This window comes from Urtica dioica, chromosome 6 (genome assembly GCF_054948205.1).
Source record: "Urtica dioica subsp. dioica isolate 48M chromosome 6, U.dioica_male_clone48M_v1_H2, whole genome shotgun sequence".
Taxonomy (NCBI): Eukaryota; Viridiplantae; Streptophyta; class Magnoliopsida; order Rosales; family Urticaceae; genus Urtica; species Urtica dioica.
This window is the reverse complement of record NC_142761.1, coordinates 3,229,936-3,351,136: the sequence shown is the minus strand read 5'-3', so window position 1 is coordinate 3,351,136 and position 121,201 is coordinate 3,229,936. Positions and strand designations below refer to the sequence as shown.

General features: G+C 39.5%; 13 protein-coding genes across 19 annotated transcripts; 7 read left to right on the top strand and 6 right to left on the bottom strand.

Annotated features, from left to right (window-relative positions):
• The first annotated feature begins 12,881 nt into the window (after nt 1-12,881).
• On the top strand, nt 12,882-14,868 carry LOC149392953 (putative F-box protein At3g23260). Its single transcript, XM_089617440.1, has 2 exons — nt 12,882-13,140; nt 13,370-14,868. Exons 1-2 carry the CDS (start codon nt 12,975-12,977, stop codon nt 14,587-14,589), a joined length of 1,386 nt encoding a protein of 461 aa, XP_089473566.1. The 5' UTR covers nt 12,882-12,974; the 3' UTR covers nt 14,590-14,868.
• A 4,472-nt stretch (nt 14,869-19,340) lies between these two features.
• ABCI12 (cobalt ion transmembrane transporter) lies at nt 19,341-22,471 on the top strand. The gene is made up of 7 exons (XM_089616507.1): nt 19,341-19,826; nt 20,734-20,850; nt 20,934-21,170; nt 21,265-21,430; nt 21,519-21,593; nt 21,856-21,920; nt 22,021-22,471. The coding sequence occupies exons 1-7, from the start codon at nt 19,449-19,451 to the stop codon at nt 22,171-22,173; spliced, it is 1,191 nt and encodes a 396-aa protein (XP_089472633.1). The 5' UTR covers nt 19,341-19,448; the 3' UTR covers nt 22,174-22,471.
• A 403-nt stretch (nt 22,472-22,874) lies between these two features.
• LOC149392951 (protein FAR1-RELATED SEQUENCE 7-like) lies at nt 22,875-26,354 on the bottom strand. Of its 3 annotated transcripts, none has more exons than XM_089617124.1 (2): nt 25,956-26,354; nt 22,875-25,633 (listed from the first exon to the last, which is right to left on the bottom strand). In XM_089617124.1, the coding sequence occupies exons 1-2, from the start codon at nt 25,997-25,999 to the stop codon at nt 23,167-23,169; spliced, it is 2,511 nt and encodes an 836-aa protein (XP_089473250.1). In that variant the 5' UTR covers nt 26,000-26,354; the 3' UTR covers nt 22,875-23,166. The 3 variants fall into 3 exon arrangements, with proteins under 3 accessions (XP_089473250.1, XP_089473251.1, XP_089473252.1); XM_089617125.1 differs by having other exon boundaries at nt 22,875-25,600; XM_089617126.1 differs by having other exon boundaries at nt 22,875-25,644; nt 25,956-25,988.
• A 5,115-nt stretch (nt 26,355-31,469) lies between these two features.
• Nucleotides 31,470-33,663, top strand: LOC149392950 (Bax inhibitor-1 family protein). Its single transcript, XM_089616875.1, has 4 exons — nt 31,470-31,850; nt 32,682-32,795; nt 32,899-33,056; nt 33,152-33,663. Exons 1-4 carry the CDS (start codon nt 31,589-31,591, stop codon nt 33,356-33,358), a joined length of 741 nt encoding a protein of 246 aa, XP_089473001.1. The 5' UTR covers nt 31,470-31,588; the 3' UTR covers nt 33,359-33,663.
• A 1,060-nt stretch (nt 33,664-34,723) lies between these two features.
• LOC149392949 (BSD domain-containing protein) lies at nt 34,724-36,291 on the bottom strand. The gene has a single exon (XM_089617525.1). It carries the CDS (start codon nt 36,211-36,213, stop codon nt 34,957-34,959), a length of 1,257 nt encoding a protein of 418 aa, XP_089473651.1. The 5' UTR covers nt 36,214-36,291; the 3' UTR covers nt 34,724-34,956.
• Nucleotides 36,292-36,547: 256 nt separating this feature from the next.
• LOC149392948 (Mo25 family protein) lies at nt 36,548-39,956 on the bottom strand. The gene is made up of 11 exons (XM_089616874.1): nt 39,625-39,956; nt 39,155-39,319; nt 38,957-39,075; nt 38,801-38,875; nt 38,500-38,593; nt 38,349-38,408; nt 38,189-38,254; nt 37,989-38,087; nt 37,413-37,457; nt 37,001-37,103; nt 36,548-36,919 (listed from the first exon to the last, which is right to left on the bottom strand). Exons 1-11 carry the CDS (start codon nt 39,745-39,747, stop codon nt 36,843-36,845), a joined length of 1,026 nt encoding a protein of 341 aa, XP_089473000.1. The 5' UTR covers nt 39,748-39,956; the 3' UTR covers nt 36,548-36,842.
• Nucleotides 39,957-55,323: 15,367 nt separating this feature from the next.
• Nucleotides 55,324-60,704, bottom strand: LOC149392947 (uncharacterized). The gene is made up of 5 exons (XM_089617873.1): nt 60,612-60,704; nt 59,009-60,227; nt 57,915-58,041; nt 56,893-57,049; nt 55,324-56,668 (listed from the first exon to the last, which is right to left on the bottom strand). Exons 1-5 carry the CDS (start codon nt 60,658-60,660, stop codon nt 55,479-55,481), a joined length of 2,742 nt encoding a protein of 913 aa, XP_089473999.1. The 5' UTR covers nt 60,661-60,704; the 3' UTR covers nt 55,324-55,478.
• A 10,103-nt stretch (nt 60,705-70,807) lies between these two features.
• On the top strand, nt 70,808-75,198 carry LOC149392946 (F-box/RNI-like superfamily protein). Its single transcript, XM_089616598.1, has 8 exons — nt 70,808-71,195; nt 71,691-71,933; nt 72,019-72,425; nt 72,734-72,919; nt 73,445-73,637; nt 73,738-73,814; nt 73,924-74,074; nt 74,713-75,198. Exons 1-8 carry the CDS (start codon nt 70,929-70,931, stop codon nt 75,007-75,009), a joined length of 1,821 nt encoding a protein of 606 aa, XP_089472724.1. The 5' UTR covers nt 70,808-70,928; the 3' UTR covers nt 75,010-75,198.
• Nucleotides 75,199-76,715: 1,517 nt separating this feature from the next.
• On the top strand, nt 76,716-80,001 carry LOC149392945 (clathrin adaptor complexes medium subunit family protein). 2 transcript variants are annotated; one of them, XM_089616597.1, is made up of 8 exons: nt 76,716-76,855; nt 76,968-77,123; nt 77,447-77,758; nt 77,863-78,155; nt 78,242-79,119; nt 79,245-79,298; nt 79,387-79,437; nt 79,575-80,001. In XM_089616597.1, the coding sequence occupies exons 1-8, from the start codon at nt 76,788-76,790 to the stop codon at nt 79,644-79,646; spliced, it is 1,884 nt and encodes a 627-aa protein (XP_089472723.1). In that variant the 5' UTR covers nt 76,716-76,787; the 3' UTR covers nt 79,647-80,001. The 2 variants fall into 2 exon arrangements, with proteins under 2 accessions (XP_089472723.1, XP_089472722.1); XM_089616596.1 differs by having other exon boundaries at nt 76,744-76,855; nt 79,390-79,437; nt 79,575-79,998.
• An 85-nt stretch (nt 80,002-80,086) lies between these two features.
• LOC149392944 (putative galacturonosyltransferase-like 4) lies at nt 80,087-81,448 on the bottom strand. The gene has a single exon (XM_089616599.1). It carries the CDS (start codon nt 81,341-81,343, stop codon nt 80,315-80,317), a length of 1,029 nt encoding a protein of 342 aa, XP_089472725.1. The 5' UTR covers nt 81,344-81,448; the 3' UTR covers nt 80,087-80,314.
• Nucleotides 81,449-82,842: 1,394 nt separating this feature from the next.
• Nucleotides 82,843-83,595, bottom strand: LOC149392943 (F-box/kelch-repeat protein At3g06240-like). The gene has a single exon (XM_089617872.1). It carries the CDS (start codon nt 83,593-83,595, stop codon nt 82,843-82,845), a length of 753 nt encoding a protein of 250 aa, XP_089473998.1.
• A 4,677-nt stretch (nt 83,596-88,272) lies between these two features.
• Nucleotides 88,273-88,662, top strand: LOC149392942 (uncharacterized). The gene has a single exon (XM_089617871.1). It carries the CDS (start codon nt 88,273-88,275, stop codon nt 88,660-88,662), a length of 390 nt encoding a protein of 129 aa, XP_089473997.1.
• Nucleotides 88,663-103,822: 15,160 nt separating this feature from the next.
• LOC149392941 (disease resistance protein Roq1-like) lies at nt 103,823-109,466 on the top strand. Of its 4 annotated transcripts, none has more exons than XM_089616943.1 (6): nt 103,823-104,339; nt 104,595-105,711; nt 105,821-106,129; nt 106,233-107,507; nt 107,865-108,453; nt 108,694-109,466. In XM_089616943.1, the coding sequence occupies exons 1-5, from the start codon at nt 103,861-103,863 to the stop codon at nt 108,450-108,452; spliced, it is 3,768 nt and encodes a 1,255-aa protein (XP_089473069.1). In that variant the 5' UTR covers nt 103,823-103,860; the 3' UTR covers nt 108,453; nt 108,694-109,466. The 4 variants fall into 4 exon arrangements, with proteins under 4 accessions (XP_089473069.1, XP_089473070.1, XP_089473071.1 ...); XM_089616944.1 differs by having other exon boundaries at nt 108,691-109,466; XM_089616945.1 differs by lacking the exon at nt 108,694-109,466 and having other exon boundaries at nt 106,233-106,319; nt 107,865-108,641.
• The last annotated feature ends 11,735 nt before the right edge of the window (nt 109,467-121,201 follow it).

The following is a 121,201-nucleotide window of genomic DNA, read 5'->3' as shown; positions in this document are numbered from 1 at the left end:
CTTCAACCCGGGTGTTGCCTTCAACATGCCGCTTTCCTTCAACCCGGGTCATGCATTCAACCTGGCCCTTGCCTTTAACTCATATTGACCACAAAACATGTCTTACCGGCGCTGCCAACCCAAAATGATGTCCACTCCATGTTGCCGCCAACCTGCCCAAGGCTCAGGCTCGGCCCAACCATTAGACCACTTAGGCAATTGCCTTGGGCCTCATAATTTTTGGAGAAATTGCCCCATTTGCTACCAATTTCATAACATTTTCCCACTTTCCACCAAAACACTATTTTTTCCCAAAATGCCACCATCTATGTCAACAATGTTGACATCTATTTTTGCTTTTCACTATGAGATGTCAACATTGTTGACATAGATGTCAACAATGTAATGTTGACATAGATGTCAACAATGTTGACATCTCGGTGGCATTTTGGGAAAAATTAGTGTTTTGGTGGAAAGTGAGAAAATGTTATGAAATTGGTGACAAATGGGGCAATTTCTCTAATTTTTGGGGAAAAAAGGCCAAAATTTGAAGTGGAAGAGCCAGAATTTAGAAAGAAAGAAGAAAAGTTTAATGCCAATTTGATCCAATTGTTTTAGACTTATTCTGCGTGTGATTGCATATGAAGAAAAAGAAAGAAAGAGCATAGGATTTGAATGGAAAAATGCTTGCTGGTGAGAGAAAATAAGCGGTATAATTTATTAGACCATCACAAATTTGGGAAAACAAAATCAGGTTCTTTCTTTCCTTATTTTTTGTTCAAGCTTGGAAAATATAAAGCTTTTAATTGAGTGAAATAGCCAAAATGTGCAGCAAGCTGGTTCAAAAAAAAAAATTAACCAAAGATTAATTTTTTTGAAAGTGATAAATTGCTTATAATAATCGTCAAAAAATATAATCATGGCTGTCAAACAAATTTTGAAAACGTAAATTTGGCTATTTTGCTGAAAAGTTGAAACCTTGGCTTTTGCTAATCAATAACTTTCAAATGGCTATTTTGTACGATTTTTCCTTTTTAAAACTTAAATAATTATTTTCTTTCTAAATTAAATTTTAAATAGTAATTAAAAAAAATTAGAAAAAAAATCCAAGAAAAAGCGACTATTTACAACTTAAAATCAGCTATTTTCATAATAAAATTTTTAACAAAAAATTGGTTGCTTAAGCCACGGAATGTGTAGCAATTTAAAATTGGCCAACGTTTATTAATAATCCGTAAATAGCCTAGATGCTTACGTGGCAGCTCATTTAAGAAGGATTTTTTTACTGATTTGCTCTTGTTTGACCGATTTAGTAACTTCTTTTTTAGGCAGTTTTTTTGTTTGAAATTTGAAAAAAATTTCGGCAAGTTTTAATTAACCAATATTCAATTTTTGCGAGAATTTTGAAATTTCTGATTCAAAATTTTAATTTTGAATACGTGCAGGTAGTTATTATGAGCGCATATTTTTAGGATATTTAGTTTCTAATTTCGTTACAAATTATTCTCTGGAAATCTGTTAATAATAAATCTATTTATTGAAAATATTATCAGTTGATATTTGTTGAACGCTTTATTCAAATACATTTGGCCGCCAATAGTTGTTCAAATTTTTATTTCCCAGGTTCCAACATTTGAAAAAAAAATTATTCCCAGGAATTAAACCGTCCCAAGCATGGATGAATGGTCGTCTTTTTCTCTAATTGATTCAGGTATGTGTTTTTTATTCATTTCATGCAGTTTCGAAAATTGTTTCCTCATGCAATTTTACCCTTTTTCAGTGAATTTATTTGAGCAACAATGCCATGAATCGTCGAAAGCTTTAATGCCTCATTCTAGTCATGAAGAACCCCCGGCAGAAATTGTTTTGTATGATGAACCGGATTTGAGGAATTTTCCTATGAATTTTGAAATTAATGTTAATAACGTATTTAGACGCAAAGATGTACTTCAAATGGCTATTGGCATGACTGCAGTTCGCAACAATTTTGAATTCAAGGTGTTGAGATCCAGTAAAACGCGTTATAGTATTGGTTGTTCGAATATGCAGTGTTCCTGGAAGTTAAATGCGTCGGTTTGCAAGAATTCTGGATTATGGGTCATAAGGTCATATGTTAAAGACCATACTTGTTATGGTAAATCTATTGTGCACAAGAATAAACATGCATCGTCTGTTCTTATTAGCAAATGTGTCAAAGATGATTTTCGCGGGTCATTGGCAAATCAAATTACGCCTTCCGGTGTGGCTGAAATTATGAGGACCCGATTTAATGTGGAGGTAACATATTTTCGGGCATGGAATGGTCGTAAAGAAGCTTTGATGAATCTTCGTGGTGATTTTGAAGAGTCATATAGTCATTTACCACTAGTTGGTGAAATGATCAAATAGAAAAATCCAGGTTATTATTTACAGCTTATTTACTATAGTTGTAGTCTGTAAATATTATATACATTTACATTATGGATTCAGTTTTCGTTGGTTATTTACTGAACTTGTTGTAAATTAATGACTTATTTACAACTATTGGCTGTTATGTTTGTAAGGTCTTATACAGTGACCGAGATCGAACCTGATAGGATATTTAGGTATTTCTTCTTGGCATTTGGTGCTTCTGTACAAGGATTTCAATATTGCCGCCCGGTAATATCTGTTGATGGTACTTTCTTGAAAGGACAATCTCATGGTACATTACTTCTGGCCACTGCTCAAGATGGTGATAATCATTTGTTTCCATTAGCCTTTAGTATTGTGGATTCTGAAAATGACAAATCTTGGTCTTGGTTTATGATGCATCTTCAAATTGTGTATGGTGTTCGAAAAGACTTGGTTTTTGTTTCGGATAGGCACAAGTCAATTAACAAGGTGGTTGGCAATGTTTTTCCGGAGGCAAAATTTGCTATATGCATGCAACATCTTTGGGGTAATGTGAAGGCCAAATTTGGTAAAACATACATTCAGCCACTTTTTTATAAATGTGCTAGAGCGTATTCTGTAAGAGAGTTTGAATATTGGCTTAATATACTCTCCAACAACAATGTAAAAATCAAAAAGTATCTTCTGAAAGCTAATCCAGAGTTGTGGGCTAGGAGCAAGTTTCCGGGGAAGAGGTTGACGTAATGACCACAAACATTTCTGAGTGTTTGAATGCTGTTTTGCGAGAAGCTAGAGGCTGGCCGGTTGCATGTCTTGTTTTGAGTTATAGGAGTCTAATTCAAAATTGGATCAACAAGAAGAGGGAGCTAATTCCAAAGATGCATTCAGGACTTACATGAATTGGGTTCAAGATGCTTTTTGATTCGCAGGAGGCTGCTCGATCAATGAATGTGAGTTATAAACTATTCCATATTGTCTGTTAATTGCATTATTATTTACAACCTATTAACAGCATATTTTGACAATATTTATTTACACGCAAACGCAGATTAATGCCATCAATGATAATGAAATTGAAGTTGTTGATGGGGCAATTCGTCGAGTTGTTGATGCTTCTCTTAGAACTTGCACATGTTGTTATTGGCAGCTTGAAGACTTTCCATGTTCTCATGCGTCTGCGGCTTTATATAGGAAAAATTTACGTCCTATTGATTTTGTGCCAGCATATTATAGTCAAGAATACTTTGCTGCCACGTATGAGAAAGATGTTTTCCCAATTTCTCATGAAGGCGATTGGGAGCTGCCTATTGACGCTCAAGTTATTAAGCCTCCCATTCATAAACGTCAAGTTAGGCGACCGAAAGAGAAGAGGTATCGGTCGAAGCATGACAAATTACACCCGTACAATCATAGATGTGGCAAATGTGGCCAGATTGTGTTGTCAATGGTGCCCACAAGAAGAGTAGTAGTGTCTATTTGTGTACATTTGATGTAATATAGTCTTACGAAGACTCTTGCTTGTAATTGCCTATCTATTCATTAATAAAGTTGAAACGTTCATTCATTCTTTCTTTGTTTGAAGCTTTATGATAAAACATTAGTCTTTTAGTCCATAAACAAACTTAACAACTTACGAAGAGACAAATGTAGATTTGCATGAACAAACTCTTTGTAGTTTGCTTAAAACGATATATTCGCAATCTTAGGGTCAAAGGACTATTGACCTCAGTATGATTGTTAGAAGAATCTATGATGTCTGGTTATGAGGCATTGAGAGTTGGGGACTCTATAGTTCTTCTAGGTATCTTCCGAAGGTACTGAATTGACCAGTGCACTTCTAGAGACAATATAAGAACAAACCATTTAACCTCTTATGTCTCGAAGTCACTATGTATGAATTGCATCATGCTTACCTTAATCCTGAAATGAGACATGCCATTTCACACCTTAGTATTCTCATTTGAGAAAGTCAAAGTTCGGAGTCACTATGTGATTCCGAACAAGGCCTATTGGTGAAGTACTAAGTTGTGAGTCTGTCATGAGTAACTTTGTGAAGTTCTCATAGATATGGAATTCATGTACAAGATTGCTGAAATGCAATGTATGTCACCTCATGCTTTGTTCCTTGGAGTGTGAATAAATGAGCTGGCCAGTGTCCAAATTGAGTCCTGACTCTTTTGGATGAAACAATGTGACTTGTTAGCTCCTCGTCAATACATTGTTTCTAACTTATTCACAAGCGACAAAGGAGTTGAGGAAATAACAGCTAGAAGGGTAAAATGGTAATTTAGTAAATCCCGACTAGCTGATGACATTCATGAAGGGTAAACATAGATAATATTCAGTGGATCCGCTCACTACAATTAGGTGAATTCTTGAGTAGAAAATAAATTCATTTGAACCGAGAGATTTTCAGTGTCAGCTCTTTAGTGGAGTCAGTTGACATTAAGCTAAACTTGGAAAAGGTTTGTGAACTTTTGAGTCCAAGTGTTTAGCTAAAGCTTTGTTCATTTGGGTCCATGAGGTCACTGTCACGAATCACATCGATAGGAATAGTTAAACTGGAAGCTAAGTCAAAACAAGAACGAAAATAGTCAAAAGGGTATTTTTGTCTTTTGAGACAAAGGATGAAATGAATGTCAATAAATTTTTTGACAAGTTCATTTGATGACTTAATGTCACTCGGCCATGACTTGATCATTGGGCGTTGTGAATTAATTTCATTTCATAAGAATTTTATTGAAAATTCTTGATGGGCCTTTTCTTATGTTGTCATGAACAAGTGAAGAAAATTCTAGAAGCCTTTCTAGAAATGTTGGGCGCCCAAAATACCCAAGAGAAATAGAATATTTTGTGCATAAATGTATTTAGATACTTGCCAAAAGAAAAAGAGGAAACAAATTTCCTCTAAGAGGAAAGGATATGGGCGGCAAGGACAAGCAAAGAAGAGGAAACAAATTAGGAAACAAATCCCTTAAGGGAATGAATGTGATGGGCGCATATGGAGAGAATGGGCAATAAGAGATTGCTCATGAATGCTTGGAAAAAGAGGAAACTCCTATTTTCTAAGGCTAACCCCTCTCCTATAAATAGGGCCCTCATTCTCATTGTTTTCTCATTCCACATAAGTTAGAGATTGAGAGCTTCTCTCTCTAGAACTTGTGGTTGCCGCCCCTCTTCTCTCTCTCTCTAGTTTATTTTCGATTCTTCTTGTTTTGGCACCTAGGTCCTCACTCGACCTAGTGTTTAGCTCTGCGACTTCAAGACTCGTTCTTAAGTCGTAGTGTTTAAAAGTGTCCACTCACTGATTCCTTCTTTTCGAGTGATTTAGTGATAGAAACTTTCGTGGTTGCTCGAGGTGCCGAGGAAAGAAAGAGAGACGTGCTGCGAGGGGAGACGAGCGTTGCAAACTTTCCAAAAGCTTCTTCAAAGTTCAAGCTTCAAGAAAGGTTAGTAATCTTCTAGCTCATATTGGTTTTTAATTACATGTACTTGCACTTGTCTAGGTTAGTAAAAACTGTTTTTACTTGTAAAAGAAAATTTTTAAAATTCCGCCGCTTACTGAAGCGTTAATTATTTTCTCAAACCCTAGATCGATTCCAACAGATTGGTCATAACAAAAGGGGTTGCCTAAGTTAGTTGGTTTTTGGGATGTTTTTAATAGTTTTTAATTTTTGCTGGTGATGTTTGTATTGTTTACTTTTTTGGTGATTTTTTGAATAATTGTTTGTTTAATTGTTGAACATTTGATGTGCATGAGAAGTATTTTGTATTTTATTGTAATAAAAGATTTTACAGATATGTATGTTTGAATATGTTGTTATGACGTTATTTTATTCTGTTGATAACTTTTTTATTAACAACTTTTCAAACAACAGACTTGATTATACTGTTTTTATAATGTAAATAGATGGTAAATAAGATGTCCATTAACAGAAATCTACACGAACTACTACTGTAAATAACTGGTAAATAAGATATCAATTAACATAGTCGGAACGCTAAAATCTTTAAATATAGTAGGTAAGACTCAAAATATAGCAATCTAAAGCATAATACTGGATCTATCAACGACCTTAACACCCAAAATGAGTGTCATGTGCTAATTAACATTCATGCATTAGCATTCACTCACATAATAGCTATGTTTATCAAAAGATAACTTAGGAACAATTATACTAGAGTTTTAGTAAATAACAGATTTTCAAATTCCTATATCAAAAGATGGTTGGCTGCTTTCTTCATTTGTCATGTTATCTGTGTCCTCGCCGTCTCGTACTTTGTTAGGTTCTCCTTCTTCAGTCCTCTTACTTCTAGTTTCGGTGATGTATGGTGAGGTAGTGAACACCGATTTCCTACATGTTCGTTTTGGACGTTGTGTGACAGGCTGTGGATTTGGCAACGTCCTTCCTATCTTTTTTTGCTTTTCATTATCATCGGTGACCTTGTCAACTACCTGTTCATTTACAAATAAGAACAATATGATAAATTAACAACTATTAATTCACCAATTTTTAACATTATTTTTAGAACATGTATAACATTACCTGCGGGTTGTGTTCGTCAACATTTTGGGTTTGGATATTTTCGGTCACTATTGGAGGTGGCTGAACAGCGGTTGTCATCGTTCGCTTTGGAATTGGTTGGCCATTCTTTCTCAAGCATTTGTATACTTGCTTGTTTAGAACTTCTTGCTGGGCCACACTATCTTGAACAACCTGTGGAAGTTGTTCAAATTCGTACTTGTTAGGAATGCTATTCAACACATCATTTACGGTAAAAACCCAATCATCTTGTAGCTTCTGCAAATCGTCCTGTGATAAGTCATTGTTAGTCTTAATCTAATTGCACCATATTATAAAGTTATATTTATTTGACGTAACGGACTATAACGTGCTACCTTTTCCATTCCAAGCAGTGGTGAAATATCCTACCATAATAAAATCGTAAACGACGTGTTAATAAATTAGATATGACATTTTTGTAACTTCAATTATGTTATATTTTGTACCATAGAAACAAAATCATGGATTGTTGGCTCCACTTTTGAAGTTCTTTTTCGGAGCATCTGTAAATGGATTGACATTAACATTAGTGTCAAAACATCTAGTAATATACTGTAAATAAGATGTAAATAAGAACACCATTAACAACATATTCCAACGAGTCTTATGTAAATACTATGTAAATACGATGTCTATTAACAAATACTAGATGTCATGAATATGCTCAACGTAATACCATGTTTGTTAGTGTCACTTGAGTTGGCTTTGGTTTTGCTACATTCCTAACTTCTGGGACCTGTAAATTGATAACCACATGACGATATTGTACTATATATTAACCACTGTAATTAGTATGGTTTACCTCTTTTGTTGTTGGGATTTGCACAGGTGTAGTTTCTTCCTGTTGATTGATAGGTGTTGTTTCCTGTTAGACATAATTGTAGTCACAGTTAAACACATATTTTCAGTGTTATGTTTAAACTTATTTACACGGAATGGCGATAACGTACATGAACATCTATTGGAGTTTGATTCGGATTTTCAACTGTCTTAGTATGCTTTTTACCACTTGAGACCTGTATAATAATTGTTTGTTATTGGTTAATTGGAAAATTAAACAAAATTAATACATTTTCTTTTCTTGGTTGTTGCGGTGTTGTTTCATCGTAATCTTTTCGGATGTACACTTGAAATACATCCAATAAGGCGTCGTACTTCTCATGCGCCTCTTCGACACGCTTCTTGAGCATTTCTATTGTTTGGAGAGCATACTCCAGCTTCATATGAACATCATCTGAGGAGTTGATTGTTGTTTCACTTTCCAAACCCTTAGAACTGCTAGCCACTCCTTTTCCTTTTTCAACAGATTTGGGGGCAGGCTCCGGACTAATAGCGTCTACTCGTTCTATGTACCCAGCTGCTTGCTCTTCTTCAGTAGCATTTATTGGATTAATGCGCAGCTACAACAAAGACAGTGATTATTTACAAGCAACTATTAACATATTTACAGAATAACTTAGATTCAACTATAATGTTTTCAAGTACCGCGTCATTGTCGAAGATATATTGTTGCAGTTCGTCGTACTCCGGGCTGTAATTGAAATTCCAGTTGAGGAGTTGAGGTATGGCCATTTCTTTTGTACGAGTTGCATATCCTTGGGCTTCAAACTCTGGAATGACTTCATATGCCCAAGCAATTAACGGATGTAGAAACCCATCTATATTGAATCCTGTTTTCTCAACGGCATAGTTTTTGGATTTCTTTAGGGAATGGCATAGTGCGTTGAAGCTAACCGTGCCCCATGGATAACTTTTGAATAATTCTATGTCAACGACCATTTTTAAGTGATCATCGGGAATTTTAGCTTGCCGTTCCCTAGGCAGAATCATCGTCTCTAGTATGGCCACATTAATAAGTGCCACTCGTTCCTCGTCCGTACCTCCAAATTTGCTGCTGAGAATGCCAAGTAAGAATTGTGCACGTTGAGTTCCGGTCACCTTGAAGTACTCATCCTTCGAAGGATTATCGGAGCGTAGCTTGTCGTGTATACGTGGCACTCGATCGCAATTCAGCCCTGTAAATAACATCCCTTAAACCGTAAATAACTCATCAATTTACAAATACAACGTGCTATACTCAGCAACTATTATGTTAAACATTTACCTGATATCAACTCAAAGTCATACATATTGAAAACCAATATGTTTCCACATATATTGAAATGCAGTTCATCTACATTCCCGGACTCTACTTGACTGAGCACTAGTAAATGTGCCAGTTTTTTGGGATATACATGGCCTTGTAGGTGTTGAAGATGAGCAAATGGCCCACGACCGAACAGCTCCTGTTGGTATTCTGTTTCTAGGAGTGACATGAGGTTGCTAATGACGTTGAATGATGAATGAACTATGATTCGTTGTTTTAAATCCCAGTTCTTCCTTTCTACAATCATGTCCCCTATCTACACACAAACATAATAATCAAATCATAAAAAAATTTCAAACTGCACTCATATCATATCTCAGAGCTAAAATTTATTTACACAAGAATACTATTTACAACTTATTTACAAACCCAACATTTACAATTTTTAACACTAATTTAGTGTATATACCAGATTTACAAAATTTATTTACATATTAACCGATCATCATATGTATTTCCATTAACCCCAAATTACTAACCATTTTCATTCAGCACAATACCATTTCGTAGTACTTACAATCAAGCGATCAGTACCCTAAAATACATTTATTACGATTTAAATCAAATATCTCGAATTCTTCAAGTTTATTAACCATTACCGAGAATGATAATAAAATCTCGGCATAAAAAACATACCTTTGTTGCATTTGTTTTTTTCCGACTGAATTTATTCCCTTTTTCTTGGCTCACTTCAGGTTGGATTTTTTACTTCGAGGGGGATTTCCTCGCCATTGTTCTTTACCACAGCGATGCCATGTGTAACATGAAATCTCATATTATCAGTGTTTGATTCTGGGTAAATTTGCCGATTCATAGACATGCAAAGAAACTTATACAAAGAAGACCGATACGAATCTTATTTTTCGATTTATTTACTAACATGTGTTCGTTTTACTTCGTCGTCGCTGTTTTTGAAGCCTTTCTTGTCTGGGTTTCGATTTCGTTTGTAAATAAAGGGGTTGATTTTACTCCGGTTCAAATTTGAGCAGTTGTTTGTTCGCGATTTTCTGGCTTTCTTTTTTTTTTCTTTTTTTTTAAACAATAAATTTGAGGGGTTGCGTGTTAATGTGAATGCAGCTGACGGTTATAATTACTCCTCGATTTTCGCGTGTATTAACATCCAAATATTAGAGCTGATAACGTTTTAATGACATGAATCATAGTGGGCGGGAAAATATAAGGGTAGTAGCGTCCTAATTTAGTTGTAAATAAATCCTCTTGGCTATTTACCACTTATTAACAAAATGTGGGCTAAAACTAAATTCTCTATTTTCAGGAGGCTATTTAGCTTAATTACCCAATTTTTAAAGGGTTATATAGGTATATAGCCACACGGCTATGTAGGTTTTGGTTTTAGCCAACCTTTTGTTAATTTTCTGTTAATAGCCACAACAATCTATTTACAGCATGATAAAATACGTGAATGATCTCAAATAACCGCAGCCAAATTCCTGCCCATTATTTTCAGCCTATTAATTTAAATGGAAAACAAATATTCGGTCATAACTACTCGCACAAATTGAGGGAGGATTTAAAACTCAATAAATACACATAAAACAAAGTGTCTCTCTCTCCCCTCTCGTTCAGCGTTCAAAGAATAAAAAAACAAATAATTGGCTGCGTAGCCATCTTAAACACTAGCAATTTTTTTTAGCAAACCTTTGGTTAATTTCCTGTAAATAGCCATATTGCTTACGTGGCAGCTTATTAATTAAATTAGGTTTACACTTTTGCCCTCATTTAATTCCGCAGATTTTATTAATTATGCATTTTTTTTTTCAAATTTCGAATTAAATAATGAAACTGAATAGGGAAGTTTTCAAATTTGAAATTTGAAATTTCCTGCAGATTTTGAAAGTTCTCAGCCTATTTATTGTTATGTATTTTGAAGTTTTTGGCGTTGACTTTAGGTAATTAGTTTCTATTTTCGTGGCAATTCATTATGGATAAAATCTGTAAATATATTCTTCATTTATTGATATTATTTTTTCTTCCATATATTCATAATTTCCAGAATTTTCGTGCCCAAAATATTTCTAGATTTTTTTTTCCAGTTATTTACACGAATATACTGTAAATATGCTTTGTATTTACAATGAATATACTGTAAATATGCTTCGTATTTAAACGAATATACTGTAAATATGTTTTCTATTTACACGAACATACTATTAATGTGAGCAACAAAAAAAAAAAACTATTCTTCGAGGAGTCCATGATTCTGATCGGGAGCTTTGGACGCAGATCGCGGAGAAGAGGACGAAGTGAGAGGCGCCGGAGTTTTTTCCGGCGACGAGGCTGTTCTTCGTGGCAGAACTGCCTCTCAGCGTGGACGACGGGCGGGCCGATCGATCGAGATCAGTCCCAGGTGGTGGGAATCCAAGGAGATCCGAGAATTTCCTGGTCCTCCAATCATCAAAGTACACGAAACCCAGATGCAAAACGCACTGAAAGGCGTACCATGATCGGTTGCGAGTACGCGCAATTCTCTCCGCCGCCGGAGATTTGTTCTTCTCCGTCGTCTTCGTCATCGTCGTCGGCGAGGATGGCGGCGGCGAGGAGGCGGAGAGAGAAGGAGGATGGTGTTGGTGGAGTGGTGTGGTGGCTTCGGAGGAGAGGGTGAGTTGTGGAGGGAGTGAGGAGCAACAAATTAATGAATTTTAATTTGCTTCCAGAAATAACGCGACATTTATGATGACCATAAATTAATGAATTAATGATCGAATATTGCAGCTGATTTTCTAAATACCCGTGATCACAAAATGGGCGGGAATAACAAAGGGCAATCCTGTCTACTTTTGACTGTTAATAAATCCAATTGGCTATTAACCATAAATTAACATAATGTGGGCTAAAAAACAATTGCTTATTTTTGGGAGGCCATTTAACTTAATTACCCTAAAAAAATGGTAAACAATTTTTTTTTCATGATCCGATTGATTGGCTCAGTCGACTCAGATCCGTCGCCACCGAGAGCGAGGCCAACAGACGGTCGCTCCAATCCTCCGGCGTCGCTGAATTTCTCTCCTCGATCGTCCTCTCCGGAGATTCCGAGCGCGAGGAAGCTCTTTCGGTCCTCCATAGCCTCCGCCTCTCGAAGGCGGCGATTAGGTCGATGGTGGTCGATGGCGGTCGGAAAGGATCGACGCGTGGACAATTAGATGTTTTTTTTAGAAAAATTAGATCTATATATGGGTTAATGGGTCTGTATATATGCTAATAGGAAATGACCTTTTTTTTGGTCAATTTCATCCAGTATTATAAATACGACGTTGATTTACCATTAATACCAATTGTTTCATCGTAAATGCATTGTAAATACAAATCATATTTACAGTATATTCGTGTAAATAAACTGAAAAAAATTATGGAAATATTTTAGACGTTATAAAATTATGAAAACAAATAATATCAATAAATGAAGAATATATTTACAGATTTTATCCATAATGAATTGCCATGAAAATATAAACTAATTAGATAAAGTCAACGCTGAAAATTTTCAAATACACATTAACAATTTTTCCAAATCGGTTAAATTCAAAATTTAAAAAAAAAATTTGTCTAATTCAATTAACGGGCGTAATAAATAATTGCAAATGTGTAAAACTAATTTAATTAATAAGATATCACGTAAACAAAGTGGTTATTTAAGGGAAATTAAATAAAAATTGACTAAAACCAAATTGATAGTATATAAGACGGTCGTAGCCAATTATTTAACTTTTAAATATGTCCTTTCCGTTATAATCATATAAAAAAATGGCATGAATTTCAACGTAATTCTGGCGATTAGGATATTTAACATTTCAGAAGTGCGATTATCTTTTTATTAAAACTTCCAGAAAGAAAGTCCCTATATATATCATCGGTGCTTTCATTGTTGTCCATCGAACTTTTGGACTCACGCGATGAAGAATGAAGAGGTTGTTGCTTTTAAGGAGGCCATGGAAGCGCGTTTGGAAGAGCTCTCAGAGCTCCGATCAGCCGCGTCGGACCAGATCTCCGGACACGTCACGCCGACTCGCGAAGCAAAGCGAAAGCGAATTACTTCGTCTCTCTCCCCAATCCCTTCAGGTAGGTCTCGATTCCTCCTTCCGGAATATGAATTTCAGTTTTGAATTTTGATTTCGGGCTTTGGGAATGGGGAGTTATAAATATGGATTGCACATGATATTCTCAACTTTCCTGAATAATGAATTATGAAAAACAAAAAAAAACTGTAAACTTTAAAACAGAAAAAACAGCAATGGAGTGGAAATGTTGATTATAATACTGTTTGAATTATACTGTTTCTGCAACTTAGATATGAACAAGTGCTTGGAATTCGAGAACCTTCCCAGAGATATCGTGGCCGAGATCATGACCCGATTACCGACCGAGTCGCTAATGCAGTTCAAATGCTTGAACAAGTCATGGTATTTTTTTATCCGATGCCTCGTCAACGACCCCGGATTCGTGGCCAAGCACCAAAGCCGAGCCGAGGCACACCCGACTTTTCTTCTCTTCAACGAGCTTCCCATTTACCGCGGCCGCCTCCGAAACTCGAACTCGAGAGATGAAGATCATACTGTGGTACGGCCTCAGAGAATATTCTCGAAGTTAATCACTGACTTCGTCGAAACCGCCGGCGAGGACGGAGAAATCCGATGCACGACCAAAGATATCGACGTTTCTCATCTACCGAGCTCTCTCATTAGACAGAGAATGGCAGGCGATGTCGAAGTCTACCACTGCAATGGAGTCGTCTCCCTAACAAAAGATCGCCGGGCTCTGACTCTTTACAACCCGGTGATGAACGCGTTTTCCACTTTTGAACCGAAGTCTGACATTAAAGTCAACAGAGCAATCAAGATCCTTGCGATGGGGTTCGGGAGCGACTCTGGAGCGACGAGCTTTAAGTTCGTCCGGATTCTGAGCTCCATGAAAGCCCAGGTTTACAATCCGGGCAACTCAGATAATTCGTGGCGGGAGATTGAATTCTCAGTCTGCAAGGACAAGCGGATCAATTCTGTTTTTCAACATGTGTGTGTGAGAGGGTATATCTTCTGGTTGTTAGTGGACTCGGGGCTGTGCCTGTGCTTCGACGTGGCCGGAGAATCGTTCCGAATCGTGGCTCTGCCGGAGGAGACCAGAGCAAATGAGTTTGGAGTCACGAGGCTCGCAGCTCGAGAGGGTTCGCTCTGCTTGTTCTCTTATGGGTTTTTCATGGAACCTTTGGACGTGTGGGTGATGAACGTTGGCGATGGGTCTTTTTCGTGGACGAAGTGGATGAGAATTGAGTGCTTTCCAGAGGGGTCTTGTTCACCGATTACGTTTTGGAGGTCTGACAAGCTTCTGATGAGTACCGGCGGTCAATTTGACGTTCTGTCTTACGACATTCACACGAAGGAGTACAAGAAGATATCTGTTTTGAATGGGGTTTCGGGTAAGATTCGTTATCTCGGCCCTTATGTCAACGGTCTGGCTTCTACGAAGTGGATGATGAAACATGCTCGATGTAGAACAACGAACAATGAACAATGAACGACGATGAGAAGTTGCAGTTTTTTTTAGGAGGGGTCTGAGTGCAAATTAAATATTAGGAGATTATACTTTAAAAGCTTAATGCGCATCAAAAGAAAGAAAAATCATGGGTAAAAAAACGTAATAACATCATCTTTTTTTTTTAGTCTCTAATTATTATTTTTTAACGAGTGAGCCACTCCTGAAGTATTTAAATCATGTTGCATATATGTGAATGTCATCATGGGTACAGAATGTATTAATTCTTCATCCAAAGGAATCACAGTCCAAAATAAAATGAGCCCAGCATTTCCTTGCATTTTTTTTTTATCATTAACTGGCCTAAAGGTCGGGATTTTGGTTAATGGGACTTCACTTTAACCTTGAATTTCCGATGAGCTTATGAACGAAGACCACGGTGGCTTAGTGTCGTTGAGACCAAGGAGTACAAGAAGCTTTCTGTGGATTGGATTTCTTATATGGGTGATTACATCGACATTCTTCCGTGAAGTGGATGATCAACCATGCTCGGTGATAAACGATGACGATAGGAAATTGCAGTTATGTTTAGGAGAGACAACTGAAAATTAAGCATTTTAGTTGTTGGATCATGCTTTACTTACGGGTAGTGTAGTAAAATATCGATTAGGAAGCATGATGGAGATTTTCTCAACTAGAGAAATCTCACACGACGCAAGCGAACGTGTCGTCAAGTAATAGAGTGCAAAAGCACGGATATCGATCCCACAAGGACTCTAGACTATTTTCGAAGCGAACTCACTAGCTTTCTTTTTCGAGTTATGGAAAATGAAAAATGGGGGTTTTTTTTTATTGTTTTGTGAACAAGATGAAATGTAAATAAAAGTGAAAGCACTATTTAAACACAAGTTAAAAGGAAGGGGTACGATTTTGTTATTTCATCGAGTCGGTCGGTCAAGATACGATTCTAAGCTCGGGTTTAGAGTGTTAAAACTTAGTCTCAATCCCTCCTATAACATTCACTAATCTCTCTCGAGTCTTTAGGAATCTAGCTATGTGTCGAACTTACACCTCTCGGTTTGGGTTCTATTAAAGCACAAAACCGCATTTAGCCCGGGATTTCAAACAACTACATCTACCCCCTAGTCTTTCTATAGCTCTAGGAAGGTTAATGATGGGACGGGTAGAGCTCACTCGTTTATTACCTCTCGGTGTCTAAACTCGTCTAAGATTCACTAACTAGGTAGTTACTCTAATTAGCGCTAACACACGCCCCATACCCATAGAATTCCACTCTCAACCCAACCATGAAGCACCAATCTAATCCAAATGTTTGACCAACCAACTCAACTACTCAACTACATCGCACCCCAAATCTACTTAGCTACTCATGATTAAGAATAAACAAAGTAAAATTGAAATGAGTAAAAGAAGCAAAACAATAAAGAAACAAGACATTGAATGCTAATCTCAACAACCAAATAAATATATCATAAAACTCAAGCACTACTTCAATATTCCACTTAGATAAAACAATAAACTTATCACAATGCTCAAATGACAAAGGTAATCAACAAAACCCAAATAGAATACTTGAAAGCTTAAAATATGTTCAACAAGCAAAAAGTGGAGTAAATAAGTAAAAAACAATAAATAAAAGAGATAGAGTTTAGAGTGAACAAATGGAGGTGATGAGGATGATGGAGGTAGTCACTTCTCCCTCTTCTTCTTCACTCCCAAGCTCAAGAGCAAAATGGGTGTCAAACCCTAGCTTTCTCTCTCTCACTTTCTCTCTCTAAAGTTTCAAAAACCAAAACAAAAGTGTTCTTTCCTAAAGCTTCCTCCTTTCCCACTTGAACAAGTGTATATGAGGGTTCAAGAGATGTTTTCGGAGCAAATAAGGACCCTTGGATGAGATCCAAGGGCCAAAAATGAGCTAAAAGACGAGCTCCAAAAAATGCTGAAAAGGCAACTGGCGCGGTGCGCCACATAACGGCGCGGTGCGCCACTCGTGAATTTTCTGAAGGCGCGGTGCGCCACATAACGGCGCGGCGCGCCACCCGAGAATTTATGAATGCGCGCCGCGCCTCTCTTGCGCGTTGCCCGCTCGAGCTCTCGGTGTAAATTTTGGCACCAGGGCGCGGCGCGCCATGTTTTAGGCGCGGCGCGCCATGTTTTAGGCGCGGCGCGCCTCTCGAGAAACGTTGACTCCATTGACCGTCGTTGACCGTCGTTGACTTTTGTTGACTTTACTTCAAATGACCATAACTTGCTCGATTTAGCTCCGATTCAGCCCGTTTTCGCACCACAACCTTCTCATACTCTCTCAAACCTGAAAATGCAATTAAAAGTACAAAATAATATCAAAAACATTAAGAACAAGCTTCGATTCTTATCTAAGAGTCATAGATAAGTGTGAATGAATCTCACTTATCAAAGCATTGATTCTACAAACTAGATAACGTTTGATTAATTATACAATCTAGCCAATAACGAAAAATAAACTGAGTTAATAAGTACCACAACACTCTTATGGTTACTATTCACGTTTTCAAAGTAAATTCATATAATAAAAACTATACAAATGATAAAGGAAACACAGTCAACCAAGTAATCACTTATAAAAAAAATAAAATAAAAAATAAATGATATTTCGTAGCACATTTTATATGTTTATAATGGTCTATACCGGTTAATTTTCGGTAAATAAAAAATACTTTACCGGAAGACAAACCGATGATAATTATTAATTATGTAGACCATTGCAAATAATTGTTCTTTAGTAAATAACAAATAAGAATGTAGAAAAGGTCTACGCGTATTAAGTATATCATATTAACATTAAACTATCGAATCTACCACTTTTGTTGTGTAATAGAAAACAATCAACCTCATGAATTATGAATGAACCATAAGAACATAAACGGAATATATATATATATATATATATATATATATATATATATATATATATATATTTCATGTTTAAGAGAAACACTACACTTAAAATTTGATTTTAAAAAATGTCACGTTTCTACCCTCAACTGAGCTCTCACATCCAACTGGCGACACATGTGGCCTTTTTTTTTTGAAGCAGTTACAAGAAAAACAAAGGACTGGCTATTGTGTCCCAGAGTTTGGTGTCGCACATTGAATGAGTCTTCTGAAGTTTACCTTCTTAGCTAGATAGTGCTGAGATCTTCGACGAGTTATGTCGGGTTGTGATGAGAAGGGCTCCAAGCTACGATGAGGTGGGTTATGAGCTCACGAAATGGTGTACACGCATGAAATAATGGGCCCTAAATTCTCGGGCTCGGGCTACGAACCTGATGGACTTGTGCGTGAAGGTCCTTTGGCCGGGCCCCGTGTTGGGGTGACTTTCGGGATCAATACTTTGTAGATCAAGAGAGAGTTCCACACCAACATAAGTTATGGCGATAAGAAATGTGGTCTTGTAATGCCCACATGATAGTTTTTCTTCAATCTGGGTCTTGCCTTCAACTGGGTGTTGCCTTCAACCTGGCACTTTCCTTCAACCCGGGTCATGCCTTCAACCCGACCCTTGCCTTTAATTTATATTGACCACAAAACATGTCTTGCCGGCGCCGCCAATCCAAAGTGCCGCCCACTCCATGTTGCCGCCAACTAGCCTAAGGCTCAAGCCCGACCCAACCATCAGGCCACTTAAGCAATTGCCTTGGACCTCATAATTTTTGGGGAAAAAAGGCCCAAATTTGAAGTTGAAGAGCCAAAATTTAGAAAGAAAGAAGCAAAGTTTAATGTCAATTTGACCCCATTGTTTTAGACTTGTTCTGCGTGTGATTGCATCTGAAGAAAAAGAAAGAAAGAACATTGGATTTGAATTGAAAAAAGTTTGCTGGTGAGAGAAAATAAGCGGTATAATTTATTAGACCATCACAAATTTGGGAAAACAAAATCAGGTTCTTTCTTTCCTTACTTTTTGTTAGATGGTTTGATTTTTCAAGGTTATTTTCTAGAGAGTTGTGATTTAGTTAGATTCATTCGTTTTTTTTTATTTATTTATTTTTTAATTTGCTTCTAATCACATAGTATAATTTGAAAATATGCTTCGGGGTAATTTAAAAGGCCTAATTTTTTTATTTTTGCCTATCGTCACATAATGTATTAGGCCGGCCCTGCCAAGGCTCCTTGCCACCAACCTGCTCAAAGCTTTTTGTCGCCAACCCCACTTACCACAAGACAAAACTCGTCTCCAACCTCTCTTTCCTTCAACTCATAACCAAGACAAGTCTCAAACCTCTATAAATACTCATCTCAACTCTCTTTCAAGGTAAGTTCCCCTTGACTTGAAAAATCTTTGTCTCTCTCTCACTAGATAAATATTTTCTCTCTCTACCCTCTAAAGACGAGATGAGACTCCTCACTTTTACTAATGTTGAGCGTCGGAGCGGGGATCGGGGGAAAACCTTCTGCGCCCCCTAGTTCATATTTCTTGATTCTCATGCTGAAAAACACGAAAAGCACAACGAATACTAAGAACGCGAAGAACACAAACGCTGACTATTGACGAAGTGACGAGCAGTCGGAAACCACATTCCGGTGAGGCAAAAACGAGAAAAATAGAATAACTTCACTACACCTTAACCTATGGTAGTTATAGGGTCCGACCGTAGATCAAACCACGGACGATTTTGAATGCTAATAAAAAACGCGATTAACAATGTCCAATTCCTAATATCATTTTATTTTAGAAAAAAGATCATCCGGCTAATTTTCTCTTAAATAACCGTACAAAACAGTACTTGGTGGAATCAATGCCCAATCCGGATGAGAACCGTTAAATTCCCGCCATTATCAGAACTACATATTTTCGGGTCTTCAACCGAATCGACCCGACCGTTTAAGAAAAGCCCACCCAAATGAACTGCTCGCATTTCACCGTCGCAACCATCTCCGTCGTTCCTTCTCTCCGGTCGCCAATTCGAAACCCTTACAATTGCCTTCCTGTTGTTCTTCTCCGAAACCCTAATTCCTTAAGCGCACTGAGCCGAACCCTAAAGCAGACGAGGAAGACAACGGAGGAGAAGATAATATTCGCGAGGGACTTTCGGATTAGGGCTTCGGCGAGCGACGACGACAATGGCGGGATCGCAAAATGGGCGAGTCGCTTGCCTACCGGAGCTGTCGCCGCCGATAAAGTTCTGAGGCTCATCGCCGGCGCGACGGCGAGCCCGATTGGCCAGTACTTGGCTTCGCCTATTACGTTCCTGCACTCAGTGGATCCTAGGATCAAATTGGTAGGTTTTTGTCTCTTCCAGTGGTTTCATTTCTTGTATGGTTTGATTTGTCTGGATTTTTTGTAATGGTTGTGATTTTTCGGCTGAAAGTCAGTGGCTTTGTTTAGGAATAACAGTTTCAAGGTTTGGAGGGTTAATGGAGATTGTTTATTGAAATTGTAATTCAGAAGTTTCAGCTGAAAATTTAGTAGCTTTGTGTGACAGGTTTTACTTTTCGGCTTCGGGTTTGGTCAAGCTTTTAAGTTTTGATGGTGAAAAAATTAGTGGTCTTGTCGATATTGCATGGTTTTGACATTTTGAATTGCTTGTGATTCAGAGTTTTCAGCTGCAATTTTAGTAAGCTCTGTGTGATAGTTTGTATTTTCCGACTTGGGTTTTGTTCTCAAGCTTTGAGTTTTGATGGTGAAAATTTTAATGGTCTTGTTCAATATTCCCGGGTTTTGGAATTTTGAAACGCTTGATGTTGCTTCATTTTGATGGCTCTTTAGTGTTAAGGTTGTGGATTAAAAGGGTATAAAGTTTCAGAATTTATTCAGGAAGTCTCTTGTGTTGTTTTTCGGATTGCAAAGAGAGCCAAGAATCGGATCCTTCTAAGGCTGTCAAATTGTTGAAGAATGAACACAAGCTAGCATTTCCCAATTTCTTTTTTAGTCCATGGGCAACTAGATAGAAGGTCCCAAAAGAGCTCTGATTTGAATTCCTCTCATGTGCCTTTGGTTCAGTATCAAGTTGCATAGTTTTTTTTAATATATTTTGTACTTAGTTACTCAAATTATTGATGGTTGTCCTTCAGATATGGTCTGGTATTAGTCATCAACGAGAAATTTGTCAACATAAATGGGTGGCTTTTTAATGATTAGGAAACCAGATATAGTTCAATCTTTAATGTTAATATTTCACTGTGCAGGTATGGCTTTTGGCTTTAGTTGTATTACCGGCAAGGTCACACATAATACTCCGATTCGGACTAGTAATATACTTGGCTCTTCTGTCAATATGGACTCTCCCAAGACAGACATGGATTGTAAGTTCCTTTGGTCTTCATTTTGGCGTGTTTAGCCAAAAGTTTCATTTTTATCAACTTTTTCTTTTCTTTTTTCTTTCTAGGATCAACTGGGAAGAGTATCGTTACTATCGGGAATATTATTCATAATGTTGGGTCTGGGTTCGGACGGTGTGCCGTCCCTTGTTCAGTCGAGAACTCCATCGCCTTCGATGATGGGATTGTCAAGCCTTCCTTTGTCTCTGAGCGGCTATTCGTATTCGATCTTCAAACTAGGCCCGTTACAGTTTACTCAGAAGGGCTTGTCCGTTGCAAGTACCGCCGCTTGTTTGACCTTCACGGTAAAAGCTTCTTTCGTTTCCTTAATAAGTTCTAAACTTTTTTTTTCTTCTTATTTTCAATAGAGACGTATTTGAAATCTAAGTCCTGTTATAGGTTTTCCAAAGTGCGAGTCTTTGCTTGGCAACGACGACCCCCGAACAACTCGCGTTTGCTCTGCGGTGGTTCATGCTTCCTTTGACCCGTATCGGTGTCCCCGTGGCTGATGTTATTCTCACCCTTTTGCTGTCCTTGAGGTTCATCGGTCTCGTGTTTGATGAGGAAAGTAGCGGACCAATCTTCATTCGCAGTATTTGCTAAGAGCATCGTCGATCCATGTATTGTCTTGAAATATTCTGCGTGTTTGCAGGTGCGTAATGTAGCGTTGGGGATAATATCTCGTAGGATAAACTGGAAGCAACTGACAGTGTTGGAGACAATCGATCGTAAGCTTATTTCGTTCGCGTATCAAAATTTTCTATGTGTGGGGCCCGCATTTATGTTCCCCTCATTTTTCTCGGTCATTGATTTTTCACTGCTTCCAAACACGACATAGAATTTCTTATTTTCCCTTCTATGAATCTTTTCCCTCATATTTTCATCTTCCCTTGCATTTTCCGGTTCCAAATGGAGCGCCTTTAAGGGTTTTTTGTTATTTAGTTAGAAAGGAAAGTATAAAAAATTAGCTGATCTTTGACGACAATGCAGTGCTCTTTTCCTACTTCCGGCGTGTATTCAAAAACATTTTTAACCATGCGGATCAGATTTCTCAGGTATGAAAATCCATACACACTCACTCTATGCTTTTTCTTTGATTCGTGTCCCATCTCTAATATATGGAACTTGAATTTTTTTTTTTTTTTGATGCATCAGGCTATGATTGTAAGAGGTTTTAGAGGCGACAGCGAGTCTCATAAAATTTACTTCTTATCGGATTCGTCATTCGGAAAAGAAGACTTGATTTCTTTGTTTTGCCTCGTTGTTGTTACCGTTGCTGCAATTCTGTCGGATTACTTTCTTGTTTGACATGAACAGAATTCAACGGTAATGGTGATGGTAATCACTAAATTTCTTGATGAAAATCCCGGCGTCGTTTTCTCACAAACATTATCTGCTTCGGATTCCGAACATACTTGACAGCACGAAGAAGACACAAATCGTGGATAGATAAAGTTCATTACCTTTTTTTGCCTTGAGATGTTGAAACTTCATTGAAAGTTTGGACTCTTCGGCCCTTGTATCTATATCATCTGTATCAGAGAGCGGTTTATTACATTTGTAATTTTAGCAATTAAATTTTAAAGAAAAATTGTACTTCCATTAATTACGCTGAATTAGTTCCAGTTCAAGTCTTCAAAAAAAGACGACTTGTTCGTATCTTTAAATTCCATGTTAAGAGACTAGTGTCTAATCAAAGCAAATTAATTTTTCTTTGCTTGATTGACATAATCAAAGCAAATAGTTACTTAAAAGTCCATCTGTTTCAAACTCTTCCGTACTTGTAGTGCTAGTACATTTTCAACAGTTAACAATTTGGATTAATAAGCAAAAGCTCTAAACTTTTGCAAGTATTGCCAATCTTTTGTAGCCATCTTCAACTCCATTTGGGCATATATCATTACTTTTTTTAGAATGCTTCTCTATATAATAAATAAATATTATATTTCTATACATGAAAATATGGTGTCAACTGTCAAGACATACAAACTGTGAACACAAACACAATATTCAACCAAAAGTGAAAATGGTACTCCTCATCACGCACAGTATATACAAGAGTAATGATTTTTGAACAGGCCATGAATTATTATCCATCCATTGCAGATATCTAAGGTCTTCAGTTACATACAAGTCACAACCAAAACCCTCGTCAACAAAAAGCAGTAGTAGCTACACATAAAGTTAATTAAAGAAAAAAAAAAAAAAAAAACAGAGCTGAATAAAGAAAGAAAGGAAAATAAAATAAAATAAAATAAAAAAATAAAAAATCTAATCCTGGGGAGAGAGAGTATTTCAGTTTCACCTTTGCCAACAGAGCTTCCTTCCACCTTCTCGCATGATTTCGTAGGCGAGCTTGTGCTTCTCGAACGAGGCCGCCCCGGCCTCGATGTACTTCGACGCTGTCTCTCTGAGACTCCACACCATCAAGCCCTTGAGCTCCTGCGAGCTCCGTGCCGACTCGAAGTCGCTGACCGCGCCGTGCTCGGCGTTTCGGGTCCATCGGTGCAACACGTACCGCGACGGGACGTCCCTCACGTCGAGAATCTGCAGGACCCGAAGCGCGTGGCGACACAGCAAGCCCTCGAACTCGAACATCCCACAGCTACACACCACATCGAGGTTCGACGCGTTGAAAGTCACGATGCACTTCTCGTTGTCGTTCGCTCCTTTTCTGACGAGGTACCGGCTCCCCGAGACCTCCTCGTGGATCTTGAACCCGAGGTAGCTGTAGGATTGCAAGAGCTCTTTTTGGAAGAGCTTGAACACGTTGAGAGTGTAGAGTCTCCGACATTGTTCCTCCATCGGCTCTTTCGTCTGCATGAAGGCTTGGAGGTTGTAGGAGTTGAAGTCCTCTTTGCGTTCCTCCTCGCGGCGGCGCTCGAGGCTTCTCTCGTAACGGGAGACGAACTCGGCGAGCGGGGTTTGGGCGTTGAGGAACGACCCGAAAAAAGGCTCGACGGCCTCGTTGAGCGGGATCCCGGCGAAGAAAGTCCCGCGGAGGTACGCCGGGACCCACGACTCGCGCTTCGAGTACATTTCTTTGAGCCACGCGTTCTCGAGGAGACCGTAGCGGTTGAGGAACGCGTTCCACGAGGCTTCGAACTCCTCGACGGTCTGGCTCTGGTACACGCACTTCTCGTACTCGTACCGGATCGGTCCCTCGACGAGGTTCAGGTACTCGGTCTCCTTGGCCTTGAGCTGCCAGAGGGAGAATCGGTGGTGGGTTCTCGGGAGGACTTTCTTGATGGAGTTGTGGATCGCTTTGTCCTGGTCGGCGATTATCGATAGCGGATGTAGACCCGAAGTGGCCTTGAGCCACGTCTGGAAGAGCCACGTGAAGGTCTCCTCGGACTCGTCGGCGATCAACGCGCAGGCGAGGAGAACCGGCTGCTTGTGGTGGTTGATTCCGACGAACGCGGCGAACGGGACCAGATATATGCTCTTCCGATACGAAGTGTCGAGGATCACCGCGTCGCCGAACTGGCTGGCGGAGAATCTCGACCGCCCGTCGGCCCAGAACACGCTCATGCAGTTCCCGCCATCGATGTCCGCCGCGTAGAAGAAGCTCATATCTTCCGACTGTCGGTTCTGAAAGTACTCGAAGAGCACGCGGTACCAGTCGCTCCCGATGTGGTTCTCTCTGCCTCTCTTGACGACGCTGTTGTTGTTGTTGTTATTGTTGTTGTCGTTGTTGTTGACGTGGGTTATCTGGAAGATGTCCTCGTCGTTATCGAGCCCGCCGTTGTCCTCTTCCAAGAGCCTCTTCGAAGCGCTGAGGCTCTTCTTGTGGATCTCCATCTGAGGCTCGAGCTCGTGGTTGTGGCCTTTTTGGAGGCGGTCCACGACCCACTTGCCCGATTCTTGCCTCTTGATCCTCATGAACGCGCCGCAGCCGAGCCTCGACGGGTGTTGAAACCCCTCCTTGGAGCACACAAACCGCCTCGACGTGATCGACCCGTCGAGCTTCGACCGGAACAGCTGGCCGATCCGGATCCTGAAACCTTTGCTCGCCGCGTATGCCTGGTAGAACTGGTACGCCTCGTTCGCCGAGTTGAACTCCAAACCCGAGAAAGGCTCGACTTTAGAAACGCTCTCCCCGTCCCTCTTGAGCCGTTTGATGTTGATGATCCCCGACGGGGACGGCCTCCCGTCCTCTCCCATGGCGATCAGCTTCGGCTTGCTTCTCGGCCGATTCGACGTTTTACTAACCCCAGACTTCGCTTGCCCCAACAACAGAGTCTTCTGCTTCGGCTGCAACATCGGAGCCGTCGGCGGCAGCGGCGGCGCCGGCGGAGGAGGCGAACTCTCCCCGGAGATCCCGAGATCGTGATTGTGATCCTTCAAGAAAAGATCGACGACCCACTTCCCCGAATCGCGTCTCTGGACCTTTATCAGCGCGGGACAGCCCGTCCGCGAGTTCAGCTGAAACCCTTCCTTCGAGCACACGAACCGTCGAGAAGAGACCGTCCCGTCGGTCCTCGAGCGGTACAGCTGGCCGGTCCGGATCTTGAACCCGGCTCGGTCCGCGTACGAGCTGTAGAAATCGCGAGCCTCGTCAGCGGTGTCGAATTCCAATCCGACTCGCGGTTCTACTCCGGACTCGCCTTCTTCGTCGTCTTCGCCGCCGCCGACGCCGTTCACATTGTTCATCATCGCGGGAATCATCCCGACCGGGTAGGCCGTCACTACGATAGGGTTACCACACTCTTTGCTGTTCGGATCGGAACCTGAACTGTGACCATAGGTAAATTCTAGGTCAAAAACCCTGAAATTCCACTTTTAGATTTTCAGACACTGTTGGTTATCAATAGTGAAAAAACAAAAATGAAGACTGCAATAAACTACTTGCAAATGTAAAACCTAAACCGAACTGAGTCTCAATTCCATTACAGTGCGAAATTGAACAAGATCCACAGTTCCAAATTTTCGATTTTCGCAGCAAGTAAAATAGAAAGGGAAAAAGAATAAACAGATATCGAATAATGAGCAATCAGATCAGAAGCAACCAAACACCTATCGGAATCAAATCCCTAACGAGAACCGTTCGACAAACCGATAAATAACAAACCCTAGGGTTTCGTTGTTACCTTCTGATATCCGTGAAGTGGCTAGAGCTCGGTTCGACGCCCATACCTAGATGAGCAAAAACGACATCGAGATTGAGGGCTTTTTGCACATCTCAGGGATTTACTCCGGCGAGAGCAAATGGGTTTTTGGCGCCAAAAATCATTGGGAAAATAGGAGAAGAAAGAGAGAGAGAGAGAGAGAGAGAGAGAGAGATGTGGAAAATAAAAAAGAGAGAATCTGAGAAATTTAGAGAGTGTATTTATGTATAGATTGGGATTTCTGAGACAGTCTCTGGATATACATATAATATATTAACTTCCGTACCTCTTAAACTTTTTTATTTTTTTCGTTTCAGATGAACGAAGATGTGGATTCGATTTAGGTATTCTCTTCAATTCAATCTATCTAAAAATTCAACTATCTTTCGATCAAAAAAAAAAAAAAATTCAACTATCTTTTTGTTTCTTTTTACTTTTTTTTTTCTTCTGTGCCTAGCTAATGTTTTGGGAGTATTTACTTGTTAGTATGGTTGACCTTTGTATTAACCAAAGGGATACACACGTTAAATATATATATATATGTATTAACCAAAGGGATACACACGTTAAATATATATATATATATATGTTTTATTATTAATTTAATTCATGTTGAGTGATGATCCATTACCTCACTCATTCACATAATTTAAAATAATTTGTTTTTTTTATAATGTTGCGCTTTGCGCTTGTCTAATTTTTCAAAGTTAAGAGGGTTGCAGATTTTTGTTCTGAATGGTATATACATAAATACAGGTATCCTAATGAATACACAGAGTATAGATCCTCAAAAAAAAAAAAAAAAAAAAAAAGACTTTAGTTTATCTAATATTTCCTTTAAAATCATATATATATATATATATATATATATATATATGTTGGAAGACTGTAGAGTGTAGACATTGCAACATGATGAATGTTACTTCCTTTTAAAAAAAATGAAGAATGTTACTTGTGTTTTAGTTTGTGACCTTTTCACTTCATATTTTTTCTACATTCACTTTTTTTTTTAAATGACTTATTAAATTTTTGGTTTTTTGAGATATCTTGTCTTTCTTTTAGGCAACTAAATGTTCATAAAATCTTAATCAAATATGGATGAAGTTATTGATCATTGATGTAGCAAGTACTTTAAAGAAGAAGAAAAAATCTTTGTCAATGCTCGTCTACCAAAAAAAAAAAAAAAAAAAAAAACGACATTTTTCTTGAATTTGAAGCACGGACAAACTATTTTTTTGTCGTATGTGATTCAGAAGTCCTTCATATCTACATCATCGCTGTCCCGTGAAAAAATAACACTGTATTATCATGTATTCTTGCTCTTTAGTATTTATTTTTTTAATTTGAGAAAATCAGATCTAACAAACCTTAGATTTCATTGGGCAAATCTGCCAACACCCTCTCTCATAACTCAAGAGGGGCGAAACGGTTCCAAGTTACATCCATGGATAAAGAAAGAGCTTTTCTAACAAGTTTGTCAGCTAATATATTACAACTTCTACAGATAAAAATGATCTCACAACTACAAAAGCCTGCAAAAATAAGAAAAACATTCCAAACAATGAGATCCATTGGAAATATTGTAATAAAAAGTAATTGTTATCATTTGTGTGACCGATTTGCGGCTACGATTTGACTGGGGTACACTCATCGAATTGTTTAATTCCAGCATGTTCTTATTCCTCGTTGCGACGGGTATAAGATCGAATATTTATTTGTCAAAATCAATGTTATATTAAATGAGAAATTGATGTTCAAAATGTGTAGAAAAATACCAATAATTGAAGGAACCATGTAAGTGTGTGGTTGAGAGTTTTCTTACAAGAGTCTCACATGGGAGAGATATGTAGATTTTGTATAAGCTTATATATCAATTTTAGTCAAAAGGGTTTGGAATCCTTGGGTGACCCAAATTTGTAGAGGGACAGAGACTTAGGGAATTTCAAGTCCACCACACGCTTGAGCCTAATTCCCTAAAAAATTCTTCTGATTTTAATTTTATTTTAAATCAATAAAATAAAATCTTTATTAATTGGTGTTTTTAATTGCTACGGTTTAAGGTGTAACCGAGCCATTAAGTACACGTTTGAACAATTTTTCATGGTTGTAACCATTCATTTATACCGAGCGGTTTTGTAATCAGAGCTCTTGATTCCTAACAGTTGTAAAATCCGTTTTAATGCTCCATTAAGGTGTGGTCGAGCCTTAATGCTTTGATCTTGAAACCGCTGATAACCTTGCCTATAAAAGGAGACTTAAGTTCTCATTCGAAAACACATCGAAAGCAAGTCTTTCTTAGCTTCTTCTCTCCCTCTTCGAAATTGTTTGTTTTTCTTTGTAGTCCGGTGGTAGTTTTTCGGTCGTGGTTCAAGTTTGCCTTAGTCAAACCGAGTGGTGCTAAGGTTGCCTTGTTGTCTTTGTATTATGGGAGGATTTCGCTCGACTAATCCATTACATGTGAGAGGGCGATAAAAAAACTTCAAGAAAACTGTCCAACGGGCCTCGACATTCTTTTGTTTCTTTATGTTCTTGTTCTTTCCAGTTAAGTATTATACCGGTTTATTTTGTCTTTTCTTATGTTGTTTGGTTATTAGTTTTTTAAAATTAATTAATTAATTTTCGCAAACTATTTTATTTCCCGAACAATATTTCCATAATATTCCTAACATGTTCTAAAGTTGATGAGGTTGATCACCAGTTCGCAATCCGATTGCACTACCACTTTCGAGAAGCCTTCATCCCGAGCTTTCTCCAAAATGCCTAAAAGGGCAAGGTAGAGGAACAATATAGGCAAGAAGGACATTACCTATAGATTATTGAAAAATACTTCAAATCCCGCAAGAGACTCCTTCTCTCTCAATGGCTGCATCGACATCGATGGCCATCACCTCTAGGCGGTGTTGCCCGAGGAGTATTCAAGGAGCCGGTTGAACGTCGGAAATCGCCAAGAAAGCCAATCGCCCCGTTGATGAGATCGGCCGCCATCCCTACCGGAGAGTGATAGACCATGTTGTTTCGGCGATTTTGTACACTCCAAAGGATCACCGCAAATAGCTCAAAACTTTGTGGAAATAAGAAAGATTTAACATGAATAATTCTCCCCATGAAAATGAGTTTTGACCAACTTCCACCAATCAAGTGCTTTCCAAACTTGTATGCTTTCCTGACACTCCCAAAAATCATGAAAAGTAGATTCTTTGCCTTCCGGACATCGGGGGCAAAAAGAGTCGATTTTCATCCCAGGCGCGCAAGATTCCCGAAGTAGGAATCCAATCCTAATAATATTGTGAAGTGTGACTACAAATAACTTACCTAAGAATCGATGTACTATAAATACAAAATTTAGTGACAGAATAATAACTTACCGTTCAAAGTACAAGTGAGTGTTACGTTAAGATTTGTATTTTTTTTTATATAAACTTAAGATTTGTATGACACAAACGAAGAGATAAACTATTTTTGTCTATAATTGTAGATTTTGGTTCGATTATTAGGAGGCTTAAATAAGTAGTGTATTGTAGAGTTAAGTAATATGAAATAAGTTGTTCCTTAGAAAGTTGAGATTTAATACTAAATATGCATCTTAAACAGTTTTAGAAAAATTTAAGAACATGAGTAACATGGCAAAATTTGAAAGAAAAAAAAATATCGTTATATCGTTATAAGAGAAAAATACGCAGGTTTAGACTTACTAGATACTCACATATCAAGATAGTTTTACTAACCGTGATGACATTGGTTATGAATCAATGATGATCCTCCAAGTTCTTGGAACAATTCTTCTTGAAAACTTAAAGAACACCAAACAACCACAAGTGAACAATCAACATTGTAAGCATGAAGTATAATCTTAATGATTTTAATGTGGGCTAAAATGAATATTAATAAAACTTTTGAGCCATCACGCAATGTATTAAACTCAGCAACTCGAGGTAGAGGCACGGGCGGACCCAGGTGTAAACCCAAATTTTTGGGTTAAAATTTCATTATTTTTTTTTCAGCCTAATTTATTTATTTATTTATTTTTTTGCCCCCTTTTTCTAAAATTTGGGTCCGCCACTGGGTGGGTAGAGGGAAGGAATATAAGATCACAAGCTAGCAAAAACTAATTAATTTGATTCATTTATCTCTTGCCTTTGGATGCTATAATTCAAAGCAATCTCGATTCGCAAAGTGTCTTGTGATCTTAACCTTTAAGAATACTATTAGATTACCTTGATTGAATTACATATCATTATTGACTCATAAGACACAGTCAAAAAGAACAAAACGACACTCACAAGTCTACACCTAAGCAATCTTCTTCAAAATCTCCAAACTAATAAAGTAATTATAAGTGTCATTTTGTTACAATTATCAACATTTTATTTTAAGCATTTTGTCCACTTAATTAAATGATACCAACAATAAAGTCATGATACATTCATTCATAGTATTATCGATCCTCTTCAAAAGCTCCAACATTGAAGAAATTACACATGTTTGTATATGTAACTAAATGAAACACGGCCATTACTATTTGTCATCCTATATCATTCTTAGTAAGTCTAAGCCCAATATAATATTGATCCTGGAAAAAAGTTTGGCCCAAAACTCATTTCAAAAAGTTTGGCCCAAAACTCATTTAAAATGGTGAAAATAGTCAACTTAAACATTTAACATTACTAAATTATAAACGTTTGGTAAATTTTAGGTAAATAATCATTTTCATATATTTACAGATGTAAATTTTAGATAAATAATCACTTCCATACCACGTCATTATTTACCTAAGATTTACTAAATATTGGCTATTTAGCAATGTCAAATGTTTAAATTAGCTATTTTCCTAATTTTCAGTTTTAAAAAGTCCTAAATTATCGTAGATCATCGCAAAATATCAAAAATATCGGAAAAGCGTTTAAATTTCATCGTATTTCAATCTTAAATCATCGAAAATTTACATAAAATCTTATTAGAAATTTTATTGACACAAAAAATTCCAGATTTGTAAATGCTAGATCTAATTGTAAGTACTAAGTCTCTATTATAATCAAAATTGAGTCAATTATTTGAACATACAACTTACCCATTCTCTTAAACTTCAATCTTCAATCTATGAAATCTAATTTTTTTAGAGAGAATAAGAGAATTGGAGAAAGATAAATGAGAAAATAAAAAGAAATGAAAGGAAGAGGGAGTTTAAATGATTTTATGGGTTTTTTATAATAAAAAAATGACAAATTCCAAAATTGAATACTGTACGCATGATAAACTTGTGATATTTTCTACATAAAAAGTCTAGAAAAAATTTGTCCAATTGTTACTTTGTAAAAGTTATAATTTTATTTTTGATAATATGCAATTGTGAAATTTAAGCGGCTATTTTTCGTTATTCTCGTTGGAAAACCAAGCTGTCTGGTCACTCTAACAAACCAAATAATAATCCCCAAATTGTTTGATTAGAAAAACAAAATCCCCAAATTGCCATTTCCATTTAGAGTTATTCCTAGTCTATCCACCAACAGCAAGATAGAAAGAGGCGAAAATCCAAAGTCACCGTCTCATTCAACACAATATTCTCTTGGAATTCGATCCGAAAAATTCTTCAAGAAACCGAACAGAGGCGAGAAAAAATGTCAACGATGTACGGATACAGAGGCGTCGGCAAGCCGGAGGAGGTAGATCTCGAGTCCGGCGAGGTTCTCTATCCCGGCCTCAGCCATGGCGAGAATCAGCTCCGATGGGGCTTCATCCGCAAAGTGTACGGAATCCTGGCCGTCCAGATCCTCCTCACCACCGTCGTCTCCGCCGTGACCATGCTCTACTCGCCGGTCAACGATCTCCTCCGGGGAAGCCCTGGCCTTCTTCTCTTCCTCGCAATCCTTCCTCTCATCCGTATGTCTCTCTGATATTAGGGTTAGGGTTTCATTTTTAGAGGAATTTTCGATCGATGTTCCTTCGTAGATGTTTGGTTGAATATATTGGGGAGTTTTTGAGGATTTATTGTTGATCTCGATGATTCATGGTTATAGGACTGACTTATAATCCATGGAAAGGTGAAGTTAAAAATGAAAGGAAAGATTGTTCTTTTAGCATATAGAAAGATGAAATGTCACATTTAGTGGTTTAATTCATAAGATTATTGAGTTCTGGGATGGTTCTTACGCTTCGATTGTCGTTGCTGTGCTTATTTTGGAAGATTACATATATCCTGTGGAATTTATGAGTGTATTTCTACTTTATTGCTGATCTCAATGGTTTATGATTATATGATTGACTTGATAGGATTATTTGATTTCTTGGATGATTCGCTTCGATTCTTGGTGTTGTGAAAATTTTGGAAGATTGTGTATTCTTGATTTCTTTTGTTAGGTTGTTCCTGAGTCACAATGTAATAGAACATCTAAATAGTTGGGCAATCTGTTCATTAGGCTGTGTTTATGATTGTTTGCAGGTTATTATTAATCCATGATTCTTGGTGTTGTGAAAATTTTGGAAAATTGTGTATTCTTGATTTCTTTTGTTAGGTTGTTCCTGAGTCACAATGTAATAGAACATCTAAATAGTTGGGCAATCTGTTCATTAGGATGTGTTTACGATTGTTTGCAGGTTATTATTAATCCATGAGTTTCTTAAACCCTCTTGTTGCCTAATCCTACTCTTACATGCCTCTTATGGAAATAAAACCAACCATGTCGGACTAATCGAATTCTAAACTGTCTGCAGTGCTGTGGCCTTTGCATGTATACCAGCAAAAGCACCCGCTTAACTTCATCTTCCTTGGCCTCTTCACTGTGACGCTCAGTCTCACAGTTGGTGTAAGCTGTGCCAATACTGATGGTAAGTAATCTGCGATTTTTTTCTTCCCGATTGCTTGCTTCCCAAGAATACCACGTATCTCTTCGATTGCTTTAATTTGGGTCCACCAATAAATTTTTTGCAGGAAAAATTGTTCTCGAGGCACTGATATTGACCTCGGCTGTGGTAACGTCCTTGACGGCCTACACTTTCTGGGCTTCAAAGAAAGGCAAGGACTTCAGCTTCTTAGGACCAGTCTTGTTCACCGGACTCATCATCCTACTTCTAACCGGCTTCATCCAGGTCAGACATGTCTATACATCTTTATCTATATATGTGTATACGTAATCAATCCGTGTTGAACCGCACTTACTTAGCTCTTGTGTTCAAATCTCCAGGCATTCTTCCCGCTCGGTTCCACATCAGTGGCTATTTACGGCGCGGTTGGTGCGATCATATTCTCGGGCTACATCGTGTACGACACACAGAACTTGATCAAGCGGTTCACGTACGATGAGTATATCTGGGCTGCCATTACGCTCTACCTCGACATTCTCAACCTGTTCCTCACGATATTGAGGATGTTGAAGCAATCCGACGGTTAGTCTGTCACATGGTTTTTCGGAGAAAAAGGGTGCTATAGGATATTCAGGGTAAAGATTTGAGATTTATCTTTGTGGCTTGGTCTGTCTATAATAATCATTTCGTTTATGTGAAGATTGAACGAAGTGCTCTCTTGTAATGCCTAATATGTAAGCCAGTCAGTCACATACTCTTGGCTTTGATATTTGTCTTGTAAAGTGTTACATCTTTTGTGGCTCATTACTAGTTCTTCTATGTTTCCTTATAATGAAAATAATGATGTTTCTGTTCTTTTTGTTTTGAGAAAATGTTTGCAAAAGGTTGGTTACGATGGTATTGGTGGTTTGTCTGTGGTGAGATCTTGACAATGTCTTCTTTTCGCTCTGTACTTCTATTATATTTTTAATTCTTGGTCCCACCTCTTTATTTTCAGATATATAATTGCGTAAACTCCTATATTTTTCTGTGTGTGCCGTGGATTAAATAAATGCAATTTGTCTAGTCATTGGTTGTTGTCTTATTAAACGGTGACCAATCACTATTGAAGAACCTTTGTAAACGCGTTAAGTAATTAGTACAAGAGGCAAGTTTGGCCAAGTACAGAAAAAAAAAAACAAGTGATGATATATTAGTGGGACCACCGTTTTACTGTGAAGCATAATGGATCAGACGTTGAATGTGATCATAGAGCCCGTTTGTGTGGGATGAATAGTTATCTTTGCGCTTCTGAGCAAAAGAAAAAAAAAGTTATCTTTGCGCTACAAGTGATAATAGTTTTTTGCGGTTAAATTTTGTATCAAGTTTAAACTCCGCTTAGAACTCCAAATCTATTAAACCTGTGAATCGTTCATCTTTCACCACATTTGAGCCCGTTAATCTTTCACCTCGGTTAACGGTTAGACTGGTTAACCGTGGGTTTTTAAGCGGGTCAACCTTAGTGTGATTATAAACCAGTATTACTCCATTTCTTCTGTACTGGTCTTTTCCTTTGCTAAAACTGTAAACAATTTTTATTTAAATTATATAAAAAAAGATTAACTAATGGTTTTTCACCAATTTTTTTTAACTTTACAGTTAAAATAACCGATTTTCCTGTTAATTTTTTAGTAAGGATCAAAACCAGGTTTCTTTTTTCTCTCGACCGGTTAATTTGCCCTTCTTTAACCTATATAAAACAAACAAAAGCATTATTCTCGGTTAACAAGACTATGAAAGGCTGTGTAGAGTTGCAACGTCAGAGATGAAGGAATATGGTTTGAAATGGGTAAAAAAAGGTTTTAAGACATAAATCATTCACTGGTTCAGGAACACCCATTGAATCAGAAACCCACCACCAACAATTTTTTTTTTCTTTCACAATTGATGTGAAGCTTATTACAAAAAGATGGTGACACAAATCTCAAAAGCATTATACTATAGGCAACAACTTTAATCGGTGATAAACATTTACATAGCATGCTATACTTGGGCCAAATTAAAGAATCATCATGGCATGTAAAATGCACTATAAATTCATCACAGCTGATCACAGAGAGACAGAGTGTCAGGAATCTCATACCAATCCGAAATCTTAGATTCCCTTAAAAAAATCCGAAATCTTAGAGAAAAGCAACAAACTTGATCAAGATTTCTTTGGTTCATCATCATCGTCGTCTTCATCTTCAATATCCCAACTCAGATCTTCATCATCATCCACAGCATTACTCAGCCGCTTGATCGGGTCGGCTCTGCTCGAAGCCCCAACGGGACCCACCTCCTCTTTGCCCTCGTCACTGCTTCCAACATCCTCGATATCGTCCCACTTGAAATCTTCCTCCTCGGGCCTCGACACTATTGAAACGTCGCTCTCTTTGCCCGAGTCACTGCTCGCTTTTCCCTTCCCTTCCGACCCGACTTTCTCGTCGAGCTTCAAAGCCTCGAGCTTTTCGGCCGCATCGTCACTCACACCCACAGAGGACGATTCCCCGATCTTCTTATTCTCGTCGATCTCTTTGATTTCGCTTCCGTCTTTATTATCCTCATTATCATCTTCTTCGTCGTCGTCGTCTTCGAAATCCCAAGTCATTTCCTCTTCTTCACCTGAGATCGCCCTCTTCACGAGCTTGACTCTCGCCTCTTCGACTTCCTTCAACCTATGAACTTTGAAAAAATACCTCAACCAGAAGCTCTCTTGATCGACTTTCCCTGGTACGAAATTCTCGTAAATCTCCCCAACGTCTCCGTTCTCCTTGATTAAACCCTCGATTTCTTCGCTTCTATCTTCTAACACAAACCCTAGCTTCCACTGCTCATAGTTCCCTGAATCCTCGGGCTCATCCAGGTAAGTACTAGCACTACTCTGAATCGCACGCAGTTGAGACTCAAACCTATTGTAGGGTTTCGAATCCATACTCAACGAACTATGGGCAACAACAGAGCCAGTACGTTCATTATCATTATCATCATCGTCATCACCACCATCATCAGCGGCTAAGATCGAGTCCTTACCTTGAGCGACGATCTCGGCCGTCGATTTCCATACGGAGGTTCCGATGTCGTCGATCGCTTGACCGACCGACTCGAGCGATTCCTGAGCCACGGCGGCGCCGATCTCGAGCGATGCCGGGAGGTCGGCGACGGCGCGTGAAGCCACGTCCCGGATCACCGCCGTCTCCATTTTCAGACCCGATCCGAACTCCTCGAGATCTTTACGGTAGGTCTGTATCACCGTCTCGGACTTCGTCGCTAGGGTTTTCATTAGCCCGCCGAAGCTCCAAGAATTTTCTGGAATTGGATCTTGAGCGGCTGAATCGCCGTCGTCGGAGTCTCCGTCAAGTTTTTCGTCGGCGTCGGAAGGCTCCGGTGGATCGTCGGAGAAGACGGATTTGAAAAAATCCATTGATAAAGTAGAGAGAATCGAATCGAAGGTTTTTGTTTGATTTTAGGGATTTGGAGATGAGAGGAAATTGGGGCTCTCAGGCATAATATTTATATAAGAATCCCGGCGAGAAAAATTTTCATTTATTTTTATTTTTCCATTTAACCCTATTCAGAAATCACAACTTCTCTTCTCCGAAGTTAATCTGTCAATTCGTAAATTAATTTTGTCCTAATCATGGTTTTAATTTATATGAAAGTGAGTTATAAATGTAAAAAATAAATAAAAATCTCTGTACTATTAATCCATTCTTTTAATAAACTTAGATCACTTGAATTAAGTAATAACCCACTACTTTTGTATCAAATAAAATGCTGGGGATCAATTAACATTCATAAATAATATTTAAGATTACAGTCTGAATTACGTTGCTTCTTTCATGAATTTAATTCACATTGGCTATATTCACTTCATTCACAATCTATTCCACTTCAGTTTACAAAATGAAAACTTCCGGGGGAAAGCACACCATCATTATGTGCTACGTAAATAAATAAATAAATTTAGTGCTCCATAAAAAACACAATTACAAATGGTAAAAATGTGGGATCACAGTGAAAGAATTCATCGGCTTCGACACCAAATGGGGTTTATTGTTCGAGCGCGACTCTGGCGATTTCCTCCATAATCAGCTCTTTCTCCTCTTCCAACTGCTCGTCTTCACCGCCTGCGAATAAAAGCATTATTTTTGTATTCTAAAAAGAATAAAGAGAGAAATTTTACATTACATTAAATTGACCATACTAACCTTTATTGGCAGAAAGATCTTTGAGCAAATGCAGCAACTTTTCATGGTTTTTAGCCAGAATAACTTTGATTTCTCTGGGCTTGTTCGGATTAGCAACGAATACCTGCAAGTACAGTGCCCAAGTTAAAAAAATATCAAGAAGAGAACTTCATAGCTTAATCGAAAAGTATAAGATTTAATCCTGATTCTTAGACCAAAGAAAAGAGAAAAAATAAATATGGGTATAATCTTTGGTCACAGCGAACTTGATTCCTGAAAAAACAGTTTGATAAAAATAATTTTGTATGGAAGTTCGGATGAAAACAAATTTTCCCTATTCTCAGATCAAATTTCTTTAGATGCGATAAAAGTAAAACTAGACCATAGAGATAAACCGAACACAATGCAAGGACATACAAAGAAAAGAGATCACCTTGAAAATGTGAAAAGCTGAGATTTGTATATTTTTGCTCGAATCCTGCGTTGAAAGAAAGATCATTAGTTGATACAAATGACTAAAACAAAATTACTAGGCTAGAGTACGATTATGCTAAAGTGAAAACATCTCGCGTTTTTTTTCAATTTTTTTTTTCAGGCCAAGTGCCATAGCTTGGGGCAACTAGAGAAAGCACAACCATTATTTGGCAAAGCAGAGAGACATTCCAACTTGAAATCAAGTACAATTCAAAATATACAAAAAAAAAAAAAAAAAAAGATTATATGTGACAGCATGATTAAATAAACAAAAAATTGGCTACGTAAGCCACCTAAACTATATGAATTGTAAATTAGCCAACCTTTGGTAAATAATTTGTAAATAACCAACTTGCATACGTGGCAGCCTATTAACTACCTAAAATATATGTTTGGTTGTGTTAAATAAGGCTTTTATTAATCTGTTAATAAGTTTACTTGGCTATTTACAAGAAATTAACCAAAAGTGGGCTATATCTCAATCCACTATATCCATGTGGCTATATAACTTAATAACCCTTAAATAAACTATTACCATAAGCAGTGTCATCATGACTTTCAAGTACCGAACTTCCAAAATGTATCGCTTCATTATGTGAGAATTCGGAGACTCCAAAAGAAATTCAGAGAGAAGCTTAAAAAAAAAAACAAGGAATCAAAACTTTATACGCATTAAGGTAAACAGAACATAAACAGATCAGAACTGGAAAAAAATAAACTAAAACCAGAACTGACCTTCAAGGATTGTCTTCTCGTTACATAATTTGACGATGACAAGAGTTTATCATATTGATCAAAAAACTGCAGAGCAAGAAATAATGAATCTTAAGAGAAGAATTCCTAAAACAAGTCAACAAAACAGGAGATACATAAGGGATAATCATCATAAGCAAACCTCGTCATAATGTGCAGTCAAATAGTCAGAGACCAAGTTTTCATGTTTCGTAAGCAAGTCCTACAATTATTTTACTCAGCTATTAATACACAATTAAAATAACAAAAATAATAAAAGGGTAAATGAAAAAACTGAAGAGGCAAACAAGAACCTTGAAAGTAGAGAAAGCATCGGAAGCAATATCGAAATTAGGCGATTCAACAAACTTAAAAAACAATTCGAAGCTCGCAGACTCCAAGACGTATCTGAAAAATCACTATAAAATCAAATGTGTGAATAAATGAAACATATCACCGATGATAAGGACAACAAATTTGCAAACACATTTAAGCTCGCGCTACTTTTTAATACCATCATCAACACGCCTCAGACAAAAAAAAGTATTACCAAATTAAGAAAGAGCATCGAATGTCAATCAGAAAAAATAAGATAAAATGTTCAAAAAGCCTTACTTTGCCAGTGACGGAAACTTGATACACTCCCTCAACATGCTTCCGCAATTCAAGGCGATTTCTTTGTTATCGTAGCTGAACGAGAAAAATTATAAGAAATAATATTCCATCATTTTTTTTTTTTGTAAATTACAACAAATCGAATGCGTAACATACCACACAACAAGAAAATCGAGCAACTCGATATGGTCCTCAATGTACTGAACACAGCAATAAGTAGATCCAACTTTCTGCTTCAACAGAATCGACCAACAATGGACCAAATCCTTTCTCGCCTAAACCAAAAACTCGAATCAAACCGTCTTCGAATACTTGTTTTTCACATAAAAATTTAAATAAATCGGCAATACTTACTTCCCATCCCAGAATAGATAGCTTATGAACAAGTAAAGATATCACATCCTCTTTACAAATTTCTTCGGCGAGCTGCGAGACTTGCTCGGCGTTCGGCTCTACTTCACCGTCCCCCGAAACCATACATCGCAGCGTAGCAAAATTCTTTTCGACCTCTTCTAAAGCCTAAATCAGAGAACAAAAACCCTGAATGAAAATATATTCGAGATTTTACATATATACAAACTCAGAAAATCATTATTGAAAGGTCAATTATAAATTTTGCAAAAAAAAAAAACACAAAAAGTTGTGAAGAACAAGTAACATTTGGTTATTCAAAATACTAGGGCAATGCGATAGAAACGATTTTAACAGGAATATCTGTGATTCATTCAAACTGCACAATTTCACTCGGAAAAATCGGCGATCGGTGAAATCATCGGAAATAATCGATTTTTTCTCAAAATTAAAACCGTAGAAATGAGAGAGACCTTTTCGAGGGCTTTAACTTCGACGACAGTTTTAGTATCGAGAGCGACGAGGCTTTCTCTGATGGCCTTTGAAACGTCCACAGGGGTTTTAGGCCTCGATTGCTTGAAGAACGAGAAAGACATCGCAAATTCGATCGACCAACTCTCTCTCTCTCTCTCTCTCTCTCTCTCTCTCTCTCTCTCTCTCTCTCTCTCTCTCTCTCTCTCTCTTCACTTCAGTATTGATCCATGATTGTCTCGTCTCTGTCTATCTCAAATAATCATTTCACCTGAAATTCGGAATTGGTCTCTCTCTCTTTTTTTTTTTGACACAGATGATATGACAAAAGTCAAAATGTGGATTTTCTTTTCCTCTCACTCAAAAATTGCAATAAACGACAAATGGTTTCTTTGAATTAAAAAAATGTATAATTTTTATAACTGTAGATAATGGGGTGTACCGTAAATTATAATCTTAAATAATCTGCTCCAAACTTTTAGGTTGTGTTTGGTAGTTAACTCAAAAAGTTTTTTGTTTTCTGTTTTCTAATTTTTGTAGTTGTATTGAAAAACTGTTTTGTAGTTGTTTTCAAAAAACTGTTTGGTACAGTTTTCATTTTTTTTTTGAGAAATTGAAAAAACTGGAAAAACTGTTTGGTACACTTTTCACTTTTTTTTTTTTGAAAAAATGAAAAGTGAAAAAAACTGTTTGATACATGGAAACAATTTCTTAACTCAAATTTTTTTTTAAAACATAAGTTTAACTACACAAAATATAAATATGACATTATTGTTTAGATTGAATACAAAATTTTTTTTTCATCATAAATATGAAATCATTCTTCATAATCATCTCACGTAGCTTGAGCAATAACATCTTTATTTGTAAGTGTGATTTGAAAAAAAACAAGTTTTTCTTAACATTAATTTTTTTTATTTTTTATTTTTTCTGTCCAAGCAAATCTTCCAATTGTTGTATCTATGTCACAATTACAATCCGAGAAAGTAATAAAGCATTTTCGAAGTTAAATTAGAGATGAATAGAACATTGTTAGTATTTTTTTTTTTTGCATAACAAATATTGTTTTAATTAAAAGGGACTAGTGAGAGTAGCAGCAGAGTAAAGGGGTTTGATAGGTAGCTAGGTTGGTGGGTAGCCGGTTATATGAAAAAAGAAAAGAAAAACAGGACATCACAGTGAAAGAAACGTCGCTCGAGAAGAGCATCGAAACCCTAATCCCGAAGAAGAAGAAGATGCGTTCCGGCGACGGAGAAGGCGAAGTGGGCGGGATTCGGAGCAGCGACAGGCTGAGGAAGAGGCCGAGAGGGAAAGGCTACGGACGAGCTTACCTCCATTACTACTCTCCGAGCTCGGCGTCGATTCACCACCACCGGAAGCGCAGCCGGAAATCGTCGTCGAAGAAGGTCCGCACCGCCGCGTCCCACATCGCGAAGGAGTTTCTCTCCCCTCTCCGGCGCTCCACACGCAAGCGCAAGGCCGTCCGCCGCGACGCCTTCACCGACCTCATGCCCTCCTCCAAGTCCAACCCCCCCGCCGCGAGGGCCTCCGTCCCCGCCGCAACGACGACTCCTTCTGCGTTTTTTTTTTTTTTTTTCATGTTGCTCGACAATAATGACAGAGGACAGACCAAGTGGGACAGACTACACGCGAGAAAAAAAGTGAAAAAAATTTCGGAAAACACCTTTACCCTGTTTTCGATTTCCTTTACCTGGTTTTTAAAACAATTCCCAAATTTTTTAAAAAGTTTTCCCGAAAATTTTTACCAAACACAACTTTCCCATTTTTTTCCTATTTTTTTCACTCAAAAAGTGAAAAACACTTTTTGAGTTATGTACCAAACATGGCCTTAATTGTCATAGAATATTGCAAGTAAATAAATCTCAAGTCAAATTAGGATATAATACTTTCGAAGTTTGTAAAGTAATTGAAAGAGAAAAAATAATTTATATGATTTGTCAGATGATCATTATCACGTTGGCTTAAAGGATTGAGATGTCTTTCTTTCCTAACTCACGGTCGATAAAATTTATCACTTGTGATTATCAGAAAACTCAAGTACTTTTACCTTTCCAATATATGTGTGAATTATTCGTAAATATGCGGCTTATTGATAATTTTTTTGGATTAGTTTTCCTAGACTCTCATGTTATCAACAAAATTCCAATTTTAAACTTTACAAGTCTTAATCAACAATATATAACAAGTTACATCTTTCAGTCTAAATTTAAACAACTTTTAACATGTGCATGCCAGAGTTCAAGTTAAGGACAAATAGATAGTTTCCCATATAATCAATAAATTAATAATTTACAATAAAATATGAAAAAAAAATCATTTAAATTAACTAAAAATGGATATTTATGTAAACTTGGATCATAATATCACATATTATGTTAAAACACAGATTTTAATTTTATAAGAATTTCATATTCAAGATAAACGTCAAATATGATTCAAAATTCAAAGAGTAAAATCAGGTAAATAACCAATTAAAATATTTGGAATTGTTATATAATCAACGTTTCGTAAATCTTAAATAAATATCCATAAAAATGACGTTGCCTAATAAATAAAAGTGAATATTTACTCAATATTTATGTTTGTAAATATATGGAAATGGAAGTGGTTATTTACCTAAGATTTACGTATATAAATATATGGAAATAGCTATTTACTTAAGATTTACGAAACGTTGATTATTTAACAATTTCAAACTGTAAATGTAAATATTTACTTAATAGATTTTTTTGGGTTATACCTTGAATTACGTAATTAAGTTCATGATGCTTACGAATGTTTAGATTGTTTACAAACATCAAACATTTATACTATTGCATCACTCGAGTTTTTACTATTATTTATTGTGGCTCTAATACAAGAGTACGAAAGACACTCAGACTATTGTCGTTTATGATCAAGCCTGGTTGATCATTCACTTTACATAAGCCAGACTGTCAATGTAAGCACTAGTGACGGATTTAGAAAAGCTTAGCAAGGGGTAAATTTGAAAAATAAAATCAGGGGAGTTAATTTGAAAAATAAAATAAGGGAGGTTAATTTGAAAAAAAAAAACTCAAATTGGGCTTTTTTAGGGTAATGTTTTAAAAAAAAATTAAAAATAACTTAAAAATGTAATAAAAAAAAATTGAGGGGGTCACGTGACCCCTTTGAGCCCCATGTAAATCCATCACTGAGCACCCATATCCGAAACCCAATTTAGAGAAAGCTTCATGCACTCCATGGTCTCAATGAGACAAAGCCACCGTGGTTGGTCTTCATTCAGAAGGTCATATGACCTCCGAAAAGTCAAAGGTGCATTAAACTGTCTGAGAGCAACACCAACCGAACTGCATATCCTTGATTTGGTGTGTTGAATTGCTCCACCCGTACGTCAAACACAACGCCAAAATAGCGTGAAGTACATTTTATTCACTGTGTTGCGCTATATTTGACGCATAACTGTTCATTACGCCAAAACAATTTTTACTTGTTATTTAGTCCTTGCAAAATTTATTATTTACTCAATTGTCACTGCTTTATAAAATTATTTCATATTAATCTAAAAAATTATTTTTATATATTCAATATTTTAAAATACAACATTGACATTTGGAATTTGGGAAAAACTAAAATGACATTAATATTAATACCGAAACGAAATAACATTACAACGACATCGAAATGCAAAACTAAAAAAAAGACATTAAAATAAAAAAACACAATACAACAAAATAAAATTGAAAATAAAATTACAATACATAAACTAATACTCGGGGAGATTAGCGTCGGATCCTCCAAGACCGGTGAAATATTGCGAATATGAATCGGAATTAGGAAGTGGTGTTTGAGATTGTTGTTGTTCAGCTCTCTTTTGTAAAACATTGGCTTGTTCAGCTTCCCAAAATGCATGAACGTGAGGATCTGATACTCTATTTAAATTCATTTTCATTACTTTATTTCCTTCTCTGATTGTTTTCAAATTATTAGCCTTATCTATACTTTCCAAGAGGTGTTCCCTCATATCACTTGTCTTCTTCGGCTGCTCAAGAAGTAGTTTATTTCCTTCATCAAGCTTGCTGATGGAGGATGCTACTTTGTCATCCGTTTTCATTTTTAGTTTGGCTTTTTTCACTCCAATCGGTCGCTCAGGAGGAGATGGTTGTCTAATAGACTCGGGAGTTTGTTGTTCGGACTCCGAAAAAGAACACGAACCTCGAGATGTTTGTCTGGCACTTGAGGCTCCGAACCGGCTCTAACACTCAATAACTTATAAATAGTCTAAGTTCGAATGAATTTTAATTCACATTCTCTCAACACACTTAATCTCTCATCACTCATCTCTCAAAATGAATTTTAATTCATCTTCTTCCTCTGATGACGATATTCTACTTCAAATGGCTCAAATTGATGAGCAAGAGTATGCTATATGTCATCAAATTATCCAAAATAATCTCACGATCATGCAAAATCTTAATCAACATGTCGCCGACCAAATCATCGAGCGCAACATAGGAGGCTCGATTCCAGGATATGCTTTCATCAATCGGGATCGACAGAGTGCAGACCGAAGAATGTTCAACGATTACTTCTCAAAGGCCCCGTTGCACAATGAGACCGTGTTCCCGTGGAGGTATCGAATGTCTCGCTCTTTATCCCTACAAATCGTGGATGCCGTTAAAAGTCACGACAACTATTTTGTACAACGGGTGGATCGCGCTGGCAGACTTGGGTTGTCACCACTTCAAAAAATAACTAGTGTATTACGGATGCTGGCCTACGGTCTTCCTGCAGATGCCACAGACGAGTACTGTAAAATAGCAGAGTCGACGACAATTGAAAGCGTGAAGAGGTTTTGCAGAGCAATGGTGGAGGTATTTTTTGAGAAATATTTAAGATCACCAACTCCTAATGACGTTGCTAGACTTCTCCATATAGGTCAACAACGTGACTTTCCTGGAATGTTGGGCAGTTTGGATTGTATGCATTGGAAATGGAAAAATTGTCCTATCGCGTGGGCCGGACAATATACGGGTCGTAGCGAAAGAATTATAGAAGCTGTGACTGATTATGATCTTTGGATATGGCACGCCTATTTTGGCATGCCGGGAAGCAACAATGACATCAACTTGTTAGAATCTTCTCACCTATTTTCCAATCTCGCTCAAGGTATTGCTCCTCCCGCTCATTATGTCATACAGGGAAATGAGTATAATATGGGTTATTATTTGGCTGATAATATATATCCAAAATGGTCTACTATTGTTCAAACTATTCGAGAACCACGTGGTCGAAAAAAACAGTATTTTGCAATGAGGCTAGAATCCTGTAGAAAAGACGTAGAATGTGCATTTGGAGTTCTCCGAGAACAGTTTGCAATTGTGGCGTGACCATCAAGATTTTGGAGAAAAGATGTCTTAAAAGATATAATGACTACGTGCATAATTATGCATAGCATGATAATAGAGGATGAGCGTGATCTTAGCGTACCCATTGAAGTTAACAGAGAAACGCCACCATTGGGGGTTGAATTAGAGGAAAATGCTGAAACATGATTTCTAGAGTTTTTCACTCACTACAGAAAAATAAGAGACAGAGATGTACATATCGCGCTTCGAAATGCATTGATCGACCATTTGTGGGATGGATATTCTAATTCGGATGTGTAATTGTACTTTTTTATTTTATGTTATTTGTTTTGTATTGTATTTTTGTTTTAATAAATATTAAGTTTAGTTTGTGTTAATTTGTATTTTGAATTATTTTATGGAGTAATATTTTATTATTAAATAATGAATAGGTGGTATGATTGGAAGATATTAAATAAATATAAGGGTATGGAAATAAATAAGAGAAACTTGAATATAAAATTAATATTTCAATTTGGTGTAAAAAAATAGAGTTCGGTTGGAGATGAAGTAGTGTTTGATGTGACATGTACTGCAAAATAGAGTAGAAAATTGTGTAATCGGGTGGATTTGGTCTAACAAGCACTTTTTACGTTTCCATCACCCAGACGTCCACGAGTTTCTCGGGGGGGTGAGCAAACTCTCATCGACCATGGAGGCTGTATAGTTCTGTTCTTATCACTCTAAATACTACAATGTTCGGCCAAAGGTCAAATAAGTGATAAACATACCAAAATAAGCTTTCAATTTCAGCCTCAAAACTTGAATGGACATCGACGGGACCAACAAAACAAGTCAAACAACCACTAACATGGTTACGAGTTATACATTTCTTTTAAGGGAAAATAACACATTTATACCCTGTGTTTTAGTGAAATGTCGACTTTAACCTTTGGTTTTCAAAAATGTCGAGATCATACCTTCTGTTTAACTAAAATGACGAAATTATACACTGAAATGGATAATAGTGTCACAAATCTCCATTTCATTGATATTAACTCTTATATAAGAAAAACATAATCAAATCCAAAACAGTATCCTAATTTTCAATTTTGAAATAAAAATAGCCTTAAATTGAAATTAAATAATAAAATTCATATATCCCAAGAGATGACTTCATTATGTGTTCGAATTGCAACTCTGAATCATGGGTTCTCTGTTCGAATATGTAATTTTGATGACTATCAACTGTCGATTTTTACCATTTTGCCTCTTTTTGCTCGCTTCACGATTAAGAGACTGTTGTTTATTTTTTAGTTTTTAAATAAATTACATATATGACGCGAATGAATAAAGATAATTGGTGTTTACATATAAATATTATAGTCAACGTCAATGAAAAGTCAATAAAAAGAAGATTTGTGACATTGTTGTCTATTTCAGGGTATAATTTCGTCATTTTAGTTAAACAGATGGTATGATCTCGACATTTTTGAAAACCAAAGGTTAAACTCGACATTTCATTAAAACACAAGGTATATATGTGTCATTTTCCCTTCTTTTAATAATAATAACAAAGAAGGTTAGCCGAGCTTAATAGTTCTTGAAGTGCTTTAGGCTTAAAGCCAACCTTAACCGGAAATTGAAGGTTAAAGTTAACAGCCATAAGATTTTTAAAAGTTTGTTTTTCCATTTTTTGTATAGTTAAAATAGAGCGCATGCTTTTATCTAAAAATCATAACTATTTATTCGATTAATTAGCAACTTTATCATTTATCATTATGTAGGAGATAACACCAAAATCTCCCATTTACCATTAGCCTTGACCCTCTCGTACCAATCATATGTATAGGCCAGTTAATGGTAATAAATGCAAGGAAATGTTGGGCTCACCTAGATTGGATTGTGATTGCTTTGAATGGTGACTTGATAAATTTCTCTAGCTGTTTTGTGGCTGGAGAAAAAAAAAACGACTCTGATCTCCACAGTACTTTTTTTATGCCATTCACATATATATTTAATAGATAAGAATAATACTTCAAGAGTTGCTGACTCGTAAAAAAAATAAAAAAATAGAAAGAGGCATGATGTTATAACTGTTGGAACTAGTGTTACAAGTTAAGTGAAATGTTTTCATCTGTGCAAACATAATTAATTTTTGCCAAAAAAAAAATTATATATTGTAATATCTAAATAAAAAGTATTCAGTTGAATACATCCCTTGTTTCATGGTTTCCTTTTAATTAATCAACCAAAGAAAACCCCACGTTATGGTCAGTTATAATTTTTACTTGGTCAGTCCTTAATGACCCGTTATTCTCTCATGAACGTTACACACGTTCTTCATATTTTTTTTTCGTAACAGTTTTTTTTTTCCGTTACCTATATTTATCTATAAATAAAGGGTCGACTGCTAGGATTTAGGATCAGTTTTATAAAAAAAAAAATTACAATGAGGGTTTTGAGTGATTCCGATCGTAACCGAGTGCACGGTTCGGTCGAGACAGTGAGTTTACTGGGCTGTTTTATCCTGGGGGCGACGGGGCATTTTTGAATTGCTGCACCGAGGCAGAGCCGCGAAACGTCTTAAAGAGAGCGACCTAGTCCGCGACTCAGCCGAGGCGTTTTTTCTGCTAATCTTTGTTTTGCAAGTACCGAAGTTTTACTTTCCACAGCGACGACGAAGTTTCGGCGACAACAATTTTAAGACGATTTCCCTGTTATCGCCATGGCCGCTGTTCCCGAAGTCGCTGTTGATGACCTGAACCGTCCCTTCCGTTTCGAAGGAGCCCACTTCAAACGCTGGAGTCAGAAGATGCTGTTCTTCCTGACGGTCAAGAAAGTCGCCCATGCTGCCACCACCGAGAAGCCGACGCTGCCGGAGGACCCCACTGACGAGCAGACTCGTGAAGCCACTGCCTGAGAGGAAGCCGACTTCCTCTGCAAAAACTTCATCCTCAACGGCCTCACTGACGATCTGTACGACTACTACATCTCCAACAAGACCGCCAAGGAGATCTGGGATGCACTGCAGAAGAAGTACAACATGGAGAAGGCCGGCACCAAGAAGTACGCTGTCTCCCGCTACCTCAAATTCCAGATGACCGATGAGAAATCCGTCGAAGCTCAATCGCACGAACTCCAAAAGATCGCCCATGAAATCATCTATGAAGGTATGTCGCTAGACGACCAGTTTCAAGTTGTTATTATTCACAAGCTGTCTCCGTCTTGGAAAGATTTTAAGAATACTCTAAGGCACAAAACCAAGGAGTTTTCTCTGGAAAGCCTGATTACTCGCCTGCGCATTGAGGAGGAAGCCCGCAAGCAAGACCAGAAAGAGGAGATAAACACTTTCTCCAACAAGTCCTCGGCGGTACTGAAGCCGAAAGGCAAACCATTCAAGAATCGGAACCGCGCGCCAAGCAACATCCAAACGAAGGCTCCTCCGTCCCAAAAAACCCCCTCAGGTGATTCGGTCCAGTTTGTTTGCTTCAATTGTAACAAGCCCGGGCATATGGCTCGAAATTGTAGGAACAAGCGTCGTCCTGCCCCGCAGGCGAACTTGATTGAAGAACAACTGGTTGCCATGATTTCCGAGGTTAACCTCGCAAGTGGATCTGAGGGCTGGTGGATGGACACCGGGGCAACACGCCACGTGTGTTTCGAGCGTGACCTGTTCAAGTCATACTCGGAGGCGAAGGATAAGAAAGTGCAACTAGGAGATTCCCACTCCACTATTGTTGCTGGCACCGGCGAGGTCGAGCTGAAGTTTACCTCCAGAAAACGGTCGTCCTCAAAGACGTGCTACACACTTCAAAGATGAGAAAGAATCTGGTTTCAGGTTATCTTCTCAACAAGGCGGAGTTTACTCAGGTTATAGGGGCAGATCTTTACACGATAACTAAGAATAATTTGTTTGTGGGAAAGGGTTATGCAACTGATGGTATGTTTAAGCTTAATGTTGAAGTGAATAAAGTGAATTCTTCCGTTTACTCGTTGTGTTCTTTTAATGTTTGGCACTCTAGGCTTTGTCACGTAAATAAAAGAATAATTAGCAACCTAAGCAACTTAGATATGATTCCGAAAGTATCGTTAAATGATTTTGAAAAATGTGAATTTTGTAGTCAAGCGAAGATCACCAAAAAATCGCATAAATCTGTAGCTAGAGAATCGGAACCGTTAGATTTAATTCATTCGGACATATGCGAATTTGATGGTATCTTGACTAGAAATGGAAAACGATATTTTATCACCTTTATCGATGATTGTTTGGATTATACCTATGTGTACTTGCTGAAAAATAAAAGTGTGATGCTCTTGATATGTTTAAAGTTTTCGTTACGAAAATAGAGAATCAATTCAATAGGAAAATTAAAAGATTTCGTAGTGATAGAGGAACCGAATATGATTCTGATCTCTTTGTAGAATTTTATAAATCACATGGCATAATTCACGAAAAAACCGCACCATACTCTCCTGAGATGAATGGGAAAGCGGAAAGAAAAAATAGGACTTTCTTTGAATTAATTGTTGCTACTTTGTTAAATTCTTGTGCTGCTTCGTTTTGGTAGGGTGAAATTTTGTTGACTGTGTGCTATGTGTTGAATAGAATTCCTAAGTCAAAAAGTAGCATTACTCCGTACGAGTTGTTCAAGGGCAAGAAACCTAATTTGTCTTATTTTAGGACTTGGGGTAGTCTAGCTTATATTAGGATTCCAGATCCGAAAAGATAGAAGCTAGCCAGTAGAGCCTATGAATGTGTTTTCATTGGGTATGCCATAAATAGCAAAGCCTATAGGTTCTACGATTTGAAAAACCAAGTAGTCATAGAATCAAGCGATGCTGATTTCTTCGAAGATAGGTTTCCTTTTAGATCCAAGACTAGTGGGGGCTCGAGTTCTTCGACACTAGTTAGTATTCAAGAACCAACTAGAGACATAGAATTAGATGTCAGGAAGAGCAAGAGAGCTCGTACCGCTAAGGATTTTGGTTCAGATTTCCAAACTTACAACGTAGAAGAAGATCCTAGTTGTCTTAAGGAAGCCTTGTCCTCAGTAGATGCCAACTTATGGCAAGAAGCGATAGATGATGAGATGGATTCCCTAGAATCTAATAGGACTTGGCATTTGGTAGATCTTCCTCCGGGTTGTAAGGCTATAGGGTGTAAATGGATCCTTAAGAAGAAGTTGAAGCCTGACGGAACCATAGATAAATATAAGGCTCGCCTCGTAGCAAAGGGTTTTAGGCAGAAAGAAAATGTAGACTTCTTTGACACCTTTTCTCCAGTGTCTAGGATTACCTCGATTAGAGTCTTGTTTTCTCTTGCTGCTTTGCATGATCTTGTTGTACACCAGATGGATGTAAAGACAACTTTTCTAAACGGTGAACTTGAAGAAGAGATTTACATGGAGCAACCTGAAGGCTTCGTAGTTCATGGTCATGAGAACCAGGTTTGCAAACTTGATAAGTCTCTTTATGGTTTAAAGCAAGCTCTTAAGCAATGACATGAAAATTTTGATAACTTAATCATGTCTCATGGTTTCAAAGTTAATGAAAGTGACACATGCATTTACTATAAGTCACAAAACGGTCTTTGTACCATTGTCTGTTTGTATGTTGATGATCTGTTGATCTTTGGCTCTAACATTCATTTAATAAATAATGTTAAGAGCATGTTGTGTGCTAACTTTGACATGAAAGATCTAGGAGAAGCTGATGTGATCTTAGGTATCAAGATAACTAGGTCTGAAAAGGGACTTTCTTTAGATCAATCTCATTACGTAGAAAAGATCTTGAAGAAATACAATTACTTTGACTGCAAACCGGCATGTACTCCCTACGATCCTAGTGTCAAATTGTTCAAGAACACCGGTGACGGTGTTAAACAGTCAGAGTATGCGAGCATTATAGGCAGCCTTAGATATGATGCCGATTGCACTAGGCCCGATATAGCTTATGCTATGGGATTACTATGCAGATTTACCAGCAGACCTAGTTTAGAGCATTGGTATGCTATTGAGAGGGTGATGCGATATTTAAAGCGCACCCAAAACCTAGGATTACATTACCAAAGATTTCCCGCTGTCCTTGAAGGATATAGCGACGCTGATTGGAACACTCTTTCAGATGACTCCAAGGCTACTAGTGGTTACATTTTTAGCATTGCCGGTGGGGCCGTTTTGTGGAAGTCTAAGAAGCAGACTATTTTGGCCCAATCGACGATGGAGTCCGAGATGATAGCGCTAGCTACCGCTAGTGAAGAAGCAGGCTGGCTCAGAAGTCTGTTATCCGAGATTCCCCTATGGGAAACACCGATCCCAGCCATCTTGATCCATTGCGATAGTACTGCAGCAATCGCATGTCGGTGGATCGAGCTCGCATCGGACACGAACGATCGCTCCGATGCGACTCGTTTGAGATGATTCCACCATATAACCATATTAATGCGGAAAAATAATCAATTACGCTGATCATAAGCTAATTAAATTATGGTTATAATTAACAAGATCTAGTTATGTTTAATTAATTTAATTCACGAGAGCATATAAGTCAAGCAACCGATATAAGAGTAAACGAGTACTTACATTGATTTTCGGTTCAGCTACAGAACGCTCCAATCCAATCGCGTACTCCTTGCGTCGTCTTGATGAAGGACTCGAGGATGACACCTTAGTCTTCCGAAACGTAATCTCCGAGACGAATAAGAAAGATGAGTGGGCACAGTCTTTATCTCACTAGATCACGAAACTAGGTGTTTCGAGATCTCTCTCTTATTTTACTAAGAATGGAAACGAATTTCCGAGGGGAGCGAAAGGCAGATGCACGGCCAAGGGAGGCTAGTGATGCACGAAATTTCTCTCAAATAATTGCTTATTTTTGTCTTCTCATGAACCCTTATTTATAGTAGTAAAATGAGATATTCATGGAATCTTCCAGAATATTTTATTTCCTTTTATTGTGTTCACACTAGTGGATTAAATCTAGGCCATTGGATCTCAACAAGTGAATCCTACTTTTTCTCTCATCCATCAGATCAATATCTATGGGATATTATTCTTTTATTTAAATAGAGAATAATTTATTTAGTGAGATAATAAATGAGAATATATTATTCTCCTAAATATTCTCCTAAATACTTTCCTTTAAATAAGGAGAAAATATAGGATAATATCTTATATTTTTCTCTCTCATTTATTTAAACAACTAAAGAGAAAATATTGGTAAATACCAATATTATAAAATTCGAATTTTAGACACACGGCCAATGGGGAATTTGCGCAAACCCTAGTGCCAAAAATTCCCAAATCCGATTTTCATATTTTGTGCAAGACCCAATTGCTTAAAACCCAATTAATTATTTATTTACTTGGTCCAACAATAAACAAATAATTAATAATTGTTTATTTACTTGATTAAACAATAAATAAACAATTCTACCATAAATATTTATTTAATTCTGCGAATACCCGTTTTCCAGAATTAATGCTGTCAATCACAATTACAGCAAGTGAGATTAATAATGATAAAGATTATTATACGAAAGTTCTTATCCGCCTTTATCAGAGCCGAATCGGGGACTATGGACCTAGTAATAGGAGCTTAACAAATCCGATGAAAAAGACGAAATAGTCCTTTCTCTTTTGTCCATCGATTCGTCTAATCTTGGTCAAATGCTCCACCTTGTAAGCCAAGACTGAACTCTCCTTTAATACTAGAATTATATTTACTCATCGTGACGAGTGTCCACTGATATAGTCAGTTCGTGATCAAGATCCTCCAGGTTCAACCCGTATCGAGAGAAGTCAATTTATCCGTTATACTTCTCTTGATACATATCAGCCCTAAGCATTGTTGCTTCCTCAGCGAAAGATTCTTTCGAACGTTACTTACTTCGAAAGTGCTAGCAATCTATCGGTTCTGGAATCAACCCTTAGGTGAGTGAACATTAACCTTCTTTCAGGAAGGCTGGATTCCGTATTTGTAAATCACTTCCCACTCGAATCATGCTCTGAGAAAACTCCCAAGACATAAGCTGTGATTAGCATGAATAGCCTTTTAGCGAACGAGTCAAAGAGCTCAGTAACATAACCCAGTGTCCATTATCACTTCAGGATTTAGATCAAGTCTCACTGTGACCATCATAGTGACCTCGGTTAGTGTGTCGTAACGGCCCTTAAACGACACATCTATAACCAAGACATGTCCAAGTCGTACACTTACCACAAATGTAGAATGCTCCCACATAGTGATCAGCCTTCACCTATGTGTTCCACATATATGACTTTAGATATAGCTTTCCAGGCGTATATCAGTCATCGACCATGTTTTAGCACACCGCCCGAACTCAGATGCCCAACACGTGACTCAGTTAGATACGGAGGCTATGGAAGATAGTTGTCATTGATTCTAATTGTTTAGAACTCAACCCACTAATCATATAATGCTAATAAAGTAATTTTATTATCGAATTTAGTAATCATTATCTTCAAGTGGGCAATATTCCCAACATCGCAAAAGTCCAGAACTGTTACTACAACGGCAAGAGACGACAAATTCGTCGCAAGCACAGTACCATTAGAGAGTTCCTCTCGACTGGCGCTGTTCGAGTGGATCACGTACGGACTGATGAGAACTTGGCTGATCCTTTGACGAAAGGATTACCACGAGAGAAGGGTTTCAAGACCTCGAAAGAAGTGGGACTGCTGCCTTTAAAGTGATGGAACACTCGTGGGGGCAACCCAAACTATTGACTGGAGATCCCAAGAAATAGGTTCAAAGAGTAATAACAACTCACGAAGTGATTAGTAGTGAATCATGCTGATAACTCTTCCAGTCCCGCTCCTATGACTAATGTCACAGCATGACATCCTGAAGCGTTGAAAGGTTGAGCTGATTTTCAGCTCTTAATGAGTTCTATACTCAATGTTGAGTGGAGTACCGAGCTACAGGAGTACTCTTGATAGACTCACCTATGTGAATGTGGAAGTGGGGCCGCTTCTTATGGAATTTGGCAAATTCTCTAGAGCGTTCACTATACTGGGATATACGTGCACGGTCGTAATTGCACGGGCTATTTGAACTAAACCCTAGAAAGGTTATGTGTGAGATGTTGTCAGAGATAGAGTTCAAAACTACGAGTTACTCTAGTATAATCTGAATCACCTACACTACGTAAAGGTTCAAGTCGTAAGACACCTTTGCTTAAGCATAACTTTATACAATCTGATACTGCTCGACGAAAATTACTTTTATAATTTTGAAAAAATTTCAAGTGGGGGATTGTTGGAACTAGTGTTACAAGTTAAGTGAAATGTTTTCATCTGTGCAAACATAATTAATTGTTGCAAAAAAAAATTATATATTGTAATATCTAAATAAAAAGTATTCAGTTGAATACATCCCTTGTTTCACAGTTTCCTTTTAATTAATCAACCAAAGAAAACCCCACGTTATGGCCAGTTACAATTTTTACTTGGTCAGTCCTTAATGACCCGTTATTCTCTCATGAACGTTACACACGTTCTTCATTTTTTTTTTCGTAACAGCTTTTTTTTTTCGTTACCTATATTTATCTATAAATAAAGGGTCGGCTGCTGGGATTTAGGATCAGTTTTAAAAAAAAAAAAAAAAAAAATACAGTGAGTTACCGAGCTATATCAGAGAAGAGTTTTGAGTGATTCCGATCGTAACCGAGTGCACGGTTCGGTCGAGACAGTGAGTTTACTGGGCTGTTTTATCCTGGGGGCGACGGGGCATTTTTGAACTGCTGCACCGAGGCAGAGCCGCGAAACGTTTTAAAGAGAGCGACCTAGTCCGCGACTCAGCCGAGGCGTTTTTTTCGCTAATCTTTGTTTTGCAGGTACCGAAGTTTTACTTTCCACAGCGACGACGAAGTTCCGACGACAACAATAACTTTCAACCCATGTTTAATCTTTCTTTTGATACTCATCGTAGTTCTTTATCGAACGTGTTCATCTTAAGGGCCCAGATAATGAATCAAACCCAAAGCCTCATTCACAGATAGCTTCTTGTACTCCTTTGTGTGAATGTCGTAAGAGATACCGTCAAATTACATAAAATAGTCATTTTCACAAACCTTTCAAGAAAATGATCAAGATTTGTTATTGACCAATGAGATTAAATGTTCATATTCTACCATCTTTTTTAAAAAGGAAAAAAAAAAACAGAGTTGGTGGTTATCCTTCAAAGAACCATTTAAATTTGTTAATGAGCCTCGATTTTCCGTAGTAAGACCAAACAGAAACACTAGACGAATTAAATTTAGAAAAAAAAAAGTGCTCTTCAAAATTAAAAAATTATATTATTTTTAAAAAATTTGATATTTAAGGCCTCATTTTTAACTTCGCTTAAGGCCTCGGCAACGATTGGGCCGTCCCCGGTTATCCTTCGGAGAACTATCATATTCTGCGCATTAAGCTTTTAAAATACATAAAAAAAATCTCCTAATATTTCTAAACAAAAGTGCAAGTTCTCATCGTCGTCGTTCATCATCGGACGTGTTTGATCATCCACTTCATGGAAGCCAGACTATTGACGTAAGGGCCGAGATAATGAATCTTACCCGAAACCCCATTCACAACAGATATCTTCTTGTACTTCTTCGTGTGAATGTCGTAAGACAGAACGTCGAATTGATGGCCGGTACTTATCAAAAGCTTGTCAGACCTCCAAAACCCGATCGGCGAACTAAACCCCTTTGGAAGGCACTCGATCCTCATCCACTTCCTCCACGAAAAAGACCCATCGCCAACGTTCATCACCCACACGTCCATAGGTTCCTTGTAAGAGTAGTAAGAGAGCAAGCACAGCGAACCCTCGCGAGCCGCGAGCCTCGTGATTCTGAAATCCTTTGCTCTGCTCTCCTCCGGTGGACCCACGATTCGGAACGATTCTCCGGCCACGTCGAAGCACAGGCACGAGTCCCAACCATAACTGTCGGCGTACTTGAACAACCAGAAGATATACCCTCTCACATACACATCTCGAAAATCAGAATTGATCAGCTTGCCCTTCCACACCGAGGATTCGATCTCCCGCCACGAATTATCCGAGCTGCCCGGATCGTAAACCTGGGCTTTCATGGAGCTCAGAATCCGAACAAACTTGAAGCTCGTCGCCCCAGAGTCGCTCCCGAACGCCGTCGCGAGGATCTCGCTCTTTCTCTTGACTTTGACGTCCGATTTCGGTCGAAAAGTGGAAAACACGTTCATCGTCGGGTTGTAAAGAGTTAAAGCCCAACCGTGGTTTGATAGGAAAACGACTCCGTTGCAGTGGCGGAACTTGTAATAACTGGTTAATCCCTGTCTCACGGGAGAGCTGGGTAGATGAGACACGTCGATATCTTTGGTCACGCATTGGATTTCTCCTTTCTCGCCGGCGTTTTCGATGAAGCCAGTCATTAACTTCGAGAATATTCTCTGAGGTTTGTCCGTCAATTTATCGCCTCGCCAGCGGAGGCACGGAATTGAATCGTTGAAGAGAAGAACAGTCGGGTGAGACTCTGCTCGGCGATGTTGCTTGGCCACGAACCCGGAATCAATGACGAGGCATCGGATAAAAAAATACCATGACTTGTTCAAGCATTTGAACCTCATCAGCGACTGGGTCGGTATTCGGGTCATAATCTCGGCCAAAATATCTCTGGGCAGGTTCTCGAATTCCACGCGCTCGTTCATATCTAAGTTCCAGAAACAATGTAATTCAAACAGTAATATATAAGCAACGTATAATCTGTTTTAAAGTTCACAAATTTAAGTTGAGACATATCTGCCACAAGCAACTAATAGCAAATTTAAGTGTTTACACTCCCCATTCCCAAACCCCGAAATCAAAATTCAATATCGAAATTCCTAACAGAGAGATATTTAGTGTCGCAAAGGAAAAAGAGGAATCGTGACCGACCTGAAGGGATTTCGGAGAGAGACGAAGTAATTCGCTTTCGCTTTGCTTCGCGAGTCGGCGTGACGAGTCCGGAGATATTTTCCGACGTGGCTGATCGGTGCTCTGAGTTCTCCGTCGAACGCGCTTCCATGGCTACGTACGAGTCCGACGACGGAATACAATGGAAGCGCCGAAACGTATTAGTATTTAATATTTACCCTTTAGTCGATCGAGACAAATATTTACAGAATTGCCATAATAATATCACCACTTGGGCCCGGATTTGGACTGCACGGCCCTCTTTGTTTCTTGTTTGGGTATAGATTTGTTGGCTATGTTTCCTATAATGTCATTTGAGAGAAAATAACATGTAAAATTTCACTTAATAAGTGAAAATTAGCAAATTTCACTTGTGTACATTTTTACCAAATTCTCTCACTAAACCTTATGACACTATGCGGTACTCTTAAAAAAAAAAAAAAAAAAACAAAGGCGTGAAGTGTCGCAGTGTTCTAAGGTCTCCTCGAAATTTTCTTATAAAACCGAATTTTGTAATTTGGTAAAAGAAATAAGCATAAGTTTAGAAAATATACAACTATTTACATTAAAAAGGAACTTAATATATCATTATACAAATAAAATTTCTCAGTAACATTCATTCCATAATATTTTATTGTCTATGGTAGAGTCCGGAGATTCTACGACGAAGACAGTTAAATTGGAGGAGAGAGAGAGCATCACTGAGAGCACGAGAGAGAGAAAGAGCGCAATAAAATATACATGATTTAAAAAAAGAAATGAGAGAAATAAGAAAGAGAATGAGAGATCCTGCTATTTATTTTTTTTTTGTTTTATTTTATAAAATAAAATCTAACTACTAGTTAAATAAATGTGATAAAATCATAAAAGTATAAAAGAAAAAAATAGGGGCAGTAGCCCAATAACCCAGTCAGCATAAGTTTTATTTTATTAAGAAAATAGTCCATCAGGCCGAAATTAATTAAATTAACTGTTCAATTAATTAAATTAAATATTCAATTGACAGATTCTTCCACATTGAACCAACACGTTGGCGAGCTTTCGATCGCAACCTCCGAGTGCAGATCTCCACCGACAAGCCCTTCACCACCGCGCCCCGACCACGCTGGTATTGGATAGATTGGGAAAACCCTAATTTAAAAAAATTATCCCAAATCACCATGTCAAATTCGAACTTAACTCAAAGAAAAACTCTTGTTATGATTTTTGTGTATGAGTCGAATGCGGCCATTGTTGACAAGGAAAAGAACAAAAGAGACTTCAAGAGAGAAAAATGAAAAGAAAATGGAGGAAAGAGGAGAGTCTGAGGAAAGAGAACGAAAGAGAGAGGGAAATGATAGAATGAAAGAAAAATAAAAATAGAAAGTGAGCAAACAAATATTTGCACATTTGACATATTAGTAAAATTGTCCAAATTATGATTTTTGGTGGAACATAAAAAAAATGGGTTATCAAATGTTGGTAGATGTGTCAATTTTTCAAATTTAAATAATGAAAAACCACTCATATGAGCTCCGAACAATCAAAAGTGCATTAAACCCTCTAACGAGCACTTGTATGTTTCCTCCACGAAAAAGACTAGTCAGTCCATCACCCAGACGTCCACGAGTTTCTCGAGAGCGTGAGCAAACTCTCACAAGCAACGATGCTAGTGTAGGATCCGAAACAAACGCCCTGTAATAACTTTTAAGTGAAATTTTTTAAATTATAGTATTTTTAGGGTGTTTTGGATTTCTTGTAATAATAATAATAATAATAACTACAATAACAACAAAGAAGGTTAACCGAGTTTAATAGCGCGATTGATGAAACTCAAGGTTAAAATTAAGTTAACTGCCATTAACCAAAATCCCATGCTGGGCTCATCTTAGTTTGGATTGTGATTCCTTTGGATTACGCCATTCACATATATTTAATAGATAATTTTAATATTTCAGGAGTGGCTCACGCATAGAAATTTAAAAAAAAAAAAAAAAAAATAGAAAGAGGCATGATGTTATAACTTTTAACCCATTTTTTTTTTAATACGCATTAAGCCTTAGAAGTATGTACAAAAAAAATATCCTAATATTTACGAGACCTTAATTTAAACTCAGACCCTCCTAAACAAAAACTGCAATTTCTAGTCGCTTTGATCATCCACTTCAGGGAAGCCACACTGTTGACACAAGGGCCAAAATAATGAATCCGACCCAAAACCCCGTTCGCAAATAGCTTCTTGTGCTCCTTTGTGTGAACGTCGTAAAAGATTACGTCATTGCAAACGGTACTTATCAGAAGCTTGTCAGACCTCCAAAACATAACCGGTGAATCAAAACCCCCGGGCAAGCACTCGATCCTCATCCACTTCTTCGTCCACGAAAATGACCCGTCGCCGATTTCCATAACCCACACGTTCAAAAGTTCCATGAAAGAGTCGGAGAACAAAAAGAGCGAACCCTCACGAGCCGCGAGCCTCGTGATTATGCACCACTTTGCTCTGATCTCGTCCGGCAGAGCCACGATTCGGAACGATTCTCCGGCCACGTCGAAGCACAGACACAGCCCCGAGTCCTCTAACAACCAGAAGATATACCCTCTCACATACACGTGTCGGAAAACATACCTGAACTTTTTCTCACTGAATGAGAATTCGATCTCCCGCCACGAATTACCGGAGTTGCACGGATCGTAAACCTGAGCTTTCGAGGAGCTCAGGATCCGAACGAACTTAAAGCTCGTCGCTCCAGAGTCGCTACCGAACCCCATTGCAACGATGTTGATATCTCTGTTGACTTCAATGTCCGACTCCGGTTGAAAAGTGGAAACCGTGTTCGTCGCCGGGTTGTAAAGAGTTAGAACCCGACGATCTTTTGTTAGGAAGACGATTCCGTTGCAGTGGTGGACTTCGAAATCTCTGTTCGTTCTCGGTCTAACGAGAACGCTGGATAGACGAGACACGTCAATATCTTTGTTCACGCATCGGATTTCTCTTTCCTCGCCGGAGGTTTCGACGGATTCGTTGATTATCTTCGAGAATATTCTCTGAGGCCGTACCACAGTATGATCTTCATCTCTCGAGTTTGACTTCGAGTTCGAGTTCGAGTTCGAGTTCGAGTTCGAGTTCGGCTCATTCAAGAGAAGAATGGTCGGGTGAGCCTCTGCTCGGCAAAGTTGCTTGGCCACGAATCCCGGGTCGTTGATGAAGCATCGGATCACAAAGTACCATGACTTGTTCAGGCATTTGAACCTCATTAGCGACTCGATCGGTACTCGGGACATGATCTCGGCCACGATCTCTCTGGGTAGGTTCTCAAATTCCACGCGCTCGTTCATATCTAAGTTCCAGAAACAGTGTAATTCGAATGGAATGCAACAGAATGAAACTTTTTTTCTGGTTGTTTCCAGTTAAATGCATGTCAATCATAAGAAATATTTCCACTCCAATGGTATAGTAAAGTTGAGCAATTTCTATCACAACAACTAATGCCAAATTTACGGTGGAGTAATGTTGATAAATTTCTGCCACAACTGATGCAAAATTAAGTTCTTAATCGATAAAAAAAAATAAAAAAAAAATAACCATATGTATCCATTTTAATAACTTTCCTTTCCCAAAACCCCAACGAAGAAATCAAAATTCTCTTATCAATCATTTTTTTTTCACGCGGAAATTAGTGATTTTGGACAGGATGACGAATGAAAGACGAATATAGACTGACCTGAAGGATCAGCGGAGGAAGAAGAAAGTCGTCGCGTTCGCTTCGACATTGCAGCGAATGTTTCCGAGGTTGACGGAGTGATTTTTTTTTTTTTTTGTTCCCAACTAGTTGGGCTTTAAAGTTTAAATAAACGATAGTCTCGTCCGCGACAAGTGAATTTGGCCCTTTTTAATTATTTTATTTTATTTAGATTTTAGAATATTGAGCCTAGGTTGCAAATAATAATATTAATAATAATAAGGGGTTAAATATAGAATACTTAAATGCTAGTGAGCTTATAAATAAGAAGAATTGGGAGAGTGGACATGAAAAATTGGTATGAGAAATTACAGAGGAAGAAATTCTTGTTTAGAAAAAGCACAAACCTCTCGAAAAGTCGATACCACCAATTATTTTGATTTGTTTATATTTTAGTTAATCCAAAAAATAAAAATTCGTGTCAACTCCATTCTATTCTTATATCACATACACACTTGTACATATCGAACATTTAGGCAAACGTACAAAAAAAAAAAAAAAAAAAAAAAAAAGCTCTTTAAACTTGATTTTTTTTTTTTTTTTTATCAAGTTGAGATTAAAATTATGTCCCCAGATGAGTATCTCCACCTACAGTAGATTTATTGAGGCATTCTTAACTTAATTGTCAATTAAATTTTATTTATTGCTATATGTATTAAAATTGTAATATTTTAGAAGTTAGGTACTTCGAGTATAAATTGTCGTTATTTTTATGTTGAATTCAAATTAAGATTTCAAAAGTCTTCTTCTTCATTTGTTTAACTTCTACACTCTAATACTAATTTTCTCAATGAAATGGTATAAATGAGAAGATGAAGATGAAGGAGGATGATAAGAGGAAGAATAAGAGTTTCAACGCAAATAGTTACAATGGGTGTAACTATATCAAAGACAACATCGAAAAATAAAACACACAATTATCAACACTGACGGAGATAACTGTTAATGCGATTTCTCGGATAACTTTCACGGGACACGCGTCGGGGTGCGAGCTTGCAACGTGTCTCGATCTCGTGTTGTGGGGGTCACGTTTCCTCGGATCTCGAAAGAGTGGTGAAGACTTGCTTCTCTTGAGAGTCTTTCGGATTGGTGATTATGTTATGGACGAAAGGTTGGTCCACAAACAAAAAGTTTATCAAACGCGTGATTTAGGTCTCACCATCTTGTCCAAAGATGACTGGGAGGTTGATGGAGCTTTCTGTGTAAACACAATCCCCCGTGAACCCAAAGAGCAGTGTCTTGACCGAGGTCGGGTGGATTTCGCGAAGATCCATTTGGTCGAGGGTCGTCTTGAACAAGATATCGGTCGAACTCCCATTGTCGATGAGGATTATCTTCACTAGATTGTTCGCCACTTGTGCTCTGACAACAATGTCGTCGTTGAGTGGATGTATGACTCGGCGAGCCTCTTCTTCTGTGAAGTGGATCGTGTCGTACAGTGTGGTGGGCCATTTGCTCTGGATGAGGTTGATGTGATGAGAGGAGCCTTCTCCAGCCACCGCCCTCGCGTAGTTTATCTGCTTGTGCGCAGAGTCTCCCGCCTCGGGTCCTCCAAAAATAGTTGTCACGATATTGAGCGGTGCATAGGTCGTGTTGCCTTGGGCGTCGTTATTGTCGCCGCCGCCCGTGACAACTTCCTTACCACGATCTTGTTGTCTGTTGTTCAGAGAAGCCTGCCTCTTTGAAGCGGGGTCTGGATTGACGACCATCATCATCACGAAATCCTTTAGCTTGCCGTCTTGGATGACGTCTTCGATCTGTCTCTTGAGTTGGATGCACTCAGGGGTGATATGGTCGTGGTCTTTGTAAAACTCGCAATACTTGTTCTTGTTTCGCATTGATGGGTCCTTGAATAGGGGTCGAGGCTCGATAAACATGTCCCGGTGTAAGGCTAGGATCTTATCCGGCGTGGTCTTGAGCAGCGTGAAGTCGACGTTTCTCTTAAACTTCTTGACCAATAAGGGCTTTGGGTTTATCGGGGGGGGGGGGACTTTTAAGACCGTGACGTGCGTGCTCCGATTTTTCTTCATTCGCATGTCGTTGTCGGCCTCATCCTCGTCTCTGCGATGGCTTCCCCTCTCGCGGATTCTTCTACTCTTGTAATATTCCACGACCGAAATATGATGCGTGGCCTGATAAATGAGCACTGTCATTGTGGTAGGTAATTGTTTCACTAACGATGTCAGGAGGTCGTAAGCATGCAAACCGTCAATGAATGCATAGATAGCGTCATTATCCTCGTATTCGTCCACTTTGTTTGATTCTTCAATGAACTGGTTGAGGTAATGTTGGAGTGCCTGATCAACCATCCGGGAACACAAGGACGTCTTCGAATGGATGCACGCGGACATGACGGGAATCGACCCGGAGGTCATCGCCCATTGACTCAACGTGCTCACCGAAGAGAAAGGAAAAATCCAAAAGAGAAGATCGTTCAATCCCGAGAGATACCTCGCGATCAACGATGAAGTCGAGAAATTGATCACCGCCAAGTTCAAGAAATTGACCTCCACAACACGAGATCGAGACACGTTGCAAGCTCGCACCCCGACGCGTGTCCCATGAATGTTATCCGAGAAATCGCATTAACATTTTGGCGCTAGAGTATCTCTGTAAAGGTTAACCCAGGTATCGATCTGTAAGTCGAATGACACGTAGCACATAAGTTTTGGGTGAGAGTTCTCACCCGTCGTGGAAGCAGAACTACCCTGACCCAAATTTTTGCGAGCAAAACCACCCGCGAGGTCAGCGCTGCAATAAGCTCCCAGGCACTTCAACGTGGCAGAGTGACTAAACTCCGTGAACGCCAAAATTTCCTTCATGCTCATACCATGCCTGGATACCACGACTTTCAGATAATCTTTTTCGTTGTCGTGTTTATACAAATATCCGAAAGTTTCACCTTCAACGTACGTTAAAGGTGAAGTGATCAGTGTAGCCATGGCGGTAAATTTCTCCGCAAAGATCTCGGTTGATTTGTCTTCTTCGAGAGATTTAGGTTTGATTGCCTCCAATCTCGGCGGAAGTATCTTTCTATTAACCTAGTTCACGTCACCGCGCCATCCGCCGGCGAATGGTCAAGTCGAAGCTGTGAAGAAGACAATGAAGAAGACTTTAAAGAACAAGTACTACGAGTTCCATAAAGACCACGACCATATCACCGCTGAGTGCATCCAACTCAAGAGACAGATCGAAGACCTCATCCAAGACGGCCAGCTAAAGGATTTCGTGATGATGATGGTCGCCAATCCAGACCCCGCTTCAAGGAGATGAGCTTCTCTGAATAACATGCAACAAGATCATGGTAAAGAAGTCATCACGGGCGGCGGCAACTATAATGACTCCCAAGGCAACACGACGTATGTCCCGCTCAATATCGTGACAACTATTTTTGGAGGAACCGAGGCCGGAAACACCGCGCACGAGCAAATAAACTACGCAAGGGCGGCGGATGGAGAATGCCCCTCTCATCACATCAACATCACCCAGAGCACATAACCCACCACACTGTACGAGACGGTCCATTTCACGAAAGAAGAGGCTCGCCGAGTCATGCATCCACACAACGACACCATTGTTGTCAGAGCACAAGTTGCGAACAATCTAGTGAAGAAGATCCTCATCGACAATGGGAGTTCGGCCGATATTTTGTTCAAGACGGCCCTCGACCGGATGGATCTTCGCGAAATCCACCCGATCCTGGTCAAGACACCGCTCTTTGGGTTCACGGGGGAATGTGTTTACACTGAAGACTCCATCAACCTCCCAGTCACCTTTGGACAAGAGGGTGGGGCCCAAATCACGCGTTTGATAAACTTCTTGATTGTGGACCAACCTTCCTCTCATAACATAATCATAGGACGACCGACTCTCAATAAGCTTCGCACGGTCACCTCAACGTACCATCTCCTCCTGAAGTTTCCAACATCGACGAGAGTGGGGGTAATGCAAGGAAACCAGGCCGACTCAAGAATGTGTCACGTTCAAGGATTTCGCAATAAGAAAAATGATGAGATAATGGGAGCCATAAATCATATCGGAGACGACCTCACGAGCGAGATCGACGAGGCGCAAATGTTCGGACACTTGGACCCGACGGATGAAGCTGCCACCAAGAAAGTGGAAGCATCGAGCGATCTCACACCCGTAATACTCGATGACGCCAAACCCGAACATGTCGTCATGATCAGAGCACACTCGTCGGCAGAACTGAAGGGTCAACTCGGATCAACCCTCCAGGAACACAAGGACGTCTTCGAATGGATGCACGCGGACATGTCGGGAATCGACCCGGAGGTCATCGCCCATCGACTCAACGTGTTCACCGAAGAGAAAGGAAAAATCCAAAAGAGAAGATCGCGACTTTCAAATAATCTTTTTCGTTGTCGTGTTTATACAAATATCCGAAAGTTTCACCTTCAACGTACGTTAAAGGTGAAGTGATCAGTGTAGCCATGGTGGTAAATTTCTCCGCAAAGATCTAGGTTGATTTGTCTTCTTCGAGAGATTTGGGTTTGATTGTCTCCAATCTCGGCAGATGTATCTTTCTCTTAACCTAGTTCATGTCACCGCGCCATCCGTAGACGAATGGTCAAGTCAAAGCTGTGATGAAGACAATCAAGGAGACTTTGAAGAAGAAACTAGAAGAGAAGAAAGACGTATGGGCCGATGAGCTCCCCTTTGTCCTCTGGGCCTATCGGACGACGACGAGAACTGCCACCGGTGAAACACCAGTCTCCCTCACCTATGGAGTCGAAGCTGTCATCCTAATCGCGATCGGAGCACCGTCATTCCGAATGGAAACCTTCGACGAAAGTGAAAAAATGAAGCCCTTCGGATGGAGCTTGATGTGATCGAAGAAAGGAGAGCTGAAGCGTTCACTCGCATGATCGCCCATAAAAGGATCGTCGAAAAGCACTACAACTCAAAGGTTAAAGTCTGCCGTTTCATCGAAGGAAGCCTCGTCTTAAGAAAAGTGTTCCAAAACACACAAGTACGTGGAACATGAGCACTCAAGCCAAACTGGGAAGGGCCTTACCGAATCCGGAAGGTGATCCACAACGGAACCTATTGCCTCGATGAGATGGACGACACAGAAATCAGGCACCCATGGAACGTGGAGCACATCCGCCAATATTATCAGTAACGCGATGTTATCTGAAGGCTGGCAAACAACACAGCCAGAGTTTTTGGTTTACTTTTCCACGTTTTACTTTCCAAAAGCGGCCACCGGCCCAAGTGTAGTGTTACTTTTCTAAAAGTAGCAATGCCCAAGTATATTTTGAATTTTCAAAAGCGGCCACGCGCCCAAGTAATTAATGAAGTCGAGATTCGCGCTCAATTTGCAATGATGAACTCATAACTTTTCATACAATTTAAACAAATTGCATAAAAACTGGAGGGTTAATGGCCTAAGTCAAATACCAAACGCTACGGCAAATAAAATATATATACGAATGGCTAGCGGCGTCGAGCCCCCAAACGTACCTCAAAGCATCCATGGAATATGAGAAAAGAGGTGATTGCGGCATCAAAATCCCAAACATATATCTCAAAGAATTTCGTGCGACCCGAGATGAGGGGACTCGAGCCATCAAGTCCTCGACCGACCTCAAAGCGTCCATGGAATCTCAGAAAGAGGTGATTGCGGCGTCAAAATCCCAAACATATCTCAAAGAATTCCATGCGACCTGAGATAAGAGGACTCACGCCATCGAGTCCCCGACCGACCTCAAAGCGTCCATGGAATCTGAGAAAGAGGTGATTGTGACGTCAAAACCCCAAACATATATCTCAAAGAATTCTGTACGATCCGAGATGAGGGGACTCACGCCATCGAGTCCCTGACCGACGTCAAAGCGTCCATGGAATCTGAGAAAGAGGTGATTACGGCGTCAAAACCCCAAACATATCTCAAAGAATTCCGTTCGACCCGAGATGAGGGGACTCGCGCCATCGAGTCCTTGATCGACCTCAAAGCTTTTATGGGATCCGGGAAAACGGGAACTTGCGGCACCAAGATCCTGGATGCAACTAAAAGAATCCCATAAAGCTCGAGATGAGGGAATTCGTGCCATCGAAACTCGGACTCACCTCAAAGCCTCGTCAAGGCGCGAGAAAAAGAAGAAATTTTCAAGCTCACAAAAGCTCACTGAGCACTCAAAAATCGGAAAAGACCAAGAAAAATAAAAATACAAAGACGGAGATAAGATAAGAAGGAATCAAGACCAAGAGAAGATGAAGAATCCGACGAGAAGACGAGAATAACGTAGTCACCAATCCGAAGGACTCTCAAGTGAAGCAAGCCTTCACCACTCTTTCGAGATCCGAGGAAACGTGACCCCCACAACACGAGATCGAGACACGTTGCAAGATCGCACCTTGACGTGTGTCCCGTGAATGTTATCCGAGAAATCACATTAACAATAACAACAGTATTATGATGTCATAAAATTCATCTTGATTCCGATAGTAATAGTGAATGCAATTTTATTTGAAGAAGGATAAGAATAATGAGAAATATACGAAAAATAGAAAAAAAAAGAGAATAAATTTAGTCAAAGAAGACGAATTATGAGAGGACAATATTAGAAGCAAACTGGGAATCGAATTAATGAAAAAAAGAGATTTTTGAAAACAAATGTGCCTAGAGGCACCAGAGTCTATGATCCTAACTCACACTCAAAAGCTAGCTCAAGAGTGGAGGGATGCCAAACACTTATAAGGAGCATATTGCTCAAGTACCCAACCTATGTGGGACATTCTAATACACCCCCCTCACGCCCAGGATGGACAACTGAAGCGTGAAGTTTGTGAGAATGAACATTCACGGGTGGTCTCACATTCGAAATTGGGCCTCGCTCTGATACCATATTAGAAATGTGGGCCTAACTCACACTCAAAAGCTAGCTCAAGAGTGGAGGGATGCCAAACACTTATAAGGAGCACATTGCTCAAGTATCTAACTGATGTGGGACATTCTAATAGACAACCAAACAACAAGGACGAAAGTGTTGGGAATATTGCCCACTTGAAGATAATGAACAAATGATTACTAAATTCGATAATAAGATTACTTTATTAGCATTATATGATTAGTGGGTTGATTTCTAAACAATTAGAATCAATAACAACTATCTTCCATAGCCTCCGTATTAAACTGAGTCACGTGCTGGGCACCTGAGTTCGGGCGGTGAGCTAAAACGAGGTCAATGACTGATATACGCATGGAAAGCTATATCTAAAGTCATATATGTGGAACACATAAGTGAAGGCTGATCACTATGTGGGGGCATTCTACACTTGTGGTAAGTGTACGACTTGGACATGTCTTGGTTGTAGATGTGTCATTTAATGACCGTTACAACACACTAACTGAGGCCGCTATGATGGTCACAGTGAGACTTGATCTGAATCCTGAAGTGATCATGGACACTGGGTCATGTTACTGAGCTCTTTGACTCATTCGCTAAAAGGCTATCCATGCTAATCACAACTTATGTCTTGGGAGTCTCTCAGAGCATGATTCGAGTGAGAAGTGATTTACAGATACGGAATCCAGCCTTCCTGAAAGAAGGTTAATGTTCACTCACCTAATGGTTGATTCCAGAACCGATAGATTGCTAGCACTTTCGAAGTAAGTAACGTTCGAAAGAATCTTTCGCTGGGGAAACAACAATGCTTAGGGCTGATATGTATCAAGAGAAGTATAACGGAAAAATTGACTTCTCTTGACACGGGTTGAACCTAGAGGATCTTGATCACGAACTGACTATATCAGTGGACACTCGTCACGATGAGTAAATATAATTCTAGTATTAAAGGAGAGTTCATTCTTGGCTTACAAAGTGGAGTATTTGATCAAGATTAGACGAATCGATGGAAAAAGGGAAATGACTATTTCGTCTTTTTCATCGGATTTGTTAAGCTTCTATTACTAGGTCCACAGTCCCCGATTCGGTTCTGATAAAAGCGGATAAGAACTTTCGTATAATAATGTTTATCATTATTAATCTCACTTGCTGTAATTTTGATTGACAGCATTAATTCTGGAAAACGGGTATTCGCAGAATTAAATAAATATTTATGGTAGAATTGTTTATTTATTGTTGGATCAAGTAAATAATCAATTATTAATTATTTGTTTGTTGTTGGACCAAGTAAATAAATAATTAATTGGGTTTTAAGCAATTGGGCCTTGCACAAAATATGAAAATCGGATTTGAGAATTTTGGCATGGGAGTTGCGCAAATTTTCCTTGGCCGTGTGCCTAAAATCCGACTTTTATGATATTGGTATTTACCAATATTTTCTCTTTAGTTGTTTAAATAAAGGAGAGAAAATAATATAAGATATTGTCTTTTATTCTCTCCTTATTTAAAGGAAAGTATTTAGGAGCATATATGAGAATATATTTAAAGGGAAATAATATATTCTCATTTATTATCTCACTAAATAAAATATTCTCTATTTAAATAGAGAATAATATCCCATAGATATTGATATGATGGATGAGAGAAAAAGTAGGATTCACTTGTTGAGATCCAATGGCCTATATTAAATCCTCTAGTGTGAACACAATAAAAGGAAATAATATATTCTGGAAGGTTCCATGAATATCTCATTTTACTACTATAAATAGGGGTTCATGGGAAGACAAAATTAAGCAATTAATTTGTGGAAAATTTCGTGGCTCTCCCTCTTGGCCATGCGAAATTTTCTGCCTCTCCCCCTTGGAAATTCGTTTCCATTCTTAGTAAAATAAGAGCGAGATTTGAAACACCACGTTTCTCATCTAGTGAGATAAAGACTGTGCCCACTCATCTTTCTTATTCGTCTCGGAGATTACGTTTCAGAAGACTAAGGTGTCATCCTCGAGTCATTCATCAAGACGACGTAAGGAGTACGCGATAGGTTTAGGAGCGTTCTGTAGCTGAACCGAAAATCAATGTAAGTATTCGTTTTTCGCTCAAATCGGTTGCTTGATAAATATGCTCTCGTGAATTAAATTAATTAAACATAACTAGATCTTGTTAATTATAACCATAATTTAATTAGCTTATGATCAACATAATTAATTATTTTTCCGCATTAATATGGTTATATGGTAGAATCATCTCCAACGAGTGGTATCAGAATGATTGTTCGTGTCTGATACGCGTTTGATTCACCAACAGAAAGAGAATGAGATGACGAGGGCAACCTATATATCACTGAGATAGTAGTTGATATAGTAAATGAGATTTTTCAAAGCTGATAATTAGGATACACAGGTTAAAATTTAATCAAGAAATAAAGATGGCTATGATTTAGGAGGAAAAGCTTACTGGGATAGAAAAATCATAACAAATATCTAGTTGTTACGAAGAAGAAGCAACTGGATAAAGATTTAACTTTGATGAGAATATTTATTTTTATGTGCTTTTCTCATTTAGAATAAGCGTTATATAAAAATAATTAAAAATCAATCTAAGTGATAATTAATTGAGACGATAAAAAATTAAAATTCAGTACTACATTAATAAATTGAATCGTTTTCTAAAACTAGATTGGTCATTAGTTTTATAATATTCAATGAATTAGCTGAGGACTAAAGGGCATATACCCGTAAAATTTTCGAAAATAATATTTTTTTAGAACAAGTATTTTATTAGTTTTATATTCGTAATTTAAAATTATATGAGTTTTCATATCTGTATATTTTTCTTTCTTTCTAAGTTTGTGAGATATTAACACTAATACTATTATTTAGCTGCGACTTACCATATATAAAATAAAAACAAAAAATTGATACATACTAGAATTGAGGTGAGAGAATATATATATATATATTTTTTACAAAACTTTTTTCTTTTCTTTTTGGTCATTTATTCTCTTTCAAATTTATTATCTCAAAAATCAAACAAACAAATAAAACAAAAAAGAGAAGATTCTAGCAAAAAAAAAAAAAAAATGGTGACGAGAGTTAATCCGAACCCGTCGTAAATTTCGATCCGGTCTCCCTTGACGGTAAATCTTGGTTCGGCCATTCTCTGATTGAAATATACTTTACCCAAGTCAAACAGAAGTATATTGAAAATGGTTAATTTTGATCTCTAAACTTAATGAAAAAAAAAAAAAAAAATCAGAAACAGGTGTCGTAACAAACCGCCAAAAAGTCATCACACAAGGATTCATCAGGTGTCGTTTCCTTATAACTTCCACGATCTCCCACTTCCCCACCCAAAAAAAAAAAAAAAAAAAATTATAAATCCTTATTTAGATTCCGACCCCGAAATTTCAATTCCGTCACCGAATTTGATGCGAGGCCGCGATTGGATCAATGCGTTTCTCCCGGACGAGCTGATCGTCGAGATCTTCCGGCGACTCGACGATAAGACGAGCTCCGATTCGTGCTCGCTCGTCTGCCGACGCTGGCTCGCGCTCGACCGGCTCAGCCGGACCACGCTCCGGCTCGGCGCGACCGGAAACCCTAACCTCTTCGTCGAACTCCTGGCTCGCCGCTTCTCCAATGTCCGAAACGTTCACATCGACGAGAGATTGAGCATCTCGCTCCCTGTCCAGCTCGTGAGTCTTGAGCTCTTTCTTTCTTTCTTTCTTTTTTTTTTTTTTTTGTGTTTTTTTGTTTCTTCGACCTTTATATTATTCGATTCTTTCCCGAATCAGGATAATAATTGTGGATTTTCTTTGGCTGGTTATTGGTTGATGTTGATTAGCGCGCCAAGGTTGTAAAACCTGGATTTTGGCTTGGAGTTTACTGGTAAAATAGTTTCGTTTTTTAGTGTGAAGGCATTTGGGCGGAAATGAATTGAGAATATGGTTTCTTAGTTGATTAGCTTGTGCTTTATTGTGGAAGAAGGACGAGCTATCATTTTCTGTTCAGATGAGAATTTGATGTTGATCTGAATTGTTGTAATGTGATTCACACCTGATTTCAGTCTCGGTTTTATTCATAGGGCAAGTGGCTAATTAAGTTTTTTTTTTTTTTTTTTTTTTTTTTTTTTTTTTTTTTTTTTTTTTTTTGGGGTTTGATTTAATTTAAGTGTCGGGTCATGGGTGTAGGGAAGAAGACACGGGAACAGCAGCGCTACAGTATCATCTCTTCAACCATATGGGGCTGAGAAAAATGGACCCGAAGATGGTGGGTTTGAGTCATATAGTTTGTCTGATTCCGGGTTGATAGCACTCGGTGAAGGCTTTCTTAAGCTCGAGAAGCTGAGCTTAATTTGGTGCTCGAATGTCTCAAGTGCCGGGCTAGTTTCCGTTGCCGAAAAGTGCAAGTTTTTGAAGTCCTTGGATCTGCAGGTCAGTTTGTATACCAATCACACTATCGGAGCACTTCATAGTTTCTCAAACAATCAATACTCTTTTTTTTTTTTTTTTGGTGTAGGGATGCTATGTTGGAGATAAGGGTTTAGGTGCTGTTGGAGAGTCGTGCAAGCAGCTCGAAGAACTGAATCTGCGGTTTTGCGAGGGATTGACGGACATAGGTCTAGTCGAATTGGCCACTGGGTGTGGGAATTCGTTGAAATCTCTCGGCGTCGCAGCGTGTGCAAAAATAACTGATGTCTCATTGCAAGCCGTGGGTGTGCACTGCAAATCTCTCGAGACTCTGTCGCTGGACTCGGAGTTCATGCACAACAAAGGGATGCTCGCGGTAGCGCATGGATGCCCGTCTCTGAAAGTGTTGAAGCTGCAATGCATTAATGTCACCGACGAGGCTCTGAAAGCTGTCGGCTCTTCTTGTTTGTCTTTGGAGTTGCTGGCTTTGTACAGTTTTCAGAGATTTACCGACAAGTTAGTCAAGTCTTATAATCTTCAATTCGTTTGAAATGTTTTTATGATATTTTGTAGCTGTTTCTAACACTTTTTTACCCTGCCTTTTTCTTTTTTTTCATGTGTTTTGAGTATTGCGTTTTCATCCATTGAAACCTCGAAAAATGTCATATGCCGGATATGCAAGAGAAACTTTTTTTTTTTTTTTTTTTTTTTTTTTTTTAAATTAAGGAATTCGCAAGATAACTGCAACGATATGTTTCTTTTTCCTTCTCTTTACTTTTTTTTTTTTTTTGCTCTCTTCATTTAATCTTGTTTCTGATACTCAGGGGTTTAAGTTCCATTGGGAAGGGATGCGCAAAGCTAAAGGATCTTATCCTCAGTGACTGCTATTTCTTGAGTGACAAGGGTATGGAGGCAATTTCTGCTGGTTGCAAAGAACTAACCCATCTTGAAATTAATGGGTGCCACAACATTGGAACTCTGGGAGTGGAATCCATTGGGAAATCTTGCCCGTATGTTTCTCTTTCAGCTTGATTTACATTAGTTTATAGGAGGTAATAATAGGTTTAAGCATAAGCTGCTATTGAACAAGTAAATCTATCGACCTACATGATATCACAAACAAGCCTCATAAGGTTTAATATTGCCTCTGCGTTCATTATTAATGCTATCAGCACTATTGGAGGATTTTTTTTTTTTTTTGAGGGAACTATTGGAGGATTAACAACTTCATATATTGGAACTGGATTAACAGACTCGTTTGCTTAACAGGATTTTAAAATTAGGCTGTCGAGCTTATTGTTAAGAACTTCACTCGTTTTTATTGTTTTCTTAATGGAACACAAAGGATAGTTTTGCCAGGATATCGAGAGATCCTCTCTAATCCGCCGTGCCTTTCTTCTACTGTAATAGTTCCAATTAATAGACTAACAGCTATTCTATATTTCAACCCCTAGTTATCTAATTATTATAAATCCTGAATTCTTCGCTTTTCGAGATTTTCAAACCAAATATGTTGGGATACACGTACATTGCAGGCGACTTACTGAGTTGTCGTTGTTGTACTGCCAAAGAATCGGCAACCACGCACTTTATGAGATAGGAAGGGGTTGTAAGTTGTTACAATCTTTGGAATTGGTGGATTGTTCGAGCATTGGAGATGAAGCAATTTGTAGCATAGCTAAAGGCTGCAGGAACTTGAAGAAACTTCACATTCGCCGATGTTATGAGGTTCTCTGTCTTATTTGTATAATGGTCTCATCACATTCCTTCAACGAAGAACTCCATATGTATCTTATCATATTCTTTCTCAACGACATTTTGCTTATAGATTGGAAACAAGGGGATCGTAGCTATTGGGCGGAACTGCAAGTCTCTGACAGATCTCAGCCTTCGGTTCTGTGATAGGTGAACTGAAACAATATCACCATTATTCCTATTTTGTCCGCGTTAGAATTTCATTAACATGTCTATTGTAGATTTATGGAACTAAACATTGGCTCTATGTAATTACTAGGGTCGGGGACGAGGCACTTATTTCCATCGGACAGTGTGCCTCTTTAGAGTATTTAAATGTCAGTGGCTGCCATCATATCGGAGATGCCGGAATAATTGCCATTGCAAGAGGCTGTCCGAAACTTACTCACCTCGACGTTAGTGTTCTTCAGGTGAGTCTCCCTAGTGATCCCTTTTTTATCTACGAATCCTGAAAGTTGCTTTTGAACCCTGAGAACTCTCATGTAGACTCTGATTTTGCAACATGTTTTGCGTAAACCCATCATTGCTTTTCTCCCTAGAAAACAAGTTACCCAGTTCATCCTCTCTAACACACAGCACCGCACATTATTTTTTATACCTGAATTCAAGCCTCTTCATTAAGAACACCCACATTTTACCAAGGATAACGAGAAGGCGTATAAAAGTTTACTGAAACTTTGAATTCTTATTATGTTTGCCTGTTTAGTAATCAACGAAAGAACTTGAAGGGATATAATTAGAATCCCTCGCCATTTTCTCATGTTTGTTGGGATGTTTCAGAAAATTTGAAGAAAAAAGTTTCAAAAATTAAGAAAGCAAATGAAAGCTTTCTCATGTTTGTTGGGATGTTTCAGAAAATTTGAAGAAAAAAGTTTCGAAAATTAAGAAAGCGAATGAAAGCACGCGTACATGCGAAACTTGTTTTGGATTCCAATTTTCCCAAAAAAAAAAAAAAAAAAAAAAAAAAAATCTTAAAAGAGGAAAATGAAATCTGTTTTATTATTATTATTATTATTATTTTTTCAAATTTTATTTTTTGGTATGGCAGAATTTGGGTGACATGGGAATGACAGAGGTGGGAGAAGGATGTCCAAATCTGAGGGAGGTGGTTCTTTCGCACTGCCGCCAGATCAGCGACGTCGGAATATCCCACCTCGTCAAGAGCTCCTCTTTGATCGAGTCTTGCCACATGGTCTACTGCCCCGCCATCACCGCCGCCGGAGTCGCCACCGTGATCGCCAGCTGTCCCAACATTAAAAAGCTGCTCGTCGAGAAGTGGAAGGTCAGCCAGCGAACCAAACGCCGCGCCGCCTCCGTCATCTCCTACCTCTGCGTCGACCTCTAAATTCCCGACCCTATTTTCCAACTGTGCATATCAAACAGAGGAACAACTTTTTTTTTTTTTTTTTGGTGTGTGTGTAAGTTATATTGGCTTTGTTGTATTGTATTATTTATGTATTTGAGTATCTGGCTGAAGAGTTTTTAATTTGTTGAGTTTATGTAATAATGTAAAACCATAGGAAATGTTTTCTGAGTTTTATTTTTATTTTTAAAATAATTTTTTTTATACGTATACAATTACGTTGGGCAGTTAATCACAAATAAAAGAACAGCTTGAAATCCTTTGACATTTTGTTCTACATATCTGCCAAGGACAGGGCATTTGGACATATTTACGAGTAAATTTTGTCAATTTTCGTCCAAATTTTATTTAATAAAACAAACAGCTTAATTATTTTGCCGTATCATCATATATTCATATGTTGTTATTCTCTATTTTATTCTCTCCAGTTTATCTAAAAATCATGTATAACTCATGGTCTATATCGTCATTTTGAATAGATTTTGGTACCATTGCAAAGGTCTCAACAAAACTATTATTTTGACACTAAAAGACCTATTTATGAAGAGTAGTATATTTTATTTTATTTCATGATTTCTTAAAACAATAGTGGTTTTTATTCAAATTGCTGCTCCTAAGATGGAGTTTGCGGCATCTAATTTATAAATGTTATATTGTAATTTACTCAATTTTTAGTTTCCATCATTTCTAACCCATCCAAATTGAAAGGGATTGATTTGGTGGACTCGTGAAAAATTAATGCCATCTAATCACTTCTTCATAATTTTTCTCGTCTCTACCAAATATCACAGTAGATCTCTATATATTAATCTATCCATTCTCTTTCACTTCTATTAAACAATGCGCTCGTGTGTTTTCGTCATCCATGATTCGACTGGTTTTGTCATGACGGCAATAGCACAAAATTTTTCAGGCAATTTCTCAGTCAAAGAAACAAAGACTATTATTTGTTTATTGTAGTCTTTGAATGTGAAGTTGTCAATTCAATTTGTTAAGTCACTTGTAAAGATGGTGATCATCCCTATATCCCAATGGATACCATTCTCTTTCACATCTATCAAACAATGCGTTCGTGCGTTTTTGTCATCTATGATTCGACCGATTTTGTCATGACGGCATTAGCACAAAACTTTACAGGCAAGTTCTTAGTCAAAGAAATAAAAATTATTATTCTATGTCTCAGTTTATTATTGTGGTCTTTAAATGTAAAATTGTTTATTCACTTTGTGGAGTTAGATGCAAAGACGGTGATCCAAATTGAAGAGTCAATTTTTCACTAATGAGTTTGACTATATTTATACTAGAAATATCTAACTTATTGTCTTTTCAGGAATTAAATCACACATCTATAAGAAGTTAATTTAGTCCATTGATTAGCAACTTTAACTATTTTTTATTGACAGTTTAGTTATTTGATGGGAGGAAATCATTCTCTTAATAGAGTATAGTCATAAATGAACAACATCAAACTTAATTACAGATTGTATTTAACAAAAAAAAAAAAAAAAAAAAAAACACTCGCGCGGAAATGAAAGATCAATATAGAAACGACGTCGTGGAATGGCTTAAAGTAAAAACGTTTTAGGACCCGATTCAAAATCATTCACCACTCCGACCAAATCGGATAATTGACAAACCGCTTTCTGTCAGCAAATAAGAAAAAAATAAATTAAAACCCTCGATTCTTGTTCTTTGAAATCTCGTTGAAGCAAGAGAGAGAGAGAGGAGAGAGAGAGAGAGAGAGAGAGAGAGAGTTTTCCATGGCAAATGGATGTAGCTGCAGAGCTATTTGGATCCTCAACAACCTCGACTCCGTCGTCTTCTCCAGGTTCTAAGCCGGATTCGATTCTTACTAGCAGTCAATTTGATCAGAGAAGCTTTTAATTTTATTTTTCATTTTTAGTTTGTGATTGTGAAATTATCTCTGGAAATGCATTCAGGAAGTTTCCGGTGGTGGATAAGCGGTGGCGATCGGCTTGTAAAGTCGAGAATGAGAAAGATTCTTCCGTTGACGACGGCTGTCTTAAGTACGCGGTTTTTCCTTCGCTTCCCAGCGATTCTGAGCTCGTTTCTTCGTTCGTCGAGAGAAAGAGAAGGTCGGTTGATATTCTGTTGGCTCTCGATTCGACTTAAGTACGATATCATCTGAGTTTGTTTTTTAATCGTCCATGGCAGTTAGTTGTGCTCTTGATTCAATTGATTTTAAGAATTATGTGTGATGTTTGAACAATGTCATGGCTATTTATACCTTTTCTGTTGTATCTAGTTAGTGAGAATCGCGCTCTTGATGCAGTTAACGAAATATCAATTATAGGTCTTTTGAGCTGAAAATATACAATTACACTGAATCCTATATCTTGTGAATTGAGATACCGAATTATGATTTGCACTGAATCCTATATCTTGTGAAATGTTTTAGGGAGGGTTCTGTTAGAGGACTTGGATTACGGGTAGGTCACTCGGCTAAAGGGTCAGATTCTTGGGTTGATGATCCAATTACGCGACACATAATAAGTCTTCACTTGAACAAAGAAGATGACGATGATAACATTCCTCTATGGCCCTTGATATTGCATATTAAGGGCCAGTATTCCGTCCTTGTCTTGCCCTTGGTCGAGCCCAGACATTTGAAAGCATATGCACGGCTGTGCAAGAGATCTGACTGTGGAAATGCTGTTGGAGGGGATGAAAGTTTGTCTTCTTTGTTGCTTGATCTTCCGTCCATCACAGGGTATGGTAAGTTACTTGCGATATTTTTCTTTTGAACTAAAAGGGCACACATGTTGATCAAGAGTAGTAATACTTATAACAAAGTATCTTTCTCTCAATTTACAGGGCATTCATGGTGGCGCATGCAATTGGAGAAATAATTGCCGGTGATGCCGTAGAACCCGAGGTGATTGTGAATTCGTCCCCATCGGTCGGAGGATTGTTGGATTCACTAACCGGGAGTATGGGAATAACGGGAATTTCCTCGAGGGCGAAACCTGTTGCGGCGCCGGTGTCATTGACAAACCCGTCAAGCACTGCTGTGCCGGGAAGTATGGGGTCAGATGCTCCGAGGATCGGTTCAAGGCCTTTGGATAAAGAAGCGCTTCGAACTTTCATAACAAGCTCGATGCCCTTTGGTTGGTACCTTTTGAACGAAGTATATGTTTGTATGTTGTTTCTTATTATGTAGCCACCACTGATGTTTCTCTACCAAAAATTGTAGGTACTCCGTTGGATTTGAGCCATGCCAATATTTTCTCTATGAAAGCCAATGGATTTTCTGCGGCAGATCTGCCTCCTTCGGACCTAAAGCAACCGGCTTGGAAGCCGTATCTTTACAAAGGAAAGCAGAGAGTGTTGTTCACAGTTCACGAGATCGTCCACGCTGCCATGTACGATCGAGATGAAATTCCAGATAGTGTGTCCATTTCTGGTCAGATAAACTGCCGGGCAGAGTTGGACGGGCTGCCCGATGTGTCGTTCCCCTTGACAGGGTTAAGCTCGGAGAACATCGAAATCTTGTCTTTTCATCCGTGTGCCCAGGTTTCAGAACAGGGCGTGGATAAGCACGCTGTCATGTTTTCACCGCCATTGGGTAATTTCGTTCTGATGTGTTACCAAGCAATGTACGGTATCGGACCTCCGATCCAGGGGTTTTACCAATTGTCGATGGTTTCTGAGGACAAAGGTGCATTCTTGTTCAAACTGCGGTTATTGGAAGGCTACAAGCCATCTCTGACAATGGAGTTCTGTACTGTGACCATGCCTTTTCCTAGGAGGAGAATTTTATCCTTTGACGGGACACCTTCAATTGGAACAGTTTCGGCCACAGACCATTCAGTTGAATGGAAAATCATACCAAGTGGGAGAGGCCTGAGTGGGAAAAGTATCGAGGCGACTTTCCCTGGAACAGTGAGATTCGCACCGTGGCAAACTCATAGATCACAGTCGAGTTTTGCTGATGATGATAGTGATGCCGAGATGGAAGGTTCTAGTAATATGGTTAATGTGGACGAAGGTCTAATGGAGAAAATGAACAAAGATCTTCCTTCAGTTGATTTGGAAGAGCCTTTTTGCTGGCAAGCGTATAACTATGCTAAGGTATCGAATTGCTTAGCTCGACGATTCTTGAATCTAGATACAAGCGTGCTCAAATTCTCTAGTCCTATGTCGCTTTAATTCTGAAATATTTTGATTGATGGCGGTCTTTTGCTCTTTAATCATAGGTCTCTTTCAAAATCGTCGGCGCGCCGTTATCTGGGATTGTTGATCCAAAAAATGTAAGTTGACTATATGGTTCTCAGATATGTCATTGAGCTTTTCGATTTCTGTGATTGTGAGACTAAATAAATTTTGTTGTTTGCGAAGCAGATCAGCATTTACCCAGCTGTTAAAGCACCGGTGGAGTTTTCAACTCAAGTAAGATTTCCTTTCCATTTCTTTTTCAAAACCCTTTATTTAACGCTGACTGTATTCCTCGATCTGTTATCTTCCATGTATTTCATTTTTTTAGTTGCCGTTTTAATTGTTTTTGTAACTGGACTTCCTATTAACAGGTTACTTCTGGAGAATATATTCTGTGGAACACGTTAGGTCCGTGCCCATCAGCTGCGGTGGCAAAAGCGTAGAGAGGAGCAAGTACGCTTTCATTTATCAATCAATTCCACCTCGAACCTGTGCTTAAAGAGTTCTGGGCATAAAAAAAAAAAAAACCAAAAAACCAGATTTTTTTTTTCTTCCCATCATATGATTTTCGACTATTTTCAAGAAAGCTTCGTAAATGTTGAGCTGTTGTTTCACCAACATCATTCAGTTGTTCCGAATAAAGTGTTATTCGTGCAAATAGTTTAGAAGAAATTGGACATGTTTGAAAATTCGTATTTATATATTTGTTTTGATGAAGAGCTTGATAAGAAAAAGAATGAAATTTTGTATTCTGCTTTCATTTTTCAGTCTTAGGTAAATCTAACCTAAACTCTAAATCAGAAGTTGTCATTCTCGTGTCAAGCTTCAAAATCAAATCAACCATCACTCTTTAACATGTCTTCAACAATGTCCCGAATCAAACCCGTTTTTCTCATCACATTCTCTACTGTTCCATTGCATTCCTTAAAACCTAATCAACTAAATGATGTTTCTTACAACCCCTAACCAATACCATTTACATACGATACTGGAACGAGAAAAACCTTCTAAGTAAGTGGGGAAGAACATAGATAGAAAAAAAAAAAACGAGTCTGGTCTCATGTTACAAATTTACATCTCTCTCTCTCTCTCTCTCTCTCCCCGACCCGGTTCATTCCTCGAGAGAATGCCGTGACGAGGATCGGTATAGATCATAGGGTGCCCAAAGGTGGTCGACCGCGCAAGGCCGCCGCGAGTCGAGCCTGAGCCAGGGCTTCCCCTTGCCGCTCCAGTGGAGGAGGCTGATGGGGCCCGGGTGGAGATTACGACACCGCCCCTCCAAATTATCCCCTCCGAGCCCGTGCTGGTTCCACCGGTGGTCCACCGCCGTAATCCTCCCGGCAAACACCAGCAAAAACGGCGGCAGCGACCCCAGACTGTAAATCCTCCTCCGCTTATGCACCGCCATCCAAGCCTCGACCCGCTCCGTGTACCCGCCCGCCCGCCACGCGTCCACGTCCACCACCATCACCCCCGTGTTGAAATAGCAAGCCCTCCTTCCCTCGAAGACCCGCCGGAGCTCAGCGTCCGACCAGAACTCCGCCGTGAAATAGTGCGTGAAGTTCGCGTGGCAATACTCCGGCGCCGCCACGACCCGACCCCCCATCTCCGTGGCCCACAGCTTTGCCACGTCGTCGACCACCACGAGGTCCGAGTCGAGGTAAATCACCCTCCCGACCCCAGCCGGGAGAACCTCCGCGAGGAATATCCTCGCGTAGTTCAGCGGTTGGTCCAGAGCCTGGCGTATGGATTTCGAGATTTTTCCTTTCACGCGAGCCGCGTCGAAGCGGTGGAGAGAGAATTTCAGGTACGGGAACGCTGATGTCACGCTTCGCCGGAGGCCGTTGCCGGATCCGGCGGTGAGGAAGTGGAATTTGATGTCCTCCGGGCAGGCGGCGTGTTGGAGGATCGAGAGCACCGCCGCCATTGTTCCCCGGAGGTAATTTGCGTCGAGCGTCATCGCCACGTGGACCACCGGAGCTCCGGCGGACCTGCCGCCGGAGCAGAACTCGTCGCTGTTGCGGAACGCCGGAGCCTCCCGGAAGACGGGGAGGTGGAGCTGGCTCAGACGGATTCCGGCGGAGAAACCCGGGGCGAGGATGAGGACGGCTAATAGCATGGTGGACCTCAAGACGTCCATTTATACGTTAATAATAATACTAATTTGCAATAATTATGCGTAATTATAACAACAGAATCATCATGTCATGTTTTTTTGATTGATTGCGGTGAGATATTTTTTTATTGGGATTTCTTCTTTTTTCTCTCTCGCAGAGGATACGGGGAGAGAGAGTAGAGGAATAACCCCAAAGGGCGATCATGGTGAAAGAAGTTGGTGATATAGTGTTATTTTAGGCCATTCAACAAGGTTAATGGTGGTGGTGATTGAGAGAGAATTAGGGAGGTTTTATTTTCTTGTTATTGGGACAGACCAAAGTGAATATTAGACAGAGTGGTAAATAGAATTGGAAAAACAAAAGCGTGTATGATTGTGAGGAAGAGAGAAAAAGGCTCGAAGTGGTTTTTTTGATTTTTTATTTTTTTTATACTAATTTTGGCAAAATCGAATCTTCTGGCCTGACATTTATCTAGATGTACGTAGATTTAGAACGATAGAGAATCCTCGTATTTTTTTTTTGAGGTAATTATATTTGCTTAGTTTATTATTTGGGAGAGAAGGTGGGAGATCGTTAACATGCAAATGTAGCTAAATTGCATGGTGTCGTATTTGCAAAACTGCGTATCAATAAATCAACTATCACGTAGAACTACAAAGTCATAATATATAAATTATAATACTTAATATGCTTTAATAATATATGAATGCATGTTGTGTTTACCGAAACGTGAATTTCAGCCTGATAGAGACTATTTATTCCAATTGTTGGTCTCTTCTTCTTCTAGCTTGGGGCGAATGGTGTCGACTAGTTTTCTTCTGTTGGATATTTGGTCAATATGCTAATGGAATTTAAATACTTTTGTTCCTGTCTTGGTTTTATTTATTTATTTATTTCCGAGTAAACTTATCATGGTTCGTTCAATCGGGTAAACTTCTGAAGATACAGACAGTTCAGTACAGAGCATACTTTTTTAAATAATAAAAAATAAAAATAAATAAAAACAGAGAAGTATTATCTAATCGTATGATACGTGTATGTATATATTTATGAATATGTAAAGAAAATATTATGTTTGTGTGTTTCTGTATGTATATATGTATAATATATATATATATATATATATATATATATATATATATATATTTATATGGGTTTATGTGTGATATTGATATGTGAGGGAAAAAAACAAATCTGATGAAAATGGTAAGATTACCAAAATGTCCTTACTTTTATTATTTTGACGTTAACATAACCCAAAAGACTAGAAGGACACAAACAAATGATATTGAGGGTAAAGATGGAGTTTTTATATTTGTACTCAGTGTTGAATTAATTAACTATCGAATTTGTCTACTTTTTATTTATCTATTATATTTTCCTCAAAATTTTTTTTTTTTTTTTATCTATTATAGAATTGAACTTTGTTTCTCAAATTTGTTTAATATTTTTTTTTTCAGCTATCCATTTATTTCATGCTTAAAACATTAATCAACACTAACACATGAGATAATAAAATTAGTTAAAAGATAATGAGTGGAGTGGGAGCGTATTCCGCGATAGGTCCTCGAAGCATACGACCCGAGTAAGAACGCCGGGGAGCTCCGGTGGTGATGTCGTGAAAGACCAACCCATTGTCGGAGGCGACAAGCAAGTACTTATCCCCGACCAACCCAAAGGGTTCAATATGCGTGTATCGGAACGGGTTGAGCCTCGCAAACAAGCCGAAATACTTTTCCACGACGGCTTTCTTGCGCCACGAATTTCGGTCACGGTAGTCCTCCATGACCCAAACCTCGGCGAGCTCGTAGGTCTTGTCGAGCGAGACGACCGCGAGCCGCCCCCCGAGGGCCCTCCCGATGTACTGGATGATCAAGGGGACCACCCCGTGGGGCCCCCGGGGGAACTCCACGAGGCGAAAATCCTCTGTTTCGAGGTCGAAGGCCACGATCACGTACATTAGGTCTTTGGTGGCCTTGTGGCGGGGGTCATCGCCGTTTTCGAATGGGAAGCCCAGGAGGCCGGTGATGCAGAGCAGGCCCCAGTGGATCGCTCCCTCGACCTCCACGGGGCAGTGGCGTGCATCGAAGCTCAAGTACGCGATCTCTATCAGAGGCCTGTCCTCGGGGAGAAATAATGGAGGGAACGGGGCGTCCACGGTGGTCCATTTTTCGGCTCTCGTGGAGTAGATCGAGACGCGTGAGGCTCGGCTGAAGAGCTCGTCCTCGGCCGTGAATCTAGCGCCTAAGCGTATTGGCCCAGTACGCAAGACCATGACCACCTTTTAAGAAAAAGTAACAAGTCGAGCCATTAATTACTTAATTTTAGTATAAGGAATAATATTTATCATTGGTAAGCGCACATCATCGCATTAACCTTTGATTTGTGCTTAATTATAAAAGATAAAAATCATATCTAAATTTCAAATATTGATATAAAATAAATTAAGTTGGAGACCATGACCACTTTTTAAGAAAATAGTAACAAGTCGAGCAAAAAATTACTTAATTATAGTTGTTACGGGATAAATTAGTCGGACACCGAGTAGAATAGTCGGACTCCCGAGCAGCAAGAGGAATCCAGCACTGAGCTCAGGTTAACTAAATCCAAGGGCCATCCATCGAAAAGGAACGAACCGTTCATAAGTTAAGAACGAAACCCACCGATCAGAACTTCGGAGAGAAGAGAAGAACGTGGGTCAAAGACTAGTCAAAACCAAAAGAAAACATGTTTCAAACTCTAAAACGCACACCCTGACGGTTCAGGAACCATACGAAGAGTATTAACCGTCCACCTCAGCGAGAGATGAGAGGCAGTTACCCAAAACCGTCCAGAACGTGGGATTGATCACCCCACGTTCCCCAGAATAACCGCCAGAGACACGACCACGAGGCCACACCAGACGAGTATAAATAGAGGCTGCGGCACAGAACTAAGCAGGAACTTTTTCACGCACTTTCTTTCACTTAAAACCTCTAGAAAACACTGCTCTCTTGTATTAGATTCGTCTGTATAAAGAGAAAGTCTTGCCTAAATCATCTCTGTACTCGGAGCCCTTGTACTCGGAGTCTGTGTATTTTCGTGAGATATTGTTGTACTAATTTTACAGGTCAACAGTTGGCGCTAGAAGGAGGGGGACCAGCTGAACAATATGGCTAGTTTGTCCGCACCCGTGAACGCTGTCTCTAACCAGGAAACGGAGATAGAACACCATAACCGCACCCTGCCTTTCACCTCGGAAGAAATAGCTGAACTTCTCCCGGAACCCAGCCTCGAAGAACAGTTCAGACAGATGCAAGAGCGTCTCTCGGTCTTAGAGGCAAATAACAGGGAATTGAAGAGAAGACTGCAGGCGAAAAAGGTCACACTGCGAAGCGCAATAGTGATCCCAAATGAAGAGCCCTCACACCGATCAGGGAAAGAACCCATCGGGCAGGATCCGCAGGTTAAGAAACCTCGGAGACATGCTAGAGATCGGTATGAGAGGATGGAAGATGATTCTGAGTCCGAGAAGGAGCAGTACAGTCAGGAAAAGATTCATGATCGGTACCAGCCCACCATGGACAAAGGTCATTCAAGCACTTTCAGGCACAGCTTAGAAAGCTCGGAGACCGAAGACAGTGCAAGCACTAACAAAACAAATTTTAGAAGATTGGAACGTTGAATCGAAGAGGTAGCACTAGGTCAGAAGGAGTCTATTCCGAAAGTTGGAGAAGCTGTCTCCCCTTTCACAGCACGCGTGTTAGAACACCCGTTGCCTGATCATTTCAGGATGCCAAGCATCCCAGTATACGATGGAAATACCGACCCGGGAGACCATATAGACACCTTTTCTTCTTGGATGCTGTTGCAAGGAGCCGGACCAGAGGTTATGTGCAGAGCTTTCTCTATCACTCTAACTGGCTCAGCCAAAAGGTGGTACAGAAAACTAAAGCCAAACTCCGTAGGATCCTGGAAACAGCTATCTAGAAAATTCATGGAACAATTTGTCGGCTCCAGCTCAGGGAAAACTCCCAAAGAAAGGCTACTAGCGGTGAGACAAGCCCATGACGAATCTCTAAAAGACTTTATTAATCGCTACTCGGAACAAGCTCTTCAAGTTGACGATCTGAAAGAAGACTTTAAGCTCTTCGGGATCTCCTCCGGCGTCCGAACAGAATCAGAATTCTGGTGGTCGCTTCAGAAGACTAGTCCAAGGGATTACAACGATTTTCTGAAGAGAGCCCAGAAGTATATCAACGCAGAGGAAGCAAGGCTGGCGGCAAGAAAAGCAAAACCGCCAAAGAGCTACCGAGAAGAGCATAGGGAACGACATTCCGAGGACAACCGCCCACCGAAGAAGAGCCGGTCGGGAGCAGGACCTCCGAAACCCTTTTCCAGTAAGTTCGATAAATATCATAAGCTCAATGCCCCGATAGAGGAGATATTTAGTCTTACACAGGACAAAGAGGATTTCCCTAAGCCAAGACCGATCAAGAAAGATATCTCAAGAAGAGATAAAACAAAATATTGTGCTTTCCATGCGGACATCGGTCACCGCACTGCCGACTGTTTCAACCTCAAAGAAGCTATAGAAGCTCTAATCCGAAGAGGAGCGCTGAAGAAATTTAAGGCCGAGCAAGGGGACCAAGAGGAAAAGAAAGGTGAGGCGTATGCTGAGATTTCACTCATAGTCGGAGGACCACATGTGGGAGGAACCTCAAGGAGCACTCACAAGAGCTATGTGAGAGAAGCCTCTGCGGGACCCCGACAAATCTTGTTTACAGCCGAGCAAAGGCCTAACAAGATAGCTAAACCAAGCTCGGAGCCTATCACCTTTTCGGCAGAAGATGCTCGGTGGGTGATGTTTCCTCACAACGATCCATTGGTCATATCAGCTCTTATCGGTAACAGGAATGTACACCGAATATTGGTGGACACTGGGAGTGCTGTCGACGTGCTCTATGAAGACACGTTCAACAAGATGGGCCTTAAGCAAGATGCATTAGCTCCTTCTCCTGAAAATCTTTATGGATTCACAGGAGACTCAATCCAGCCTAAGGGAGTAGTACCACTCCCAATAACTGTGGGAGAAAGCCCGAGGAGCAAAACCACTAACACGACGTGGGTGGTGGTCCCCGGAAAATCTTCATTCAACGCAATCATTGGAAGGCCAACCTTGTAGTCTCTCGGGGCTATCGCCTCCATAGAATATTTGAAGATGAAGTTTCCTACCGAATACGGGGTAGGCGAAGTAGTCGGAACTCAGGCTATCGCAAGGAGCTGCTATGCGAATTATCTCAAAGAGAGTCAGGACAAAGATGTCCACAAAGTTATGATGATCGACTCGGACTTCGACCCACGCCTTCCGAGCCGAGAAGAAATTGGCCCAGGAGATGAAGTCGAGGAAGTCGCTCCAGATCCAAAACAACCTGAGAAGAAGCTCAAGATTGGAAAATATCTTGAATCAGGTACCAAAAGTAACTTAATTACTCTCCTATCTAATAGCTTAGATATATTTATCTGGTCACAGTCCGACATGACGGGGATAGATCCTCAAATAGCATGTCATAGGTTAAATATAGATCCTAAAGAAAAACCTATCAAACAGAAGAGAAAGGCTTTAAACTCCGAAAGGTATACAGCCCTAAAAGAAGAAGTAGACAAACTGATTTCTAACGGATCAATAAAAGAAACTAAATATCCTAAATGGGTAGCCAACCCTGTCCTGGTCAAGAAACCTAACGGGAAATGGAGAACTTGTGTGGATTTTACAGATCTGAACAAGGCTTGCCCTAAAGATAGTTTCCCTATGCCGAGAATAGATCAGTTAGTAGACGCCACAGCAGGCCATAAAATTCTAAGCTTTATGGATGCCTACTCTGGCTACAATCAAATCCCTATGTATGGTCCCGACCAGGATCACACGACATTCATAACTGATCGAGGGCTATACTGCTACACAGTAATGCCCTTTGGGTTAAAAAATGATGGAGCGACGTATCAAAGATTAGTAAATCGAATGTTCGCTGAATTACTCGGGATTACGATGGAAGCATACATCGATGATTTGCTAGTTAAAAGCCGAAAAATAGACGAACATACGAATGATCTTAGAAGATCATTCGAACTTCTAAGGCAATATCGCATGAAACTAAACCCTCTAAAATGTACGTTTGGTGTCTCTACAGGTAAATTCTTAGGTTTCATCGTTCATGAACGAGGCATCGAAGTGAATCCAGAGAAGATCACAGCCCTATGGAACATGAGACCACCACGAAACATCAAAGAAGTGCAAAAATTGACAGGATGCATAGCTGCATTGAGTCGTTTTATCTCAAGGTCTACCGATCGAAGCATTCACTTCTTCAATGTACTCAGAGGCTCCAAGGAATTTGAATGGACCAAGCAATGCGATGAGAGTTTCGAGTCCCTAAAAGAGCACTTGGCATGGCCTCCGACTTTAAGAAAAATACAGGAAGGAGAGCCCCTGGAAATTTACCTAGCCGTATCGGAGCATGCAGTAAGTTCAGCGCTGATCAAAAATGAGGGAAAATACCAGGTCCCGGTTTATTATACTTCGCGGCGCCTTAATGAGGCGGAAGGAAGATACCCGGAACTCGAAAAGCTAGCTTTCGCCCTCATCACTGTTTCTCGGAAGCTAAAACACTACTTCCTCGCGCATCCGATTACAGTCCTCACCAATTTCCCACTGCGCCAGGTGCTGCAAAAACTTGACTTGTCCGGAAGGCTTATGAAATGGTCGATTGAGCTGACACAGTATGATATACGCTTCAGCCCCCGACCAGCAATCAAAGGGTAGGCAGTTGCTGACTTCATTGCAGAATTCACATACAGACCAGTTGAATTCCCAATTTGGGACATGTATGTAGACGGAGCAGTCAACGAAAAGGGGTCCGGGGTCGGAATTGCGCTATCCAGTCCAGAAGGAGACAAGGCAAAAGGCGAAAAGATGTCGCTATATGCCGAGAAAGCTAGAAACCTAGCAAGCAAATTCGAACTTTGCGAAATCACCCAAGTCCCCAGAGCCATGAACAAAGAGGCCGATGCATTAGCGAAGCATGCTACTCAAGGATCCGGCTCGGAATCAATCCCAGTGATCAAAATTGGGCAACCTAGCATTGAGCAAGCTCCCCATGTGCTTCAGGTCGATCAACGAAAGTCATGGCAAACTCCGATCAGGGAATACTTGCAGCACGGAACTCTGCCCAAAGAGAAAAATGAGGATAGAAGCTTGAAATTCAGAGCTGCTCGATATTTCCTCGAAGGTCAGAATCTCTACAAAAGAGGATTTTCTCAGGCTCTACTCAAATGTCTAGATGAAGACGAAAAGGTCGAATGATCTTCTAAGATCATTCGTATGTTTGTATATTTTTCGGCTTTTAACTAGCAAATTATCGATGTATGCTTCCATCGTAATCCCGAGAAATCTAGCTTTCCTGTTGAAATACCGAGTAACCTTTTGCTGGTTAGCTAGATTTCTTAATCTGGCTTTTTCTCTTTTTTCTTCTAACAGGTCTAGGTTAATTTTTAGAATTTCGTTGTTTACCTCTGTTGAGTAATTTTCTCTCCTTACTGTTGGTATCAAGACATCGGTCGGTATGGCCGCTTCGGAACCGTATGCGAGGGAGAAAGGCGTTTCGCCAGTTGAGGAGTGCTCGGTGGTTCTGTACGACCAGAGAACTTCTTGGAGCATATCCACCCACTCTGACTTTTGTTCGCCTAACTTTGTTTTTAAGCCGTGTTTTATTGTCTTGTTGACTGCTTCCACCAAGCCGTTGGACTGTGGTCTGACTGGAGTAGAAAAAACCTTGTTAATGCCATATTTTTCGCAAAAACTTTTGAAAGAATCGCAGTCGATTTGAGTTCCGTGGTCGGATACTATTTTGACTGGTATTCCAAACCGAGTAATAATATTCTTCCATACAAATTTCTAAATTACATGGGCTATTATTTTATTTAAGGGCTCGGCTTCAACCCATTTTGAAAAGTAGTCGATGGCTACAATCGCGTACCTGCATCCGCCTCGGCCTATTGGCAAAGCTCCGATTAGGTCTATTCCTCATTCTGCGAATGGGATCGGGTATGAGAGGGAGATGAGTGGATTAGGTGGAAGCCTCGGGATATTTGAAAACTTTTGACACTTGACGCATTTTTGCGTCATGCGCCGAGCATCGGCTTTTAATGTTGGCCAGTAGAGTCCTTGCCGGATGATCTTTTGTGCCAATGCTTCGCATCCGATGTGACTTCCGCATATCCCTTCATGGATCTCTTTGAGAGTGTACTCGGCTTCGTCTTCATCTAGACATTTGAGTAGAGCCTGAGAAAATCCTCTTTTGTAGAGATTCTGACCTTCGAGGAAATATCGAGCAGCTCTGAATTTCAAGCTTCTAGCTTCATTTTTCTCTTTGGGCAGAGTTCCGTGCTGCAAGTATTCCCTGATCGGAGTTTGCCATGACTTTCGTTGATCGACCTGAAGCACATGGGGAGCTTGCTCAATGCTAGGTTGCCCAATTTTGATCACTGTGATTGATTCCAAGCCGGATCCTTGAGTAGCATGCTTCGCTAATGCATCGGCCTCTTCGTTCATGGCTCTGGGGACTTGGGTGATTTCGCAAAGTTCGAATTTGCTTGCTAGGTTTCTAGCTTTCTCGGCATATAGTGACATCTTTTCGCCTTTTGCCTGAAATTCACATATCATTTGATTAACAATTAACTGAGAATCCGAATATACTTTGAGCTTTTTGATTTCTAAATCTTTTGCTATTTGTAGCCCATGTATCATGGCTTTGTACTCAGCTTCATTGTTTGAAACATTAAAATCGAATTTTAAAGCGAATTTTACCTTGTCTCCTTCTGGACTGGATAGCGCAATTCCGACCCCGGACCCCTTTTCGTTGACTGCTCCGTCTACATACATGTCCCAAATTGGGAATTCAACTGGTCTGTATGTGAATTCTGCAATGAAGTCAGCAACTGCCTGCCCTTTGATTGCTGGTCGGGGGCTGAAGCGTATATCATACTGTGTCAGCTCAATCGACCATTTCATAAGCCTGCTGGACACGTCAGGTTTTTGCAGCACCTGGCGCAGTGGGAAATTGGTGAGGACTGTAATCGGATGCGCGAGGAAGTAGTGTTTTAGCTTCCGAGAAGCAGTGATGAGGGCGAAAGCTAGCTTTTCGAGTTCCGGGTATCTTCCTTCCGCCTCGTTAAGGCACCGCGAAGTATAATAAACCGGGACCTGGTGTTTTCCCTCATTTTTGATCAGCGCTGAACTTACTGCATGCTCCGATACGGCTAGGTAAATTTCCAGGGGCTCTCCTTCCTGTATTTTTCTTAAAGTCGGAGGCCATGCCAAGTGCTCTTTTAGGGACTCGAAACTCTCATCGCATTGCTTGGTCCATTCAAATTCCTTGGAGCCTCTGAGTACATTGAAGAAGTGAATTCTTCGATCGGTAGACCTTGAGATAAAACGACTCAATGCAGCTATGCATCCTGTCAATTTTTGCACTTCTTTGATGTTTCGTGGTGGTCTCATGTTCCATAGGGCTGTGATCTTCTCTGGATTCACTTTGATGCCTCGTTCATGAACGATGAAACCTAAGAATTTACCTGATTCAAGATATTTTCCAATCTTGAGCTTCTTCTCAGGTTATTTTGGATCTGGAGCGACTTCCTCGACTTCGTCTCCTGGGCCAATTTCTTCTCGGCTCGGAAGGCGTGGGTCGAAGTCCGAGTCGATCATCATAACTTTGTGGACATCTTTGTCCTGACTCTCTTTGAGATAATTCGCATAGCATCTCCTTGCGATAGCCTGAGTTCCGACTACTTCGCCTACCCCGTGTTCGGTACGAAACTTCATCTTCAAATATTCTATGGAGGCGATAGCCCCGAGAGACTGCAAGGTTGGCCTGCCAATGATTGCGTTGAATGAAGATTTTCCGGGGACCACCACCCACATCGTGTTAGTGGTTTTGCTCCTCGGGCTTTCTCCCACAGTTATTGGGAGTGATACTACTCCCTTAGGCTGGATTGAGTCTCCTGTGAATCCATAAAGATTTTCAGGAGAATGAGCTAATGCATCTTGCTTAAGACCCATCTTGTTGAACGTGTCTTCATAGAGCACGTCGACAGCACTCCCAGTGTCCACCAATATTTGGTGTACATTCTTGTTACCGATAAGAGCTGATATGACCAATGGATCGTTGTGAGGAAACATCACCCACCGAGCATCTTCTGCCGAAAAGGTGATAGGCTCCGAGCTTGGTTTAGCTATCTTGTTAGGCCTTTGCTCGGCTGTAAACAAGATTTGTCGGGGTCCCGCATAGGCTTCTCTCACATAGCTCTTTTGAGCGCTCCTTGAGGTTCCTCCCACATGTGGTCCTCCGACTATGAGTGAAATTTCAGCATACGCCTCACCTTTCTGTTCCTCTTGGTCCCCTTGCTCGGCCTTAAATTTCTTCAGCGCTCCTCTTCGGATTAGAGCTTCTATAGCTTCTTTGAGGTTGAAACAGTCGGCAGTGCGGTGACCGTTGTCCGCATGGAAAACACAATATTTTTTTTTATCTCTTCTTGAGATATCTTTCTTGATCGGTTTTGGCTTGGGGAAATCCTCTTTGTCCTGTGTAAGACTAAATATCTCCTCTATCGGGGCATTGAGCTTATGATATTTATCGAACTTACTAGAAAACGGTTTCAGAGGTCCTGCTCCCGACCGGCTCTTCTTCGGTGGGCGGTTGTCCTCGGAATGTCGTTCCCTATGCTCTTCTCGGTAGTTCTTTGGCGGTTTTGCTTTTCTTGCTGCCAGCCTTGCTTCCTCTGCGTTGATATACTTCTGGGCTCTCTTCAGAAAATCGTTGTAATCCCTTGGACTAGTCTTCTGAAGCGACCACCAGAATTCTGATTCTGTTCGGACGTCGGAGGAGATCCCGAAGAGCTTAAAGTCTTCGTTTAGATCGTCAACTTGAAGCGCTTGTTCCGAGTAGCGATTAATAAAGTCTTTTAGAGATTCGTCATGGGCTTGTCTCACCGCTAGCAGCCTTTCTTTGGGAGTTTTCCCTGAGCTGGAGCTTGTTCCATGAATTTTCTAGATAGCTGTTTCCAGGATCCTACGGAGTTTGGCTTTAGTTTTCTGTACCACCTTTTGGCTGAGCCAGTTAGAGTGATAGAGAAAGCTCTGCACATAACCTCTGGTCCGGCTCCTTGCAACAACATCCAAGAAGAAAAGGTGTCTATATGGTCTCCCGGTTCGGTCTTTCCATCGTATACTAGGATGCTTGGCATCCTGAAACGATCAGGCAACGAATGTTCTAACACGCGTGCTGTGAAAGGGGAGACAACTTCTCCAACTTTCGGAATAGACTCCTTCTGACCTAGGGCTACCTCTTCGATTCGACGTTCCAATCTTCTAAAATTTGTTTTGTTGGTGCTTGCACTGTCTTCGGTCTCCGAGCTTTCTAAGCTGTGCCTGAAAGTGCTTGAATGACCTTTGTCCATGGTGGACTGGTACCGATCAGGAATCTTTTCCTGACTGTACTGCTCCTTCTCGGACTCAGAATCATCTTCCATCCTCTCATACCGATCTCTAGCATGTCTCCGAGGTTTCTTAACCTGCGGATCCTGCCCGATGGGTTCTTTCCCTGATCGGTGTGAGGGCTCTTCATCTGGGATCACTATTGCGCTTCGCAGTGTGACCTTTTTCGCCTGCAGTCTTCTCTTCAATTCCCTGTTATTTGCCTCTAAGACCGAGAGACGCTCTTGCATCTGTCTGAACTGTTCTTCGAGGCTGGGTTCCGAGAGAAGTTCAGCTATTTCTTCCGAGGTGAAAGGCAGGGTGCGGTTATGGTGTTCTATCTCCGTTTCCTGGTTAGAGACAGCGTTCACGGGTGCGGACGAACTAGCCATATTCTTCAGCTGGTCCCCCTCCTTCTAGCGCCAACTGTTGACCTGTAAAATTAGAACAACAATATCTCACGAAAATACACAGACTCCGAGTACAAGGGCTCCGAGTACAGAGATGATTTAGGCAAGACTTTCTCTTTATACAGACGAATCTAATACAAGAGAGTAGTGTTTTCTAGAGGTTTTTTGTGAAAGAAAGTGCGTGAAAAAGTTCCTGCTTAGTTCTGTGCCGCAGCCTCTATTTATACTCGTCTGGTGTGGCCTCGTGGTCGTGTCTCTGGCGGTTATTCTGGGGAACGTGGGGTGATCAATCCCACGTTCTGGACGGTTTTGGGTAACTGCCTCTTATCTCTCGCTGAGGTGGACGGTTAATACTCTTCGTATGGTTCCTGAACCGTCAGGGTGTGCGTTTTAGAGTTTGAATCATGTTTTCTTTTGGTTTTGACTAGTCTTTGACCTACGTTCTTCTCTTCTCTCCGAAGTTCTGATCTGTGGGTTTCGTTCTTAACTTATGAACGGTTCGTTCTTTTTCAATGGATGGCCCTTGGGTTTACTTAACCTGAGCTCGGTGCTGGATTCCTCTTGCTGCTCGGGAGTCCGACTATTCTACTCGGTGTCCGACTAATTTATCCCGTAACAGAGACCATGACCACATTTTAAGAAAAGTAACAAGTCGAGCAACGAATTACTTAATTCTAGTATAATGAGTAATATTTATCATTGGTAAGCGCATATTATCACATTAACCTTTGATTTGTGCTTAATTATAAAAAGATAAATGAAGTTGGAGACCATGACCACTCTCAAATAACTAACAAATACGTATTTGTATTATACAAGTGATAACAAGATTTTCTATTTTCTATCATCAACGATTGACGCATATTTGCGAATACACGGATTTAATGAAACGTTAAATTTACAGTAGATAAGGTTGTTTGGAAATATTTTATAAAATTATGATCTTTCGCCGTCTATTATAGACAGTTTGATAGACTCTCTATAAAGCGAATTGACTAGTTTTCGATAGATACATAATAGAATTAACAGCATGATCCTACCATTTAGGTGAGCTGGTACCTCGCTCTCTCTTATCAATTGGTTATAGGGTTCGTATATAAGATATAATAGTTCAGCCATCATTGGATCACTTATTCATCTATTGGGTATACCAAGACTCCGGATTCGATTCCAAACAGGGGGCTTTTCAGGTCAGGTAGGTATAGCTCAATAGCTTTCTTTCTTAAAACTGTAAATGGGTATTTCTCTAATAAATCTGATAAAAGATTTCCGATTTTACTATTAGAAAAAGAAAACCATCGACAATGCATGCACAATAAAAATCGAGGGTTTTGCAAAGTGTTTGTAAATAATGTTCTAATGGCTCATCGTAACGAAATATGGTTTAAAAAAATAAGTCAGAGAGACAACAATGATTTGACCTTGAGGTCTCCGGTGGATGCCACGTGGCCGATCCCGACACGGAAGGCGCCGGGGTCAGGAGCTACGGGGAGGTAAGGGAGTTTCTTGACGTGGCCAAGGACTGGGTTCCAAAGGAAGATCTCGGCGGTGACAGGGTCGGAGAGGCATATCACGCCGTGCTCGCAGGCTTCCATGGTCAACGGAGGTATGAGCTCCGGCGGAAGGACCGGCCAATCACGCGGCGGCTGATCCAACGTGTTCTCAGTCCAAGAGAATATCGTGCCGCACTCCAACGGAACGTCTTCCTCTTTGAATAGGAACCACTGCGGCTCCGGCTCCGCCTGCTTCCACGGCCGCCACGTAAGCAACCTTGTCATTGCCTCTGATATCATTCTTGATCAGAGATTGTTTTTTTGTTTTTTTGTCTTTTGGGCCTTGACTGATCTAGTTCTGATTTCAGGATTTATTCTCGGTTTTATTCTACATTTATTAACGGTCTTTTTGGAATGGATCAACTCCCACGATCACTTTACGGATCTAACATGACAGAAATGTGACATCTGTTTTAATGAAATCATTGTTGCCGATATACTTTTGTCATTGAAATGTAATATTTATTTTGTTTTGTGTTTAATTTTATGTCGCATCTGTTTCCTTCTATTTTTATTTATTTATTTTGTGATTTGACTTAATTTAATTTGTTTCGCAAATTTGTTTGATTTTATTAGTTTGAAAATTTGAAATATTCAAATATTTCATGTTTAAAAATTAAAATAGCCTTTTCATTATGTTAATATTAAAATTAAACTCGTTATAGTTCACTCTCACTGAAATTATTATATATGCATAATGGAAAAACGTTAGAATGATGCCCAATATCTTTTATTTTTCCAAATTTTTTTACGAGTACATTTTTTTTTTAGATCGAAGTCCCTTTTTCCGGAACTGCCATTAAAAACCTCCCTTGAAATTTAAAGAGCATAAACTTGCACCCGCACTAAAAACTATCATTTTTTTATGTTCAAATGATTTTAAAAAATATTTATTATTTTGAGTTTTATTTAACTTTAATTATTTTTTACAATTTCATTTATAAAAAATATATAGATAAACATTTGAATTTTTTTTAAAGTAATTAAAAAGAGAAAATGACGACAAAAAGACCCAATATTTTCGGATTGTAACGTTTAAGTACCAATTTTTTAAAAATCGTGGAAAAATATCCAATATCAATTATTTGTTCCTCCGTTAGTACCACTGTCCTTAACAATGAATTTCGATAAACATGGCTGAATCGTACAACAAGAGATAAAACTCTTCAATATGATACGATTCATCATGGGGCCAATACTTGTAAGCGGTAAATTCACAGCCGAGCCTCACGCTTCTCAATCTACTCCATGAGAGCTGACATATGGACCACCATGGATACCCCGTCTCCTGCCATCTTCCTCCCCGAGTACTCGCCTCTGACAGAGATCGCCTCAAACGAGGAGGCCATCTTGAGGGGGATTTGGGCCGCGCGCGAGGAGCATTTTGGGCGTGGAAGGTCCTGGACATTTTGGCAAGGAGAGTCTTGGTCATGCCTTTGGACGGGTGGATTTCTCGGGCTGGTTCATGGTGGGCTCATGTCGTTCTTTTGAATTTTTGGCGGTTTAGGCTTTTTCAATTTTCCATCTTTTTTTTTTGCCTTTCCTGATCATTTTTGTGTAGTATGTCTTTTTTCCCTTTGGAAAAGAGAAATTTCATTTTCTAGGCCCGAAAGTAATGGAAATATCTCATTAGACCCACTAGTTAAAAAATATCCAAAATTGGACTTTTATACCAATTTCGGACAAAAATACCATTGCAAGACCATATAATCCCTTTTGACAAAAAATTCATTCACTACTTATTGAAAATCTGTCATTCTCTCACATTTTCTCATCATTTCGAGTATCCAGTTGGTTAAATTCCGTCAAAATGGGTAAGTATGCTTCTTCACTCATATTTTATAGCTTTAGTGATATAATTTGCGTAGAATAAAAAAAGTTGGTAGATGTAGGTCAAACTTTCCAGAATTTGACATTATTTCCGATGAAATCCGATAGTTTCGGATGAAATTCATGTACAATTTCCGATGAAATTCAAGCAGAAAATCCGACCGGTTCCGATGAAATCCGACAACTCCTACCACTCCGATAAAATCCGACAAAATCCGATGAGTTTTGTAAAAATTCGATGGTCTCGGATTGGTTTTAAGTTTAATGTAATTTAATGTATTTTTGTGATATTTCTTGCAGTTTTATTGATGGTTAACCGCACGTGGGAGAGAAATGGACACTTATACGTGTTAAAAAACGCGAGAACATTTCCGCTTGAAGTTTCGAAAGAGATGACGTACATGGAGTTAGTCGACAAGGTGTACAAGAGGGTCGATATAGACAGATCAAAGTATGACTTAAAGTTTGAAATTCCATATGAGGCGGGTAATATGCCGATTGAGCCTGCTTTGTTGAAAGACGATATTGACGTTAAGTATTATACGAAGTATAAAAGTCGTAGAAGTTATGCACTTTGTGTAACTTTGGTATCGAAAGAAATCATAGCGTTAACTCCAAAAAGAGTAGATAAATGGAAAAATGTGATGAATGAAGAATTGTCTCACGTTGAACTCAACAAGAGACGACATAATGTGATTATCAATGACCGAGATGATGTTCCTGTGTTCAACAGTCGAACAGATGACCGAGTTTATGAAGTATACAAGCGTGACATAGATGACTACCACCACAACGGTCGAGATGATGAACACAAAAGTTACGGGGGTGATGGAGACAAGTTTGACGGAGGTGATGGACACAACAGTGACAAAGGAAAAGAATTTGAAGAGTTCGCGAACCCTGAAGAATATGAAGATTTTGTAAAATATTTTACAGTACCATCGGAACACGGTGAACCATCGGGACACGGTGAACCGTCACGTGACCCTCATAAAGTTGTATCACCATCGGATTGCGTGCCTTACTCATGGAAAGCCCCCGACTTCACAACCGATGATTTTGTCAGGGAAGAACGTAATGAAGGTCAAAGCCTGTTGCAAACTTCTTCCACAGTTAATAAGAATAAGATGTACTTATATTCTTAAATGAAAAATGTTATGTTATATGTATTATAACCGTTGAATGCAATAGGTAGCACAGAAGATATATACCTTGGGAATGAGTTTGAGTCCAAGAAACAGATGAAGCAAGAGATTCACGTTTTTGCTCTAAAAAATAATTTCGAGTTTAGAGTGAAATCGTCTTCGAAAAGGAGATGGTATGCCATACGCAAAAATAAGATGTGCACTTGGAAGCTGAGGGGTGTTGTGCAGTGGTCTGATATGTGGCAGATTACGTCGTACGAGAGTAGACATTCTTGCGCGCGTGTGGTTCGAACAGAAGGGCATATAGGAGATGCACCTTGGGTTATTTGGCACATCTGTAAAGATAAGTACATTATTAGCTTTATGGCTGAGTATTTGGCATATAACGTAAGAGAGGAAGTCAAGACAAGATGAGGTGTTGACATCTCGTACTTGAAAGCTTGGAGAACCAGGGAGAAAACAATTTCATACGTAAGGGGTACGCCAGAAGAATCTTATCAGAAGTTACCATCTTGGCTATACATGTTGGAGCAGAAGAACTTTGGGACTCTGACTGCGTTTGTGAAAGATGGCGATAGATTCAAGTACACGTATTTCTATTGGGGCGTGTCATAGAGGATTCAAGTCCTGTCGACCGGTGATATTATTAGACGGTTCATTTTTTAAGACAAAATACGGTGGACATTTGCTATGCGCAATTGCGATGGATGCTAATTCACAATTATATCCGCTTGCATTCGGGGTAGTAGATAGCGAGTGTCATGCTTTGTGGATTTGGTTTTTGAGAAAGTTGAGAGAAGTTATCGGTGAAGACGTTGAAGAGTTGGCGTTCATATCCGATCGACATGTTAGCATCATACATGGTCTCGAAGTGGTGTTCTCCGGTATCCCTCACGGAGCATGCTATCATCATCTAAAACTAAATGTCCAACATAAATTCAAGACCGATCATTGTGGCATTGAACTGAATGTCGCCGCTTATGCTTTCAATAAGACAGCTTTTGAAGATCATTTTCGGCAATTGAGAAGGAAAACTGTCGAGATGGCTAAGTATCTCGAGGAAGTCGGTTTTGATCGGTGGGGAAGAACACAAACTCTTCATTTTGTCATTACAAGTGTTTTAACTGGTTTTATAATGTCGCTAATATGTAATTGTTTGTATAGGTACTATATAATGACAAGCAATAATGCAGAAAGCTTCAACAATAAGACGATGAATGTTAGAACATTTCCCATTACCACGTTGCTTGAGTTTATTAGATTCACACTTCAAACGTGGTTTTTTGATCGAGAAGAAATGACTAGGAAATGTGATACAAGACTGTGCCCGAAGTTTCAAGACAATCTCGCTCATCTAAACGGCAAGACACAATTCGTCAATACCTATGGACTCGATATGTTTGAATGTCATGTCAAAGACGAGAGAGGTGACTTTGATGTAGATTTGTTGAGAAAGACATGCACGTGTGGGCTAGCACAACTACTTGGAATCCCGTGCGAGCATGCCATAGCATCCGCACAACACATGAGTCTCGACATTTATTCGTTGTGCAGTCCTTTCTATTCGAAGGAGACATGAATTGAGATGTACAAGGAATCCAAATATCCTGTTGGGAATGAAGATTAGTGGTACGTTCCGGATGACATAAAGAATATGAAGGTGTCGGAACCAGTAGAAAAGAAACAAGCCGGTCGACCGAAGAAAAGTAAACAAGGAAGGCGGATGGTCAATTGATACCCCTCGCAAGGAGAAAAAGTTGTTATTCACCGCAAATGTGGTAAATGTGGTGGATGAGCCATAATAGGAAGACATGCACTTGGAGAGAGTGAAAACATTTATCTTTTATTTTGTTTTGAATTTATGACGTTTGTATTTTTATGTTGACAACTTTTGAATGTGTTTTGTTGAAGATTTGTAGTTTAAGGTGAGGTTCATGTTTATGTATATGTTTATGTTTATATTTATATTTATTATTTAATTTCATAGCGAATATTAACAAAACCTTTCAAAATATTTAATGACTTAAAAATATCCAAATATTTAATGTCAATACATATAAAAAAATTGTATATAAGTACACATCAATACACATCATCGCGCTTCTAATTGGAAAAATAAGTCGGCTGACCATTTCTTCCTGAACGTCCTCATGTTCTCGCTTAGAAGTGTATCGAACCCCACGTCAACAAGGATGTGCTCCACATACTTGATTGGGAACATACCGCAATCACAACTGAAAGACAAAACCACAAAATTTATACTTAAAAAACTCTTAATCTTGTTGTTATTCAAATTGCATACCTTGTCACACATTGTGACACGTTTTGGTCGACTAGCCATAGGAACGGTGGAAGTCGAATTTGGCCGCCATCTAGCTCTCGCTCCGCCCTCGGATGCTCGCTGAACAACCCCGACTCTTCCATAACCGCTGGTAACGCTCGACTCCAATTCTACATTAACATAATAATGTAAGATAATAAACATTAAGTTCAGTAGAGTATTTTAAATTTTACTAATCTCCATCATCGTGTTGAAATCTACTGAATTGTGTTGCATCTGCACAATATATTTCTGGCAATCTAAGACGGTTATAGTCCACTCTTGGAGATCGACCCGTAACGTGAACCAATGCATGTTCTTGAAGTTGACGACATACAAAATCTCTCGCGCACCAGTCCACGGAATGAGTTGGGAATCTCTGCAGCCAGTCATCGGGTGCAATACGACTCTGTGATCCCATTCTACGAGCTTCACCTCTATGCCTTGTTCAGCAGGTCTGTGTCATGAGTACCTTGTGGGTCCATTCTACGAGCTTCGTATAACGACCGTATATGTTTTGGACCCACAAGGTACCCATGACACAGACGTCTTGACGATACTCCGCATACTGTCGTTGGCGTCTCCGAAGCATATCCAGAATAGCATCAATATGCTGTGATCGTGTATGAAACAACAAACATATTAATTAAATTTTTATTTAAAAACATATTCAAAGCAATGTAATTCAACTTACCGTATCTGTTAGCCATTTTCCGCTCTCCTATAGGATCTTGAAGAACTCGGTCTCCACATCAGTGACCTTCACATAAACTCGGCCCAAGAACTTCCCCTCAAGTTTAGAAGTGCGGGTCCTCTTCATGTAGTCATTAAAATAAGAAGTTTTTGGATCCTTCAAAGGTCTGAACGACGTTACCCGCACCTTTGAGGAGTATTTAGGCCGCGTCGGGTCCGCGAAACTAATAATAACTAATAAATAAACTACTAACTAATTAATAAATTATAAACTAATAACTACTTAATAAATAAACTAATAATAACTAATAAATAAACTACTAACTAATTAATAAATTATAAACTAATAACTACTTAATAAATAAACTACTAACTAATTAATAAATTATAAACTAATAACTAATTAATAAATAAACTAAGAACTAATTAATAAATAAACTACTAACTAATTAATAAATTATAAACCAATAACTAATTAATAAATAAACTACTAACTACTTAATAAATAAACTATTAATTAATTAATAAATAAACATAACTAATTAATAAATAAACTACTAACTAATTAATAAATAAACTATTAACTAATTAATAAATTATAAACTACTAAAATAGAATTTACCCGACGAGGTACTCGCGGAGTATCCGAAATATGTTCTTCGTCATCGTCTTACTCACTCCACAAGTTCTCCTCCTCGTCCTCTTCGGCTTGTCTGAGTAAGCCGGCTTCTTTCGCCGTTGACTCTACTAAGTCAATCTCTTCCTCGATATTACGTGGCTCAACCACGTCTTTGCCTTCAGTCGGATAGAGCGATTGACTGAGTTGCGTCTCTAGTAGCTCGAAGAACTCGCGCTCTCCGGTCTGTGGTCTCAATATCTGAAGAATGCCGAACTACAAGACAACAAAAAATTATAGTTAAGGTATTTAAGCTCAAAGTAATTACCGTTTTTTTTACAAGGATCTTCTCGACGTCCTTGCGGGTGACAACCCGGGTGCTGGACCAAGAATGCATCCTCGGTACTCGAACACCGACATCATTCCCGAACTGCTGACCAATCTCCGGGATAGCCTCTTACGCTCGATATTGCACGGCGTGCAAATTTCCCGATAAGGAATACTTCGCCTCCTTTTGTACAACATTCTCTTTGGCGGATTTGTCTTTTACTCGTTCGTAGTATCGCGACAGATTCACCAATAGTGATGACAAAGTCTCGGCCCACGTGATGTTCCCCCACGCTAGAGAATAGAAAAACGGAAAGTCTTCAACCATGTACAGGTACTTGTCGTTGATGGATTTGTTGTGTTCTAGTTCGAGGAGATACCCCAAGACAAATATACACAAACCGAGCTTGTACGCATCATTGTGATCTTGACATGTCTTGAACGTGTTTACCAAGACGTCGAACTTGGCGTTTGACACGTGTGAATCCCATTATCAACGCGTATTCGAGCACTTCGAATCTTACGCGTTTATTTCCCAACCCGAAATGAATCTCCCCTAGTTTCGTTGGGTCGATCTTTCGGAGAAGAAGGGAGTGTAGGAGTACCGTGGAAAAATTGAGCGTAGTTCCCACGAAGAATTGCGCGAACGGAGACTCCGCGACCCGATCAAGTAGACCAAGAACGGTGAATTTTTCTTTCACCATCTTTAAGTATCCCGAACCACCATATGTGATTCGACCCGCAAAATCGTGCTCGCATATAAACGTCAATTTCTCCTAAAATACGTTTAACATATAATTATCATGACATATTAATATAATTAAACAAGCTATTTATAAGTCTAATTAAAAACCTTAATAACAATAATTTATTAAACAAATATCAACAATTTATAATAAAAACACACATTTATTTGTATAATTAATCTCATATTTTTACTACAAAAACTAAACATTAATATAATAATAACAAACTTAATCTCATATTTTTCCTACAATAACTAAACATGAATATAATAAAAACAAATCTAAATCTCGGAATATTCTTATAATCTTTAATTAAACATAACTAATTAAAAACATTAATAACAATAATTTATTGAAGAAATATCAACAAATATAAGTAAATTTATCATAAAAACACAAATTTATCCTTCTATTTATCCTAATATATAAATAAAAAAATAAAAATCATTATTTTGACCAAAGTCATCGGATTTTGACCAAAACCATCCGAAACCATTAGATATTGACCGAAACCATCCGAAATCATCGGATCTTGACCGAAAGCATCGGAAACCATCGGAGAAACATGATCATCGGAACTTGTCGGAAATCATCGGATCTTGTCGGATTTTCTGGAAATTTCCGATGAATCTCATCGGATTTCATCGGAGACCATCGGATTCGGATGGTCTCCGATGAAATCCGATGAGAATCATCGAAAATTTCCAGAAAATTTCTCAAACCCTAACTCCTAAATCCGACCAAAATCCCAAAAATAATCACTCTAATCCACTATAATTACTCTAATTCACTATTCTAACTATATTTTAACTATCTAACAACATCAAAACCATAAAATAAACATCAAAAGCTAACATTTTTTTTGTCATTTTGAGATATGGAGCTTTGAACCCGGATTCAAGACTTTAAACAACTTGGAACGCCGGTTTTAATGGTGGTCGGAGGTGTCGGACTTGCTCGGAGGTGTCGGATTTCGTCGGACTAGCTTGGATTTGGTCGGATTCGAGAAAGTGAAAGAGAGATGAAGACTTGAATGAAATGGGAGAGGAGAGAAAGAGAGATTAAGGTGTTTATTTTAAATTCAAGGGTATTTTCGTCTAAAAATTGGATAAAAGTCCAATTATAGATATTTTTTAATTAGTGGGATTTAACTGATATATTTTCAATCCGTAATTTTTTTTATGTCCTTTAATTATTATTTTTTTCCTTTTTTTTTTTCATAGAAAAAAATATAATTTGACGAGAGTCTCAAAGTAATACAAGGAAAAAAAAAACCATAGCACGCGGTGCCCGTCCCTCAAGCGAACTGGTCAAATAAAAAAGAAAAAAAAAAGAATAAATCTGAGCCTTGGCTGTTTGAGAAATTTAAAACCAGAGTAGCAGTAAAAATGGCGACTTCGTCTTCTTCGTCTCCTTCGATCTTGAAAAAGTACGATGTCTTTCTGAGCTTCCGAGGAGAGGACACCAGAAAAAATTTCACGAGCCATCTCCGCCAACGCCTATGCGACATGGAAATCGAGACGTACATAGACGAGACCAGCCTCGCGAAAGGAGACGAGATAGCTCCGTCGCTAATCGAAGCGATCCACCAATCGAACATCGCCATTGTCGTCTTCTCCGAAAATTACGCCTCTTCGTCGTGGTGCTTAGACGAATTACTCCACATCGTGGAATGCGAGGACAAACACGGACTCATTTTGCTGCCCGTGTTTTACAAGGTCGATCCCTCCGACATTCGAAACCTTCGAGGAAATTACGGAGCTTCTTTCGTAAAGCACGCCGAGAAATACGACGATGCGAAGCTTCGACAGTGGAGATCTGCTTTGGAGAAAGCTGCCAGAGACTCTGGCTGGGATTCCAAACTCAGGTTAACTCAAAGCCTTCATTTTTTATTTTTCATTTATACCGAAATCAAATGAAAGAGGAAGCACATTAAATTCAATTTTTTTTCCAGTTCACGGACCTAGAATTAGAAGTTACGTTCTGGATTTGGACGAAATGTTTGTTTCCTAGTTGCATATATAATAAAGTTCATATATGTGTCTCACAGCTACGTATATTCAATTGCAAGGTGCAAAGTATATGATTACCAACTCCGCAGCTTTCTGTTTTCATTTTGTAGGGTTGAGGCCGAATTAATTCAGGAAATAGTCAAAGATGTTTTGGGAAAGTTAAATAATCTAGAATCAACTGATGCCTCGAAAGGCCTAATTGGAATCGAGCAGCACATCAGGAAGATCAAGAAGTTTTTGAGCATTCAGTCGAAAGAAGTTCACGTTGTCGGTATATGTGGAATGGGTGGTATAGGAAAGACCACCATCGCGAGTGTCGTGTTCAATCAGCTAATCGGTCAGTTCAGCGGTTCTTGTTTCTCCGCGAATGTTCGCGAAGAATCTGAGAAATTGGGGATAAGAAGCTTGCGAGACAAGCTACTCGCCCAAGTCCTCAATGATGAAAGCGTCTGCTCAGGAAACCCGTCTTTGAAACCAAGCTTGGTTAGAAGACTACGCCGCAGAAAGGTACTCCTTGTTCTGGACGACGTGAATGATTACGAGCAATTTGAATATATTGCCGGCGGCGATTGGTTTGGCCCCGAGAGTAGAATTATAGTAACGACTAGAGATTTGCAAGTTCTTACGAATATTAATGCTCATGCGCGATATGAGGTTAAGATACGCAAGGTTAGACAGCTGGAATATGATGATGCGCTCGAGCTTTTTCGTTTAACCGCATTCAAGGGAATCGATTCTCCTAGATCGGATTATGTAGATTTGTCTAAACGTGTGGTACTATATGCTGGAGGGATTCCGTTGGTTATCAAAACTCTGGGTTCCTATCTTCGATCTTGCGTGTTGAAGGGAAAGCCATGGGAGATCAACTTGGAGACACTGAAAGAATGTTCCCCTGAAAATGTTCAGAAGAAGTTGTTCATAAGCTATCAAGGGCTTAATAAATTAGAGAGGGCTGTGTTTCTTGATATCGCTTGTTTTTTTAAAAGAACGTCTCAAGATCGTGCAGCATATATACTAGGGAATTTGTATGGGTCTGCGAATTGGCTAATAGAGAATCTCATAGAGAAATCTCTCATCACAACAAGAGGTTATCACAAGGAGCTATGGATGCATGATCAACTAGAAGAAATGGGATGGCAAATTGTTCGAGAAGAATCCAAAATGCTTGGAAAACGGAGCAGGTTATGGATTGCTCAAGAAGTCTGCGACGTCTTGGAGGAAAGTAAAGTAAGTGCCCTAAGATATATTCCTAATTTGAATCTAGATTGCTTGTATTTATTGGTTCTCCAAGTTCATGTAAAAGATTGTTTGTTTTAGCATTTATCTTCCTTGATAGGGAACTGAAGCAATCGAAAAGATGGTCCTAGAGAAAGATCAAATGGTCGAAGACATAAACTTGTCTGCCATGGTTTTCCAGCCTATGAGTAACCTAAGTCTCCTTATAGTCCAAAGTTTTGATGACACCAAGAAGTACAAAGTATATTTTCCCGAAGGTCTTCGATATCTTCCACGTGCACTTAGATATCTCGAGTGGCCAGCGTTCCCTGCAAATTCCTTACCTTCAAATTCTTCACTGCGAAATCTTGTTGAGCTTAAGCTACCATTTAGTCACCTTGAGCAACTTTGGGATGGAGCGGTAGTCCAGGTATTGCCAAACTTGCTCTTGCCGGTATTTATGAATGTGTGCTATGCATTGGATAATATGATTTACTTATGATTAACGGTAAATTTTCGCTTTTCTTCTACAGCGCCTCGGGCACTTAAGACGCCTCGATCTTAGTCACTCTGAGAAACTAATTCGATTCCCGAATCTATCTGGTGCTCCCAATCTTGAGGTCATAAATCTTGAACACTGCTCAAGTTTGCTTCAAGTTCCTTCTGATCATTTGCAAAAGGTTGACAAGCTTATTGATTTCAATTTAAGCCACTGCTCGAGTCTAATTAGTCTTCCAGACACACTCGTTGCTGGCTCACTTAAAGTTCTTAAGCTCAGTTGCTGCTATAATCTGACTACTATTCCTCATATTATCGGTACGAGTATGGAAGAGTTATATGCAGACTCTACTTCAATAAAGGAAGTTCCCTCTTCGATTGACTCTCACAGCCATCTTTCTTTACTATCTGTCGAACACTGTAAATTTCTCGAGTCTCTCCCAAGCAGTATCCATAGCCTAGAGTTCATTGAATCACTTTCCCTTACTGGCTGCTCAGTTCTTGAAAACATTCCAAAACTTCCAAAGAATATAAAAGAGTTTGATTTGAGAAATTCCACAATAAAAATTGTTCCATCGTCCGTTGAATCTCTCTTTTTTCTTGAGAGTATTAATTTGTCTCACTGTCTGCTGCTTGAGAGTCTCCCGAGCAGCATTTTCAAGCTGAGGTGTCTCAAAGAACTCTTCCTCTCGAATTGTTCGAACTTGAGAAGCCTTCCAGAAATTACGGAGCCTGTTGGAAACTTAAGAGTTATCTTGTTAAGTGGGACTGCAATAAAACAGCTTCCCTCATCGATTTATAATCTGACTGGGCTGATTAAACTAGATTTAAGTTCGTGCCGAGGTCTCGAGGGTCTTCCAAACAAGTTGTGTATCATGTATTCGCTCGAGTCCCTCAATCTGAATGGATGTTCAAATCTTGATCGTTTGTCTTCCTTAGCTGGTTTGACGTCATTAGAATCACTAAATTTAAGTGGAACAAGCATTGCCAGAGTACCTCCGAGCATTAGGCGGCTTTCAAAGTTGGTCAGGCTTTACATAAAAAACTGCAGGAACCTCCGGTCTTTGACAGAGCTCCCTCAGGTTTTGGAGTATCTTGATGCGAGTGAGTGTCCACTTCTTGAGACGTTTTCCAATCCTGAAAACATGCTAAAAAAAGGGGCTAATTGTGATGACTATCACATTAGCGAAGAGAGTGTGGTCTCTTTTTTGTTTTATGAATGCTTTAAGTTAGACCAGAACGATCTTATGTTGAACTTCCGGTATAGAGTGTTGCGCAAGGCATTCCGTTATGAGCCTGAAGATTATCTGGTATAGCTCCCTTGCATCTCGAGAACAAATTTTCATATTTTAAGTTTGACGGCATATAACGAAGAAAAAATTAATCCTGTCCTTGTTTTAGCCTTTTTTTTTTTTAAACAAAATGGAAGGATCAGTTTTTTCATTCAGTCCCATATTTTCTTTTTTTGTACCTTTTAAATCTATGATGGGGAAAAAAAAATCACCGATTGAACAAAGATTTTAAATCGAAAAACCTTTTTCCATCCCAGATTGAAAATTGTTCCAATCACAGGTGGGAAAAATAAAATCATGAAAAATCATGCCATGTACCCGCAAACCCCAAGGAAATAAGCATTACTAATCATGTGTGTTTCTGTGTGTGTGTAGCGTTATATCCCAAGTGTTAATTGTTGCTGTCCAGGAGCTGAAGTACCAGAATGGTTCACGTACCAATCCGAGGGATCTTCAATCAAGATCAAGCTTCCGGAAAAATGGAACAGCAACGATCTCCTGGGTTTCGTTGTCTGCGCTGTTGCTTGCGGAGACTACTATCCTCATCCCGTTCCCTTGCGGCTTTTTTCCAAGTTTCGTCTATTGAAATCCAATAATCGTGGGGAAGCGGAGCCATCTTATTGGGTATTTAACGACTACGGAGAAGTGCCGCCTCTGAATTCTCCTCATCTATTCACTTGGTTTCAGTATTATCATTTGCGTAATAAAGACGCAGACGAGGCGTCGTTTGTTTTTTACTTCGAGGAAATGATCAATGCAACTTGGATCAAATCCAGCTCAACCAGAGTCTTACGCTGTGGAATGCGCATGTTGTCTCGCCGAGACGGAGAAGAGTTTGGTTTCAGGCCTCGCAATCTGTATACGATCGACGCACCGGGGCCGACAGAGAAGTGTGAAATAAGTGGAAGTGGAAAAGTAATTACTACATTTGATCTCAGCGGACATATGATAAGATACAGTTGAGGTATATTCGTAGTTACTTATTGTCAATGATTACTCAGTGCATCTGTAAAAAGTTTCGTTACTTTACTACCCCATTGTAATTGGGGTATTCTGAGATGGGTTTCCCACGTTTTTCTTGGAAGTCGAGCGATAGCCGATCTGATGAGTTCAAGAGAATGTTATTTTATTCATTTGTTTTATTATTATTCATATTAGTATAGGCATTGGATTTTTGTGATTAATCATGCATTGTTGATAGAAGTTGCCAGAGAGGCTTCGGAACCACCACGCTGAAAGCGTACACGTCGGACTCCCAGGTCTGAACACCACTGGATCGAAACACCGGCGACATATAGCCCAACGTCCCGTCGAATCTGGCTCTCCCGATCCCGGGCCGCTCGAGCTCGCCGCAGAGCTGCGCGGTGCCGAAGTGGAATAACCTAGAGAACGCTTGTGTTTCTGATTCGATTATGGACAAATTCTACGGCGAGTCTGGTCTTGTTGTGGACGTAATCCATGACATCCAGGTATTGAGGACTGTGAAGGTATGGCTTCTAGGGTTTTGGAGGCAATCGGTGAGGAAGTCGTAGATGAGGGAGATGTGATCGCCGAAGACAGGGGCGCCGAGGAGATTGACAATGCTGGTGTGGTGATACCCATAAAACTTCCTTTTCCGGTCCCTTGGTCTTCTCATGTGTCTCTAAATAGCCCTTAAAGGTGGAAACTTTATTAGGTAAAAAATGTGAACAGGTGGTGTTGAAAAGACTAGACAAGATACGTGAGAACAATATTAAATATTGTTATGAAACAGAATAATTTTCTACTTGTATTATTATGAAGTTATACTATTGCTATTGCTAGATAAAAAAGATAGGACAAGATACGTAAGAACAGTATCAAATTAACCTAGGGAGTATATAAAGTACTTACGTACTGTATTAAATAAACCTAGGGAGTACTTAAAATACGTAGGAAATTTGGCGAGAAATAAATGAAACACTATTTTTAAGGTGAGACAAGTTTCAAGGAAGAGATTATTTTTAAGATGGTCACGAGCTCAGTTCGTGTGGGGGTATAAACATAAATTTTCATTATTTATTGGGCTTTAGTTCGGCCAAAGCCCAATAAGTAATTCAATCCGGCTCTAAACGAAAAGCCCAAGCCCAGCTCACTGAAAAGGAGAACAGATCGTCCGCGCTGGTCCAACTAAGGAACGAAGTCATAGTCAAGCTGGAACCTCGCCGAGAAGATTGGATCTAAGATTTGACCAGTCTGCGACGTGGCGAGGACGAGCTGATCAACATGTGTCCAGAGATGATTATTTCTTCGCCTATAAATAACGACTGTTGTATTCATTTTCGAAACACACAAGCTTTTACTCTGCTTTTCACTTTTATTCAAATTCTCTTGGTCTTTAGTTGAGTTTGCCTTCTTGAGCTCGGCACTTCGCTATTCTTGTAAACGATTATTATTAATAAAGCTCGTTTCTTTTATATTTTGCATCAATATTTCTTTTGAATTGTACCGAGATTTTATTTTTGTTTCTTATACGAAGTCTTCTGAGACATATTATTAAATAAAACAAATATATCGTATATTTATTTGTGATTGCTGACGATCCCGAAATCGACATCAACAGTTCGTAGTGAGGAACTTTGACTTAAAATAATTTGAGGTTAGCTTGAAGTGAGCTGGAGTGAGTTACCTAGAGCTATGAGTTGAGGTAAGCGAGCTGGAGTAAGGTGAGCTGGGAATTGGGACGAGCTCGAACTAGTTTCTCTATACTCTCCCGCAAGCTTTTGACTAACAAATCAATAGGTTTTAGGAAGAATTATTGACCGATATTTGTGCGCGAATCAACGACTATGGTTGTTTATTCTTTCCACTACATCTCACTACATCAGTTGGTATCAGAGCCGAAAAAGATCGTGAATCATGCAGATTTTCATTGGATTCGTTGACGACGATCCAATTTCACACATCACTAGGGCAAAAAGGGTCTCTGTATGCGACTTTTGTTGCATCAAAAGGTCCAAAAGTCGCATCCAAAAGTCATGGACTTTTGGATGTGATAATTTGGATGCGACATGTCACATCTATTGTCGCATCCAAATCCAGTTTAGATGGCGGGAATGGAAAGATTTGGATGCGACATGTCGCATCAATTGGTATTAGAAAATGTACTTTAGATGTCCCTCTATAATAAAACAACATCAAATCTATGTAAACGATAATCTTTTCAAATAACATAGACATCACTTTAGTTTAGAACGACGTTAATTTTCATTCATTTTCTATATAAAAAAATACACACACACTATTCAACTTAGACTCTGCTCATCAGAGTTGAATTGGTGACAAAAAAAACTATTAATAGCCAAAAGATTAATCTAGGTAAAAGCCAATAATTTACGACGAAGTGGAAATCATTTACAAGCCATGGAGTAGTCCAGTATTCGATGAAAGCAAAGAAGAAGAAGAAGAATAAGAAGAAGAAGAAGTGAAGATAGCATTCTGATGCGTGTCGTTCCGGAATAAAAAATTAAATTCCTTAATTGAATATCAAGTATAATAGCTACAACTCGATCGATTAAACTACTCGGTCTAGAGATCTCAGGTTTTGTCGGCGATTATCGGTCACGACCTGCAAGACTTCATCTACAGGAACAGAGCTCCGCCACAACAATTCAATGAAATCGTCGACAGTCAAGGTAACAAGTCCTCGATCTCAAATCCAGATTTCATCGTCTGGCTATGCGAAGACCAACTTCTTAGTTGGCTACTATCCTCTCTCACCACCACCATTCTCTGATCTGTAACGCGAATAAGAACCTAACACAAATTGTGGAAGGCATTGGAATCTCTATTTGCTGTTAAATCCAAGGCCAGAGTGATGCCGCTCAAATTGTAACTTCAGACGGCAAAGAAAGGCTCTCTTTCAATCTCTGACTACTTTGCAAAGATGGAGAGCATTGCAAACTCACTATTTCTTGCTGGAAATGAAATTAGCGATGATGAGTTGATCATGGCCATTCTCATGGGACTTCCGTCAGAGTATGACACTCTAGTTGGGATGGTCAACTTCAAACTACAATGCAATGAGGTTAATGTTGCAGAGATCTCAATCCGGGAGATTCTAGCCATGGCTCTCTCTCAGGAGACTAGAATCGAATAGATGGCAAGAAGTTTGGACGATCAAGTTCACACAGCAATGGTCAATCATGTGGAGACTCGTGGTCGTGGACGAACTCGTGGCAGAGGACGAGGACGTTCTAATGGTGCTAGAGGATCGAATAATGGCTCAAGACCTACATGCCAGATTTGCAACAAATAAAGTCATATCGCAACCGCGTGCTGGTATCGACTTGACGAGACCTATCAGGCATCTCCACCACAAGCGACGAACTCAGCACCAGCACAACAAAGAGATGCATCCAAGACAATGTCTACATTTTTTGCAGGACCTGAGATAGTCTATGACCCGGCGTGGTATGCTGACATAGGTGCAACTAATCATGTTACATTACAGATGGAAAACCTACAAGTGAGCACTAACTAGAAGGGAAAAGAGAAGCTGATGGTTGGCAACGGTAATTGTCTCACCTAGTACAAAACTTTGATGATAAGATGAAAATTTATGAGATTAGACTGAAAAACATACTTAGAGTACTTGAAATAAAGAAAAGTCTGGTGGGCATATCTCAGTTAACAGCTGATAATGAAATTTTTGTTGAGTTTCATGCGGATTCCTGTGTTGTCAAGGACAAGAGGACATGCATGGTTCTTCTTTGAGGAACAACTAGAGATGGACTATACCTATTTGGCTGTACTCCTCCAGGCAATATCAAGAATGTTCCAGTCAACTTCAGTGTCTCAACTCTACCATCAGCATCAGTTACTCAAGTCACGCCACAAAGCTCATATGTGGACTCCTCAGTGCATCTCTGACTGTTACTCAAGACAGTTCTCTTAGTCACTCTGAGAGAAACTCCAAAGTCTATTGTAATTTTTCTACTAATAATAATTGGCAGCTATGGCATAATAGGCTGTGTCATGCCTCAGAAAAAGTTGTAAACACTGTAATGAATAAGCGTAAAGTTACTTGTTCAGAAAGAAATACTACAGTTTGCTCAGCATGCCAATATGGAAAAAGTCATACAATCACTTTCTCTTTGTCCCAGTCAAGAGCCACACATGTTCTCCAACTGGTTCACACAGATGTATGGGTCCATCACCTTTTGTCTCAAGCCAAGGCTACAAATACTACATACACTTTATTGCTGATCATTCCAGGTTCACCTGGATCTATCCTATGAAGGCAAAGTCAGATGCATTTGGAATCTTCAAAAGCTTCAAAAATTTTGCTGAGAAGTCCCTGAAGACAAGTATTTGTGGTCTTCAATGCGATTGGGGATGAGAGTATCGACCTCTTACATCATTTCTTGGTGAACAAGGAATTGCAATATGCCATCCTTGTCCACATGTGCATGCTCAAAATGGCGAAGTATAGAGGAAACACAGACACATTGTGGAGCTAGGGCTCTCGATGCTAGCATAAGCTCAGTTACCGCTGACTCACTGATGGGATGCTTTTTCTACAGTTGTCTTCATCATCAACATCCTACCCACACAGGTTCTAAGCAATCTCAGTCCCTTTGAAGTTCTATATAGTAAATTACCTGACTACAATTTCCTCAGGACTTTTGGCTGTACTGTTTATCCCCACTTTAGACCTTACAATAATCACAAAATTGAGTTCAGATCAGCTAAATGCTTATTCCTAGGCTACAACTCATTGCACAAAGGATATAAATACCTTCATCCCTCAGGAAGACTTTATATCACTAGGAATGTTGTAATTGATGAGTCTGAGTTTCCTTAGAAATCTCTTTTTCATATTGAGTCATTGAATTCAGACAAGTCTACATCCCATATTCATACCAGGTCAAAATCAGGCATATTCAAGCCCAAGGTATATATTGTGTCAAGACATCCATTGTCCATCATAACTGGTCCTCGCGAACTAGACTCGGTCAAACAGGCTCTAGCTGATGAGCAATTCTTTGCCAGTGATGGTATATACATTCTACTCTTGGTTTGCGTTGATGACATTCTAGTCACTGGTAACAATGATAAGGTCATCGCCAAGCTCACGTCAGATCTTCATGCCCAGTTTGCCCTTAAACAGTTGGGATCTCTTCACTATTTCCTTGGCATTGAAGCATTCTTTGATTCCTCTGGCTTGTACCTCTCTCAGTCAAAGTACATTGCTGACCTACTCCAACGCCTGAATATGGTCGGAGTCAAGCCTTGTTCAAGCTCGATGGTGAAGCCATGGATGACCCGTTCATCTATCGCAGCACAATTAGCGCCTTCTATGTTAAGATGACACGACCAGACATTACTCATGTGGTGAATAAACTCAGCCAATTCCTTCAAGCTCTGACGTCAATTCATTGGTTAGCCTGCAAGAGGGTGTTGAGGTACCTCAAAGGCACTATAAGTCATGGTTTTTCCTTCAAGCTAGCTCACTCTCTTGCTCTAACTGCGTTTTCTGATGCGGACTGGGCAAGCAACGTTAATGATCGCCGGTCCACCAACACGTACTGTGTGTACCTCGCAGATTGCCTGGTGTCTTGGAGTTCACGCAAACAAGGGGTTATTGCCCGCTCGAGTACTGAAGCGGAATACCGAGCTCTAGCTCATGCGGCTGCTGAACTCACCTGGATTTGCTCCTTGCTCACGGAGCTTCTTGTCCGGTTGCCTCGACCACCCATCATTTGGTGTGATAATATTGGTGTTGCTGCTATGGTTGTCAATCTGGTCTTCCACACTCGCACGAAGCATGTGGAGATCGACCTCCATTTCGTCCGTGATATGGTGTTGCGTCGGGACTTTGGAGATACGCTACATTCCCACGATGGAGCAGATCGTTGATGCTCTCACCAAGATCCTCAGTGTCACTCGGTTTCTCAAGCTAAAGGACAAACTCCACGTCACAGCAGCTCTGTGTACTTTGGGGGGGGGGGGTAATAGAGTAAGTCACGCCATGTCAGAGGACACGTCACTGAGCGACACGCAGTGAGCGGAATAACGTGACAGGCTAGCGAGGCGGTTAGAGTTTGTTAGAATCAGTTAGACGATCATACTCTGTATTTATACCAAAGAATGTACTATGTTCAATCTAATGAGAATCATCGAGAAGAACATTTTCTCTCGAATCCAAACCTAGATCCAAATCCCATTCTTCTTCCGCAAGATTATCTCTGTTAATAAGCCGATGATCAATATAAAAAGATACATATAGGTTTCAAATTACCTCAAAATCACGGCCTTAAACTTCGGCAAGATTTTTTTTGTTTTCCTGTCTGATCAATGCAACCAACGTTAAACAAAACGTATGTAACTAGTGTGCGCATGTGTTTGTGGATCATATGTATATATAATACACACACACACACACACACACACACACACACACACACACACACACACACACACACACACATCATCGGGTTATATTAGTCGATTGGACAATCTAAAGGGAAAAGGATAGAAGCAATATTGCTTCCTTAGCCCCGTCAAAAAGAGATTATATGGCCTTATCTTTTTCGGAGATATTTGATTTATACGTGTATATATATATATATATATATATATATATATATATATATATATATATATTAAACATCGATCAACAACAACGAGAGCTGGTAAAGAATTTATAAAAGGCAAAACAAAAAACTCTCGCTTTCAGTTAATCACATCTATGATTTTGTTTTTGACCATTGATTACCAGTCTGTTAGTGTCCATGTATTTGAATTTATATAAACAAAATCATGTATGAGACTCCGACAGAATCATTGTATGTATTCATTTCTTCTCTACTTCATTTTCCTTCTTGTCTGTAAAACGTAAGGACTCCTTCATATTCAAGAGTTCCTAATTAAACATATTGTTAAGTTTCTAATCCTAAACAATTCCGTTATGTCAGTGAAAGATTTAGTAGGTATACAATTTGATACGTTCCTGCTTCAGGAGTATCAGGTATGCTCACAATAAAACAGAGGAAGAGAATATTTAGAGAGAAGAAGAGATTTCTTATTTCTGGTAATGTTTCAAAATCTCCAAAAGTCAGTACATATCCCTCATGGACCACACCCTCACGTAACAGAATTCATTCTCAGCCAATAAAAAAAAGACAACACATTTTATGAAAATACTTCTAGAATCACGTCCTTGCTTCAGGTGCTTTTCAGCGTCCGTACTCGGTTACCCATCTTGACGGTTTGGGCTTCCTATGACCTCGCCCCATCAGTTCTTCTTCGCTTGTATTGGGCTGGACTTGTTCTTGGGCTGCTACAGAAGATTGGGCTTGCTCCTGGGATGTATCCGGTGTTGTGGTCGTATCACATTTGCAAAGCCCTTATAGCAGCTGATCTCAGAAAGCACATACCGGTGTTTATACATGCAATACACACAGCTGTATAAACCTAAAGCAGAACCAATTTTATTGTATGAATAAATAACAATATCACTTACATTATTATATATATATATATATATATATATATATATATATATATAATACAATCGTAGTTCATGAATCGTATGATAAGGAACGAGATAGTGTTTGTGAGAAACGTAGAGCTTTTCTCATTTTCTGATTAACCCAATACTGAAATGAAGCAGAGTACTTATACATTCAGTGTTTGTATGTAAAAGACTAAAAAGCCATCGAGGCTGTTATTACAGACAATATAAAAGAGTAAAAACGACATGATAATAAAATGACATAATAACGAGGACTCTAATACGCCCCCGCAAGATGGAACTCATGGCGGCCTGAAGATGTCCTTGAGAGCCATCTTGGAAATGAGAGACCGAAGAGCAGATCCAACAAGCGGCTTGGTGAGGATGTCAGCAAGCTGCAGACTAGAACGAATGGGCAGGAGCTTCAGAACCTGTCGCTGAAGGCAATCTCGCACAAAATGACAGTCGATCTCTATGTGTTTGGTGCGTTCGTGAAACGAGGGGTTCGAAGCGATGTGCACAGCAGCCTTATTGTCGCAGTACAAGACAGCCGGAGAAGGGCATGGAACAGCAAAATCACGCAACAATTGCTGAAGCCAAATGATCTCAGAGGCAGCCAAAGCAAGTGCACGATACTCGGCCTCGGCGGAGGATCGCGAAACAGTCCCTTGCTTCTTAGACTTCCATGCAATAAGAGAGTCCCCCACAAAAACACAAAAACCAGTGACCGACCGACGAGTGTCAGAGCAAGTGCCCCAATCAGCATCTGAAAAGGCGCGGATCTGAGAAGAAGGTGAGGCCGAATAGAACAGGCCAAGCCCAGGAGTACCCTTTATATAGCGAAGCAGGTGGTGTGCTGCCTGAAGATGTGGGACACGAGGAGCCGAAAGGAATTGGCTCAAAGTATGGACACAAAAGGTGATGTCTGGGCGAGAGATCATCAAATACAGGAGGCGACCAATCAAACGACGATAGGACGTAGCATCAGAAAGCAACTCACCGCTGGAGGCAGCAAGGGGAGTTTTTGGATTCATTGGAGACTTCGCAGGCTTGCAGTCCAAGAAATCAAAATCTTATAACAAATGTAGAGCATACTGTCGTTGAGAGATCACCAAACCAGAAGAGGAACGTGCAACCTCAAGCCCAAGGAAGAACCTCAAATCACCAAGATCCTTCAACTTGAAGCGAGTGCCAAGAAAAGCCTTCACAGCAGCAATGAGGTCCGAATTAGGACCGGCAACGATGATGTCATCGACGTATACAAGCACGACAACAAACTGAGAACCACGTCCCTTAGTGAAAATAGAGTAATCGGCATTAGACTGTACAAATCCAAACTGCACTATAGCCTGGGTGAACTTCAAATTCCACTACCGCGAAGCCTGATTTAACCCATATATGGACTTGTGAAGACGACAAACGGGTTTGGAACCAGGTGGCAAGGGGTTAGTCGGAGGAGAGTAACCCTGAGGAAGGTCCATGTATACCTCCTCGAACAAGTCTCCATTAAGGAAGGCATTGTTGACGTCCAATTGAGCAAGTTCCCAGCCATGAGAAGCAGCTAAGGCCAGCAAGAGTTTGAGCGTGACTAGCTTAGCCACCGGGGAGAAAGTATCCACAAAATCCACACCCTCTTGTTGGTTGTAACCTTTGGCAACTAACCGTGCCTTGTGTCGAGCTAAAGAACCATCTGAATGGAATTTGTTTTTAAAAACCCATTTACAGCCTATAGAGTGCTTACCCGGAGGCAAAGAAACCACCGACCAAGTATGATTAGCGTCCATGGCTGCTAGCTCTTCCTTCATAGCCAAGCACCACTGGTCGTCCTTAGCCGCTTGGTGATAAAACCGTGGCTCAAACACCATGGAAACAACCATAATGAAGGGATGAAAGGAAGAGGACAAACGAGTATAAGAGAGGACCTTGTCCAGCGAATGTGGGGATGAACGTGCCGGAGCCTCGAGGACTTGATTCAGATGAAAATCAAGTAGCTTCGGGGGTAACCGACTAGGGCGCACGGAACGACGAACAACTTGGGCAAGCGGAGGCTGTTCTAGTGAACTGGCTGATGGAGACAGCGACAAATCAGGCGTCAGTAAACCAGCACCAGGTGTGTCCTCAATAACCACAGCAGGCAGGGGGCTGCGATCAACAACATGGCTAGGGTATGGGGGATCAGCCATAGAGTCGTCAGATGCCCTCGGAAGCACAACTGTCGCAAAGGGATCAGGAATAGAGCTAACAAGCTTGACATCAAGAAAAGGAAAACCATCTCATGGAAGCTAACATCACGAGACAAGAAAACTTCCTTGGTGTCCAAATCAAATAGCATGTAGCCCTTAACCCCAGGTGGGTAGCCAATGAACACACAGCGACGGGCGCGAGGCGCGAACTTCGTGCGATGGCCTCGAAGAGTGGACGCAAAAGCGAGACAGCCAAACATTCGCAAAGAGCTGTAGTCCGGACTCTTATCGAGTAACCTTTGATAAGGAGAAATCCCCTGAAGGACCGGTGTGGGTGTACGGTTGATCAAAAACACTGCTGTGAGAACACAATCGGACCAGAATTCAATCGGGATTCGCGACTGAAAATAGAGTGCCCGGGCAACATTGAGGATGTGTTGATGTTTCCGTTCAACCACGGAATTCTGCTGGGGAGTTTCGACACACGAGAACTGATGAATGGTTCCTTGTTTGTGGAAAAAATCAGCGAATACCAGTTCCTTCGCATTATCGGAGCGAAAGACTTTAACCACTTTGTTAAATTGTGTAGACACCATTGCACAAAAACGAGGAATCAGTGTATGGACATCAGACTTTGCTCGCATTAAAAAAATCCAACAAAATCGCGAACAATCATCAACCAATGTGAGAAAGTATCTATAACCAGCATAAGAAGGCACATTATAAGGACCCCACACATCGCAGTGAATCAAATCAAACAATGAATCCGATAGATGATTGTTTGCATCAAAAGGAAATCGTCGTTGTTTGGCAAGAGGACACACAAGACAAGGTAATTTCCTATTACAGTGAGTAATATCCAAAATATTCCTCATAGGTTCCAATTTCTTGAAAGATAAGTGACCCAATCTCCCATGCCAAATCTGCGAAGAAACCTTGTTGACTGTTGAGTGGAGCCCCTGGTCCGAGCTCCTCGACAGCAGGTACAAGTCCGAGACCAGATCACCTTTGCCAATCATTTTCATGCCCTTTGTGTCCTGGATTGTGAAACCATCAACATAGAAGATCACAACAGCCTTTGAATCCTTAGTCAAAGCACTTACTGACAATAGATTGAATTTGAAACCAGGCACCAACAGAACATTCCTGAGTACTAGATCAGGAGTCACTCGCACATCTCCACAGTGATGAACCGGTATAATAGTATGATTAGGGAGTGTAACAGTGGAGTGTGTTAGAGGTTTCAAGTTCATTAACATTCTCTTATCAGAACATATATGCCTAGACGCTCCAGAGTCTATAATCCAATCATATTTGCAAGCCTTAGCATCTGTGCTAATATGAGTGAGTGAGCAATTACCTGACAGGTATGAAGAAACATTGATCTCTGTACTGGAAGACGTCGGAGGTGTGAATGCCATTTGCTGGGACAGCATGTTAATCAGCTGGTGGCACTGATCATAAGTCAGCGATGAAGCGCCCTTAGCTCCTTCTCCATGAGAGACTTGTTGTGGCTGCTCGATCAAACTCCTCGAATCAGCACAGTTTGCCTGGCCTTTGAACCTCTTGTGGCCTGGAGGATAGCCGTGAAGCTTGTAGCATTTCTCCATCGTATGACCTTGGAACTTGCAGTGAATACAGAATGGCTTGTCCTTCTCTTTCTTGTAATTCTTCTTCTGAGAATCATCTCTCACAGCAGCTAAAGCCATAGAATTTGACAAGTCTCCTTGACCGGTTTCAACATATCCAATAGATCTCTGCATTTCCTCCTGAGAAACTAATCCATATACCTTGTTTATTGGAGGCATATGATCCATGAGCAATACCTGTCCTCTAGTCTGAGCATAACTCTCGTTGAGTCCCATCAGAAAAGACATGACATATTCTTCGTGATAAAACTCATTTAGAGCCTTAGATCCTCCACAGGAGCAATTGCACGAACACGTAGGCTTGTAGTTGTTCAGCTCTTCATGAATCGACTTCAAGTTAGTGAAATACGCACCAACTGACTTCTGATCTTGCTTCAGGTTCGACAATTCACGACGGAGCTGAAAAATCCGTGGCTTGTTCCCTTGCTGAAATCTTTCTTCCAGATCTCGCCAGATCTCATGAGCTGAGTCCGAGAACAGAACACTTGTGGAGATCTCCTTGCTGACGGAGTTAAGCAACCAAGAAATCACCATATTGTTGCTGCGAATCCAAGCATTGTAGGCAGAGATGTTGGATCTCGAAGGTCTCTCTATAGATCCATCAATAAATCTAATTTTGCTCTTCGTCGACAAAGCAATCTTCATTGATCGGCTCCATGAAATGTAGTTCTCACCAGTCAAAAGCTGCGTCACGAGAATCGTTCCAGGATTATCCGAATGATGAAGGAAGTAAGGATTGGAGAGATCTTCATTCGATGGCTTCTCAGTTACAGAAGTTGCTGAAGACAATTGATCCTCCATTCCTGATCTTCACGTAGATCGCTGTAGAGTCAATAGAGCTAGAAGAATTCACGAACACAATCAATCAAGCGATGTAGCGGAAATCAAACGCTCTGATACCATAATACAATCGTAGTTCATGAATCGTATGATAAGGAACGAGAGAGTGTTTGTGAGAAACGTAGAGCTTTTCTCATTTTCTGATTAACCAAATACTGAAATGAAGCAGAGTACTTATACATTCAGTGTTTGTATGTAAAAGACTAAAAAGCCATCGAGGCTGTTATTACAGAAAATATAAAAGAGTAAAAACGACATGATAATAAAATGACATAATAACGAGGACTCTAATAATATATATTATAAATCTCAATAAACTTGAGGAAAGCGTAACCCAAATGAAAAAAAAAAAATCACCGATAAGTTTCCCATGCATGTCCTCGATTGTTAAAAAAAAATTAATAAAAAAAAAGGTAGAGAGCGAGACTACAGTATTGAACTACTGTATATAGCTACTCGTCACTTCTTATCGTATAAGAGAAACTTAAGCCGCCAAAAAAGAAATTTTATACCACTTTTAAAGTGTAGGTCGTGGATTCAATCTCCACTCGCAACAAAACTGCC

What these genes read in the sequence shown, in the direction of transcription:
- LOC149392953 (XM_089617440.1), top strand. Translation starts at nt 12,975, where the DNA reads ATGAAGAATGAAGAGGTTGTTGCTTTTAAGGAGGCCATGGAAGCGCGT. An exon ending in TCTCTCCCCAATCCCTTCAG is followed by an intron (nt 13,141 to 13,369) that starts GTAGGTCTCGAT and finishes TCTGCAACTTAG; the next exon opens with ATATGAACAAGTGCTTGGAA.
- ABCI12 (XM_089616507.1), top strand. Translation starts at nt 19,449, where the DNA reads ATGAACTGCTCGCATTTCACCGTCGCAACCATCTCCGTCGTTCCTTCT. An exon ending in CGGTCTCGTGTTTGATGAGG is followed by an intron (nt 21,431 to 21,518) that starts AAAGTAGCGGAC and finishes CGTGTTTGCAGG; the next exon opens with TGCGTAATGTAGCGTTGGGG. An exon ending in AGTGTTGGAGACAATCGATC is followed by an intron (nt 21,594 to 21,855) that starts GTAAGCTTATTT and finishes ACGACAATGCAG; the next exon opens with TGCTCTTTTCCTACTTCCGG.
- LOC149392951 (XM_089617124.1), bottom strand. Translation starts at nt 25,999, where the DNA reads ATGGGCGTCGAACCGAGCTCTAGCCACTTCACGGATATCAGAAG. An exon ending in CACTTCACGGATATCAGAAG is followed by an intron (nt 25,634 to 25,955) that starts GTAACAACGAAA and finishes GTGGAATTTCAG; the next exon opens with GGTTTTTGACCTAGAATTTA.
- LOC149392950 (XM_089616875.1), top strand. Translation starts at nt 31,589, where the DNA reads ATGTCAACGATGTACGGATACAGAGGCGTCGGCAAGCCGGAGGAGGTA. An exon ending in AAGCTGTGCCAATACTGATG is followed by an intron (nt 32,796 to 32,898) that starts GTAAGTAATCTG and finishes AATTTTTTGCAG; the next exon opens with GAAAAATTGTTCTCGAGGCA. An exon ending in TTCTAACCGGCTTCATCCAG is followed by an intron (nt 33,057 to 33,151) that starts GTCAGACATGTC and finishes TCAAATCTCCAG; the next exon opens with GCATTCTTCCCGCTCGGTTC.
- LOC149392949 (XM_089617525.1), bottom strand. Translation starts at nt 36,213, where the DNA reads ATGGATTTTTTCAAATCCGTCTTCTCCGACGATCCACCGGAGCCTTCC.
- LOC149392948 (XM_089616874.1), bottom strand. Translation starts at nt 39,747, where the DNA reads ATGTCTTTCTCGTTCTTCAAGCAATCGAGGCCTAAAACCCCTGTGGAC. An exon ending in TGACTGCACATTATGACGAG is followed by an intron (nt 38,255 to 38,348) that starts GTTTGCTTATGA and finishes CTTGCTCTGCAG; the next exon opens with TTTTTTGATCAATATGATAA. An exon ending in AGATCTTTCTGCCAATAAAG is followed by an intron (nt 36,920 to 37,000) that starts GTTAGTATGGTC and finishes TTTTATTCGCAG; the next exon opens with GCGGTGAAGACGAGCAGTTG.
- LOC149392947 (XM_089617873.1), bottom strand. Translation starts at nt 60,660, where the DNA reads ATGTCGAAGCGAACGCGACGACTTTCTTCTTCCTCCGCTGATCCTTCA. An exon ending in TTCCTCCGCTGATCCTTCAG is followed by an intron (nt 60,228 to 60,611) that starts GTCAGTCTATAT and finishes TCTGGAACTTAG; the next exon opens with ATATGAACGAGCGCGTGGAA. An exon ending in GGTTCAATGTGGAAGAATCT is followed by an intron (nt 57,050 to 57,914) that starts GTCAATTGAATA and finishes CGCTTCCATTGT; the next exon opens with ATTCCGTCGTCGGACTCGTA.
- LOC149392946 (XM_089616598.1), top strand. Translation starts at nt 70,929, where the DNA reads ATGCGAGGCCGCGATTGGATCAATGCGTTTCTCCCGGACGAGCTGATC. An exon ending in TTTCAGAGATTTACCGACAA is followed by an intron (nt 72,426 to 72,733) that starts GTTAGTCAAGTC and finishes TCTGATACTCAG; the next exon opens with GGGTTTAAGTTCCATTGGGA. An exon ending in TCCATTGGGAAATCTTGCCC is followed by an intron (nt 72,920 to 73,444) that starts GTATGTTTCTCT and finishes CGTACATTGCAG; the next exon opens with GCGACTTACTGAGTTGTCGT.
- LOC149392945 (XM_089616597.1), top strand. Translation starts at nt 76,788, where the DNA reads ATGGCAAATGGATGTAGCTGCAGAGCTATTTGGATCCTCAACAACCTC. An exon ending in AACAAGCTCGATGCCCTTTG is followed by an intron (nt 78,156 to 78,241) that starts GTTGGTACCTTT and finishes CAAAAATTGTAG; the next exon opens with GTACTCCGTTGGATTTGAGC. An exon ending in AAGCGTATAACTATGCTAAG is followed by an intron (nt 79,120 to 79,244) that starts GTATCGAATTGC and finishes CTTTAATCATAG; the next exon opens with GTCTCTTTCAAAATCGTCGG.
- LOC149392944 (XM_089616599.1), bottom strand. Translation starts at nt 81,343, where the DNA reads ATGGACGTCTTGAGGTCCACCATGCTATTAGCCGTCCTCATCCTCGCC.
- LOC149392943 (XM_089617872.1), bottom strand. Translation starts at nt 83,595, where the DNA reads ATGGTCTTGCGTACTGGGCCAATACGCTTAGGCGCTAGATTCACGGCC.
- LOC149392942 (XM_089617871.1), top strand. Translation starts at nt 88,273, where the DNA reads ATGTCGCTATATGCCGAGAAAGCTAGAAACCTAGCAAGCAAATTCGAA.
- LOC149392941 (XM_089616943.1), top strand. Translation starts at nt 103,861, where the DNA reads ATGGCGACTTCGTCTTCTTCGTCTCCTTCGATCTTGAAAAAGTACGAT. An exon ending in ACGTCTTGGAGGAAAGTAAA is followed by an intron (nt 105,712 to 105,820) that starts GTAAGTGCCCTA and finishes CTTCCTTGATAG; the next exon opens with GGAACTGAAGCAATCGAAAA. An exon ending in ATGAGCCTGAAGATTATCTG is followed by an intron (nt 107,508 to 107,864) that starts GTATAGCTCCCT and finishes GTGTGTGTGTAG; the next exon opens with CGTTATATCCCAAGTGTTAA.